The following is a 137155-nucleotide window of genomic DNA, read 5'->3' on the forward strand; positions in this document are numbered from 1 at the left end:
GATTGGCACCAGAAAAAAGGACATCCATTCCATCACGATTTTCGCCAAAAATCATGATGGTTACATCATCCAATTTGCCAAAAATCGGCCCCATTTTCGTGGTCGAGATTTTGATGCCGTTCGACAGGCTGGATCCCCACGGTCCTGGGAAGGTAGGTCCTTCGCCGATCTGGCCCTATTTCCCTGAGATATAGCCTGCCGAAGATTTGGATTTGCACATCAAGCAAATACTGGTTTTTTCTGCAAGCTATATCTCTGCCATACGGCAGCCGATCGGGGCGTAGCATGTCATTTCGTGACCGGAAGAGTCCTGCCAACAGATTGGCACCAGAAAAAAGGACATCCATTCCATCACGATTTTCGCCAAAAATCATGATGGTTACATCATCCAATTTGCCAAAAATCGGCCTCATTTTCGTGGTCGAGATTTTGGTGCCAATCGACAGGCTGGATCCCCACGATCCTGGGAGACAAGGTCCTTCGCCGATCTGTCCCCGCTTAGCTAAGATATAGCCTTCCGAAGGTTTGGATTTGCACATCAATGCAAATACTGGTTTTCTTCTGTAAGCTATATCTCTGTTAAGCGGCAGCCGATCGAGGCGTGGCATGTCATTTCGTGACGGGGAGAGTCCTGCCAACCGATTGGCACCAGAAAAAAGGACATCCATTCCATCACGATTTTCGCCAAAAATCATGATGGTTAGTTACATCATCCAATTTGCCAAAAATCGGCCTCATTTTCGTGGTCGAGATTTTGGTGCCAATCGACAGGCTGGATCCCCACGATCCTGGGAGACAAGGTCCTTCGCCGATCTGGCCCCGCTTAGCTAAGATATAGCCTTCCGAAGGTTTGGATTTGCACATCAATGCAAATACTGGTTTTCTTCTGTAAGCTATATCTCTGTTAAGCGGCAGCCGATCGAGGCGTGGCATGTCATTTCGTGACGGGGAGAGTCCTGCCGACCGATTGGCACCAGAAAAAAGGACATCCATTCCATCACGATTTTCGCCAAAAATCATGATGGTTACATCATCCAATTTGCCAAAAATCGGCCCCATTTTCGTGGTCGAGATTTTGATGCCGTTCGACAGGCTGGATCCCCACGGTCCTGGGAAGGTAGGTCCTTCGCCGATCTGGCCCTATTTCCCTGAGATATAGCCTGCCGAAGATTTGGATTTGCACATCATGCAAATACTGGTTTTTTCTGCAAGCTATATCTCTGCCATACGGCAGCCGATCGGGGCGTAGCATGTCATTTCGTGACCGGAAGAGTCCTGCCAACAGATTGGCACCAGAAAAAAGGACATCCATTCCATCACGATTTTCGCCAAAAATCATGATGGTTACATCATCCAATTTGCCAAAAATCGGCCTCATTTTCGTGGTCGAGATTTTGGTGCCAATCGACAGGCTGGATCCCCACGATCCTGGGAGACTAGGTCCTTCGCCGATCAGGCCCCGTTTAGCTGAGATATAGCCTTCCGAAGATTTGGATTTGCACACCATGAAAATACTGGTTTTCTTCTGTAAGCTATATCTCTGTTAAGCGGCAGCCGATCGAGGCGTGGCATGTCATTTCGTGACGGGGAGAGTCCTGCCAACCGATTGGCACCAGAAAAAAGGACATCCATTCCATCACGATTTTCGCCAAAAATCATGATGGTTACATCATCCAATTTGCCAAAAATCGGCCTCATTTTCGTGGTCGAGATTTTGGTGCCAATCGACAGGCTGGATCCCCACGATCCTGGGAGACAAGGTCCTTCGCCGATCTGGCCCCGCTTAGCTAAGATATAGCCTTCCGAAGGTTTGGATTTGCACATCAATGCAAATACTGGTTTTCTTCTGTAAGCTATATCTCTGCCATACGGCAGCCGATCGGGGCGTAGCATGTCATTTCGTGACCGGAAGAGTCCTGCCAACAGATTGGCACCAGAAAAAAGGACATCCATTCCTTCACGATTTTCGGCAAAAATCATGATGGTTACATCATCCAATTTGCCAAAAATCGGCCTCATTTTCGTGGTCGAGATTTTGGTGCCAATCGACAGGCTGGATCCCCACGATCCTGGGAGACAAGGTCCTTCGCCGATCTGGCCCCGCTTAGCTAAGATATAGCCTTCCGAAGGTTTGGATTTGCACATCAATGCAAATACTGGTTTTCTTCTGTAAGCTATATCTCTGTTAAGCGGCAGCCGATCGAGGCGTGGCATGTCATTTCGTGACGGGGAGAGTCCTGCCAACCGATTGGCACCAGAAAAAAGGACATCCATTCCTTCACGATTTTCGGCAAAAATCATGATGGTTACATCATCCAATTTGCCAAAAATCGGCCTCATTTTCGTGGTCGAGATTTTGGTGCCAATCGACAGGCTGGATCCCCACGATCCTGGGAGACAAGGTCCTTCGCCGATCTGGCCCCGCTTAGCTAAGATATAGCCTTCCGAAGGTTTGGATTTGCACATCAATGCAAATACTGGTTTTCTTCTGTAAGCTATATCTCTGTTAAGCGGCAGCCGATCGAGGCGTGGCATGTCATTTCGTGACGGGGAGAGTCCTGCCAACCGATTGGCACCAGATAAAAGGACATCCATTCCTTCACGATTTTCGGCAAAAATCATGATGGTTACATCATCCAATTTGCCAAAAATCGGCCTCATTTTCGTGGTCGAGATTTTGGTGCCAATCGACAGGCTGGGTCCCCACGATCCTGGGAGAGTTGGTCCTTCGCCGATCTGGCCCCGTTTAGCTGAGATATAGCCTTCCGAAGATTTGGATTTGCACACTATGAAAATACTGCTTTTCTTCTGTAAGCTGTATCTCTGCCATACGGCAGCCGATCGGGGCGTAGCATGTCATTTCGTGACCGGAAGAGTCCTGCCAACAGATTGGCACCAGAAAAAAGGACATCCATTCCTTCACGATTTTCGGCAAAAATCATGATGGTTACATCATCCAATTTGCCAAAAATCGGCCTCATTTTCGTGGTCGAGATTTTGGTGCCAATCGACAGGCTGGATCCCCACGATCCTGGGAGACAAGGTCCTTCGCCGATCTGGCCCCGCTTAGCTAAGATATAGCCTTCCGAAGGTTTGGATTTGCACATCAATGCAAATACTGGTTTTCTTCTGTAAGCTATATCTCTGTTAAGCGGCAGCCGATCGAGGCGTGGCATGTCATTTCGTGACCGGGAGAGTCCTGCCAACAGATTGGCACCAGAAAAAAGGACATCCATTCCTTCACGATTTTCGGCAAAAATCATGATGTTACATCATCCAATTTGCCAAAAATCGGCCCCATTTTCGTGGTCGAGATTTTGATGCCGTTCGACAGGCTGGATCCCCACGGTCCTGGGAAGGTAGGTCCTTCGCCGATCTGGCCCTATTTCCCTGAGATATAGCCTGCCGAAGATTTGGATTTGCACATCATGCAAATACTGGTTTTTTCTGCAAGCTATATCTCTGCCATACGGCAGCCGATCGGGGCGTGGCATTTCATTTCGTGACGGGGAGAGTCCTGCCAACCGAGTAGTCGAGATTTTGATGCCGTGGGACAGGCTGGATCATCGCATCAAGGACAATGAAGATATTGCCCTTTTAAAGTTTAGTCGTTATACATCCGCTCTTTCTCGATCGGCATCGAAAAAGATCCCTTTTGAGTGTCGGAAAAATCTATTAAAGCTCTGTTGGTTGTTTTAATTAAGGCACATAACATACGAGTATATAACATACATAAAACTTAGGTACATTTTATAAAATTCATAAAAATGTGTGATAAATGCAAGTATTAGTCTTTTCTGGTCGTACTTTAGTTCAAATTGCACCGCTTCCATAATCGTAAATGCGTTTCTGGTTCCATATAAAAGTGTATAATGCATGATTACTTGTATTCCTGATTTAACTGGCGTCCAATTAGCCAGCGTCTGATCTCAGAGGTGCCTGCTCCAATCTCGTAGAGCTTGGCATCGCGCAAAATGCGCCCCGTTGGATTATCGTTGATGTAGCCATTGCCGCCGAGGATCTGAATGGCATCGAGTGCTACTTGGGTGGCTTTCTCGGCGCAGTATAAGATGACGCCAGCGCAGTCCTTTGGGCTGCGGTGTCCGGCATCGCTAGATCTGGCCACAGTATAGAGATAGCTGCGACAGGCGCTTAGAGTGGAGTACATGTCCGCCATCTTGCCCTGAACAAGCTGAAACTCTCCGATTAACTTGCTCATTTGCTTGCGCTGATGAGCGTAGTCGAAGGCCACGTCGCAGGCGGCCTGCATGAGGCCCACTGGTCCGGCGGCCAGCACGAGGCGCTCAAAGTCCAGTCCAGACATCAGCACATAGACACCCTTGTTCTCCTTGCCCAGAATATTCTTGGCGGGCACTTTTAGATCCTGAAAGACCAGCTCACAGGTGCTGCTGCCACGCATGCCTAGCTTGTCCAGTTTTTGGGCCACACTGAAGCCCTCCCAGCCGGTCTCCACAATGAAGGCGGTAATGCCATGCTTGTCTGCGACACCGCTGCCTCCTGTCTTGGCGTACACAATCAGGGTATCCGCATCAGATCCGTTTGTAATCCAGAATTTACTTCCGTTCAGCACGTAATAGTCCCCCTTGCGTTCGGCGCGCAACTTCATGGACACCACATCGGAACCGGCCCCGGGTTCGGACATGGCCAAGCCTCCAATGTGCTCACCATTGCAAAGTTTCGGTAGATACTGCTCCTTCTGTTCGGGTGTGCCATTTTTGGTCAGCTGATTGATGCAAAGATTTGAATGCGCTCCATAGGACAGAGCCACGCCACCAGCAGCACTGTGAATGAAGTCTTAAAGATTATTTATAAAGACTCTGACCTATTTAGCTCACCGCGAAAACTCCTCCATGATGATGCAGTGGTCCAGATAGCTTCCACCAGTGCCGCCATAGTCCGGTTCCGCTGTGATCCCCAGGAATCCAAGATCGCCAAGTTTCCTCCAGAATGGACGCATCTCCCTACGGATGCAAGTAAATGTTATTTTGCTTCTCTTTCATATCGTCATCGCCTACTTGAAGTTGTCCAGTTTGTCGATCTCCTTGGCGTAGGGCGCAAGTTCCTTCTGGAAGAAATTGAACGCTACCTCGCGCAACTTCTGCCGATCCTCGTCCAGCCCGAACATGGCATCGTTGACGGGATAATGGGCCAGAGTTCGGGTGCAGGACAACTGGCGATCGCTGTGCTGCAGCAAAGATCTGCAGGATTTCGCCACAAATCTCAGAGCCATGTTCGTGTTGTTTTTTGCAGTCAATATGGAACCACAAACCTATTATCTAACCTCCTCTGATCAGCTGTGCACACTCGTCACTCGAAACCAACGAGTGGGAATCAGACAGGTGGTACGATTAAGATGAGAGTCGAATCCAATCATTAAACACTCTGCAAGTAAAAGCATTGAATTTAGGTAAATATATTTGCTTTTCTCCAATATAAATATTATAAAATGCACTATGTTTACACGATGGCAGCGCCTGAGCGATCAGAGTGTCAAAGCAGCGAGCCTTTGTCAGCTGCTCACAAGTGCTGCCAGTAAGTTCGATTTAGTATGATTTTTTTCAAGCAGTGTGGCAGCGCCCAAGGAAACGATAATATTTCAAATCTGAATTCGAAAAGTTTAGCGGGAAGCCAAGTTATAGATCTGCGCATGACTCTCCATTGCACTCAAACAGTGATTACCATTAGTTGGTGTCTCTTTCACAAGCAGGACCTTTAGAGAGATGGTGTTCCGGCCAATAAGTAAAGTAAATTCGTAATTATTGCGTTTTGGTTGGCTCTGCGCAGGACTCTACAAAGGCATGGACTGAATGGCTGAATGCATGGACTGGTTACTGGTTACCCGTTACCCGCTGACGCCGCCGAATGCCGGGCAACGCAGCGGCAACGAAATATGCCGACATCAACAATAACAACAACCACAACTATGGCAGAGAACAAGCAGAGCGAGCACGGTGCAGGCGCAAGGATAAACATAAACAGGAGCCGCAGTCAGTAGGGCTAGAGCCTTGGTCTAAATGGAATTAAAAACGCCGAGACCCATCCAATCAGTCCCACAGTCGGTTCCCATCGCTGTGCGTTGCCCGCGGAGCGTCTCCTTATCCGAGCCGCGTGTTCCCTTGGACTCCAATCCCTTTAGCCCCGTGGTCGTGGACTTTTGTGTCTTGTGCTGTGTCCGTCGAGCATAATGTTATACTTGTAATGATAATTAATTAACTGGACGTGCGGGTCAGAAGGGAGAGCAAAGCAGAGGAGAGCCGAGCAGCGAGAGCAGAGCAGAGCAGAGGAGAGGAGAGGCCGATGTGCAGCAGCCACTCGAATTACAAATTAATGGAAATAGAAAAAGTGAGAGAAGAAGGGCAAATGTAAGCCAAATAATTGAACAATTCGGCTAAGGCAAATCGATAAATATCCTAGCCATAGGGCATAAATAAGTTGCCGCTGTCGCTCCTACTATACCCACCCATTGGCAGGCGGTGGAGCTCGCTAACGTGTGTGCGTTTGATTAATGGTGCTACCCCGAAACTCGACTCCGTCTCCGCCTCCACCTCCACAATAGGCGTAACCTATTGTCGTTTTCGTTGTCGTTGTCGTCGTCGTCGTCGCTTTCGTCGTCTATATCCTGTCAATCAACTCTAGCAGCGCGACTCAATAAGGACGCGCTTTGTATTGTAGGTAACAATGCCACGTTCCTTTGGAGCCATCCATTGCTGTTGTACCATGCACGCTTTCATGTGTAGTCCCCCATTACGGGCCCAAAGTCATGTCATCCCACGCATTGCACCTGCACACCCCGTCAAAGGTCAAAGATCAAGGCGTTTCGGTCTACTTTGACTGATTAATCACACATATTGTGTAGGCCTGGAATATTAGGGGGAAATCGGCACTTTTTATGTAATCATCACCCAGTCCCAGTGCTGGGACCGCCAACACCCCACCACCCCACCACCCGTCCACCCCATTTTCACAGTAATTAAATGCCGCCTAGGTCTATAAACAGATCTCACTGTCAGTGTCTGCTGCAGCATTCTTGGGATATTTGTTTGGGTTTTGTTTGCCGCCCTGCTCCGCCATGCTCTTAATGCCAAGTGGAATGAACTTGATGAGGCAGCAGTTGCCACTTTTGCGTACGAGTGGGGCGGCACAAAGGCAGCTCTGATGAGAAGGCACAGCGACAGTGGCAGCAGCTCGAGCCCCATCCGACATCCGCGCTGGATGTAGTGCGGCAATTGAACTCTGCTTCTGTTTCTGCTGCTGTTTCTGCCACTGCCTCCGTTCCCCCATAAACATGTCTGAAACACAAAACATGCAATCTGGGGGCTCAACAACTTGAACTTGTTGTGTCTGTCCATTGTAAAATACTTTTGAAACCCTCTGTTTTTGTTTTTTATTTCTAACGACCATTTAATGGGCGCCCCTTCTAGAGGCCATTAAATCTTTCGCTTTACTTTCATTTGTTTTTATGATGCGTTCCCATTGGGCGCCTATACCTATACTTATTGATCGGAGTAGATTCGTTCAAATAGAATGTTAATTGGGAAATTGTCTTTGGAACTTTCATCTCCAAAGACATCTCCCCGCATTGGTTAGCGAACGCCTCTTTTTAAGGCTTCTCCCCACAAAAAACTCCTCAGAAAAGCAATGGGTTTAGGGGTAGAGACCTTCAAGGGTAATAGATAGATAGATAGATAGTTGGGATGATGAAATCTATAATCTTTTTCCTATTGCTCCCCACCCTAAACTCCTCGTAATTAATGGGTATTTTGCCAGACGAAATCTCTTCCAATTGATTTGCATGGCGATTCAAAGGTTGGCATGCAACCAACTCTCTATCGATGAAGCTGTATCTCTATAAATACACTTGAAATGCGAAATAATGTGTGATAAGCAAATGCATTTGCCCCGTGCTCCACCAGCCGCCGGACGACTCACTGAATGAAAGCCAATTACACGGCGGCGGAGGCACCGAAAATATATTTCCAACAGAGAAAACGGAACGGAACGGCACGGCACGGACCGACCGGAGCGGTCGCGAGCAGCGTGTGACCAGTGACAAAAAACACACAGAGTCCAAAAGTAAAACCAACTAAAAAAAAAAAAGCTCTCCGAGATCGCGCTGTCAGCGGTGCTTGGCATTAGTCGCGCTCGGGACGGCACGGCAAACGATCGACGACATCGACAGCGACAACGACGTCGCATGGACTCCGTGCGCGATTTTCATTCACATTTCACACAACTTCTCGCTCAGTTCTTCAAGTGCACGAACACCTCTACAGCTACCGATACCGCTACTGAGACCGACACCGAGACCGAGACGATTACGGATACGGATACGGATACGGGTACGAGACCCAGCCAATAACAACGACCCAATCGAGCACCGGGCCCGGCAGTTTCCCTGCTTAACTGTTGGGCAGTTCGACAGGCCAGTCCAGCGGACGGACGGACGGACGGCAGTTAGTCGAAAAGAAAAGAAAAAAAAAACAAATAATTAATAATCGTAAAAGTTTGCTATTGGCTGGAAAATTCAGAAACGTCGCGTTGTCACGTAATGTCCATTAAATCGAATTTCATAATTAAATCTTTGGAATATCGGTGAGCGAAAAGTTGTCGCAGTTTTCCACAGCTTTTCCTCAACATTTTGGCAAGTAAGGAATATGAAAAGTGCCAGAGTGTCTTTTTTTTGTCTGTGTGTGTGCGTTAAATTAAATCACCGCATTAAAAATAACTTAGAGATCTTTAAATTTTAAATATATTTGTACCGGACCGTACCGTATGGTACAGATAGATAGATAGATAGATAGATATACGGCGACTATACGTATGTATCTAAACTTTTCCCCCCAACGCGCCAAAGTAATCAAAGATACAAAAAAAGTTCGTAAAAAAGAAACCCGCGAGAGTGTGTGTCCAAAGTGCGATTGTGTGAGTGTTTGGCAAATGTCACTTGTGGCCGCAATGTGTGTGCGTCACTGAAGATAAAGCACACGCACACACACACATACAAACACACACACACACACAGTCGTACGCGATACGAGTATATGTACATGTAGTATCTGCATAAAAATATATAAGTATTATCTATTTACGCGCGTGTCTTGTAGCCAAAAAGTAAATCTCAGCAGCCGCAAAAAATGGAGCCCACCGACAGTAAACGCTCCAAAAAAGGACGCAAATCGCGACCTGTACAGGCCCCAATCGAACAGGAACTGCCACAGGAACAGGCACAGGAACAACAGCAGCATCATCATCCCTGGGATGAAGGTAGGCCCCAGATCCCATCTGATCCCCATCTCATCTTTGGCCCGAACAAGAGCTGCATTTGCCCCATAAATTAGTCGAGCATTACGCATACGCCGCGTGGGCGTTGTAATGACAATTTTTGACGAATATAGACCACGCTGAGTGTGCAAGTGTGTGAGTGCGAGAGTGTGTCTATATTTATATATATATATCCAAGTGTACTGTACTGTACTATACTGTATGGAACATTACTTATGATTGTCTGCCAAGTTGAACACCAGCCAAAAGCTATGACAAGTCGTGCTCGGTTTTGGCGCCGCAGCGGAAAAGCGTTTTCCCAATTATACACATGTGCTAGTACATGTACATACGAGTACATGTATTTCGCAGCGGAATTCAGAGTTCACAGACAAAAACCCAACGGAAATCGGTAATCAAATGCAATGGCCTGGCCCCCTAATATCATACAATTGTCTGGCCTTTTGGGTGGAGAATGGTAGAGAAACTTTGTTGTGAAGGTTGTCTTGCAGCAGAGGGAAATATTTATGGGAAATATTGATGAGAATATCTTACATATTCTCATTTGTATTAACGCTTCAGATAGACCCAGTTGAAAGACTCTTAGATATTTTATTTTGTGGAATCGCTGGGCATAATTGGCCATACATCCTAAAGAGCATATACGCTTGGCTATTAGCAAAAGAGAATTTTCTTTAAACTTTAGTTTTCCGTTTCGAAATCTATTGGGTTGTTTGGAATTTAGGTAAACAGCCCGAACGAACTCAGACCGAGGCGAGGGCTCCATGTGAGCGGCATCTTCTACTAAATATTTCCCAAGCACAATGACGCCCATGGTATCTCCACCTGGCGCTGTGTGAACTGCCAAACCGGTTGTGCCCTCTCCCACCCCACAGTGGGGTACCGTTGCAGTTGCATAGATCAAGATTTCAAATTGGTCACAGAATCAACGTGATCTATGTGATCAGAGTTTTCCCGTTACCAGACAACGAAAGTGAAAACAGTCCACAGTCCCGACCTGTTTCCATTCCCATTTGCAGCTGGGCTGTGGACTTCTTAGGAGAGCTTATCGCGGAGCCACTTGTGCAGAAACATTTGCACACAAGCGCGATTAAAACAGCTGTCTATAAATCTGACTAAGGCCAGGTCCATGTCCCCCTGCCTTACTGGTATCGGCCAGTGCAGAAGCGGGACGCTGCACACTGAACAGCAGCACGTAGTCCGGCCTCGAGCGTCATATGATGGGGGCCCTAAACATATGGTTTCGCTATCTTATCGAAGCAATTGGGGGACAGACTTATCTAGCTATTCCACTGACTGGCAGCGCCGCCGATAAATGGGAGACTTGTTGCATAAACACTGAGGCTACGAGTACTTATGGAAAAGACTATAACTATTTAGTGGGTGGGGAAAGCCTCTAAGTGGCTAGACACATAATAAGGGGTTTGCGAAAATACACTTGGCCTAGAGCAAAGTACAAAATGATCTCCAATAGGACTTCAAAAGATATCGAAGGTTATCTTTTTCATTCTTGATTGCATTCCAATTTAATTATGACTCCATCATTGGGTGGTGAAGTCATTTGCTGTTCCCAGCAGTCACATTTCTGATTACAATATTACAATCATAAATCTATAAGCTGTTGAGACTTCAATTTCATACTGCAGCTAATCAAAGTCTCAAAAGCTTCTGAATCATTTATTCATAAATCATCTTATCGGAGACGCTAAAACTCCCAGTAGAACTTCCTGTTCTAAGCTCTTCCAAATGTGCTAAAAGATTCGACCCAAAATGCCACTAAATAGCATCCAGAGATCTCTTGAACGAAACATTTCACCGATTGATTAGCATGGCCAAGAAAACTGATGATTCAGAGTGGGTGAAAATTGGCTGGTAATTGGCAGAGAGACAGCCACAAAAAGCTGGTCGGTCTGGCCGGGTAGGGTATAAGGAAGCCAGGCTAATGGAAGTATGATTGATTTCCAATTAGCATCCCACATCGTAGCACATCCCGTACATCACATGAGCAGCCGTCACCGTCACCGTCACCCACTCGTACATTCGATGGGGAATTCTAAAACAAACTTTGACCTAATTGCAGGACGAGCAGCACGGACAACACCCAGTCCGAATAGGGCCATTGCCAGCACGAGCACAACACTGACCCGATTCCTGACCTGTATGGCACCAGTGATTGGTAAAATGCCTCCACACACTCCACTAACCTCTCCGCTCCTCCCACCCCCTCCCACTGTTCTTGTGCCTCGTCTGTGGTGTGCTTCATTCATAAAGAACAGCAGATCTGCTGTGGCAACACAACATGTTGCCGTTGCCGTTGCCGTTGATGTTGCCGCTGCCGCTGCCCGGGTGCATCGTCGATTGTTTAGCATCCCATTCTAAACAGTTCCATGTGGACCAGGAACACAAACTCATTTCGCCTCTGGTTCATTTGTACTCGTGTACTTTCATTATTTATGAGTTCTGAGTGGGCCACTGAGTGCCTTAACTTTTGTTTTACTTTCGCTGTGATTGTGTCCAATCCATCCGTCCGTCAGTCCATTTATATCTACATCTGTATCTCCCTTACGTATACCTATATGTTATACTAGATACTAGGTACATATATACTCGTATTGTGCTTGTTTGATTTTAATTCGGTTCTGCTTTGTCCTATGCCTACTCTATTCGTTTTGTTTCGTCTTCGTTCCTGTTCTCGTTCTCGTTTTCGTTTTCTCATATTCTGTCGCGTGTTGTCGCCGTGGCTGTGGGTTGATTTTCTTTTCAGTTTTCAGTTTTGGAACTACGACTAATCGTCAATATGAAGAAAGGCCAGCTGCTCTGCCCGAGTGTGTATGTCGTATGTATATGTATATATGCGCTATCCCTGAACTATATTTATAGGTTTGTACATAAATAATTCAATATCTGGCCAGTCAAGGTCATCGACGAAAAGTCTCCGTGTGTGTGTGGGCTCTCCGAAGAAAACTCAGCATTAAAATGCGCTGAAAATATGGAAATGGCCCCAAGGAAATCAATTACGATCTGAAATTTCCGTTCCTGCAATTCAATTCCACCTGATTCGCATAATTAAACCGTACAATGAACTCGCTGCGGCTCGGTTCGGTTCGGACACAACGTTTCTGCAATTGTGTCATGAGAATTTATTTTCAAAACAAGCAAAAATTATCAACGAGCACACCAGAGCACAGAAAAAGTTTAGCCGGGACATAACGAATACGCAATGTGTGCCAGTTTCTGAAGCGGTTTGGCTCATTCATTAGAATAGAGGTGCCAAAGATCAGGAGAGAGCAGGGAGCCAGTCCTCTAGATGATAGATTATGGAGAGAATGGGTGGACAAAAATCACACATTTCTCTAGCCAATTCCGAACAAGAGAGGGAGAGAGAGAGCGTAGCTTGTTAACAAGAAAGAAGGGCTACCTATCGAGGTCGAAGATGCAAATACTCTAGTAAATGATATCTCTATACGCTTTAATGACATCTGCATATTTACCAATCGTTCTACCAATGAAGCTCGCATTTAGATATACTTTGGATGTCTTTAAATAGACATTTCTTAAAGTCTGCTGTAGTTAAGAGAATAGGGAAAGGCAGATATGTTGAAGATCTACTTATATGTATAGTGATCCGACTGGACCGGCTGGCTCCGACCTATAATTGGGCATTGCCTTCAGCTAAAAGGGAATACTCTGCCCAGTTTAGGCCAGATACTTATCTCCACAACTAGAACTGAGCCAGTTTAATTCATTTTTTTTTAAGGGCTGCCTCTTGTAAGATTTATGTCAAATACTGAGTTTTGGTTTCGGAGAATAGGTTTTCGAGTTACTCAAAACAGTCTTCATAGCAGCAGATACACACAAACAGTTAGCCCAACTCAATAGCTGCTGCTGCTGCTGATACCCCCCTTTTGAAGGGCATAATAACCTGGCATGTCTTGGCGATAGAGTAGCGCCCTCAAGTGCGTTAGCGTTACGCTTAAATGATTCTAAATTTAGAGGAGAGCCGCCTGCCTGGTGGCGGCATAGGCGACCTTGGACGGCACCGCTTACGTCGGCGGTGCTGTTTGGCGACATCATCGCATGCAACCAGTGGACGAGCTGGGGAGGAAAGTGCAACACGTTGCCCAGCCAGCCAGCCAGCCAGCCAGCCAACCAGCCCCATGGAGGAGGAAGAGGAGACGCTGTCACTGTCACTGTCTCTGCCCCCGCCTCTGGCTCTGGCTCTCTCCCGTTTCTCTCGCCTTTCAATCAGCATTTGGCATTTCGAGAGCAACGTCAAACGTAGTCAGCGACGTCTCCGTCTCCGTCCACGTAATGTCTCTGTCTCTGTCTCTGCCCGCAGCCGCAGTTGGCATCGCAGCTAGTTTTTGTTTTCAGCGCAGATAGTTTTTTTGTATTTTTGCTAGTATTCAAAACGCGATTAGACGTCGAACATGTGAAGCTCAAGAGACGCCCGGCCGTAGTTTTACTCTTTTTTTTCGGTTTATTTTTCCAAATTATTATTTTTTTTGTTATTTTTTGTATTTAATCTATATCTAACCAAACTCCCAAAGTTCCTTCGAGTATGGTTTATGTTTTCCTCAGTGTGGCCGGCAATTACGGTGAGTGATTGGAGTCGCGGGCCCCACGTTTAATTGATTTGCATGTTACGCAATGCGGTGGCAGGGTCGGGGTCGGTGTCGAGCTCCCAGTGCCAGCCCATCAATTGACAAATGTGTAATGACCAGCATGGTAATGGTTTGTTCCTAGGCCGATTACATGGAGTACGACTATTTATAGAGCGTTACGTGTGCCCCGCAGAGTGCTGCTATCGCTCTCCCTCCCCTCGCCATCTGCGGACACATTCTGTTGCAAAGTTCAACTGCCACAATGGTCATGAACTTGTCCATGATTCGGAATTGATTTCCATTTTCCGGGTGAATGGAAGGAGGAATGGCAGCCAGTTGTCAATTTTGCATATATGAAAAGTTACTTTTGAGGAAAAGTGCCAGGCAAATCCACTCAACTGCAAACGAGTGGCAGGCAGGCAGCCCACCATGTAAGGCAAGTCGCAGCACAGCAGTTACGCTCGAATTGTGATGGTAAATTTATCCTCATATGTACTTCATACATGGCCAAATCTGCTGCTACAGTGAAGACTTGATAAGGTGAATGGAAAAAGAACGGAATAGCAACAATTTGAAGGAATCTATATCGTTCCATTAGTCGCAAAATAACCAATAAATTATCAATAGCTATGACCGCAGAAGGCGCTTTGTTCATTAATAAGATATTCAGCTATTCAAAAATGATGACTTTATGGTACAGTATATTCGTACTTGCAGATTTATGTTCTTTATTTGGTCATAGGTTATGGATTTGAAGGAAGATGAATCCAACAAGATATAGATATAGTAGGAAAAATGTTGCTAGTGGCACAAGGTTTTTTCTGTAACTTTTTGACACTCCTAAACACTTGCAGGTGAAAAGCATGTGATGGGTTTAGGCACATCTTTTAAAGTCTTTTTCGACTGACGATCATTGAAAATTCATTAATTTCTTTATGTATATATTATCTGCAGAACTTATTTAGAAATAAACACTCAAGTTTTCGCTATGAGGTCACAGTCTAAAGGCATATTAATGATCCAACTTTCTTACCTCAATCCATTGCGAGGAATGATCAATCAGGGGCATGATCAAATCAAATTATAGACTCTCTGAATAAATATGCATAATTTGAGGGTGTGTACATATGTATGTATGGGGTATCGTGAGCATAAGATACAAATCATGAATATGTAGTGTGTGTTGTCTAGGGCTGTTTATCTAGTAGTTACCGTAAAGCTCTTTCATTCACCCCCAGACAGATCCAGATCCAAAGGCGTAACGGAAAACAAATTTCTGCTTTGTACAAACAATTTGGTTTCGTGAGCTTGTAATTGTTCATGTGATTACGTTAGTTCCAGTACAGACAAACATGTGTGCATACATAAGCAGGTCTGTGTGTACATACATACATGAATGTATGAATACCATCTATAAGCAAACAATAATTTGTTGAATGTAATACAGAAATCTCTGGGAAATCGGGCACACATGAAAATGAAATCAGATTTTTCAGTTGTTTTTTGGCGGACTGCTTGGGCGCAGTGCGCTCTTGTTTATCAACGGTGTTCTAGAATCTAGATTAAAGGTAATGGCAATATTACGAGCATGTGTGTGTAAAAACTAAACTGCAAATTGTTTACGACAAAACAAAAGGCGGAGAACGACCGGGAAAGGCGAGAGGGAGAGCAGCAGAGTAGAGTAGAGTAGAGTAAAGAGCAACGAATTTCAATGGTGAAAATTGTTAAGCATAAGTATTTTAAAACCCAAACACAAGGCAAGAAAATTAGTCTCTCGACCGTCGGGTTTTTTCTATGCGGGGCCTCTGCCTGGCGAAAAGCGAATCGGACGGGCCAGTCGGCCCCGGACAATTTCAATGCACGGCTCGTGTACCGTACTGTTCCCGCGAATTGCGCTGCGCTGAAGATATTTATTTGTGAGGAAAGCATCGCAAAGAGCACTAAAGCACTGCTATATAAACGAGTCTTCGATTGATTTTATTTCAATATAAAAGAAACACGAAGCAACGAAACACTTAACGAAAACTAACGAGCCGCAGGGATCGCAGGAGTATTCGCATCCGCGTCCGTGTATCCCCCCTGCAAAGAACACTTTTTTTTTGGTGGGGGAAATATGTAAGTAATTCCCGGATTACGGATTTCGGATTTCGTAATTGCAGTCGAGTGCTGTGCTGGTCGAAAATTGATTTCGATATCGAAATAGTACTGCGAAAATTTATTGTTGTTGTTTTTGTTGTCTCTCTCCATCTCTTGTCCATTCCATTACTCGCCCCCACTCTCTCTTATTTTGTTCTCTGGGAGAGCATCATATCATCTTATGTAATCCGAATGTGGTGGCAGTGGTTTATTGTCTTCTTGTCTAGAGTCTCGTCTCGTTTGCTTTTGCTGATATTTTTAGCACCTGTTGCACTGTGAAAACACCTGAGTATTGAACCGATCTCATGATCTCTCTCTCCTTGCCACCCGCAGTGTCGCTACCCGGCTCCGCACCTGGATCTGGAGCTGAGCAGCCGACCATTCTGCTGATCAACGGCGTCGCCAACGACTCCCAACTGCAGGACAGGCAGAGCAAGGCCGCCGCCCTGAGGTTGGCCCTCGAGAGCAACAACCACCACAGTGAAGCCAACTCCTCGCTGGGCAGCCATCCCGTGCTGTCAGTGCCCACCACTCCGGGAGGGTCGCATCTGCTGGACTTTGAGTCCCACCTCATCGAGAACGTTGTGGGCCAGGGCAGCGGAGTGGGCATCAGGGAGCTGACGCCCTTCGAGCAGGAGCTGCAGCAGGGCACATCCAAGGTCGGGACAGACGATGCCGCGTCTGTGATCGAGGTGGAACCAGCCGGGGCCAAGACCAAGCAGGCCATTCAGACTCTAGCGCCGCCGCATCAAATCGCCGAGGTAGACGAGACGGCCACCCCGTCGGAGGCAGTGCGTCGGACCGCCGAGCAGCTGGTCGATGAGATCGAGCAGGCCCTGCAACAAATACCCAAGGTAGAAGAGACGGCTCCCCATTCGGAGCTAGTGCGTCGCACCGCCGAGCAGCTGGTGGATGAGATCGAGCGCGAGCTTATTGAAACCCTGAGCAAAGATGTAGACGAGGCTAAGACTGAGCACGACAATCAGGTGAAGCGCGATCGCGACGAGCTCAGCTCGCTATCCCAGCAAGTGGAGGTGCAGCTGAACGAGCTGACCAGCATCCTCAAGAACAAGCCGCAGGCGGAGATTGTGTTGGAGCTGCCGGAGGCAGAGGAGGAGCCCAGGCCACTGAGACACGCAGCCAACGAGCTAAAGCTCGTGGAGGTGCCCACGCCCAAGACCGAGGCCGAGGAACAGCAGCGGAAGGAGTTCATCGACTCGCTGCCACAAATCGAACAGAACGCGGCAGGGGAGACCGAGACGGATGCCCAACGACTCTCAGCGGACTGCAAAAGGGAGTATTATCAGTCGCTGAAGAAGTATCTGCTGCACAGCAGCCAGGACAAGCCGCCAATTCCGCTCCAGACCTATCGCTGGGAGGATCTTCGACGAGCCAGAGAGCGGGTAAGTCGCCTAACCACCCAGTCCTCCTTCTTTTGTCTGATCCGTGTTCCTCCCGCAGGGCGGCTATCCGTGGACGCATCTGTACAAGCGTCCCCTGGGACCCGACGAGCAGCCCGAAATTGTGCTGCTCCTGCGCAAGTCCCAGGAGCTGCGATTCAAGTCCGAATCGCCCAAGTCCCTGAAGAAGGTGCGCTACGACGAGCAGGTGCTGGTCAAGGAGACCGAGCGCTACATACAGGACCTCTCCGAGGACGAGGCGCTAGCCCACACCTCCGAGGACAGCAGCGAGGAGTCCGACTCGGAGGCCGATTCCGAGTCAGAGCGCGAGACCCACAACGAAGACGCCCTAAGCGAGTGCATCTCCTGTGTTTCCGACTCTGTGCTCGCCGTCGGCGGCCACAACAAGCCGCGCAAGACCAGTCGCCTGGCCCACATCCGCGATATCATCCGGCGCAGGCGCAGCGGACGCACCCACGAGGACGCCCAGTCGCTGCCAGGCACCTCTGCCAATCCCAGCCGGCAGAACAGCCTCCACGAACTAGCCCCGCCGCCGGGATCTCTTATCCCGAATACAGAGAAGCCCCCGAAGAGCTCCAAGCCGAAGGCCAAGCAGAGCTTCGACATCATGAAGAAGCTGAAGAGTCTGGCCGAAAGGCAGAAGAAGCGCCTGAACATCAAGCGCATCACCCTGAAGAAGGACGAGAAGATCGTCTTGGGCGAGCAGCAGAAGATCATGAAGCTGAAGGCCTCGCCCAAGTCGGACCGCGGCGAGATTCCGCACTTTATCGAAAAGCAGGACTCGGACGACATCCTCGAGCTGGTCGAGTACGATGAGTCACCCTGTCGCAAGCGCAACAAGGAGGAGCTCGAGCAGGAGCAGCGCGAGGATATGCCCAGCACCAGTGCGGCAGCAGGGAGTGTCCCCCAGCCGGATGAGATCATTGAGCTGCCCGTGGCAAAGACTGAGACCGATGCACCCGCTCTGGAGGTCACAGAGCCGCAGGAGGAGAAAATTGAAGATGGGACAACTGCGGATGGCGATGGCACAGAGTCTCCTCCCAAGAAGACTCCACGACTCCGTCGCGAGCATGTCTATGAGGAGATTGGCCACCAAACACCCGAACTGGTGGATCAGCAGTCCATCATTGAGCTGGACGCCCTCAAAAAGTCGCTGACGCGTCAGGACCATCTGGCCATCGATGACATTGAGGCCGCCAAGGCAGTACCCCTGGATCGCATGGGCAGCAGTGAGGAGGAGCAGGTGGCCTCGGCGGTTGCCGGTTCCGGCAAGTCTGGTGCCCTCCTGGCCCCGCTCTCCTCCATAGACTCCACCTCGTCGGACGAGGAGCGAGCCCGCCTGGCACAGCTGTCGCCCGTGGCCGAGGAGAGCGACATCGAGTCGATGGAGGTCGCCGACCTGCGTCCCGCGCTCAAGAAGGAAGCCTCGCCAGCGCCTTCGGACAAGAAGGTGACATTCTCGCATGTGGAAGACGAGGCCGAGCCCCATCGCGAGGACATCGAGCTGCCCGAAGACGTGCTAGAGGCAGCCGCCAATGCGGCCAAATGGAAGAGCGAGAGGTAAGTGATGGACCAATCCCCAGAGGCATCCCCAAAAGCCTGACACTAACACTCGGCACCAACCTTCCAACCAATCCACACGGTGCTGCTGTTGCTCTAACCCAATCTTGCAGAGAGTCTAACCTGTTTGCCCTGCTCATGAAACTGTTACTAACCCTCTTGCCGGGAGGTGGCCAGCGCAGACGCTATCGAAATCGAAATCGAGATCGAGGCACCACCAAACACACGAATGCACCAGCACCACAGTACTACCAAGACTACCACTACCACTACACAGACCACACCACAACAAACCCAATACCAGTAGCAGTACCAATCCGCAAACACAGATCCTCTTGGTGGAGAGGTCCTTCCCGCTGGACACTCTGCTGCTGCTGCAGCGGCGGTGATACTAACAAGTTTTGGTAGAGGGCTCCCAATGAAGGTGGCTTTTATGATATAGACCTAAGGTAAGGCCTCCATGTACTGTGTGCCGTCCGTCTCCCCCCCCCCCATTTGTTGTTGTTGTCCCGCAAATGTTGGTGTTGGTTCCAATAAATGAATGAATTTCCTGAGGTGAAGGGGGGGGTTGGGTTGCATAACTGGGATAAGCCATACACACACACATATATAAACCATAAATCATATAAAAACTACGTACTTTTAAAGCTGGAGACCACGCCTCTAAATGAAACATACATATGTATGTACATATGTAGCTCCGTATCTGGATAAGTCCGACATCTAAACATCGAATGGTGATCGATTGGGATTATGTGTACGTACAGTGTGTACAGTATATTTAGAGATCTAAAGGTCAACGAATGACAAGAAGATTTCCGGCAGGCAGAGCAGAGGCAGCCTCTAAAATAGAACATGAAAGTGCAGAACAGAACTACAAAACTAATTGCTGCGGCTATGTACTCCTCCTGCTGTCTGTCTGCATGTCTGATCAGGCCACAGTATGACAGAACACGAGTATAACAGTATAACAGTACAACAGTATGGCAAACACACAAATGCAATTGCCTAATCCGTCATCGCGTAGTCGTGTCTGTGCGTGCGTGTCTGTTCATGTCTCGATTCGTGTTTGTGTCTGTGTTTTTGCTAATTTTAAAAGAAGAAAAAAACATTTTCATCTTTCGAACAAGAATTTTCGCTGAGGAAAATCTGTGTCGCGCAAAAACCAAAAAGCTCTCAGTCCTGGCCGAAAATCGCAACGATGTAGACACGGTCGCGTCGCGTCGCACAAACCACACACCGCACCACACCGCACCAGAGAACGGGACCCACCGCAAAACAGCATAAAAATCGAGAGAATCTCTCAATAACAGTACCCCCAAAACGTGAATTCCATTCAGAAAGGTCACCCGCCCCAAAGGGTGGATGGTTCTTAGCCCTGAAGTAAACTTCGGAGCTCTGGTTGCAAGTGCCACAAAATTCCTCAGAGGCTGGGCAAAGAATTTTTGAGCTGATTCGGGCAGAAAATAAATTCAATGTCCAACGGCGGCGCTGGCTCATGCTCTGGTGGTGCTTAAAAATAGCCACCGACCACCACGAACGACGACAAGACGACAAAAGCGAACAAAAAATAAACGAATAAAAGACACAAAAAGTACGAGAGGAGGAGGAGCAGCGGACAGAGGGACACATACGGATTCCGACCGGGGGCCAAGTGAATAAGTAACCAGCAACAGCTGTCATTTCTCTCTCTCTCTCTCGCTCGGAGATCATGCTAAATTCCCGCCGCTCCGCCTCGGTAGGCGCTCTGCCCGCCGAGAAGAAGCACTTTGTGTCGCGGGTGGAGAGTGCCAGCGGCGCCTCCCTGGACGTACGCTGTGCCTGCCAGTACTTTCAGTCCGAATCCCTGCTGCCGGAGCGCATAAATCCCGTGGATTCGCGGCCAGGCTCACGGCAGGGCCACCACAGCGACCAGGACCAGTTCCTGCACCTGAATCAGAATGTAAATCTGAACACCAGTTTCCCCCGCGACGATCTGTCCACGCACAGTTTTGAGGTCGTGAGTCATGCGGATGTGGCTGCCCCATCGGTGGATCTGAGCTTCATGGAACGTTATCCGGAGCTGGAGCAGACGGCCCGTTCCCGGGGACTGGTGGTGCGCAGCATTTCGGATGCCACCGAACCGGATCCGGGTGGATCATCCTTCATGGCCGCAGGTCGCCGACAGCTGTCGATGGGCGGCCTGTCGTCGGGCAGCGTTGGACGCTTCCCCGACACCGTGTCCATGCGCAGTGGCACCTCGCTGCGTCGCATATCGGCGGGCAACTCCAAGATGGATCTCTACTGTGCGGACATTAATATACCGAACGCTCCTGGAACCGGACGTCAGGGTGGCCAGCGCTCGGCCAGCGCCAGTCGACGAGCTTCCAATGCGGATCTCTTCCAGGCCACCATTCTGCCGGGATCGCTGCAGCCGCCCCAACTGAATCTGATTGCGGCCACACCCAGTCCCGGGCTGGCCGATCAGCAGCCACTGTTTCCCTCGCACCAGGCGTCTCCAGCTCCCTCGCAGCAGGACTTCCGCAATGCCAGGCCTCCATTGTCACCGGATTATATGCGTCCAAGCGATGCCAACAAGGAGAACCAGCTGCCCGGCGACGTGCTGCCCCAGAATCGACCCATCGACGTGTCCCGCTTTGGCGGCGATGCAGTGCGTCCCTCGTTCCTCCTGGAATCGGATTTCCAGCAGATAAAGAGTCCCTATCAGAACACCACGGTCACCACGCCCATGGATCCCCTGGCCGAGGCTGTGGCTGAGCTAGAGCAGATTGCGCAGGAGCACAACATCGTGAACATCCGGGACAACATCCAGACGGAGACGCGGCGACCGCCCTCCATTGGGGGAGACCTTAGTGCAGCACCCCTGAAGCTGGACGAGCTGACGAAGATCGAGATCATCAGCGACATGCCAGTGGTGGATATCGATGCGCTGGTGCGCCATGAGGAACAGAAGGCGGCGGAGCATCGTAGCCGCAGTCCAAGACCCTCGCCCAGGCAGCCCAAGGCGCCGCCAGTGATGGCCACCCTCAAGCTGCCTTCGAGCCGGCCATCGAGTCCGTCTCCAGCGGAGCCATCCCTTCCTTTGCAACCCCTCAAGCGGCAGCACACGCCAGAGAGGCAGCTTTCCCCGGAACGTCCCTCCAAGTGGGCACCCGCTTCTCCCACGCCACAGCAGCAGACGATCCAGGCAACCACGGCAGCCATCAACCTGCAGGATGCCTCTCCCGAGGTCAAGAGCTCCTACACCTCCCGCTTCAAGGCGATGTTCGCTGCCAAGGAGCCACGCCAGAAGTCCCCGACGCCCCAGCGCTCTCGCACTCCCAGTCCCAAACGGGAGAGGACGCCCTCTCTCTCTCTCTTCTCCCGCGAGAAGTCGCCATCACCCGTAAAGATGCTCTCGGTGTTCTCCAAGGGCAAGCCGCAGGCCATGTCCATTGTAACCACCTCGGGTGCCGCGATGAAGGGCAAAGAGGCGGAGCCGCTGGCTGTGCGTGTCACGGAGACCTTCTCCCTGAAGGTGGACGAAATGGACCAGTACGGCTCGCGGCCAGCAAAGCCACCGGCTCCTCCGACGCACGCCCAGACCATGTACAGCAGTCGCGAGGACTTTGGGGCGGCATCCTCGGAGCGGGCTTCGGTGGACATCAGCGAGGCCTTTGCTCCGGTGGTGGTGTCTGCCCTGCCACGCGGCGGCAGTGGGAGCGTGAGCATGAGCGGCGGCAGCTTCATGGCTGGCAATAGGAATCTCTACTCCAGCGAGATCGAGATGCCGGACACGGCCTCCTGGGGAGCCAGCAGGGAACCCTCGCAGACCGGCGGCAGTCGTCCGCTCATCTCGGTGCCCATACAGATATCCGACAGCCACGTTTATCGACCCCTGCGGTCGCCCTCAGAGCAACGGTTTGGGGTGCAGCGCAAGTCCTCGTTCCGGGAGCCTCGCACCCAGTCGCACGACCGCGCCCCCCGCCTTAGCAGCGGCTCCCAGGAGCAGCTGTACGGGGCGGGGCGGGGCATGACAAAGACGGTTAGTTTCCATTTTGACGAACGCAAGTCGCGCCTTGCGGATTTCGCCTCCGCAAGCGAATCGCCCCTGACCCAAAACCAAATCGAACACAGAGAGTTCCTCGAACGGACCTACTTCTCTCGGTAAGCCATCTATGCCACCCTATGTGCGGCCTAGAACCCCGACCTCTCGGCACCACCGCCACAACCACCTCACCACCACACACCTTCCACACCGGGTGACGGCCTCCTGCTAACCTTCGCTTGTCACTACTACACACAGATCTCCTTCCTTCGTTCCAGTCTACTAATCCATGTGCTCTCTTTCTCCCTTTCTCTTCTTGCAGTGATCATGAATACGAGCCCGTGGGCGTGTCGCCGGCACACGAATCCTCGCCAGCGCCAGCGCTAGTGCCAGCGCACGCCCTCTCTGAGCTGCAGGTGCCGATGGACATCGACAGCTCGGCAGGAACAACGCCCCGAACCGAATCTCGCACCGACTACGAAATACACACCAGCCAGGTGGACTCGAGCGCCCTCGAGGAGCTGCCGCTGCAGCCGGAGAACCGCAAGAAGAGCTTCATGGCCAGCGCCCAGGACCGCACCAAGAAGATGCAGGACGGTCTGCGACAGCAAGCGGGAAAGCTGCGCACCAAGCTCCGCAGCAGCCAGCAGGCCAAACCCAAGCCGATCTCGGGCAGTCCCAAGGCCAAGGCCAAGGAACGCAGGCGCTTCAAGGCGCCCGAATTCTCCAAGATGAAGATGCCCGAGATCAAGCGACCCGACATGTCCAAGTTCAGGGACCTCAAGCGACCGGAATTCACAAAATTCAACAAACCGGACATGTCCAAGTTCAAACTGCCGGAGAAGTTCTCCACGCTGAAGCTGCGACGCAGCAAGAGCTTCAAGGAGAACGAGAGCGAGCTTACGTCCGAGGAGCCACAGGCCACCAGTGCAGAGGCAGGAGGAGGGGTCGACGCCCCTGCTCAGCCTGCGCCCAAGAAGAAATTCGAGTTCAACTTTGGCACCTATCCGCGCGCCTTCCGCAAAAAGAAGCCCACAGAGGAGCCACCACCACCGCCCGCTCTGGAGTCGTCGCTGGGCACAGAGGGTCTGAGCGTGATCCCCAGCACCGAGACGCAGCCGTCGCAGACCTCCACAAGCTCCCCGCAAGGAGATCGTGGACCTGGTCCGGTGCGATCCCGCTGGGCGGACAAGTTCTCGGATGTGAGCTACAACGACAGCGAGGGATCGCGGTACAGGCGCTACGGCAGCGAGCTAGAGAGCTTCGACCGCGAGTCCTCACTGGAGCGACGCATGAAGGAGGACCTGGAGGGGGCCGAGGACACGGCCAGCGAGGCCCAGCAGCCCCAGACGATGGGAATTCTGGGCGTGGTGGCCGACAGCAAACAGTTTGCGGAGTTCGATGAGGAGAACCGGGCCATCCACGAGATCTCCAGCAAGCGGTCGCGCGAGTTCAAGCGACGCCCGATGGTGCATCAGGACTCCGATTTGCGCTCGGAGGACAGTCGGGATGCCGAGGGCTGGACCGAGAAGGACATACAGAAGAACAAGCTGCTGCGCAAGGCGGAGCTAGAGGCGGAGGCTGGCTACCACAAGTACTACGACAGCCACTCCACGGCCAGTTCAGGCAAGAAGGTGGTAATGGAGCCCATCGACGACGACGAGTTCTTCCTGCGCAAGCGCGGCATCTCCGAGGATAACATCCAGCTGCGGCAGTACATAAGCGCCGCCATTCGCGAGGGTTACGACACGCCCAATGCCCTCCAGCATGTAGGCTACTCCGCAGATCCTGTCCCCGGCGAGTACGGAGACTTCGAGGCACCGCCGGCAAAGCCCCGGCGCCTGCATCGCAACTATCGGCCGGACATTGACGACTCGCAGGAGTTCCAGCGCAGCGACTACGGCGACGATCTGTCCATGTCCCAGAATGGCAGTGACTTCACCCCTAAGAGACCTCTGCGCAAGGCTCGCAGCCGCAGCCGCAGCAAGCTATCCGTGGACGGCAGCCAGGACATACACATGGCCGATGGGGGCAGCAGCATACAGTACTTTGACGACGATGAGGAGTACCTCAGGCCACCGATGCGGGATCAACAGATCACCGAATTGGAGAAGGAAGCAGCGGCGATGGAGAAGGCAGGACCACAGGCCCTACCGCTGGCCCCGAGGCGCCACAAGAAACGCACACGCGATGATGCATCCGTTGAGAAGGATGCGGACTCGTTCTTTAATGGCTTTGGTGGTAGATCAGTATCGAATACCTTTTTGCAGCCACACGAAGATGTGAGTACCAAGCAGAGATCTGGGACTACTTTGAAGGTAGCGGAATCCATCTCTAGTCCATTCTAACCTTTGCCCATTCCCATTCTGATTCCCAGGTAATTGTTTATCGCACTGAGCACGAATATCGTCACATACCGCTAGCCACGCCCGACAACTTCACGGATGGCGCGTCCGTGCGTACACCCCGCTCCGAGGACGACAGGACATCGCGCGGTGCCGACTCCCTGGTCCTGGACATGAAGACAAAGCCCGAAATGGGGGAGGACAACGAAGAAGGAGTATCCAGAACCAAGAGCGACGAGAGGTTCGTCATCGACATGTTGGAGAGCGACGGGTGAGCATTACTAGACCTAGAGATCTGTCACGGATGTTCCGCTAGGTGTGGCTTTCTTGCTCGCTTCCTTCTAGCTATGCGGTGGTGCGCAAGGAGCCCCTACCCAAGCCCACGCCCCCGGCGCGCAGGAAGAAGTTCACCCGATCGCCCGGCGAGCGATTCGCGACGCTACCCAGCATCCGCGGCTCACGCGGATCCCCACCACCGGCCCGGCCACCGCCGCCACAGCAGTATATACCCATGGAGGACTCGCCGCTGGTGCCACGCCGCAGATCGGCGGCCAGTCTGGACGAGATCCCCCAGATGATGATCAAGTCGAAGTAAGAGAAGCAGCCCGTCGGCCGAGTCGCCTTTTGTTGCCTTTTGAGTTGCGATGGCCGACCTTTCGATTGATTTTTACTTTGACTTTCGTTTCGTTTCGAATGCGTTTTCGTTAAGTTTTTCTGTTAAGTTTTCATTTCTGTTGTTGCCACTAAGTTGTAGGCTAAGCTTAGACTAAGACCAAGGGTTAGACGCACAGCTAATGCTACTCCTGCTGCTTTTGCTACTGCTACTAATCTGATCCGAATCGAATCGAATCGATTGCACTCGGGAATCCACGTACTCGTACACCCAAATAAAACATAAATACACGATACACACGAATCCACTTGCAACACACGAGTTGGCCAGCATCCTGTTGCCTTTTTTGCCTTTTGTCGATTGCACGGAAGCCCAAGCCCAAGCCCCAAGATGTATCTAATGCACCTCCCTCCAACCTTTTCCCCCAGCTACGAGACCCAGCCGCAGAAGCAGCAGCAGCCCGAGAAGCAACAGGCACAGCAGCAGCAGCAGCAGGAGGAGGATGACTACGAGGAGCCTGGGGCCCTAGAGCGTCCCGAATCCCCACGCTCCAATCTCCAGTCTGGCGAGGTCATCAACAAAATGAAGTTCCGACCACTGCCGGCGCCACCGCGTCCACCACGCGAGAAGCGCTCCACGCGTGCTGGCAGCAATGCCCTCGATAGCTACGAGGACAGCGAACAGGTGGCCAGTTCCAGCCAAGCGGACAGCTACGACCAGGGGGAGTTCGAGGTGGAGGTGTCCACACAGACGGACCCGCTGCCCGACGACTTTGTGTGCGAGGAGTTCGAGATCACCGAGGACATGAAGATCATTGAGCCTCGACGAGCCAACGCCAAGGGATCCGACGGATCGGCCAGCAAGACCCTCGAGGATCTGCTGCGTAGCGTCGAGACGCAGGAGCCCCAGGACGAGGTGGACGGCGTGCGTGTGCTAACAGAGGACGAGCAGTTGGCCAAGGGCCTGCAGCGCTTCAGGGATGCCAATCAACGGAGCATGTCGGAGCGCTCTCGGGCCTCCTCTCAGGCGGACCGTTCGAAGTCTCTGAGTCGTCCCCAGACGCCGTCCTCGGCGGTGGTTATCGAGCGACGCGTCCCCACGCCCAGTCTGGTGGCTGGCGAGGAGCAGGATGCCACTGTCCAAGCCTCGCTGATAGTGCGACCCATCAGTGCCGCCGATCTGGCGGATGATGAGCTTCGGCGCGAGGAGGAGGAGCTGCGACGGGAGGGTCTGCTCTCGGACAGCTCGGTACAGAGCAAATCCGATGTGGAGGAAGAGGAGCACGGAGAGGTGGCCTTGAGCGACTATGCGGCCAGTTCAGCGGATCTGGATGCGGCGGTGGAGCAGCTGCAGCAGGCCCAGCTGGAAAGCGACTACGAGAGCCGACTGGAGGACGACGAGGTAGAGCGTACCCTCAGGGACAGCGAGTACGAGGAGGAAGAGGATGCCGGAGAGAAGTACTCGGATCAGTATGACGAGGAGGAAGAGGAAGATGAAGAAGCACGGCTGGCGAGGGAGCTCAGGGAGCAGGAACTGGACGAGGCCCTCGAAAAGGAGCTGCAGGAGGCCATGGAAAAGGAGCTGTCCGACTACAGGCAAAAGGAAAAGGGCACGCTGTCGGAGGAAGAGGAACACGCTGCCTCCGAGATCGAGTACCGACACTCTGAAGATGAGGATAAACCACAATCTGAGACAGAAACCATTGCCGTGGAGATACCCATCCGGAAGACCACCGCCAGCGAACCCACCGAGGCCGAAGTTACGCCCAAATTTGTGGCCACTCTGCCCACCGAACCCGCCTACGGTCACGACGAACTGGATGTCGAGGAGCCGGAAGATATGCCCCTGCCACCGCCACGTCGCAAGTCAACCACAGCCCTCGAGCCCCCCACCGTAGCAGCAGCAGCCACCACTCTGACGATTGCCGAGCAATCAGCCCGCGAGCTCACGCCAATCCAGTCCCTGCAATCCCCGCCAGAGCCGCAGCTTCCCACTCGCCTGGCCGAGCTGGAGGTGGAGCGACTTCGTGTCCATGCCCTGCAAGCGGGGCAGATCCAAGTCTCGCAGCTGCACGGCAGCCACATCAAAGCAGACGATCTGGAGTGCAAGTCCGGGCAACTGGTGGTCCAAAACATTGAACTACCGCCGGGCTTCATCGACGACATAGTGGAGCGCGTGCGAGAGCAGCGTCCCTCGCTACTTACCACCGAGACGCAGACTAGCCGCCAGGCCAGCAGCGAGCCGGCCACCTCGGATGTGGAGCAGCCCGTGAAGCCGCCGCGCCAGAGCAAGACCACCGAGCAGTCGCCTCCGAACTTAGACGAACAGACCCAGACAGAAGCCGGGTTGATGCCACTGCCACCGCCACCAGCGGCATATCCCAGTGTGGAGTACTTGCAGTCCCTGGCACCGTTGGCCTTCTATAATCTCCAGCGCAGCGCTGAGGCCGAGCAGGCCGAGGCTGCAGCGCCAGAGCGCAAGGCGCCGCACAAGTGCCGACGTCGCCATGTCCAAGAGCAGGCCGATGCCGAGTCGGGCTCTGAGCTGGAAGATCAGCTGGTGGAAAGACCACGCTCACGCTCCTCGCGCCGCTCGCGCACCAGAAGCGCCACTCAGCCAGTAGAGGAGTACGACGAGGATCAGCCCCGGACAGTGGTGCAGGCCGGAAGGCAGTTCCTATCCGCCTGCAGCCTGGAGCTGGTGAACATCATCAACCAGCTGACCCACTACGTGCGCGGAGAGGCCATGGAGCCGCAGCAGCAGCAACAGTCGAGGAACATATCCGCCCTCATGGTGCTCTTCATTCTGATCACGTTCGGAGTGCTCGTCTTTCTGCTGACCGGTCGACAGGTGCACACACATCACTGGGACTACTTCAATCCACCCGGGAACGAGGGCAGGCAGACGTGAGAGCAGTGGAGATCGATATCCCATTAACCGTGGGCTTGTCACGAACACTATCCTTGGGGGGAGTGGGGCGGGTTTGCATTTTGCATTTTGGAGCAGAGAATTTTTGCTAAATGGGTGAAAACAAACGAATTTAAACGCGGCCAAGAGCCCGCTCGAAACTAGAAGGCCTTAATGATATACATACTAACAAAAAGAGAACTAGCAACTACTTTAGGAGAGGTGCGATGATGGCGAGGGGCGTTGCCCCCGTGCTACTACTAGTCACAGAACAATCGAAACCCGGAATCCCAGTTCAACAGACACTGACGGCACATGCCCGTGCTACACCGTAAACCATGAATCTTGTACTAACTATAAAGAGAACTACTATCTATAAAGGGAATAATTTTTCATCATTGTCTACCAGTGCAGCAGAACAGAACAACAGAACAACAAGAACCAGAACCAGAACCAGCAGAAGCAACGATTATGTATTAATTATGTACTTAACACACATGCTATGTATGTACATAGACTATTTTTTTTGGTGGCTGCCTTATGATATGGTGGGGCGGCGGCAGCAGCCCTAAACGCAAGGAAATAATTGGAAGAGAACTAATCTAATAACAATGTTTTTTTTTCTACCAGCGGCAGGGCGATGGAGCGAAAGAGATTCAATTGTTGGATTCAAATTGTTGTTTAATCTAGACCAAAGTGTAGGAATTAATATATATAAAACAAAAAAAATTATTTTTTTCATTGAATATCACTTAAAAGTTATAATTTGAAATGCGAATACTTTGCCGAGGAGGAGAGCAGAGAAGAGGAGAGAACGTATATACTTAAATATATAGAAGCGTATTTTCAATAAAGCAAAATGATATACACATAAGTGGTGGTGCTTTTGGTTTGTTATTCGATAAAGATATATTCCGACTTAGAGCAAGAAATCATCATTGTATTTAACCATTTCACGATGATCTTTGTGGCTTCCTTTTTGCGATTTGCTGGCGGCTGAACGAACGGGCACAAGTATATTAGGAGATTTAAAATGCAACATAGAATAGACTTACCAATGGACGACCAGACTGCGGATGAGGAGGCATCGTTGATGGGTTCGATTTGCGGCTGGCGTCGAGCCAGTTGCACCTGCAGCACAATGCCAGTGACGTTCTTGCCATGCATCTCGGCTATGGCGCGATCTGCCGACTCTGGTTTGGCAAAGGAGACAAAGCCGCGGCTGCAAAGAGATTTCAAAATGATCAATTTATCCAAATCCAAAAGAAATGATCTAATTTGTACCTTTTTTCAATCTCCATTGACACATTCACAATTGTGCCATAATCGTTGAAGGTTTTCTTCAGGAAATCTTCGGTTACCTTGTTGCCCGACACAAATATGGTATTGCCAGCGCGTGGCTTCTCCGGTGGCGGCGTATCAATAGCAGCTGCCTTCTCAGCCATGACGCGTTCTTCACGGTCACGCTCAGTGGCAAAATGCTGATACAAGTTCTGGCGCCGTGGCTCCTCCTTTATAATCTCGCTGATAATGGTCTCCTGGGCCACATCGTTTTGAGTTGAGGAGAATGGCTGGTAGGACGCCACAGTGGTCTCCGATGTGGAGCGTTTCGCACGCTCCTGACCTTTTGGACGCTTGAACGACGTTTGATCCTGCTTTGTTTGCTGTTTCTGGATCGCTGGAATGGCGCCGCTCTTGATCAGCTTGCGGGCCACCTCGCGTGCATCGCGCGCATCCGTGGGTCGTTTTAGCGTCAACGAACTCTCCGGCTCCGGCTTGGGTGCTTTATGAGCCTGGAGTGCCTTTTTCTGCAAACGAAAAATATTACATTAGACAAAAATCAGGCGGGAAATCATTTTATTTGGGACTGCTGCGGCGTCCCACCTTCTTCTTGAGCTTCTGATATTTTGCCTGAAGCATCTGCTCCTCCTCAGTTAGATTGTTAGGAAAGTGAATGTAAACCATTTTAGCGTCGTCTGCTTCTGTTTACTGCACTATTTTTGTTGTTTTCTATTCACTTTTCAATCTAATTATTCCGAAATTTGTTATTTTGTTGTCCACCAGTGTGACCATCAAAAAAATACCGAAATACTGTCCCATTTTCAAAATATAAGCCCAGTGCTAAGAAATGCATAATTTTTTATTGACCGAATCAGGGATGAAATTCGTATGGAAACGATAAAAATCCATGCTTGTGTTACGTTTGATAAAAACAATTTCAGTAGACTTTTTGCAGACTTTCCTGCTTACTTTTACACGAAATTGGAATTTTTAACTGATTTTATTTGTTGGCTAACACGAAACAGTGTAACCGTATAGCATGTGCACCTGGTCACACTCTGCCGCGCGCAAAATACATGACCAAATTTTTTGACATAATATTTTGTCGATCTGAAAACCAGACGAAACAGTAAATATACCGACGGAAAACCATTTCATAAAATCATAATAATATTCTTAATTAACGTAACAAGACAAAAGTCAACTAAATCGTTATTTTAGTTGGTTCGATTTTGTTTCCTCTCTAGGTTACACACCTTGCAAGTAATATCGGATACGCGATATTTGTATTGGTTTTAGTATATTTCAAGACGAGGGGACGATATTTTTATGTTTTCTAGCATATTTTAGTATTTTCCAATATTTTTTAAGACGCGTTATGGACTTACCTCGCTGTGCTAATACACCGATGTATAAATGATGTATAACTGATGTAAATTTTTTTGTTTTAAACCTACTTTATAAGCAATTCAATAAAAAGAAACTGCCTTAAATTAAACAGTCCCTAGAAAATTTATTGATTTCTCGTATAAAAATATTTGGAAAGTACTGAGTGTCTTAGCTAGCTAGTAATATGAAATGGAATTTTAAAATCGTGGAATGTAATTTCCGTTCGCTGCAGTCAACAGTTCTTCTTGGCGGGCTCCTTCATGCAGCATGCCGCGTTTCCTTAGCGTGACCATATTGAGCAAGGCTAATAATACGGCGATAACTTTGTAGAAGGCAACTAGTGTTGCAAATTGTTGGCAGAAATAATGCAACTCTGTGTGGTTTTCAGCCCTCACGCCATGTTGTCGTCGAGCTGTCAAAAATGTTCTTTCCTTCTCTTTCTTTCCGGTTAGCGTCATGGTAAGATTTAACAAAGTTTTTTCCGAGTCGGTTGAAAAATGTAAAATTTATAAAGTGCAAAACTCGCGCGACTAATAAAACATTGCACAAAAGTGAAGTGGCCAGTACGTTGATTTAATTCACGTAAAAACAACCTTCAACGCTGAAATATGGTGCGAAATAAATGCGTTTTACCATTTTCACGTGGTGGCGCACACCAACACAAGCAACGCGCTGGCCAGCATACACTTGCTCGCATATCTCTGCGTACACTTAGAAAATGAATACATTTTCATGTTTAGTTGCGGATAACTTCTAACATAAGGCACTTTGGGCAACGATTTTTTTTTATAATATTCTTTGCTTATTTCTAAACCTATCTACATTTGTTTTTTATTCAATAAAACTAACTTAATAGGAAAAAAAAATCATTAAAAAAAACATAAGACAAATTTGACACCTCAAAAGTCTGCGTACACTCCAACAATTCTGCGTACACGACTAAAATTCTAAGTTGTTAATATTTTGTGGGATCTTCCTATCGTTTTAAAACATCTGCCAGACGTCTAGGCATTGAGTCAACCAAATTCCTGGTGTCCTCGGCAGCTATTTTGCCCCATTCCTCCAGGATAACTTCCTTCAACATGTTTTTAGAGCTTATGGTGTTCTTACGAATCCTGCGATCGAGTAAATCCCATAGATGTTCTATGGGATACAGGTCTGGGGACTAAGGAGGCGATCGAAGCTCATTTTGTACATTGTAAAGCAAACAGAGCTTAACATTGTGGGCAGTATGCGTCGGATCATTGTCCTGTTGGCAGCAAAAGTCGTCTTCAAGCTGTAATTTTTGGACACTCTGCTGAAGGATTTCTTTCAGAATTTGAATATAGGCTTCTCCAAAGTTATATCTGATGAAACTGTCCGACGCACTTGGAAAAAGGTGGGGTATCATGGCCGAGATGCTCGTAGGAAGCCTTATGTATTTGGGGTCAATAGGAAAAAGCGTATGGATTTCGCCAATGAGCACATTTCAAGGTTCCCAGCTTCTGGAAAAGGGTTTTTTTTTTCAGATGAGAGCAAGGGCATAAAAGACAAGAAAATTTTTTGAAGGAAAATCGGGACAGCCATGGACAAAGAACATTTACTACCGACTGTAAAACATGGAAGTGGTGGTGTAGTGGTGTGGGGTTGTATGGAGGCCAATGGTGTTGGAAATCTCATTTTTATAGAATCCACTATGGACCACAAAGCCTATATTCAAATTCTGAAAGAAATCCTTCAGCAGAGTGTCCAAAAATTACAGCTTGAAGACGACTTTTGCTGCCAACAGGACAATGATCCGACGCATACTGCCCACAATGTTAAGCTCTGTTTGCTTTACAATGTACAAAATGAGCTTCGATCGCCTCCTTAGTCCCCAGACCTGTATCCCATAGAACATCTATGGGATTTACTCGATCGCAGGATTCGTAAGAACACCATAAGCTCTAAAAACATGTTGAAGGAAGTTATCCTGGAGGAATGGGGCAAAATAGCTGCCGAGGACACCAGGAATTTGGTTGACTCAATGCCTAGACGTCTGGCAGATGTTTTAAAACGATAGGAAGATCCCACAAAATATTAACAACTTAGAATTTTAGTCGTGTACGCAGAATTGTTGGAGTGTACGCAGACTTTTGAGGTGTCAAATTTGTCTTATGTTTTTTTTAATGATTTTTTTTTCCTATTAAGTTAGTTTTATTGAATAAAAAACAAATGTAGATAGGTTTAGAAATAAGCAAAGAATATTATAAAAAAAAATCGTTGCCCAAAGTGCCTTATGTTAGAAGTTATCCGCAACTAAACATGAAAATGTATTCATTTTCTAAGTGTACGCAGAGATATGCGAGCAAGTGTATACAGAAATAATTTTTTTTTTTTTTTCGAGTGTTTCATATATTTCTCTGATTGCAGCCTTTCGAGAGATTCGTACAAACTGGTCGCATTGCCAAGGCCTCGGCCGGCCCCTTGAAGGGTCGCCTGGTGGCCATTGTCGACGTCATTGACCAAAACAGAGTAAGTGGCGACAGCCCGTGGTGGCAGAAGTCGAGCAGAAGCAGCAACAACAACAACAGGCGCGGCGCCCTTGCCTCTTGCACATGATGATAATTTGTCTTCTTGATAGGAAGTGCCAACTGACACATAAATGAAGCTAGTTTAACCCACTGAAAGCAAGCATGCAAGCGCCGCGACGCGACGCCGATTTTGTTGCTGCCGATGCGTCAACTCCAACCTAAAAACAACACAACTAAGCATGTTCTTCTCTTTTAGGTTTTGGTTGATGGTCCTTTGACCGGTGTTCCACGTCAGGAATACAGATTGAACAATCTGCATCTGACCAAATACCGCATTAAGTTCCCATTCACCGCGCCCACGCGCATTGTGCGCAAGGCCTGGACTGAGAGCGACCTGAAGGCCCAGTGGAAGGTCAGCCCCTGGTCCGTCAAGGCACAAAACATTTGCAAGGTGTGTATATGTAAATGGTTATGGTGGATATTAATTGTATTATCGATTTCTGCACATGATGATAATTGAAAGTTCTTGATAGGAATTGCCGGCTGATACATACATGAAGCTAGCTCTGTTTCTAACTGATCGCAGTCTAAGATAATCAATTCCCCACTCTTGTATCTCTGTGTTGTACTGGTACTAATCTTGTCCATTTTAATCTCTTGCAGCGCTCGCAATTGAACGATTTTGACCGCTTCAAGCTGCGTTATGCCAAGCGCCAGCGCAACAAGCTGCTGACCATTGCCTTCAACACACTGAAGAAGCGCACCAAGTCCGACGGTACTCCACGCATCCTGAAGAAGGATCGCCGTGAGCGTCTGCGTGCCGAGAAGGCCAAGGGTGGCAAGAAGGCAGCGGCCAAGAAGTAAACAATAAATTAACGAAAGTAACTGCTTGATGAACATCCACCACAATGGAGAAAATAAAAGAAAGTGTTATTTTTAGGAAAAACACGCATGTGGCCGAGTTTTCTTTTGCGTTGTTTTGGGGAAGCGGAAGACGCCCGTTCAGTTTGATTTTCAACAATTTTATTTGCTCTCAAGAAACAAAAAGGTCTTAACAGTCCACAGTCCAATTCTTAAAGCCACAGTCTACCAATTAAATTAGCACCGAATGAATGCCTAGGCATTGCCCTTGCAGTAGATCGTCTTCCAGTTGCTGGGATGGTTGTAGCCAAGGAGGATGGGCAGATGTAGGAACAGTGTGATATGCTCGCCTTGTATCGACGTCGAGACCTTGACCCAGTTGCGCAGCCATTCGATCATCTCCTCGTCGCTGAGATTAACTGGATTGAGGCCACGCAAGTAGCAGGAGTACCGCAGCGCATGCATACTTAAATTGTGCACTCCGCCTTCGCGGGTTATGGCCTGGTCCATGTAGTGCACAAGGAAAGCGTGCTCGTGCAGGCGGTGACGCTTAAAGATGCTATTTTGCAGTCCGTGCATATTGACTAGGCTTTTCTAAAACAATACAACAGTGTTTGAATGGTGGATTCTAATGGGTTCATCATCACGGTCTTACAACATGCTTCCGCGACATTCCCAGCAGCGAGTAGGGTCCCTCGACAAAAATATCCTTGACGTCCAGAAGCATCTCCGGCGTTGGATGAGTACCACTTCCCAGCAGGCCCAATATGTTCCTGAACTCTGCGTGTTTGGGGTGTCCAGACAGCGATTTGAGCTTGGCCTGCAGGCAGCGGAAGACAGCTTTGTTGTACTGTAGTCTTTGTTTCATATAGTAATTTTGAAAGTCGGTGCGCTGCTCTGTAGTCCAGAAGTGCGAAGTAAGAAAAACGCGGGGATACCAAAAGCTGTAAAGTAAACCACCTGGCATTATAATCATGTAGCACCCACGCTAATTGGCGAGATCTTACACAAGGGGAAAGAATGCATAGCCAACCATCGGCAGTGAGCAGCCAATTAGGGCCGGTGCAACCTTCATCATGTCCCTCGGCATCATCATGTACAGCTCTAGTTCCTGGCGATTCAGTGCCCTGATCCCTTGCGGCGAGTCATTGGCAATGCGAGATATTTTTAAGAAGCGCTTCATGTCGCTGAAAAAGTCCTTTACGCCATCAAAGAAGACGTGATAGAGCTGCATGGCCTTGGGGAAGTTCTTTTCGAGAACCTTGTCATAGTTCTTCACATAGTTGAAGTAGCGTGTGAATATGTAGTCCTGCATATTATCTCGCATCTGCTCCCGCTTTGACCTGGGCACGTCCTGCTCCTTGGGCTTCTCATGATCAGGCATGTCGCTGGGTGGTAGGGTAGATGCTGTCTTAACCAACTGCTGGCCTTTTGGCGGATCCTTTGGCTTGTTTGCATCCCAGCCCGTCTCGTAGATGACCTTACCAACGCTGGTTATTTCGGCGGCTACATTTCGCTTAATCGTCGGCGGTGGTGCTTCTCCCCCAGTCGATTTTCCAGAATATTTCCGTTCTGGTGGCAGTGTGCAATATGACTTTGGTTTGTTATCGCTGCCGGTAAATGGGATTTTAATGCTGATTGATAATTGGGGTCAGGAGATTGTTCTAACCTGGAATTGGTGCTGGTAATGTATAGCTGTAATAGTCTCTGCCGATCTTGGGGCCAACTCCCAGCCGAAACTTGGGCAAATCGCGCCGCCACACGCAGTGCCAACGCCATTCTGCAAGCACTACCACTACAAACCGCACACACAAGTGCGTCCAATTACGCAACCGGCAACTCCAATGCAGGAGCTCTCCCCCAACAACGTTATTTTGAAGTATATGCAATATAAATTTCACACGAACATAAGGATTAGAGCTACCAAACCATCGATAAGACTACCGATATACTGCACTTCAGCAATCATTTAAAGACCGTCGATAGTTTTGTTATCATTAGCCTATCTGTTTGAAAAGTTGGATGGTAGGATTCTTGAGTTTTTCCATTTAAACCGGATTTAATTCAGTTTGAAGTTGGAAACTGACGGTGAGGGGCATATGATTTCTGTTTATAGCTGTATGACATTAGACTTTGGAAAATGGTCTGCAAGGAGAGAGATGGCACAATAGACATTACATTTTTACATTTGTAGCTATCACTCCAACAACTGAGGCACTATTTGTGAAAAAATATTGTTTTCGAGCCCACCCACCCATCTAGCTAAATGGATTCTGAAAACAGCAACAATGGATAGTCTCAGCCACAGCGCTGTTCCCAGCTCAACTGGCAAGCCTGGACTGGACGCATATATATTTCTCGCTCTCACTGCAAGCTTTTTGTATAAAGCTGTCTCTGTTTTAGCAGATTGCAGTTAGCAAAGTCTAGTGTCATACAGCTATTACCATTTTTGCGCGGACTGATTTACACATATCGATATTACATTTTTAGCCCATTAAGGGCCAACGAATAAATACTCATGAAAATTATGAAACTTGAGGACCTTGAACGCCAAACAGGTGAAAGATATCGGAATAATTATTTTGTTAGGTAGAGAGGAAAGATGGATCTATGATTATCATTGTAGAACGGCATTATTTTTCGGGGTTTAGTTGTCCTAAAAAGAAAATTGTATCAAAATGGTACGAGCCGTTTAGGAAAGGCCCATAGTGGGTTAAGACCGGCAGATGTCGCTGCATCAAATAATACTCGTATGTAGATAGTAGATGTAGTTGCCATGTAGCAAAATGAATTCATTTTTCGAATTTTTGAATTTTCTCGTTAAATATTTTTTTTTGCATATAATAATATATTTATTTATACTTCTTCAACTATAAAAAATAGATAAATATTGTTCGAAAGAAGGATCCAATGAGAATCCAACATACGCGATGATATCAATTGTGTCCCGCTAAAAGGGGTGCCCACCTTTAATGTTCTACCATTCGGCCCCACAGAGCGGGATTTTCTCGCACGGAAAATGGCTCGGAAAATTTTGGTTCGTTTGTTTTCGCTCGTCTGTTGCGTCGGTTGTGGGCTTGTGTCGCACGGAAAACTGCGCGGAAATTTGAGCGCTTGCTTTCGCCTCGTACTAGATGCTGGCTGCAGCAGCAACAACAGCAGCAAGCAGCAGCGTCAGGACAAATTAAGCAAACTGAGGCCCACGCGCCACGGCCACGGCCAAAACCGTAACTAATCAGCCCCAGACGCTCATTTGAGCCATCAATGGCAGCCAATTTTTGGCCATTTTGCGGCATAAACGGAAACGGAAATGTGCGTTGCTTGTTTAGAAGCGTTACAGGAATGCTATGTTGCCTTAAGGGTGCTTGAGCCTTCGGTGAGTGGGGTGCTTGGAAAGAAGAGAAGACCTTCTGTGGGAAATTATAAAACTTAACGCAGCGCGTGTCCAACTTACTTGACTTTCCACTTCTGTGTGGCAGCCAAGCAGCCAAGGGGAATGGCACGTCAGGCAGAAAGAAGACAAGTCTCTAATGCCATCTGTGGGTACATAAGTACATAAGTATATACTCGCTTTCTTTTTATTTATTTTTTGTGTGTGTGTGTGTGTGCGTATGAGTGCTGTTGTATACGCGTGTTTTTTCCGCTTAGCCTTCTGTGGCTCCTTCGGCCGATTTATTTATCTGGGTGCCCCTCACAGGGTATGGGCACGTATAGAGCGATATGTACATATAGCCTGCCAGCCAGCTCGAAAAGCGAGGAGCAGAAGCTTCAGTTACACTATTGACACATGCACAAACACATAACATAGTTAGTTATGTACGAGAGTGTGGCATGGTGCTATGGCTGCCCTGCCACATGTCGCACAACTTTGGGCGTTTGTTTGCTTCCGCTACCGCTGCCCCCCAGGAGCCAAACTCCCACTGCCATAAAAATAGAAATATCCGTAGCTGGAAGCCATAAATACTCCACAGCACTAGCGAGTAAATTTAATTGAAAATACATACGTCAATACCTCTCTCCACTTCTCGACCAGCAGCCAAACTTCTGGCATGAATAAATGACCAAACCCACTTGGGCCCCCGACAACAAGTTCAAGGTGGTGCCGAACTATGCTCCGCATTAAGCCAGCCGGACTGGCTCTCACGCCCCATTCACAGGGGGATTACATACAGCACCGCCGCATCACAATGGCCAATTTATGGAACTTTCTCTGTCAGTGGTAGTCAATTTAAAATAGATTCCGCTTTATTGAATTGCCCGGCAATGGCAATCCGGATAAGACTGGACTTTATGCATAATTCTGTTTAATGCCTTTCCGTGTTGCTGGGTCATGAAAAAACAATTTGTTCGGATTACACTTCACAGTGCAGAATCTTTGCCATCACTTGGGTCACGAATGGAAGAAACTGTTGGAGATTAAGGGCTGGCACAAGCTATAAAATTCGATTTAATGGTTGAGAAATTCTCCTGGGAGCAGGCCATAGATGGGTCTGGTCTACAATAAACTGTCGGATGGCTATAATTCAATTAGTTTCTGTCGGCACCAGTAATTGCGTGGCCCGTTTAACGAACAGCACAAGCCACAGCAATCAATAAGGCCAACACAAATCGACAAATGCCAGGGAGATGGCTAATTGGTCAGTGTCCCGTCAATGTCCCCAGCTTATAAATACCATAAACTAGATCAACGAAAACGATGTCATCAATTAGCATACGTCCTCGGCAGACGTCGAAGCGAGCCCGGGCAGAGGATTCTCTGCGAAGTGAGGAAAAGGAGTGCCTTGCCTTCGGTGTTGTGGCAGCTTCAAAGTTAATCATACGCACCGTTGAACCGGAGCAAATTGTGCTGCATGCTGTAAATGCAGTGCCAGCAGCAGGCTCACACAAACAGAAACACAGAGAAAAGCGATTGCTAAAGGGAAAGGGAAATCCAATACGAGGAAAGCACCCCCCCCTGCCCTCACCGTAAAGCTACAATTTGTTGTCGTCGTCGCGCTTGTTCTCGCAAAGTCGAGAATTGTCTTGGCTCGACCGTGAAATGTGTTGTAACAGGCTTAGGATTATATTCAATTTGTGCCCCAAAAGTGGAACACATGTAAACACAGAAGGCCTGCTGTGATGAAAGGTGTCGGACTTGAGGGGATTTCGTGATGCGGCCTTGGAAGAGGCCAAAAACACACATATGATTCTTAAAGGAGGAAATGGAAATGGAAATGGGGACTGGGGTAGACATCATTTGGGAACTGACAGCTAGAATCATCAATCAGTTGCGTTCAAACGGGAAAACATGCCTCATCAAAAGCCAGGAAGCAACGCATAGGTTGGGCGAAGATCCGACTAAGAGCCAGATTAAAATATTAGCTATTATTTTTGACTTTGTACTGCACATAGTATGGTGGAAAATGGTGGTGGAACCAGAGCCTAAGGTAGGTGTGCACGTCTAGCGCGTCACGGCTTCGACCCATCAAAGAAGTCTCATTCTCCGCCCGAATTCCTTAATGGCAGAACCGAATGCTCACCTCTCGGTGGCGACACGTGGGCGGAAAATGCAAAGCACGCGAAAATGCGTTTAAAAGTGTGCAAAACTTGGGGCGCAACTATTCGAGCCGGTTGCAGAGTGAATGATGAGAGAACTTTGTATGCAAATTCTTGGCGTAGCTTCGTCTCCACCGTGCCACCCAACCACCCGACCGGGTGGACGACCCACTCGGCCGTCCTGCCCCGAGTTGCGGTAAGTGTGAGTGACAGCCTGGCAGACACCTTGTCAATGGCTTGCGGCTACAAATAGCCCCAGCCTCAACCCCGAGTCGGGGCAGGGCAGGACCTCATACCGGAGACGCCACACAGCGCCAGGGTATGCAAAGTAGCAAACAACAGCCGTAGAACAGTGACGACAACAAGCAAGAACAGTGGCAACAGCCAAGCCAAGTGGCAGCAGCGGCAGAGTCTGCTCTTCTGCATACAGCTGACTGACTACACATCTATATTAACGGGTCTCTCTGTGTTTGTGTTTGTGTTTGTGTGTGTGTTGTTGTTAGTGTGGCATGGGGCATGGGCCATGGGGCATGGGGCATGATGGCACAACTTTCACACGATTCCAGCCTTTTGTTTTTTGGGCCTTGACTTCGCCGCGGGCGTTGCTTTAATGAATGTGCAACACTGATGCATTTCTTTGGCGAACTACGGGGCAGAACAAAAACGTGCGGCATACCTTTCGGGGCGACACACAGAACTGTGGAGGCCAGAAGTGGTGGAATTTCCTAGCAAATAGGAAGTGGGAAATGGGAAATGCCATCCAGTCAGGTACAAGTACATGTTTCATTATTTTGGTATTGAAATTCCTTTGAAATTCCAGCGAAAAGACATGCCACTGATCAAAAACAGGCTACCAAAGTGTAAGGGTAATACCCTGCGGCTCTAGCTTCTATGGTAGCTTGGGGAGAGCTATTACAATACAAAATCGATCAGATACCAGATACCAGATACTCTATATACATTTACAGACTATATACACATGCATGTATAATAATATCCGTCATTAGTGCAAACAAAAGATGTCTGCCAAGGCCAAGATGTCACCTGGCGGCTATTGCCAAAAAGAAAGAGCAGAGAAAGCGAAATTGCATTGCATTTACTAGCATCGATGAATACTCCTTGGCTTGTCTTGGACCTACTTACAGGTCTGTGTGTCCGACTTCCTGCTTCGATTGTTGAGGTATTCTCCAAGTAGAATCCAAAGTTGCACAAACTTCTGTGCCATTGCAGGAGTAGTTATGAATTGAGTTATTTATATAAATTTGTTGGCATTAGCTGGAAATAGCTTACCAAGACGAATACATATATGCAAATAGCAAGATAAATTATTCAAAATGCCAATAAAATTGTTACCGGAATTTGGGCCGCAAAATAATGGAATATATATGGACAGCAATTTCCATAGAAACTTTGTGCAATCTGAAATAGTGGCTAATGGAGGGGAAGAAAATTTTTGAAAGCTGCTTGCATAGAGTCAATTAAATCACTTGAAAATCGATTGCAAGCCACACCTGCAGTGGCACTATCCGTGCAATCTGTGGCACACTTTTGTGCGCCAGATATGAAGAGGAGAGCAGACACAGACGGAGACTGCATTGTGGTCTACCCCAGGGATTTAGTTAGTTAATTATGTATGCAGGCTGAAAATGTTGCACAAACAATGAGTGAAAGAGCGAAAGGGGGAAAGGGGTAAAGGAGATTGTGCCGCTGGAAGAGGGTGCACAAATAAAGGCTTAAGAAGTTAAGCCAAACAGCTCAAGTATGTGCCACATAAACCATTGAAGCACCCACTCGCACACAAACACACACACACACACACAGCCCCCGGGCAGGCACCATTCGCTTGGTGCCAAGACAGGGGCAGGAGCATGATGCCAACGATTTGCCGGCTCAATGCACACAAATACAGACACCGCTTAGGGTGTGGCAGGGCCAGGAGATTGCCACCACGCTTAGATGCTTAGGTGCTTAGGTGCTTGGGGTAGTGGTAGTTGAAGTTTACTCAAATGAAGGATTCTTCAGGGTAGCGGAAAATTGAATTAAGTTTTCATTACGCAAATAACCAGCAGAGCACTTGCCATAACCCGTACGCTTCTGCATTATTTATTGCACTTTGCAGAGACGACCCCAAATTAACAATCATCACATAAATATATAATCAACAAGCGTCCACGTTCACGACCAAGGGAAGCAGAGCCGCCGCAGAGGGGGTAGGAGCAGGAGCAGACACAGACTCGGGAGAGGCAGAGGCAGACGCACCAGCTGGCGGAACAGCAGACACAGCCAGGAGGAGCAACAGCAGAAGGAGGCCAGTGCCAGCAGGACACAGAAAAGACTCCTTGGCTGGCAGCCAAGAGCAGCTGGCAGCTGGCAGCAGGCAGCAGGCAGCACACCATGTAAACCTCTCTGGGGCCAGAGGGAGAGACAGTCCATGGTGAAGCGATGTGAAAGCTAAACACTTTGCAATATTAAAGAACAGCCAGCGTCGAACAGACCTGTTGCTCATCTCGAACATCCAGTCCGGGGTCCAACACCGACACCAGGCTCACCATCACAGACACCCAACACCAACCCCAACACCAACAGGCCGAACCCGACCCAGACCCAGACCCGACTACCAGAGGACCAGAACCCGCACAGGTGTCGAGATGGCCGTCCACGTGCTGGACTATGATCACTTTGCCATCAGCGCCATTGTTGTGGGCAGCCTGCAGCTGTTCTTCTTCCTCATCAACTCCATACTGCACATGGACAAGCTGACGGACTTTGCGGGCGGCGTCAACTTCATTATCATCTCGCTGTTGACCTTCTTTCTGGGCCAAATTGATCGGCCTTCAAAGGTAAGTGCGAAAGTGTACTCTTTTCTGTTCTGTTCTGTTATGCTCTGTTCCGTATAAAATTTACGCGCTGCATTTTAAACGTGACCATAAACATGTCACCTCCAGATCTCACTCGCTGGAGGGGTGTGCCGCCCAGAGTGGTTTGGCTTTGGCTTTGGTGGCTCTTGCCGGTCGTTTCAGTTGCTGTTGGCTGACATTGAAAACTGAATTTCGCATACGCACGCAGACACCAGAACATGCAGGAGCACACACACACACACACACACACACACATACAGACACACACAGATACTAGCATCCCCACATACACATCTATTGCCTCAGAAACAAAAGGTTACGCCCAGCAAGGCCCACGCTTCTGCTGTTGTTTCTTTGCTGTTGCTGTTGCTGTCGTTGTTGCAGCTGTGGCATGACCTTGGCATCGTGAGGGTCCTCCATCTGTCTGTCTGTTCGTCTGTCTGTCTGTGGGCCTAAGCGTCTAACTACCTACAGCTTTGTTTTTGGGAGGGAAGATGGGAGTGATGAGACGTGATGGGCGACAGCTTGAACAGCTATTGCTGTATATTGCACAAATTTCATTAAATCACAAGCACCACATAAACAAAGGAAAAATGTAATACAAATTCCAAAGAATGTACCATAAAATGCTTATGGACGTAACTCTTGAGCCAAAGCATTCAGTAGTTCTTGAATTCATTTATACCAAGCCAGGCCAAGCATAACAAGAGATTGAGTGGTTGCATTGAGATATTTCCTTTGAAGGCTGAAAACCACATACCCAAACCACAGGCCAGGCTTATTTGGGAGCGAACTCCTAAGCTAATTGGTTCGGATTGGTGTAGATGTTCGAGATAGTGCCACGCAGCTTTTCGAGCCCCCACTTGAGAGGCACAACGTCCGTCCACTTGGAGCAGGCACCCACGTACAGCTGCATGGCCTTCTGCCTCAACTGTTCCTCTTTAGCGCGCTGGAGGCAAAGGAGATTGCGCTCTCCGTGGGGGCTCACGTTCTGCACGCACTCGGACCAAGGCTTGAGTACATCACGAAAGCGAAGTCTAAAAGCCACTATATCACTACTATCGAGATACATTAAGTAAAAGCAGAGCTGGATAGGTTGGTTCTGGCCCTCCCTTTGACTGCCGCCTGAACGGGCAATTGGTCAGTCAAGCGGATAAGGAGATAAGTATTCCGATATACATACATACGTATGAATAATCATATATTTTTTAAATTACCTTAAAAGCAGAACCAATATGCTTTGCTCGTTGTCGTGGTACACTACTCAGGCACACCCTTTTTAAGGAAAACTTTCCCAGTTAACTACGCAATTTGGTTAAATTCCAATTAAAACTTTAACAATAGCATCAGGTATCGGTTCCCACTTTTGGTCACCCACAAAAGTATCGTTTTACCGAATAAACTTGAGAGTCCCGTCAATTTCAATTTGCTACGTAACCACAACCGCAGTGTAAAGCTTTCGGCCAGCAAAGGGAACACAATACGGCATTGAAACATGAGTCCAGCTACAACCCCATCCCGCAGACTTTCTGCATCCCGTTTCAGGCGCCGTAATGGATTCGACCACGGTCAAACAGAAATGTTCCTTTCCGGACATGAATTATACATTTGTTTGAAATTAATTTTGGTGTTCTCTGTTTCGAATATTGATCGAAAATTAATCATGGCTCTGTCCTGGCTCCATCCAACCGTGTAGACAGAGCTGCCTGGCTGCCTTGCTGCCTTGCTGCCTGAGCGCTCTCTTGTCGCCAGGCGGAAGCGGAAGTGGATGTGCTGCCATTGCTGGTGGCTGTTGTTGCTTGTTTTGTCGCTGTTCCTCAAGCAACAGCCGTTATCTGTGCACCCGTGTGTGTGAGGGCCATCAAAATGTTTTATTGCAGTTGTATGCAGCCTAGAGCGCTGCCACTGCCACACTGCCACTGCCACTGCCACTGCCTTTGCCTCTGGCCCTGGCCCTGCCCCGGCCTGCCTGTCGATGGTTTATCGCTGGGGGGGGGTCGTTTAATAAATCGAGCGATAAAATGACTGAAAGCCTTGGCTGAAAGGCAGCTCAATCAAACTGAAAATAGACAATCGAGTGAGCGAACTGTCTTCGCAAATGACAAACCCATTAAACTATCAACTTGTGGCAGCCACAATAAACTGCACTGAACGAGAGAGAACGAGGGAGAAAGAGATAGATATCCTTGCCCCTGGCCATGGCTATCCCAACGTATACGTGACCTCAGTGAGGGTGGAAGGCGCGTGTGTGTGTCTGTGTGTGTGTGTGCCTTGGCGGCGGTTATGGCCAAGTGGGCGGGGCTGCCGGCTGCACTTTCACTGTCATTGGCAAAGCAATTTAACAATTTTTTTTCCTTGTATGCATTTTTCATGAGCCGTTTGACGGCCCTAACCGTCCCGTGCGAGTGTACATTCCTCCTGCTACCGTATTTCTCTGCTCTGCTTTGCTCATTCCCACTGTATGTGTGTGTGTGTGGCTGTTGCCATCAATGCCGTTTATAAATATGCAAAGTGCTGCTCGCTGGCAAGCTCAACTCGACTCGACTCATTCATTATTGAACCACACACCATAGCCATAGCCATAGCCATAGCCATAGCCATAGCCTTGCCCGAAACCCAGCTCCAATCCATCCTAGAGAGCACTTTTGGCCGCCTCCACTGGCGCGTGCTTTTCTCTCTCCCTCTTTATTTATGCAAAATTCGCATGTGGTGTTTTTTTTAAAATAACACATCCGCCCATCCGCCGAACAACTCCTGCAAACAACACTCGTCTCACACACGAAAAAACCAAATAAAATTCGTGCAAATTACTCGTTGGGCAATGAATACCGCATGAGCAGAGGGTATGGATTGCTTGATACCCTGTAGATGGACGTAGAAATAGAGAATAGAATTCAAGACTAGAGACTGCCATCAGCTACATGCCTAACCACAGAAATCTTTACAATATCGGATGGGGGTTCACTTTTGAAAGACATTAAATATATTATATTAAAGGTAAAGGAAATTCGTATATCCCATTTTTATAAGAGTGCTGAAAATAGTTACGAGAGTGCCCAAACTAGCCTTGAACTCGACTTTTTGCCAGGCTATGCCAGGGGATATGTCTTGATTCCAGCCCAGATATATCTCAATTCTGTTGCTGGATTACCTTTACCATTTAGCCTTGAACTCTAAATTTACCTAGGCTCCATCATCATCATCAGCTCGCAAGCCCCCGGCCAGCCGCTCTGATTCTCACACAGATATACAGCCACAAATTTACGGCATTGCGGGTCTGCCCCAATCTGCCTGCCCATCGATTCACACGCAGGGGTTTAATTTTAAGTGCCTCCCCCTGGGTAGCCAGCCGCTCTGATCCACCATGCCCCTACACATTTCCCTTTCCGCAGGCCTACGACAGCCGCCAGCTGATGGTCACGCTCTTTGTGTGCCTGTGGGGCGCCCGGCTATCCGGATATTTGCTGTATCGCATCATCAAGTTGGGCCGCGACAAGCAGTTCGAGGATACCCGACGCAACGTCATACGCTATGCGGTCTTCTGGACCTTTCAGGTGAGTCTGAGTCCCAATGCACCATCTCCAAGGTAAGGCTGTTCTTGCGGGTGCCATGTGGCGGGCAGGGTTTCGGGGCCGAAGCGGGGCTAGTTGCGTCAGCCACTTTTCAATTTTGCTTTCAATGACAGAACCTTCAACTTGGAATCCCCCGTCCATTCGCTGCCCCCCGAAAATCAATCAAACTGTCACTAATTGACGTGTGCGCAGAGGTTTTTGAATATTTCATATTTCAGCAGTTGTCGACGGGCCTGTGCCAGTGCCTGCGCCAGTGCCAGTCCCCGTCCCCTTCCCCGCCATTCCAGTTGCGTGAAGGAGGATGGAGTGGAGAATGACCTGACTGCAATGGCAAACCCCGCACCACACGCCACCCCACCCAGTTCTAGTCCCAGTTCCAGCAACAATTAAAACAGTTTGTAGCATGGGGCATGGAAAATGACATGACACATGTGGGCGATGCCTGTTAAACGTTGAGGGTGTCGGGGAGCGGGTCGAAGGATCTCAGTGCCTGTGTGCGGGTGACGACTGTCGACTGTCCTTCATTGTGTCTGTCTGTCTGCCTGTCTGAATGTCTGCCTGTCCGTCTGTCCTGTGGCGCTGGCGGTGGCGTGCTGCATGTGGCATGTCCCGCAATCGTTTTGTCTGAATTTATTTTCCATTCCAGCAGAAATCACTTGTTGATGAAAAGTCACTTAGGAGTAGAGCAAGCGCCTACGAGTATATGGGATGTTGTGTAGCGAGAAAAGTGTTTCTTGATTGACAGATAATCGAATGATATATATATACAAGATTGAGGGATCATAGAGTGATCATTATTGCCAATTGAATATTCTATATTCTATCTATTGTTCCCTAGGCCGTTTGGGTGTACATCGTTTCACTGCCAGTGATCATCATCAATTCGCCGCGCCATTCGCAGCCGCATGCACCCAAGACGATGACCACCCTGGACTCCACCGGCACGGGCATGTTCATTGTGGGGCTGCTGGCCGAGACCTATGCGGATCTGCAAAAGTTCTCGTTCCGCCAGGACCCGGCCAATCAGGGAAAATTCTGCAACGATGGTAAGTGGCCAGAAATCCATCCCATGGCTATTCGAATATTCATTTATTATTAATTCAGGGTTGTGGAGTGTTTCTCGTCATCCGAATTATTTTGGGGAGGTCATCATTTGGTGGGGCATCTTTGCCATCTCCCTGAACGTGATCAGCGGCCATGAGTGGGTGGCCATTGCCTCGCCCATCTTTACCACGCTGATCATACTCTTCCTGTCCGGCATTCCGCTGCGCGAACGTAGCGCCGACGAGAAGTACAAAGAGTGAGTAGAGAGGGGGTTGGGAAATTAATTAATCCTCTAATGGGTCCACCCGACTGCTTGCCCTGCCCTGCAGCCAGCTGGAGTACCGCAAGTACAAGGCCTCCACCTCGCCACTGATCCCCGTGCCACCGGCTGTGTACGTGGAGGTGCCCAGTGCCCTGAAGTTCATCCTCTGCTGCGAGTTCCCCATCTACGACTCGATGAGCATCCAGAAGGACCTCAGCCCCTACTCGCTGTCCATCGCCCGCTCCCACTCGCACATTTAGCAGTCAGTGGCCCACTCCAGCAGCACGCAGGCTGGGGTGGGCCAGGTGCACACCCACTCGGTGGCCCACTCGCTCCACAGGGGCCACTGCTACGGCGCCAATGGGGGGGACGCCGAGAGCCACCACAACTGCGGTGGCAGCTGCCGCAATGTGCACGTCAAGTCCAATCCGTACCAGTGCGAGGCGGGCTACGGCCACTATCCGGTGAAGCACACCGACGACGAGGACACGGACGATGGCATTATCTATATGGCCGGGCCCGGATCGGCACCGGGCTGCTCCAAGGCCAAGACGCACTGCATCCACGCGCAGGAGCATCAAAGCCAGAACCAGCACCAGAACCAGAACCAGAACCACACGAAGGCAACGAAATGCAGCTATCTGGCAGAGGAGGAGCTGGCCTCCGACTACGATGAGGATGTGCCGGCGATCGACCTGAGCAAGGCCACAAGCGTGGAGAGCTTCAGCACCCGGGTGCAAACAGAACGCTCTGTGAATGCCGATGGCCAGCCCGTGACCGTGACCACGATTTTGTGATTGCAACTATAGGATTATCATTTGCCCAAGAGATATCCCATTTTTATTACGAGAATATATTGTAAATAGACGGAGCTTTGCATTGTGACGATTGTAGACTCCGTGAAAGTGATTTTGAAAAAAGCATTGCGCCACGAAACGGGTGCCAAAGTACCGGTAAAGGAACAAGGATACCTTCAACCACGCAGCTGTCTAGCACTCTCTAGTCTCTATGCGCTGTAGTTGCTCAAATAACTAATGTGCCTCTTATTATACGAGTATATGCTCTCCGCGTACCCCTAGAATGTTGCACTCTTTCAAAGTTTATGCTACTACTACTACTACTACTACTACTACTACTAGTCTTTGTTGAACTCTTGATAGTCAGGGCCCTGCGGCCCATAGATGATCTCCTGATGGTCTGCTCAAGAGTATACATACATACATATATCTTAGCTGCATATTTTCTTATCGAACCGCAACTCTCGCCCCACCAAAATAAACGAAACTCGAAACCAACCAAAACCAAACTGAAACATATCCCAAGTATATGGCAAAGATGTGAGGCAGAAACAACACGCTAGAATGGGTTCTAAAGCCATTGTTATTTTATATACGAGAATACGAGTATCTACTAGCTAAAGATGTATAAGATAAAGATTTAAAGATATATATATTGTATATTGTATATTGTATGTGGATGTTATCACTATGTGTCTGTGTCTCGCCGGTGTCTCAAATTTCAAGCAGTATTACAAAACAAAACGAAAGAAATTGTACCTAATCGATTATGCTGAGTATGGTTAAAAAATAAACAAAATGCAAGGAACAATGCACACACCTGCGGATTGGATGGTTTTGATGGGTGTACAATCTGTACAGTCTGCAACGGTGCGATCTCATCTGCTCTTTCTGAGACCACTTTCTTTTGTAAAAACACTACACAGATGGTGATTTTTTCGATGATTCAACGCAGGATAGCTGTAGTTCTTAAACATTTCCAACATACATATGTATACAAATTGGGATCTAGTCTCCTTTTTAATGGCGTCATCAGAAAAGGCTTTGGAAAACCCCTCTTCCCTTTGTGTCATGAACTATTCGTTGCTCTAAAAAAAAATTATTCAGTTCCTGTTAACAAATAGTCGAGTCAACAGCTAAAATCGAAATCAAAATTTTTTGTTAAGCAAATTTTCAGTTTTAGTAATCTATCATTTGTTTTTTTTCAAAAAATTGTTGTGTGTTTGATGATTGGTATGTGTGCTCGCAGGCTCGGTGCAATATTCGGAGTGTCGCGGAGTCTGCTTGTCAGGATCGTCAGACAGCCAGTTGTCCGCTGGCAGTATGCCGACACCGTGCTGAGGCGTTCGTACGCCTCGCAGGCCATCAACCAGATGCTGCAGCTGCAACAGATGGACATCTGTGCGGATCAGCCCTCACGCGGCTTGGTGATCGGTGTCTTCGCGGATGAGGAGGACAAGAACGATGCCGGCATCCTGACACCGGCCGGTTGGCGGTACAACGTGACCAAGACCAACGGCCGCCTCATCCAGGTCCTGCGTATGTCCGGACCCATGCCCAAGCGGGGCGAGGCCCGTCTGCTCTTCGCGATCGAGCCAGAGCGCATCCCCTATTACTCTGTGGTGGCTGTGGTCGGCCTCGGCAAGGAGTGCCTCGGCTACAATCCCTACGAAGTGCTCGACGAACAGAAGGAGGCGATCCGTCGCTCCGTGGCTGCCGCCTGCCGCATCCTGGCCGAGCTGGACACCGACAGAATCGAAGTTGAAAACTGCGGCCACGCCGAGTCCGCCGCCGAGGGGGCCGCGTTGGGCATCTGGGCCTATCAAGAGCTGCGAGACCCCAAGCAACGCGTCTCCGTACCGTCCATTGATTTGTTTGCCACCCCAGATGATATTTGCGACATCGAAGGATGGCGCATTGGTCTGCAGAAGGCAGCCGCCCAGAACCTGACGCGGCAGCTGCAGGAGATGCCCTCCAACCTCCTCACACCCACAGCCTTTGCGCAGAATGTCGTCGAGGTGCTGTGCAAGTCCGGTGTCAATGTGGAGGTCAAGGTCGAGGGCTGGGCCGAGAGCCAGTCGATGCACGCCTTCCTGGCTGTGGGCAAGGCCTCGTGCGAGCCGCCCATCTTCTTGGAGCTGAGTTACTACGGCACCTGTGCCGAGGAGCGTCCCATTGTACTGGTGGGCCAAGGCGTGACTTACGATGCCGGTGGCTTATGCCTGAAGAGACGGAAAGAACTGTACAACATGCGTGGCGACATGACCGGAGCAGCAGTCGTCGTAGCCACCTGTCGAGCCGTGGCCAGTCTCCGTTTACCCGTAAGTGGAAAGATTTTTGTCTCCCGATTGATCGTTATTTTTGATTGTCCTTGTTTAGGTCAACATCCGTGGTCTGATACCTTTGTGTGAAAACGTTGTTGGCTGCAATTCGTTTCGTCCCGGGGACATGGTCAAGTCCATGAACGGCAAGACCATCGAGATCCAATGCACCGATCACGAGGATGTACTGGTCCTGGCAGACGCCCTGCTTTATGCGCAAAACTTCTGTCCCAAGTGCATCATTGACGTCGGCACCTGCTCGGGCTACATGCGTCAGTCCCTGGACGAGGCAGCCGCCGGAGTGTTCACAAACTCGGAGATCCTGTGGCAGCAGATCAAGCACGCCAGCATGCACACCGGAGACCGCGTGTGGCGCTTTCCGTTGTGGAACTACTACAGCAAGGCAGTGCGTGCCGGATCCCGCAGCGATGTCCAAAACTACGGCATTGGCCGAGGTGGACGTCCCTGCAAGGCCGCTGCCTTCCTGCGTGAGTTCGTGCCCTGCGGCCAGTGGATGCACATTGTGAGTATGGGAGTATCTCCCACTCGGTGGTGGATTGCCTAATGGCGTTTCTCGTTTCAGGATGCCACGAACGTGATGGTCACCAACGGCATCGACTTTGAGTACCTTCGCCGTGGCATGGCTGGCCGTCCGACCCGCACCCTGGTCGAGTTTATTGCCCAGACCATCTGCAAGGACACCGCCCCGAAGTTGGGCAAGTAGTAAACTCTTCCAGACGTAATGAAGATATGCCAGTCCCAATTGTCAGTCCCACAAAGCACTCCGCATGCCGTCATCATAAATATTTCGGCGACATTGTTAATGAACATGTTTTCAAATTGTTGGTATTTTCAAGGAATTGGTTTTTGGAATTAATGATACAGTATCGAAACTTTTAAGTAATTATTTAGTCACGGCACTTTGTAACGGCAATGCCTTATTGTAAAATTCAAGTTTATTTTTTTCTGAAATATTTTTTTTTAAGTTAGGCGTATGCCAAATAAATTGTATTCTCTAATGTTTTGATTTTAAAAACCTTTCTTTTTTATCACCCACTTATACAAAAAAGATCCTTTAACGAGCGGGAACGAAGTTAACTCTGAATTATGCTCGCACTTGTTGCTCATGTTGCACATGAGATAGGAGAGTGGAGTGTTTCTCCCTCTCTCTCTCTATCTTACACACAAGCCCGCCGTTCTATCTCGCTTCCCTCCGCCAGAGCGAACACACTGCACGAGAAAGAGTGTGTGAGATGGATAGAGAGATCGAGAGAGAATGAGTAAGCGCGTGGAAGGCTAACATTTGGTCATTATGGCTAAAATAACGATCCGATCTCATCCACATTTGACAGTCTAGTAAATATGGCGTTATCTACGATTCTGCGTTAATTTTTGGTCGTTGTGGGGGCGGACGGGTCCAGGTGTCTGGATATACAATTTGGTTGCTCTAGCTTTCATGGTCTCTGATATCTAGGTGCTCATCAAGGACGCTCATAGATCCAAAGCCACATCTATTCGAGTACCATGGCCCTTCAAGAGTTCATGATTTGTTAGCCCCATTTGTCAAAGATATACATGCATAGATATGTTTACTCCTCCGAGGACAGCCAAACCAAAACAGTAGAGAGTGAAGGGCCGATGTCCACTCGTTTTTAGATACTGATCCTTTCGAATTTCCTGAATGTACCGACCAAAAACCCCCTAAAGTGAGTGCAACTTTCTCATGGAGTACATTCATCGCATCAATTTGGCATTCTCTATTGCAAGAAATTGAACACGAAATACGTATCCAGAATATCCGATATTTGGTACTTTGTATAGGGCCTAACGAAAAATGATGCTTGGCGTTGTACGTCGGCTGGTCTCCCAGGCCTTCCGGCAGTGCCTGCGACCACGTCCCCAGGCTATCCAGCGCCGCTCCGTCTCGCAGGCGGTAAACCAGATGTTGCAGCTCCAGCAGATGGATATGTGTGCGGATCCTCCATCGCGCGGGCTTGTGGTCAGCGTGTTCGCCGACGAAACGGACCGCAATGATGCTGGCGTCCTCACCGCGACCGGTTGGCGGTACAATGTCCAGAAGACTGCAGGCCGATTGTTAGAGGTCCTCCGCATGTCCGGACCCATGCCCAAGCGGGGAGAGGCTCGCCTTTTCTTTGCGATCGAACCAGAGCGCATCCCCTATTACTCTGTGGTGGCTGTGGTCGGCCTCGGCAAGGAGTGCCTCGGCTACAATCCCTACGAAGTGCTCGACGAACAGAAGGAGGCGATCCGTCGCTCCGTGGCCGCCGCCTGCCGCATCCTGGCCGAGCTGGACACCGACAGAATCGAAGTTGAAAACTGCGGCCACGCCGAGTCCACCGCCGAGGGGGCCGCATTGGGGATCTGGCTCTACCAGGAGCTGCGCAACCCAAAGAACAGGATTCCAGTGCCGTCGCTGGACTTATACGCAAGAAAAGACGAGGTCTGCGGTCTCGAAGGATGGCGCATTGGTCTGCAGATGGCAGCCACCTAGAACCTGACGAGACAGCTGCAGGAGATGCCCTCCAACCTCCTCCAACCTTTATGTCAATAGGTGGATAGTTTTGCAGCAGCTTCACATTCGAGGCAAAGTCGTTCTCCAAAATTTCTTCCCTTTGGATTTTATAAATCAGTAAATACATCAGTAAATGTAAATGAATCAGTTGAAAGTCAGCGCATGCTTAAAATATCATGGAACAGCAGATTTTGATGAGAAAATTAAAGCGCTGCTCGTCCGAGAATACCGAATCGCAAATTCGCAGCACATCGGACAGTGGAAACTCCTGCGAGAGCAGGAGGGTGAGCCACCTGAAGCTGTAGTACTGTGTAATAATGTTTTCCAGGCGCTTTCTGGCCCCTCGCTAAGCGGGCCAACGCCCCTTGAATCAACAGCGCCGTACCCGTCCCCGTCGCCTTCTCCACCTCCATTGCAGCTGTGTCCCGGGGGGAGTACCAATTCCTCAATGAACTGCTTGTACAGGGCTCGCTTTTGGGCCAGCGTGGTCGTCCAACTGCTGCGCCTTGGTCCCAAGTAGCCCAACAGCAGTTTCCAGCTGAGTGCACGGAAGCTTTGTACATCGGGCACACCTGTGGATTGGATTGGATTCATGTCCATGAACTGCTACGCCTATCAGAAGTGTGATATCCCACCATTAAACGTCAGTCTGCGCAGCTCTTTTAGGTCAACCACATCCTGGGACAGCGCATCATCGAACTCTTTTACACTGAAAGATACAGCGCCCGACCCGAACACTGGTTGAGTTTATTGCTCAGACGATTCTAATCAATCTCTAACGGGAATCCAATGTTATATATATTTTTACTGTGTTTTTTGACGATGCCACACACGAACACAAAATTACACTTGAGCTATGATCACTCTATGTTAAATATGTTTTTGCATTTTTAATCTCCACACAAACACATGCGGCACATTCGTTTATTATGAAATTTTAACGTATAAAACAGAGAAACAGCGCTAGTGTTCGATCTTTTGTTGGGTCCTGGGCTTCGAACTATTGAAAATGATAACCAGACACTGTGGATTATTGCTTTGTCAGACTCTACCCGGAATCGGGTATTATATGTGTGTAATATCTGTGGTATCACTAAAAGTGAGTGCTACGCCAGGGAGACTGCATGAGTAATCACAACGTTTATGTCAATGGGTGGATAGTTTTGCAGCAGCTTCACATTCGAGGCAAAGTCGTTCTCCAAAATTGCTTCCCTTTGGATTCTATAAATCAGTAAATACATCAGTAAATGTAAATGAATCAGTTGAAAGTCAGCGCATGCTTACAATATCATGGAACAGCAGATTTTGATGAGAAAATTAAAGCGCTGCTCGTCCGAGAATACCGAATCCCAAATTCGCAGCACATCGGGCAGTGGAAACTCCTGCGAGAGCAGGAGGGTGAGCCACCTGAAGCTGTAGTACTGCGGATGCAGCTCTTGGCTCTTCAGATGCTCGTAGATGTCTATATCTTTAGTCTTCAGCATGTTAGATAGCAGGCCCATCATGAACTTTATGCCACCCTCCGCATCGTCCAGAGTCTTGATGAAGAAGTCGCGTATCTCGCTCATTAGAGCCGTGAAGCAGAAGAAACAGTCTGCCTCCGCGTGGGCGCGGTACGAGAGATCCGGATCCGAGGCCATCACATAGTAGATGGGTCCGACAATCTCATTCATGCCCTGTACGTAACCCTGGCCAGGATTCAGCTTGGCGTAGATGAATAGGATGCGCTGCACAACCTCCCAGTGGGCCTCCTGGCCGTCCTCCATGGCGGCATAGGTCTCCACCGAACGCTTTGTGATTAAATTGATCTGATTGGGAGCAAAGAGGCTCATTAAATCGAGTGTCGCTTGAGTGGGGGTCACTTACTTGCTGCTAAACGTCCACAATGGTAGGCATAATGGAACAAACTTTGAGCTTATTTTCTAGCACAATTTCCGACCGAAACTCACCTTGGTCATGCCCAAGCCCTTGCGCTCGACGTTCGCCGAGCTAAGCACCGTGGGCACTACCCGTTCGTGAAGCCGCCGCCCGTGCTCGCCTTTACTGTGCACCACAATGTCACAGGGATACTCTGTGGGCTGTTGAAAGAACGAGATGTCGGGACACAGGCGCCTCACATCTTTGTCGATCTGCAGCAGAAATTCGTTGTCATTGAAGAATGTGTTCCAGGCGCTTTCTGGCCCCTCGCTAAGCGGATGATCTTGTAGGCCAACGCCCCTCGAATCAACAGCGACGTCCCCGTCCCCGTCGCCTTCTCCAGCTCCATTGCAGCTGTGTCCCGGGGGGAGTACCAATTCCTCAATGAACTGCTTGTACAGGGCTCGCTTCTGGGCCAGCGTGGTCGTCCAACTGCTGCGCCTTGGTCCCAAGTAGCCCAACAGCAGTTTCCAGCTGAGTGCACGGAAGCTTTGTACGTCGGGCACACCTGTGGATTGGATTGGATTCATGTCCATGAATTGCTACGCCTATCAGAAGTGTGATATCCCACCATTAAACGTCAGTCTGCGCAGCTCCTTTAGGTCAACCACATCCTGGGCCAGCGCATCATCAAACTCTTTTACACTGAAAGATACAGGGGGGATAACAATCTTTTGTTCTTAATTCCCGAAAACACATCATATTTTTGTGTCGTCCATACCGCGCCTTGAAAATAGACATGCTTTGGCTGTATGCGGGCGTGGATCTCGGTCTGCTCCATGCAGGGACAGTCGCGTTGCAATGATGTGGACTGGACTTCTATTATTGCTTTGTTGTCATCCAGCCAGCTGCATTATTGCTTTTTCCTATACAGTTCGGAGCAGAAACAATTTTGATATTCCGTCGAATATTTTTAGATATCTAGATCTCTCAGTCCTGCCCACATAGTTTTATCCGATTAATGAATCAATTTTCTACTGAACTGTCTTGTTTTAAATACTTGACTTTGATTGTTTTTGCCTCAATTTTGGTTCCTCAACAACAATATATGTAGCTGAAAACCCGACCTTAGCCCTCTTAAGCCCCCTCTATTTAAATAGTTCAAATACTGGAGGTAAATGACGGAAAATATTAACGATTGTAAATTCTTCTTGTAGACTCATGCCATCTTTCCCCTGAACTTAAAAAAAAACCACTATATCTTTCACCTGAACTGCGCTAACATTAATAAATTTTCATTATTTTCGGGGGAAAATTGAAATGTTCCCTTGGCTTATAATAGGTTAATCGGAGGATCCAAGGATTGGAAACTATATTGCTATATTTTGATATTCCGTCGAATATTATTAGCTATATAGAACATTTAGCCATGCGCACATAATTTTATCCGATTAATGAATCTATTTTCCACTTGACTTGTTAATTTTCAGATCTTGATTTTGTTGGATTTAGTCTAAAAAAAAGGTTTTAGCTTAAAACTTAATAAGACGTAAGAGAAAAATCGTTCCTATTGCTCAATTTTGATATTCCGTTGAATAATGTTGAGTAACTAAGACTTATAGCTCTGCCCATATAATTTTAGACCATTGATGAATAAATTTTCTACAAGATTGGCTATTTTTAAGTACTCCCATGTATCGTATTTTGACTGCAGCAAGGTTTAAACAAAAAAGGTAAACAAAAAAACAGTGGCAACGTAAGTGATTATAGAATGCGCCGTAAGTGTTGCTGTACAGGTATATCCTATTTCGTTAATATAATATGAAGAAACTGTTTCAAACTGTTTTGAAACGTAATTAACAATGAAATTATCTTAAATTGTTATGTTTTAGACATTTGGTTAGGGTCTTGTAAATATATCTCGATCCCGATACCCATTCTTGGTTTCTGTAAATAGATCACTACCTTCAAAATATCGTTGTGATAGCTTTAAAACAAAGAGTGACAAGTTTCTGCATTAATTAGTGCATTAGATGACAAACATTTTCTCAATTCTATAATATCATTTTCTAGGGTATGCAATGTTGCCGCAACATGGAACGTGATTTTTGCTCTCGGCCAATCAGCCAAAATCGTCAAGAAAGCATTGCAAAACATGTTGCTGCAGCATTATGTTGTTTGGGAGGAAATCCCAAAAAAGTCCAACCAAACTTAAGCGCCAAATAGAAATTGTTTGAAAGTGAATGAGCGAAAAGCAATCTATTGGAATAAATGACACACGAAGTACGATTACTGAGCGAAAATTCAAAAACCCTGCGTATGGAAGTTTCTATACGGTTTGTACCAGGGGTGGGTTTTTTGGGAGCATTTAACGTTGCCAGATAGAGAGAAATTGCACATATTTTCTTCGTCCGATAGTTCCGGCAGTGCTGCCACATCGCTCGCAGCTCCAATGGCGGTGGCATTTGAAATATATTTTTGAATATTAAATGGCTATACTCCTCACACTCACGTCACAGGGTGTCTGGATAATTGCTTTGTGCAGTTTTTAAGCACTGCATTTGAGGGCAGTGGCATTGAGCACAGTTGTTAGTTCTCGTTCATTCATAATTCCATTGCATTTATTCTTTTCACATGCCTTTCGCATGATGAACACTTGGTTTGCGCTCATTTGTTCGTCTATTTCGTGCTTTTTTGTTTGTTTTAGATTTTTGCCTTTTGCTTGGCGCACCGCACATAGTACACACATATACGGAGCCGCGAGCAGACGCATTGACGACTGGCAGGCAGTATTCTAGAATTGAGAACATTTTTGAATGTGTTTGCATGATTTTTGCTCAGCGTTTCTTTTGTTTACGCTAGTCGCTGGCCAGCAATGACGCCCAGCAGATCATCAGCAGGTTTCGCGTCATACAGGCGACCGGCTTTCTGGAAGGTGCCCAGTTACGTCCATGAGATCTATACCCAATCCACGCCCACTCTAGCTGTACAGCAGCCAGCTGTGGTACTGCCGCCCCCATGTCGCCTGACGCCGCAGCGTCGCCGCAGCAGCACCAGCGGCCTCAAGAAGCGGGTTCACTTCGCCGATGAGCCAAACATTGGGGTAAGTCCTCGTCATCCCCCAACCACCCTAAATACCACAATGAACTCGTATATGGCTTGTCAATCATCAGTGGGGTAGGGGTGTGTGTGTCTGTGTCTGTGTCTCTGTCTCTGTCTGTGCCTCTGTCTGTGGGTGGCCCCAATTCTTATTCCCACCAGCTCGTGTCACAAATCAGTTCAATAACATTTTGCCCCTGGCGGCTCGTAAATTTGTCACGCAAAATTTAATTAATTGGCCACTGCTGCAGTTTTTGACCAAGTAAAAAAAAGGGGGCCAAGCAGAACCCACAGAAAAGCAGACCCAGATCGAGAGATGGATGGATGGAATTTATGTATGTCCATTAGCATTAAATTGATGAAATATTTGCTGCACCAACAGAACCAATATTTTCGGAGGGAATATGTACATAATCGTATCCGTGAAGCGACCTCAAAGTCTTACAAAATCATCGCCGAAATTCCAATCGAAAACAATTCAAACCGCAAATAGTAAAAACATTTCAAAACCTCAGGCCAAAAAAGCGCCGAAAACAGAATAAATAAAGTGCAAAAATAAAATGCCGAACCATATATTGTGTATATCCGCAGCCAGGGCACTGGGAAAACGGAAAACGACGGGCAGGAAAATGATTTTTCCGTTGTAAGAAGTAAAATACTTGCCAAAAATGAGCAAACGGAATGTTTCTAGGTCCCCCAAAGAACACAGCTGTCGAGAAACATACGGGACGGCCTTCAATCCAGGGACCATAGACCCTTGCACATTGCGCATACGTCACGTGGTGCGTTTACTTTTTATCCACTGCAATCATTTGATCTTATCCGATTTTTGAGGAAAAATCCGGAATCAGTCACCGTATTGCTGCTGATGATGATCCCTCCGTATTTAGATCAGCTTTTCATCATCGAGGCAGTAAATAAATTTAATTACACTCTCTCCTCACTCAGTTGCCTCATCCGCCGCACAGAAAAAGATACAGATACAATAATAAAAGTGCTGAAAACCAGATGCCCAGACATTTGATTTTTTTTCGTGGCAACATCAGCGGCAGCGGCAGCAAGATCATCAAAATGTGCGCTCCGAATGATGACATGTGGCATTCATTTCATTCAGGGTCGGCTTGCAACTGGATCAAGTGCTGGCTGCTGCCCCTGCCCCTGCCCCTGCCCCGCCCTAAAATGTGGCACGGCACAAGAAATGTCGAGAGCCCAAAAAAGTTTAAACAATGAGAACAATAAGGAAAATAAATGTGCTCCGTTGGCTGAATTTTGGATACTCTTTACAGGCAGGCATCTGAGGATCATGGCAGAAGATCAGGTTCAATCTCCTCCCTGCTCTGCCTCAATTTTCTGTACTGTACTGGTTTTTGTTTTTGGATTTTTAGGACCGAAAAGTAAGTCTTTTGTGCGCCTTGCCAATGAATAGGCAGCCGAGGCACCGGGGCTCTGTCATAGAACAGGACCCCGTTCGGGGATCATTTCCCTATCTCCTGAATCGCCAGCCATCTTCTCCTTTAGAATGGATTCTATGAAATTCGATTCCCTATGGAGCATAGTCTACTTTCTAGAGTACACAAAAATACACCTGGGTATCGTTGAACAGAAAGAGAACGAAGAACCCAAAGAAAGGTAAATAAAGTGCTTTCTCAAGTGCGTCACAATCGGATCAACAAAAGTTCAGCACTCTCCGCGCGAAAAACCCCCTCGTTTAATGATTAAGAATAAGGAGGAATCGCCAATTGAATTCATGTTTCTCGGGATGTAGTCGTCGTCGTGGTTGCCGGCGACGACGAGTGTTGGTTCTACGATGCTACGATTCTACGATTTTACGAGTACATTTGTTCAATATACTCGCACATACATTACACTCGTACATTTGTGGCGCACTGTATTCGTGGTATACCACGATCTGCTGCTTCTGGTTCTGTGTCTGCTGCTACTGCTGCTGCTGCTGCTGCTGCTGCTGCAAAAAGGAATACGAATTGTATTTTAAAATTAGTACTTGAGCAGCATTGCGATCGAACAAAACGCTTAACGGACTGCAATATCGCGCCGCAAGCGCCTCGGGCCGACACACAATTGGCCAAGAAAAATAAACAGTTTGCAAGAAACAGAAAAATAGCCAAACTCGAGAGTGGAATCGGTCGCATGAACCACCATTGATCCAGCTCCACGGCGAGAGACAACACCTACAACAGGATGAGCCCGAAGCTGCACGAGTTCGCGGTGCTGCTGTTCCGCGACGGCCAGGGCACGCCCTGGGGCATCCGTCTGGTTGGTGGCAATGATCTGGACACGCCGTTGATCATCACCAGGGTAATGCTTATGTAACCAGAGAAGGTTCTGCTGTTCGTCTTCTGCCTGTTCGTCCGTCTGTCGTCCGTCTGTGGCCCGCTCTCATTCATCAAAGTGATGCAGAGCAGAAGCCGCTTGCCAAACCGATTTGGCCTTTGTGCTCCTCCGCCGTATGCTCTACGCCGTACTACGGCGTTCTACGGCGTACTCTATGCTGTGCCGTGCAGCGCCCGAGCAAACCACAACAAATCAAAATAGCGAAATGGCGAAACTGGCACAGCGAGAGCCATCCGCCATCCGCCATTCGACGTTGCAACGTTGCAACGTTTGCCAAAACGCGACGCCAGTAAAACTAATTGAGGCGCATCCAAATAGACCAAACCAAATATTCCTCCCCCTGGCCCCTGAGTCTCAGTCGCGGTCGCAGTCGCAAACCCATCTAAAAACAATGTATACACAATCATAATCTGCTCAGATACAGACGTATATATACGTACATAAGTGCCATATCTATGTCAAGGCTTCTGTAGATCAGGAATGACCTTCCTCCTTGGTTGCAGGTGCAAGTTGGCAGCCCCTCGCATGGGGAACTGCTGCGTGGCGACATCATCGCCAAGATCGGCGAGTACGATGCACGCGACCTGAGTCACGCGGACGCCCAACAGCTGTTCCGCGGTGCTGGCAATGAGATCCGACTGGTCGTGCACAGGTGAGAGGAGCATTCATCCATCCATCCACCTCGTCCTTATATAACTCTTCTCGTGTCTCTTCTCAGGGACAACAAAATCGCGTACACGCAGGGCGTCAGTCAGGAGGCAGCTGGCCCTGGTTCGCGCAGCAACTCCACTTTGCCCCCGGCCAGCCCCGAGCTGCTGCCCCATCGCGGTCCGTCGCCGTTTCTGCCCGGCCCCAGCCATCTGGAACGTGCCCTGCAGCTGCCGGTGGACTCCTTGCCACACACCGTGTTTCCCCAGCTAAACGCATCCGGTGGCTATGTGACTCCGTCGGAGGTCTTTTCGCCCAAGCCAACGCGCGACCATCAGCAGGATGTGGAGGAGGAGCAGGCCGCCATCGTTAATCAGGTGAGTGGAATTCCCCCTCCAGTCGGGTGATACATCAAAAACGTATGCTTAACCTTAACCAATCATTATAATTAATCATATTGATCTACATTTTAGACACATAGCCCCACGATTTATATACAAAATATCTGGGGTATTATTTATAAGAAATTCTGTACTTAAGATTGAAAATTATAGCTTTAGATCCCTCGAAGCACTCTTATAGGTTGTCACATAGGGATAGACTCTTATGTGTCCCGAGTTATATTTATATTAATTAAATAACATAAGGTTTACGGTTCCGAGAGTAGGATAAAATCGGATCAAGGGCTCTGGCGTCCTCGATCATCTCGGTAGCGTTTCTTGCTGGCTATCCTGTGTCGTGTCGTGGAATAGCATTTCTTTCCAAGCCGCGGCAAGGGCCGCAGCTCTACGGTAATATCCGGTACTCAGTCAGTATATATGTATGTAAGCTGATGATTTATGTATGCAGCTGGTACAATATATTTTATACGTAATTATACGTAGGAGCCGGAATTTGTAACGAAGCCGATGACTACCGCATTCTATCTCTCTTTTACCAAAGGGATCCCCCTACTCTTCGCGATCTTTGACCACTTTTCTCACAATTGTCATGATAGATGGAACAAAAATTAAGATAACAAGAGAATCGCGACCGCTAGCTAATGTTAATTCTTGTATGTCGTTTATCGCCTTTCCATTTGAAGACCTGTTCCTGTCCGCTATATCTGTCATCTCTCACTTCTCACAGCAGCACCAACCGCAGGCTGCACCATTAAGAGAGAGACAGAATGAGAGATATCGATAGAGAGAGAATGATTAAGCGAGTGGAAGGGGTAGTGTAGCCTCTGCAAATGGATTTCTTCATTCGGACTATAATAATGATCCAATCTCATCCAGATTCGACAGTCTACTATATAAGGTCGAGATTCGTTCTCTACGATTCTGTGTCTTCGGTTTCTTGTTTTCTCGTATAATCAAAAGGGCGGGTTCGAAATTTTGAAAAGCACTTGAACAGTGTGGAGTCTGGAGCCATAAATTTGGTTGATATAGCTCTTAAAGCTTTTAGATCTGAGATCTGGGCGCTCAGGGCGCTCGGGACAAACAGACAGTCAGAACTATATCGACTTGGCAATTGATGCTGATCAAGAATTGATATACTTTACGCGATCGGAAAAGCTTCCGCCTCGGTGTTACACACATCTACTTCCACCTCAATTCGAATATAGAATAAACCATATTTATGTATGGATTTGGTTCTGACACACTTTTCTACATGACATCTACCTTAAAATGTAGTACACAGAGACACCTGGAAACAGGGTTTAAACACGTATAAATCATTTGTTAGAGGTTCCTTTAATTGATTCCGTTATTAAATCGTTTTTCACTTGGTTTTATTTTTTAAAATTGATTTTTGATTGACCATAAGAAAGGATCTCCTGGTCATAAATGAATCGACATTTACATGCTTTCTACGCGAGGTAAGCAAATGCATACAGTAAAAAGCTCAAAGCTGTGGAATTTCTAGTAGAATACATGTAAAATAGATGTAGAATTGAGACTCTAAAGGCATAACGTTTTTTGTTTTCAAAAAATTGTCCGATTGGAATAGATTTAAAACGCCCACCTTACTCGAGGAAGGGAGTAGCAAATTTTCCATCTGCAGTACATCGAAAAAACTCGAATAGAGAAAAAATTACAATGAAATGTTTGTGAAAATTCTTAAACAATTCCACAGCAAGCCTCATCCTTACGAGTATCTTCGTGATTGAATCACTTTTGTTGTTTGTAAATAATTTCATTTGGCGTTTAGTGGTTCGTGGCTGGCGCTAACAGGGATCTATCTCTATCTCTCTGCGTGTAACGCTGACATCAGAGGATAGAAATGTTGTGTGGTCAAGGTTAGACTGATTTTACATCCGCCAGAAATAGCCCCAGAGAGAGGGGTGGGGTCGGAATCGGAATCGGTTTGCCGAAAAAGAGAGAGCGAGGAGGCGTTAAACAGGAAGAGTAAGACGCCCAGTGACGCAGTACACAGGTGGAAATTGGCGAGAAATCAAATCAGATGAAAACAGAAACGAAAACACATTCGAATACAGATACAGATACAGATACAAGTACAGCAAGATAGAAGAGGTGCTCTCTCGCCCCCAATCCACTAATCGGATAATGCCAAAAGCCAAAGACGCAAATAAACAAGAAAATATATTTTTTGAGCTATTTTCGGGCACCTTGCAGTCGGCCCACAGCTCCCACAGCAGCCACACAGGTGAGAGGGTGGGGTTTTTGGGCCTGCTCTTGATCCATGCCTGTCCACGAGTGGGGGCCAGCCCACCTTGTGATGTGCTCTGACAATGCCAATGAAAGAAAGTGCCTGCCCAACCACCCACACGAACACCTTCCCCAGGTTCCCCCAGTGGTGGGCGATGACGCGGCAAATGAATCAAGACACCACCCAAGGTCGCCGGATTTCTTGGCCAATGCAGCACCAAAAATAATAGCCAAGGTGCTTTCATAGGCACATCATACATACTCGTACACATACAGCATGTTTTTGACGATCTGCGATTTGATTTGTCATCAGTTTTTAGGACTCCAGAGCATTTGACCTCAAAGGTGGATCGTTTTTCTGACCGTACCATTTATTTATAGAGCTTTTTATCCATGAACAGGTTATTGTACCTTTGTTTGAATTAATTTATGGGAAATCAAGGCATGTCTCTTATTTGTTTTCTGCTTTTTCGCTTTGGTATAGCCATAAAACGACTTAAGAACTCATTAAGAACGATATTTATTGTAGCATTTTCTTTTCAAATAAAAAAAGAGCTGCAACCTTCACAGCGCGTTGGAAAAATACAAAACGTAAACATATTTCCATGTAAAGTTACGAGTTCCTTGGATATTCCAACGAACTTGAAAACTTAAGGTGTGTGTCTGCCTTTGAAGGCTAATTAGACCTGTTTGGGGCTGGCTGGCCGTGTGATTGGGATCTGTCGAAGACATCAATGCCCAGTGCCAACGCCAATTGGTACTGACAGCCATGGGACTTGGGATAGGCAGAGAATGCCAATGGCAATAGCCATCCCCATCCTCATCCTCATCCCCATACCCTGAAAAGTGTGTGTCTTTGGAACTGTCACAAATCGTTGACTAATTTGCGGGCAGGGGCTTCAGTGTCACTGAGAATCAGCTAAAACAAAACTGAACACATCAATAATGTTATTCTGGCTGTGAAAATTTGCGAAATACATTTCTCATCTAATTTTGAGCGATTCTGCCTGCATTCGGGCGAAACAATAACCTCGGTCTCGATACGAAATTGTGAAAGAATTGTATCTCAGAATTTGTGCTCCACAAAATAGCGGCAATTAAATGATATATACGAGATGGTTATAACCGAATAATATTCATCGGACCAGGCCAGGCCAGGCAGGACAAACAATCAGGTCGACATATATTTGGGGGAGCTTTATATGAATGTCGCGTGGGCGGTGGAACGCCTCTCGATCCAAGTCCAAGTTTATACGTGTACTATGTGTGGTTGTTACTCTGTTCTGCTCTGCTCTGCTCTGGGGAAACACATCTATTTGTACAAGAAAACATACAATATTTTGTATATTCCTCTCTCACACTCGAAACACTCTCACACACCGACGGAAACCTGTGGCCTGTGGGCGGGCGGCCTCTGACCATCGGCTCTACAATATATGGATGGATGTATGGGCCATAGCCCGTACGGATAGGCAGACACATGGACACACTCTCCAACAACCAATACGATTATACATACATAAGACCGTCGCTGCTCTGAGCATCCACATATATCTATAGATCTATATAGATATAGATATATACGTATATACGAAAATTGGAATTCCGCGCAGTCGGTATAGCAATAATTCGCCAGCATTTGAAAATCTTCAAATCAGTTGCGTTCGGAATATTGAAAAATAAACAACAATAAGACTCGAGCGAATAATCCACTGAGATCCTTTGTAGTCCTCCGTAAAGAACCACCAGCTGCAGCGTTTTGATTTAAACGTGACGAAAAAGCAAGTTACAAATAAAACAAAAACCCATCAGATTGTGGACACAGAAAGAACTCAATTCTGACGTGATCGAACCACCATTACGTAATTTTTTTTCTTTTTTTCTGGCTATAATATTTCTCGTTCTCGTTTCTATTTTTTTTGTTTTTAATTTTGACCAAAATAAAGGAGTTTAAATTGAAAAAAAACCCCACACACACACACAACAAAAACATAAACATGGAGTACGTTCAGTTCAAAAACGGATCCCCAGTCTACTACAAGGAGCAGCCAGACCTCAATGAGTGCATTCAATATCAAGTAAGCGAAATCGACAGTGAACTATACTACAAATTACGTGAGAATATACAAACATCGACCAAAATACATTATAGAAACGTCATATTTTATTCGTATATTTCAAAACATTCTTAAGTGAATTTTTCTTTTTTTTTTTGAGTTTCATCCTTTTTTTGAGAGGTGTTATACCAAAACAATAAGATTCGAAAGGCTTTATTTAAGACTTTAAATCTAGGAAAAACAATTTTCAAGCTTCGAAGGCTAGTAGTTTTAAATTTTCAATTTATTATTTGACTGTGGCAATGCCTTCCAATATTTGTTAACTTTGGAATCCATGGAATCCACCAGTTTGCTACAAATTGTCTTTCGGGTTTAATTTTCGTTCCTTTTTTGGGACCTATAGAAACCACTTAAAAACGGTGGGTGTGGCGACTGTGAAGGCCATTCGATCAGGGGAACTTTGTTGTCCAGGAACCAGCATTCAGGAGGGCTTCGGTTCATTATCCTGCTGGCATTTCCTATTCCAATGCTGAATCGCTAAAGGAAGGCACACATTTTTCTTCTTTATTGAATGTATTGGACCAATAACCGAATAGGGAAAGGTGCCTAACTTGTGGATACCCATCACATCTGAACACTTTGGAAGCTCAACTATATGTACCTTTAAAGATGTGAAAGAATACCTACGAAATAGGACTTCACTTCACAAAACACTTCATGAGTATTCCAAATGCCATCAAGGCAAAGAAATCTTGTTAAATCTGGATAGTATCTAATCTATCCCTACCTTAGTATAGGTAGTATTCCCTCCAACAATCAACCACAAATACTTGTTCATATTCGGAACATATAAACAAAGTCTTCTAGACATGTTCCAACTGCCTAGAAGAGGTCTATGTATAGGATCCTATCCATCCAGCTGAAACATTTCTCTCATTTCACCTTTACCGTCAAACATTTTTGTGCTTGGAATTCAAGTTCAAATACAAATGCCAAGCCATCCATCCGCCGACTGTGTGGCAATACATAGCATACATATATGTATTCTTGTGGTCTTCATTTTACTTTTTCCCCCCACAAAATATACATATAATTATAAGCAAGAAGAAGCAGTCACCCCACATATAGAGAGCTATATGCAAAGAGCTATGGGGGCTATATACATACATCTAGTACATATGTAGTGCCTCTCTCTCTCTCGATCGGGTACTCGTGTATATAGTGGCTTATTATTCAAACATTTGTTCGCCTTTCGTCAATATGCGCTGAAAGGCAACAACAAGACAGACAGACAGACAGATTCCGAATACTCGAACATTTTGCTAAGCATATTTTTCATTGCGCTCTTTCCGTTCTCCGTTCCGTTTCGTTCCGTTCTGTTCTCAATGTAATTCATACCACACCAGAAAAAAAAAATAAAAATAAAAAACTGGGATATTTTTAGAGCGTATAGAGAACGGAGCACACAGCCAGGCAGGCAGGCAAAAATAATAAACAAAATGATTATAAATTAATTTCATTTCGGAATGGCCGAAAACATTAGCGCTAACGATAGGAAAGGGTACCTCCATTCGGGTACAAATTTTTTTTGGCACGATCACAGCAGCGAAAGTGAGGAATTGTTTTCACTTTTGTGGATGGGATGGATTGTCGCCGTCTATTGCAGAACTTATTTATTTCTTATACGCTTAGGATCTAACAGGAAATGAAATACAAAATAAACGTAGAGACGGAAGATTATGGGGGGGGGGCAAGATTTACTTAGATTTACGACACAAAAACATAAAGATTCGATTCGATTCAATTAAAAGCCAAAGTCGCGAGGAGTGACCCTCAAATGATATTTCAAAATATTTTCTGTGCTTGCGCCACACAGCCACGAATTTTAAATTTAGCGTCAAAAGTGTACATTTTTGTGTGTTGTTTTTGTGAGTTTTATATGTATTCTCAATGCTCAAAATTCGACGTCGTCGCAGTCGCGTCCCCAAGGTGAAATGAGAATGTGAGAAATGCGCAATTAACTCGAGAAATTGTTTAGCAAACTAATTTTCTGTTTTGTTCATCCGAAGGGCGGAGGTGGGTGAAGGGTGGGTAATCATCCTCATCGTCACCTGCTCAGGCAGGCGGTGTCGTTCAAGATCGAAGCGATCAGCTGCTTGTCGCTTAGGGCCGCATGCACTTCCTCCTCGTCCCACTGCAGCAGGACCTTGCTCAGGCGCGGCTCCTTTTTGCGCATGATGCGTAGGATGCCCCTGGTCTCCACCAGATCCACGGTGCCCGTGAACTCGGCCTGGTCCAGGGCCAGTATGTTCCGCTTGGCGCACACCCTGCGATAGACCTCGTGCAGGCGACCCATGCTAATGTCCTTGTTGCGCTCGTTGCGCAGCATGAGCACCAGGCTGCACAGCATCAGCTTCTGCTGCAGCGGAAAGGCAGCCTCAATGTCCTCCTCGAGATTTTGCGAGGCCCCATACACCTTGTTCAGAACGGCAGCCACTTGGGTGACCTGAACAGGCTTCATGATGTCTGTAATTGGCAGCCAAAGAGTTAGTTATCGTGAAAAGTAGATCTCCATTGATTTTCAATCTTACCCGGCCTCGGCTCTGCCTTCTCCTGGCCATCTGGCAATTCCAAGGCCTTCAGGTTGAACTCCTTTTCGCCGTCGCGCTTCTGCTGCTCGGCTATCTCCACCACTCGCCGCCCAATGTCTAGGGCGCGCCGCACATCCCCACTGACCGCACTCACCTTGGCCGCCAGCAACTGCAGCGTGACCGGTGGAAAGACATCCAGCACGTCCGCCTCGGCCAGCCGCGACTTGAATATCTCCACGATCTGCTGCTTGGTGTAGGAGGGGAAGTGCATCAGGCGGGGCTTCAGCTCGCAGCGGGCATTCAGACGCGTCAGCGTCCGATCTGTGAGATCCAAGCTGTTGGCAATGCCCACGAGGAGAATCCTGGAGCCCGGCAGGGCGGGCCACTCGAAGATCGTGTACAGCACGGCCTGCCTGGTCGTGCACAGCTGATCGATCTCATCGAGCACCAGCAGCAGCATGCGCTTGGCGGTGCGCAGATGCCGCTGTATGGCCTCCAGGTGGTCACGTTCGGTCCGACCCGCTGGCTTCAGCTGCAGCTCGGCGCAGAGCTTCTTGTAGACCGCGCCCACGCTGGCAATGCTGGTGCAGTTGATATAGACACGTTGCAGTCGCTTCGAGAACTCCGGATCACGCAGCAGTAGCGAGAGGCAGGCCGTCTTGCCTGTGCCCGGCTGGCCCGAGACGTACAGGCTGCCCGACGACTGGCTCTCCAGGTGGCTGGTGAAGTATTCGCGCAGTTCTTGGAGCTGGGCCTCGCGCCCTGGCAGATTCTGGGTCTCTGCGCTGTTCAGAACGCGTCTGGCATTTTGGTATTTGTTGCGCGGTGGCGAGGGTGCAGCTGCAGGCGCAGGTTCAGGTGCAGCTTCTGGCTCCTCCTCCTCCTGTGGCTTCTTCTCAGTCTTGTGCTCTGGCTCTTGGCGTTCGTCGATGCTTAGTCTGTCCAGCAGTCGCGAGGGACTTATCAAATGCTGCGGCAGCGGCTTCAGCTTCCGCTGCTTTGGTGGCGAGACATGGGAATGGGTATCCTGCTCCTCCTCGTCGTTGCTGGTTACGTTAAAGCTTAATACTGCCTCTTTGCTGGCCTGCACGCGCCTGGCCAGACTGGCCGCCTTGGCCATCGACTTCTTGCTGCTGCTGCGTGGCGTCTTTGGCTCTTCTTGGATCACATTTGCGGGGGCCGTCCTGCGACGCGCCGTCCGTTCCATTTTATTCAACAGGTTGCTGTTTTCGTTATTCTCTGAAATTACACTAATGATATCATATCGCTCCTCCTCGTCGCTGCTGTCTTCTGAGGCTTTGGTCTGTCGCCTTCGCCAAATCTCAGAGCGTCGTGACGTCGTCGTTGTCCGCGGCGACTGCGGCAACGGCGACGCAGCCGTCGATTTGCTGATGCTGCTTAAACGCGTAGAGCGGCGTACGGCGGCCATGCTTAGGCGCGGTTTTGGCGTGTTAGTGGCTCTGATTAATTGGCGAGAAGCACTACTTATTTTCTAGTTGTTTGGTTTAGTGCCACGGGGTAAAAAAAAAAATCAACTGCGTTAGAAAAAGAGCGCGCAAAATGTTTTACCATTCACAGGAAAATAAAGGTCAGAGAACAGCTGTTCAAGCTAGACTTGACTGTCTGGCAACGTCGGCGCAGGGCTGCACTTGGACTAATCGATTGGGCGCGCTTTGCTGCAGCTTTTGAACTGCTTTACGCGTGCGATTGAATTACTTACGTGGTAAAAATAAAACGTTCAGCCAGCAGAAGAACGACCGACACACAAAATACAAACTGCTGGACGCTGCCTGCCTGCCTGCCGTTGGCCGCTGGCAAAGAACACGCTTACGTAAGCGCCTAAAAATATTCGCCTTGGCGGCTGGGATATTTTTAAAGTATATAAACGGGCGCTCAAAATCGTACATAAAATGGAATATTTTGGTAAATAAAGTTTATACAACACGCACACATCTCTCGATCTATCTATCCAACACACTGAGAGAAGATCCGATGGGAAAAATACAGCAAGAAATTGTTTCGATTTCGAGTCCGATTCCGATTCCTATTCTGTATCCCATAATCGTTCTGTGATTCATTTATTATTATTATTATTATTTGTTAGAACTGCTGCCAAATGGTGTTTTTCTGAATGGCATAAACAAAACCATTAATCTGGTGTTCTTTTGTTTTGTTTTTGTTTGCGATTTGCAGCCCTACCGTACAACTCCACTGGTCCTGCCCGGTGCCAAGGTGAAAAAGGATGCCCCATCGACAGACTCCTACTTGAGGCACTATCCCAATCCGGCTGTGCGCGCCCATCCAGGACACGACTACCATGACAGTATCATGAAGCAACGCGTTGCCGATACCATGTTGCACAAGGTTGTTGGTTCGGAAGCCGACACTGGCCGTGTAAGCAAATGGGCACACATGCCCCCTAGCCCCCTAGCCCCCTAGCCCCTGCCCCCTTGCCCCCTGTTAATCAATCGATTGATTGACTGATTGTAATCCCCTTTTCCGTTGCAGGTCTTCCACAAGCAATTCAATTCGCCCATCGGCCTCTACTCAAACAGCAACATTGAGGACACCATCAGAACCACAGTTCCGTAAGTTCCGCCCCACCCACAAGAAAATTTACCAAATTGGAAACCACTTTTATGCTTAGAGTTTCGATACCAGAAAAAGCACTAATATCTGATCTGAATTCTTGGATAACGCTTTGTCAAATCGAACGTACATACATATATATTTTCTATGATTTTTCTATAATTTTTCTTTTTGAAAGTTTCTTGAATAAATTTTGCGTAGAACGTTTTTTTTCGAAATTTCGATGCAGCTTTTAATTTTTTGCGAGAGAGAGAACCAGAACCGCCACTCGAATAGCGCTTGAATCGACTAATAAAAGCGAGCCACGACTAGTCGAACGACTATATTGATTCTTAGTTAAGTTGCAGCCATAAAATCACTAACCAATAAGCTTCCGAAAAAAATCAAAGACCAAATTTACTAAAAACAAAAAAAACTCAAAGAAAAACCACACACAAACGAGAAACACACACACCACACACACACACACCAGTCCATAGATGTTGTATGTACTAGCCTCTATCTATAACTATCGTATATATCTATCGTATACATCTATCGTATATATATATTCTGTGTATATTGTTTGTAGCTTCGCCACAAGCGATAGCTATCGCTTGAAGGACAGTCCTTTGCATCGTCCTTTGCCAACAAAACTGAACGGGTAAAAGTAAATTCGATTTCTTGAGCACCACAGCCTGATTTCCTGATTTCCTGATTTCTTTGAAGAACTTGAATCTTGACTTTTGCGATATTTATACTGTATAATGAATATTGAAGAATGTTTATGCCCCGTGTTTTATCCGTTGTGCTCCCCCCCCCCCGCCTGTCTGTACAGAAAATACCATATATAACCCTCAGATATGATTGATTGTTGTCTCCCGCAACCCGAAAACAAACTGCAACTGCAACTGCAACCTCCAACAATACATACTTATGTACAGATACCAGATACAATATCTACATCTATATCCCAGTAGAACAGAACAACAGAAACAACAACAAGTCCAAAAACAATATACATGTCCAAACACGAATTGCATGTGCTCTGCTGTCTATATCTGCCCGTACATATATCTCTGTATCTCCGTATCTGTAGCTCCTAAATGTTTGACTATTATATCGTACTGGCACAGCCAAAAACTCGGGATGATCTGAGTCTGTGTTTGTTGTTGGAGAACTTACTTTGTACATACTTATACCCTCTAGGAATCTAGGACCTCATATTCCCCCTGCTGTTCGTTCGTTTCAAGACAAAAAGGTGGCGTGGCAAGTGTTTCTTTTGGTAGGAGAGGTGCCTGTGTACCCATAATAAAAACTAGAACAATTGATCTGAAACCACAACTGCCTAACAGAACCCTACCCCTACCCCTAACAGTACAGAAACAGTACATATACAAAAAAAAAGAAGAAAAAAAGAAAAAAAAACACCAATCTAAAGACATAGTATCCCATCCTAGGCTTAATAGAAATTAGATCCTGTACTATTTAGAACTTAGCTGCACGATTAATGTTAGAATTTTCATCGATCTATCTTTCCTGGAACAAAAACGTGTTATACTGGAGCAACAAAAGCAAAAAGAACAACTCGCAGAGCAACAACGACAACAGCGACAGCACCAACTGCAGATACTCTATCAACAAAATAAATGATCAAAGAAATATATAGTAGCCAAAAATAAACCCCTGCTCCTGCTCCCCCTTTCCATACCCCCCACCCCCCACCCACAAGACTAATCCGAAAGTTAAAAGACGTTTGCTGAATTTATTCTTATTCTTACTTCTTTTTTCGAAAAATTAACTTTAATGGAAAATGTTTCACAGAAGACAGTACTAGCACTGAAAGTTCCTATGGCATAATCATCCACCAAATGCAAGCCCCAGACCCCAGTCCCCCACCCATTCCCAGTATTAATCGTGATGATGCTAATGCTAATCCAAAGACTAATCCCCCAAGGCCCAGTTTAAGGCTTCGACTCATCCGAAACGATAACTGAATATGATTTGAATAGTTTATACGATTATTTTGTTATGCAGTTCTGTTCGATTACTTTTTAAACACTAGCTCGTAAGGAATTTGTTAATGAGTTTTGCTATTAATTCAAATGATGTTTGAGACAACGCACAGATGTGTCCTGCCGCATCCTCGAACAACAACAACAACTACAATTACAACAACAACAAAAAACAAAATAATTCTAACGTATTTTGTGCACATCCTGTTTTCTCTTTCTATTCTCTCTCTCACTACTCTCTCTCTCTCTCACGCTACTCAACCGATGTAAAAATACAAAAAAAAAACCAAAAACAAAAAACCAAACCAAAAACAAAAAACCAAAACCAAAAACCAAAATAAAATATTCTGTTTTCGATTAACCAAACAAATAAACAAAATAACTTGAAATAACGTAATGGCGCTTTCAACGATCTCAAAAATCAATCAAATGCAAAATGCAAAATGCAAAATCCACAAATGCACAATCCCCGATATCCCCGATCCAGTTATAAGAAAACTGTCCAATACGATCCAAGGAACAGCGAGACCTACAGAGCCATCCAAGAAGACGGCGGCTACAGCGGCAACTATGGCAATGCCTCGCCTCAGGAGGTGACCATACCTGTGCAGACTAGGGTCTATCAGCCGAATAGATTGGTTCCAGGAAAGGTAAGATCCGTGCGCAAACCGAATCTTTTCGAAACAAAATCTACTACAAAATCAATCGACACACAATCTCATGTGGAAGATACTCTAGTACTTATCAGACAAAGATCGCTCTCGATACACTCGATTCTCCAGCTCTCTCTCATCTGTACAAAGAGTCTCTCTCTCTCTCTCACTCTCTCTCTCTGTATCCTCCTATCTCGCCCTCGCTCTCGCGCTGTCTCTCTATTGCTCTGTAAATGTAAATGTTAATGTCTGTAAGCCACGGCGCGCCGTCTCTCTCTCTTTCATGTACAGTTGAACCACAACGAATGTTAGTCAACAGTGTCCATGTCCATGTCTTAGCAGAATGTTAAGCGCTCTGTACTGTAATGACCACTAACTAATGGCCGAAAGTAGCTACTAACTTGGTTTTTGATCGACCGCCATCCATTAACCCCATCTCTGTGTATATTTTCCAAATCATTCCGCCAACTATTTGCATTCCTTTGTGCATTCTAACATCCGATTAACACCTAACAGACGCTCATAACAGTTCGAGAATTGCATTTACAAATACTTTTTGCACTGAAAACTAGTGGAATCTGTATGATACACATAAGTATTTCCTATCTCAATAATATATCTTGTATTTCCCAAATGCATTTACAGAAACCGGTATCAGCCCCAGTATCCCGTCCGCCGTACAATGTGAGTGGTTTATAATGATTCTTTTTGTATATCTGTGACCATATCTCTAATCTGTGGATCCCCTTTGGCAGGTGGTAAACACTCACGATGAGAACATACGCCAGAGCGGCTCCTTCAATCGTCTCATGTACAGCGTTATTGGTGCCACCGAATATTAAAAGCTGCAGCAGCGACAACATCAGCCAGCCAGCCAGCATCTCCAGATAAAAGATCATCCAACGCGTTGGGGTATCTCCTGTTAATCTCCTAACATATTTAGCGGATTTTTAATGAAATTCTGTTGAACTTATTCAGTAAATTATATAAAGAACGACGACGAAATTGTGAGAGCAAAACTAACAAGTTTAATGATAAATTGGTGAATTGTTTTGAAATCGAAATAAATCTATGATATGTCTACAATTTAAATATCGATTAACTCCGCCTCAAGCCCCCATGTACTGTCCTCCCCCCAAACGCAATAGCAAAAAACACACACACTCAAATTAATTAATAAAAAGAAACAAAAACAACAAAAACAACAAAAATCAAAACTAATGAAAGGCAATTTTGTTTTTTTTTTTTTTTAAATATATATTTAGATTATTTTTTTTTTTTTTGATTCTTTGTCAACAGAAATGTGTTCCATTCTGTTCGACGCTGAGTGGTTTTCTAGTCATGGATTTGTAATAAGAATAGAAATGTTTGAATTAAATAAATGTAACTAACGATTGGGTAAAGAGAAGATGATCGATCGGTTGTTGGTGTTTATCGGGAAGAGTATAGTAGGAGTCCTGCAGAACCCCGGGAAGGCCGATCAATACTCTCAGTATAAAACAGTTAGGGACTCACCTGGCTAAAGCCATTTCAATCGGTTGTGGTGTGTTTTCTTCTGAAAAAAAATAAAATAAAATTGTATTAAGCTCGGAAGTGTTGGAAAATTATCCGCAAACTCTTTGAGTACCGGTTATGCGGCAGTGCTTGACGATTTTTTTCTGGTTTGCGAGCTCCTCATGCACCTGATGATATACTCTCTGCTCTTTTTCCACATCTTTCCACAAACATAATTGAATTGATCATCATTTGAATACGAGTACAGCCCTCCCCAGGCCCAGCCCAGTGGCAGGCCCAACCCCTAAAAAAAGAGTAGCCGAAAGATCTTTGCATAACATGACGCTGTGGAACGTGGACGGGACAATCGTTCATCAATCACTTCACAAATTAAACGTATTTATATTGAAATTATACGCAAACATGAGCTGAAAAATGAACATAAATTTGACTTTAATTTGGAATGGAAATAAGTCACTTAAGAGTGGCGAAGAGAGGAGAGCCGAGGAGAGGAGAGGAGAGTGTGTGGTGAGTGATATTGTACGTGCATGTGTAATGTGCATAACAATTGTGTGAAACGAAACACAACACAAAACAACACATAATGTACTTTCACTTTACGGGTAAGTAAGCCACAAAATCAGTTTTCTTTGATTGCTGCCTCCGTGGGTATCGGGGCAATGCGATTGTTTGGGGCCACACCACAAATGGGATCAAAGCGAGCCAAAGACCTCGATTGCAGCTCCTCCCCAACCCCCACCCACTGAATGACCTTGCCGATGAACAGATATCCATGCAAATTCAGGGCGTAACTGTTACAGTAATACGAGTCCCAGACAGACTCTGAGGCAATTGTAATCCCATCAAATATCAAATTTTTGCCAAAGAGACGGAGGAGGTCTTTAGATATATCGAGGTTTAATGACTCTTGGCTGGGTCTGGGACTGGGGCGGGGCTGGGGCTGGGGCTAGGGCTGGGGCTGGGACTGGGGCTGGGTCTGTCCTACGTGCGATCACATGACACATGGCTTGGGCTGCGGGGCGAATGCAAAAGATTTGGCAACATCAAAAGCGACATCAAAGATCGCTCGGAACCTATTCAACCGCAACGCAAACGCAATGCAAACGCAACACAACACAAGATACAAGATGGATAGATACATAGATGCAGATAGATGGCTCGTTCGTTGGTTGGTGGGCGGATACAAGTCCAAAAGCGACACTGAAAAACGTTTTGCAGCAATTTGGGTCAAACCCCCAATGGAAACAATAGACAAGAAGACGAGACGATATTGCACTTGTTGCCGGCTGGGTCTTCGATCTGTTGACCTCAAGAATGTGAACCCCATCAAGAGGAGGATTATCTAATGGCTAGGAAGAAGCCGCAAGGCTTACGGCATGCATTTGTTGCATGGGGTCTATGGGGTCTTTGGGGAGGCAACCGCAATTTAATTTACATTTTATTTATTGGGGGGGGGGATTGCATGATCTCCAGCAAGGTGCAGATCTGTCCATCAGCTGTCTATGTAAACTAACAGACCGGGCATGGCTGTACACTCTCTGCTGCACTGGGCCTAGTCCGGGCCTAAGATCACGTAATTGTTGTTTTCTATTCGCAAGTGGAGCACCAAAAACAGTAGTTTCGGTCGAAACAATGCCACAGGTCGAGGGTAGAGGCAGACAATGCTCCACCATCCATGATAGCCGTCGAATGGGAGCCAACGGAAATGGCCCCCGCCAGCAAACAGCTGTTGTAAATCAGTAAAGAGCCATCGAGTGGCCCGAGAGAGCGGCAGAGACAGAGAGAGAGAGAGAGAGAGAGAGAGAGAGAGAGAGAGAGAGAGAGAGAGAACTAGTTGCTAGGCGTCCGCTCCGGCGTTTGTCGATATAAAAGTGCAATTGGGGCCCGCAGACAGCGCAGATACAAACGTATCTCCAAAGTGGGTTGAGTGCGCGATAGAAAAAGTTTGTTCAAGTGTCCAAAAAAAAAAAAAAAAATGAAAATGCAAAGGCAGCTTTTCCTTGTGGTGGCCACGGTCGCATTTTGCGGCGGCATTGCGCAGGCGCAGCAGCAGCAGGGGGGCGTGGACCCCGCCTACTTGCGGCAGTACTACCAGCAGCTGCAGCAGCAGCAGCAGCAGTCGTCGCAGGGCGCCGAGACGCCCATCTACGAGCAGAACTCCGAGCAGACGCAGCAGTACGTGAACGCGGGACAGCAGATCCGCCTCAAGGACACGGTGGCCGAGCAGATACGCGCCCAGCAGCAGCAGGGCTATGTGGCCCCGGCCGTCAGGGACTATCTGCAGCAGCCGCAGGTGAGTACCCCCCCCACCCCCGCAGCCCTCCTTGGAGCACGCCCTATGGTTCTGTTCCCCCTTGCAGTACCAGTCGCAGCAGCAGCCACAGTCCGTGTACCGCCAGTCGGTCCAGGCGGCTCCGGCACCGCCGCCACGCCGTGTCCAGCAGCAGCAGCCCGCCTACCAGGCTCCCTCGCTCCTGGGCAAAGGACAGCAAAAGCTCTCGCTCCAGCAGCAGCAGCAGCAGCGGCAGCAGCAGCAGCAGGAGGAGGAGGAGTACGATGACGTAAGTTTGGGGTCCAACAAATCCCATAACGAGTTCGAATCCGAATTCGAGTTCGAGTTCGATGTTCGCGCACTTTCCTTTTCGCTTCAGTGCCGCAACATAATTACAATTGAGGCATGCAACAAACAGAGCGGGGCAGGGGCTGGGGCAGGGGCAGGGGGGGGCCAGTAGGAGGCGGTGTTAGTCGTTGACTTGGGGTTCATTAACCACACAGCTTCCAGTGGCCGCAGCATCAGCAGCAGCTGTGGTTTTTGGCCACGGCCACATGTCTGTGCCTCGTGGATGCTGCATGTTCGTTGGCCTGGCCGTTAACCGTTAACCGTTTACTCTCTTGGCCAGCAGCAGCAGCAGCAGCAGCAGTTTGCTTATGGCCTGCTCATGCGGAAGCTGCTGCATATCCGTTACCACATTAGCCATAATCCATCAGAGTTTGGCTTTAACTGGGGTCAAAGTGCTCTGTCTGGAAAGGAGACGGGGATCAAAGTGCTCTCTCTGGAAGGGAGTCTTATTGAACTGTGGTGTTAGCCCAACGATGATGATGGCTTTTTGGCACAGAAGGGAAAGCACTTGAGTAGATCGCTTGAGAGAGCGAGTAACAGGATCTCGAAGTTTGGAAGCCTTTGCGGAACTCAAACGAATCTGTAGTGTATTTCTCAGTTCCATCGATTGGTAATCAAAGAACTACCTAGTTTCCAGTTATGATAAGTATGGCATTATTCTTTTTTATAGCCCCCACTTTGAGAGCTGAATTCTTTCTAGATCTCACCATTTTGATGGCAGTCTTATTGGCCCATAAAAAGTGCTGCATTCTCCGCCATACAATCACTTTCAAACGGCGACCCATATACGCCCAACAATCCACTTCCACAGCCACTTCCACAGCCACATGCACTTCCAGTTGCAGTTGCAGTTGCAGTTGCAGTACCAGTCGCTGTCAAAGACCCAATTCCCATAGCAAATGCCTTGCAAACGGACAGTGCACGCATTAGAACCGGCTTTTGCTGGCTTTTGCCTTTCCAATTTGCAGAGTTTTTTGCTTTCAGCTCTTTTTTGTTTGGAACCAAAGATTGCAGATTTGCCGAACTGCAGGCCACGCCTTAGAGTCATGCTTCTGGCGGTTACCTTAACCCAGTCTTCCGATTGTCTTTGCGCCGCCTGAAGGTCTCCCATCCTCTCAGAGTGCAAGAGAGACTCCAACCTTGTGAGTGGTTTGGCCAAAGCCTGAATAGAGTCTAAGGCTGGCCTGACTATCGCCTATCGCCTGCCGCCTGGCGGTTGCATAACCACACGATCAATCCGATCCGATCCGATATCGTGCGCCTTGTGGGCCATTAAAATATGCAAGCGGCTCTACAGAAAATACTTTCACTTGTGCGTGATCCGGGGAGTCGGTGACTCGGACTCGGTCTTGGGTTGGGGGGCCTGCAGCTGGAGTTGGGGAAGTGGGACTTGGCACTTGGGACTTGGAGGTGCGCCTACACGCATGCGCCTGTTCGCGTGTGTTCGATGACGCAATCGCCTCCGGGCCAGACACGAAACTGGGTCGTACACGCATTTGAAATCCCAAATGAAATTGCAATGCCCATTCCCATTGGCTCTTTGCAGCAGAACTCCTCGTACCAGTTCGGATTCGATGTGAAAGACGACGAATTCACCAACTACCAGAACCGCAAGGAGGTGCGCGACGGATCCGTGATCAAGGGCAGCTATTCGGTGGTCGACAGCGATGGCTTCATTCGCACCGTCAAGTACACGGCCGATCCCAAGGAGGGCTTCAAGGCCGAGGTGATACGCGAGCCCACCGACATTGTGGTGAAGATCCCCACACCGCCGCCTGCCACACAGCTGCTCCGTGCCGGCGGCCACAAGGGCCAGCAGGAGTACAGCCCCAGCCACAGCCACAGCCCCGGCAAGCAGCAGTACCAGCACCAGCAGCAGCAGCAGCCGCAGTATCATCAGTACCAGTAACAGGAGATGGGAGTCCCGTCCGAGGTCTGCCAGGTCTCTCGCTCTCTTCGTCTGAAAGTTGTCTTGAAAGTTCCGCAAGTCCATGTAGTTTGTAATTGTGTCGATATCGGCAGAGATCATAACATTATTTTTGTATCTATATCATACGACTTTTTTTTTTAGGTTCCACTTTCATGCTTAGAATATTAAATTAAACAAAAATTTCAAATAATTCGGAGGAGGTGGTGTTTTTTGAGGGGAAAGTGGGCTCTGTTTCGAGGGAATCTGCTGGCATTTCTGGATATTCTTTTGTACTTTTGGTATCTGAGATCCATCGTTTCTTCCAGCTATTCCCAGCTTTTCATTGGGTCTAGCCATCGAATCTCCAAGTACAGATTCCACATTGATCTAAATCCCTCATGCATCTATCTATAGCAAACTGGATCTCCCCATCATCTCTTATGCTTCCTACGCCCTGCTCTATATCTGACCTACTCTCAATCAAAACCCCCACTCCGCTGTGATTCCTCTGATTGAGGTCACACCGAAGAGATCTCCCAGCCTTCACAGAGGTAAACAAATTTATTTGCGCATAAATCAATGGTCGTAACCCCTTCAGCAATTGGCAAGGACCAAGCGAGATCCCAGCTTCCCAATGACACTCAGCCGCAGTGCAGGGCAAGGACAGCGGCCAAGGAGGACAGGGACAACCCGTTTGGACAGTCGTAGTGGCAGTCGCAGTCGCTGACAAAGGCCATCCATGGCCATCTAATGTGGAAGTTCTCACAAGCAGAGGCCGCCGGATGGATCGTGGTCACCCGAAGACACGGCTCGCCTCGGACCGGACCGGTCAGACCGGTTGCCACTTGGGAACCCATCCACAGAGAGCAATCGCAATCGCCTCAGACAGTGTCCTTTTGCAATGTCCTTGCATAAATTAAGGAAAAGCGTGTGAGAACCCACAGAGACAGAGACGGAGAGAGAAAGAAGGGGTAAAGGATGACCTTATCGCCCAAGAAGACGATTACGAACCGGTTCTGGACAGTCGCGGGTCTGACGATCGCTTCTCTAATGACCCGCATAGAGGCCCATAGAGGCCGGCCCAAAGGCGCTTGCCACCAATTTACATATGCAACGCGAAGCAGTATTGATCTTGACAGGATCTAGGAGCGACCTTACATTCCCTCAGACTTGATGTTCTCTGGTCATCAACACACTGGACACTAGTCGCGCCGTTCGGCCTCGGGGCAGGGGCTGGGGCAGGGGCAGGGGCAGGGCCATTTCTGTGTGTCATTCGAAGATACATATGCAAATGAGTGGCACAGTGGCACAGTGCAACCCCTCTTTAAGGTCACCGACTTACAAGACCCGCTACTCCTGCTGCTGCTGCTGCTGCGGCGTCTGCATCTTGCAACCCCTTCTGCGATCCTTTGCATTTACATATCCGTCGACCCGCATCGCGATGGACTGACTGACTGTCTTGTCCTGTAACTATTTGCCAAGTGACTGCAGGACATTCCAGAGAGGGTCACTGTCTAGAACCAGTTTACGACTAGCCGAACGGATAGCCTAGCCGTTCTGCCCCGTTCCCGGACATGATTGACCTTTTCCCTCGTAAGCTGTGTAACCGGTTCGGACAATCAGTCGTCCACTTTTCGGCGTGAGAAAATCTTCCAAGAAGATCCCCGGACACTGACCTCAGACAATGCGATCGAGACCGAGAACGAGAGGCATGCCCCTTGCACTTTCTTATGCAAATCTCCCTAGAAATTTCACGCCAAATCATTGCCTTTAAATAAATAATACACGAGAATTATGAAAAGTCACGATCTTTATATATGATTATGGATATATACAGTGAGAGAGCAGGGGGAGAGAAGCGTAGCGGGCCAGAGAGGGTGGTATGGAAATCGGCAAAAAAAAAAAAAAAAATTCCATCAGAGATCGTTTTCGCTTAGAGTTTTCCCTGGGCCATGTCCCAGCGATGCTCGCCATGACTGCCCTGACGATCTGTCCAAATCACCTACAGGATAAGAGAGAAAGTCCTTGCGAATTAGCGTGGAAATTCATGGAAATGCTGTGTGTTTCCCTCTCCGTACCTCCCCCTTGTAGCGATTGGTGCCACGCTGCATCTCAAAGCGTCGCTCCTCGGCCTTGGGCTGCTTCAGGACATGTCCGTGGGAGCGCGAATGGGGTCCATCGAAACGCATGAAAATATCGCTAAAGGAAGAGGAGGATGGCGCGGGGATAAGTTTCTGAGTGTTTCAGGGTTTCACGATCCATAGAATGGATCTTTAGTAGTGCTTTCTGTGCTTCTTACTGAAAATACTTGGTTTCCTTCATGGGTGGTGCCTCCTTTTGCTGGGTTCTGGTCTCTGCCGCCTCTGCATCCACCGGAGCATTGCGTCTAGGACGTTCCGTCTGGGGCTGCTGCTGCTGCTGCTCCTGCAGCCTGGCTAGCCTTGGCGGAATCACATGCAACACATCGCTGGTGAACAGAGCCGGTGGCACGTTGTACAGTTGCTGCAGAGGCTCCTCCACGCGACGCAGTTGCTGCTGTTGCTGCTGCTGTTGCTGGAACTGTGGAGGTGGAGGTGGAGCTGCCACTCGCTGGACGGGCAGGTAGTTCCCCTCGTAGCGGTACTTGGACAGCTCCGAGTGCGGCGCAATGGATCGCTGCTGGTACTGGACGCTCGGCTGCGGGTAGATCGAGGGCAGGACCGGGGCAGGCACTGGCAGGGCGGGCGGCTGCTGCTGCTGGTACTCCAGGGCCATGGGCTGGTAGCTGGGACGATAGTTGATCAGCTGGAAGTTCGGCGTCTGCTGCTGCTGATAGTGTCCTGCCAGAGCGGGCGCCACCGGATAGCCAGAGATATAGCTGGCGCTCGGGGCATACTCGTAGCGCCTCAGACGTGGCGCCTCGTAGTACAGCTGGGCTCGGGGATGATGGGTATGATAGTACGGTGGCTGATGCTGCAGTTGGGCGGAGCTGAAGCCGGGCAGGAGCAGCAGGCACAGGATTAGCTGCAGCAGGGCAAAGGCATTCAAAGTTTTTCTGGACAGCTCCATCGCGTTGCACTCTCGTCAAATTTGTGGCAGCATTTCTGACAACAGCATTGGCATTTATACATAGCTGGCCCGCTTTTGGCCCCGCTTTTGGCCCTCTTTTGGGGCTTGGCTCTTGGCCACACCACACTCTTCCAGGCCGGAAGTCGGGCGGCCAGGAGTTCAGCGGTGTGTGAAATCGATCGATGCTGCCCCCAGTCCCTGCCCCTCCTCCGGTTGTGCAATGCTCGAGTGGAGCGTGCACGGGTGGCAGGGGGCAGGGGGCAGCTGTGTTATGGCTGCGGCTTATACAACTCTCAGGCCCGGGCCAAACTGTCGGCAGCTGCTGACGGCTCGGCGCCAAGGTCAGGGCAAGTTCAGAACTAGAATTATTTAGCATACAACAAGAGTTTTCGCCGCCTCCCATTGTTCGAAGGGAACTTCCTGGAGGATCTGCCCGACCGTTAGCAGCCATGGCCATGGTCTTCCTTCATTCCGATTGGCTGTTCCGCGAAGGAAAAGCCTGTTGCTTGCGCCCGTCGACAGGGGTTGAAAGGTGGACCTATGCGAGCCTTTCTTTTGCCACCCTATTAGAGCCACCCCAAGGGCAGGCACAAGGGCCTTCCACAGAGAGAGCCTTCCTGGTTCTGCCGCGCAGCTCTGTCCATCATTCGACTTCTGAAGTTGAAAGCCTAAGCATCTGCCGAAGCACCCAAACCAAAACCAACACCAAAACCATAACCCACTGAGGATTACCGCACAGTTTGGATACAAAGATACACAGATACAACAAGGTGAGTCCTCTAGATAGCCATAACACACATTTATAATATAGTGGGGACTCGGGGTCCCACCGGATAGGATATAAACTCTAGATCCACCAAAGTTTTTCTATATAGAGAGTATACGAGATTATAATACAAAGAGATTCTGTGGCCCTTAGAGAGAGACCCTCCTCTGCTGCTGCAACAAGTTTTCAGTGCTTTCGAGACGCAGTTTTTACAACAAAAACGTGGACAAACGTAGATATATATCAGAAGAGGTTCCTCTAATCGGCCATATTCACATTGTTCATTCGCATCTTGGCAAAGTCCTCAAAGACAATATTATCGTCATCGTCCTGGTAGTAGCCCTTGACATTGCGATGCTGCTCAATCGATTTCATCTTCTTCATGGCATTCGAGCGTTTCTTTTCAATAGTACCTATAGACAGAGAACCAATTAGAGCGGGTGTACTCTCTGGGGGTGTCCTGGAGACCTACCGGGAGCTGGCTGCAGCAGCTTGAAGGGCACATCCGTTTGCATCTCGCCCCCGAGGGTGCCGCAGTTCAACTTGATCCGAACCGAATAGGAGATGACAATACCGCAGGCATCGCCAGTGTTCTTGCCCTCTTGGACCATGGTGGAGGAGGCCAGATTGACATCCTCGTCCTTGAGATGACCATCCAGGGCAATGCCTTAAAGAAAACCCACACAGAAATTAGAGACTCGCACTGCCACGAAAGCTATATGCTCTTTCGTTACCATGACGATCCTTGTTGTTGGCTGCCAGGGGAATAAGGTAGAAGGTCTTGGTCAGATTGGCGCCCGGGGTGATGGGGCAGCCCTCTTTGGTCTCCAGCTGGGCCACATGCTTGCTGAACTGCGCATTCACCATCGTGATCTCCGTGTGCTGCACAATGAAGCACTTGATGCTCTTCACCGACTTCTTCGAGTTGTTGGACACCTGCACCGTGGCGGCCGTCTTCTCGCCGTGATAGTAGATCTCCCTGTCGAGCGTCACCTCCAGACTGATCTTGCCGTTCGAGAAGGTGAATCCCTTGCTCACCAGCGAGCTGGGCAGCCGCTGGCCCCGGTTCAGCGGTGCATACTGCAGCTTCTTGATCACCAGGCTGACCATGCTCCGCTTGTGCTGGCGATCGTCCTCGGAGTCGCCGACAAACGCCCGAATGGTGTACTCCACGCCCAGGGGCTTGCCGTTGTCGTCCCCCTCCTGCTGCAGCGTCACGGAGCTGGGCGAATTGGGTGGGAAGTGGAAGGTGAACGGATGGGCGTTGCTGCCCAGCTTTCGCACCAGCTTCTCCTGCATCGGGGTCATCTCCATGTTCGGGTTGGTCATGGGCACGATTTGCTCCCGGGACAGGATCAGCTCCTTCGAGAACTTGACGCCCATGACCTCGTCCTCCTCGCGGCCATAGCGATAGGTCGTGGCCAGCTGGCCAAACACTTTGCGGTTCTTCAGGTACTCCGGCTCGACGACAATCACGCCATCGACGGGATCGCAGTAGTCCAAGTGATCGATGAAGTCGCGACGGCCCAAATAGAATGTGACCTTGCCGTTGGGTGTGGCCTTCTTGAAGACCTTCACGGAGACAACCATAACTGGCGGTTTTTCTTTTCTTTGTTTCCTTTGCCTGAGACCACGACTGGGAGCTCCTGAGTTTTCCGTTTGCCGGAGGAAAATGCGAAACCCCAGTGCCGTACGACCTGCTTATATACCTTTGCCCTGTCCGTACGGTTCGTTCTGGCCACTAACTGGATTTGGGCGTTATGCAGAAAAGAAAAAATGCAAACATGTCAGTTCTCGCGTTTTCTTTTGGGGGCTTGGTGGTTGCTTTTCTGCTTTTCTTGCATCCTCTTTTCTGCTGTTTTTCAATACGTTTGACCAAATTGGCTAATGTCAACTAGTGTTCCGACCTCATGCGAGGTCATGCGTAGCCCATTGCCCACTGCCCAACTGTTGCATAATTCCCTTCGTGTTTCTACAAAGGATTAGGCAGGCTACCGTTCTACCCAAAAAAAAGAACTCTCCACCTCCCCCGCACAAAACTTATCCGAGGCCGTCACGCGCTGAAGCCCTAAAAGTGGCAGCAGCTTTCCAATCGGATCAAACAAAACATCGATATATCGATTGGCCATTGCGCCGCCCGACCGATTTTTCCAATTTTCCGACCAACAAGCACAGCCCACAGATCACAGGGTTCTACCTTCCTCCCTGGGAAAGACAGAGCGAGAGATACGTATCAATTTTGTTGTAAACCGTAAGGTCACTGAGTGCACAAGTAGAGCCGCGGTCCTTGCCGAGCTTTGGTAGGAGCCCGTTGGAAACTGTTGTTATATCCAGTACTCGAGGAGTTTGGGGATATATTTAATCATTTTCAGACTTGTGTAAATAGCTTTCAACATTTTCTTTTGGTTTTCTTTTTTTCAGCTGAAAATGCAATCCAAAACACACACCACAACCGATCGACATGGCTATAGCCTGCGCTTCTCGCCTTTCGAGGCCAACTACTTGCTGCTAGCTACAAGGTGAGTCCTTCCCACGTCCACACCCAAAATCCAGCCCACCATTAACCATTAACCCTGTTCCTGCCTGCAGCCAATTGTACGGTCTGGCCGGTGGTGGTTCTCTCTTTCTTCTCAGCCAAAACTCGACTTCAGACGGACAGAGCCCCAATCTGAGTGAACTGTGCCGTCTGGAGTGGTCGGATGGTCTGTTCGACGTCGCCTGGTGCCCGTATGCCGCCGATGTGGCAGCCACAGCCTCCGGCGATGGCTCGCTTCAGATCTGGTCCGGTTTGGATGCCGAGGCGGCCGAGGGCCAGGAGACGCCCAAACAGCCGCTGATCTGCCTGCAGGAGCACAAGAACGAGATCTACAGCCTGGACTGGGGCGAGCAGTGGAACTACCATACGCTCCTATCCGCCAGCTGGGACCGCACTCTGAAGCTGTGGGACTGCAACAGACAGCACTCCATCACGACCTTTGTGGGGCACAGTGATTTGATCTATTGCGCAAAGTTTTCCCCGCTGATCGCGAATCTCTTTGCAAGCGTGAGTACCGACGGGCAGTTGAACTTATGGAATTCTCTTGATTTTGCAGGTAAACCCCTGATGAGCATCGAGGCGCACGCCAGCGAGGTGCTCGCCTGCGACTGGAGCCACTTTGACCGGAACATCCTGGTGACTGGGGGATCGGATGGCCTCATCCGAGGCTGGGATCTGCGCAAGATGCGGACGCACGTCTTTGAGCTGTACTCGGGAGAGTTTGCCGTCCGACGTTTGGCCTGTTCCCCGCACTCGTCGACGGTTTTGGCATCGGCCAACTATGATTTTACCACGAGGTAAGTCCGGGGGTCAATGCGGTCAAAGGGCATCCAACTAAAGGTTAAGGTTTATCCTTCACAGAATCTGGAATCTGGAACGGGGCGAATCCCCACAGGAGATCAACGAACAGCACACGGAATTCGTTTGTGGCTTGGATTGGAATCCCCATCGTGCCCATCAATTGGCAGACTGTGGCTGGGATTCTCTGGCCAATGTTTATACCCCCAAGTGCCTCATCCAGGACGGGGCTGCCTAAGGGATCCTCTAGAGAGGAACTGGAAGTATACTCGATACGATATGTGATAATAGCCAGGCCTACAGACCGCAAGACGATAGATAGCCCAGCTATAAACAGCCTCTAAGGAACCAAAGACGATAGAAGACAGACAGAAGATCGATCCACGAGGAAACGAAGAAACGAGGATCAAAAAGGATCAAAATGATGTGTAAATAGTTGTGTGATAAAAACCGCATGCAGGTGCTGCTGCTGCTTCAATGTCAATAAAAGCTTACCCTATATTATATGGATTTTGTGGATTATATGAATTATGGCCCAGCCGCTGCTGTTGTTCCAGTAAATTTCATGCCCCGTCGGCTATAATCGTCTTAACAAGAACTTAACGGCACTGGCACTGGCACTGGCTTTGGGGCTTGGGAGGTGCCAAACAATCAGCAGACGCTGACGAGGATTGGCAGCCTTTCCGGTTGGGCTTTCTGACCAAACAAACACGCAATAAAGCGCTAATTTGGTGCAACGTTTTATTGCCTGGAACCTTCTGGACGGCACATTCCCAGAATTGACACAGTCAACAAGCTGTGGCTGTGGCTGTGGCCGAAGCTGTTGCCTGTGGCACCATAAAGGTGTGCCAGCTCTCGCACCTTTTTGGCTCCCATCAGAGAGTGTGAAGAGGCAGCAGCCGTTGCCCCAGCCCGATCTGGATCCTGTCATTAGGCCCCAGACCTGAGGCTGGGAGACCGAGCTTTAACTGCCACTTGGGGCCAAATATTTGTTTTGATGCCAATTGGCGTTGATTTCTTTGGACAGGCAGCACCACCAACACCACCAGCAGCAGCAGCCAAACGGTTGGGTCTTAAGAAGTGCCAGCAGCAGCAGCAGCTGCTGTTGATCTGCAATTATCTTAGCCTTATCCCCAAAATTGATATTAATGCCTTGTTTGTGTTGATAAAAATCCAGATTTGGTACAAAAGTAGAGCTGATCCTGTACCCTGCAAAGGGCGCAGTACTAGGGTTCAATTCGACGGCAGTGGAGCTGCAGATGGCCACCACCTTACTGGGTTTGCTCCAGGTGTTGCAGGAGCCCACGAGATCTGCCAGAACCAGGTGACGGACGAGCATCGGTTCGGGGGCAGCAAGACGGTGCACTGGTGCACTGGCTCGAATGCTGGCCTCTTCGGACAGCATCTATGGCCCCATCTTCACAAACAGTAATCTCAAGGAGCGCCAGAGGTTACTGCATACCAAAAATGCAAAGGCAGACCAGACCATAGCCATTCCCTGCCACCCACTACCCTTCAAGACAGTCAACACCCCTCTCAAGATGGGTTCGGAACTCCTTTCGCGATTTTCGTAGATTGCTCAACAGCTGCAGACGGCTGCGGATCAGCTTCTAGAGTAGCCGTACTTGGGGCTAGGATTCTTTGGCTGTGGTTTGTCCCTCCGTTAGCTGCAGGAAGCCCAAAGGACGTCAGGACCACGCTGATCAGGATTTTCCCTTTGTCCGCCAAACTACAAAATAGTAAATATAGCGCCGAACAGCTGGAGTCCCAAGCTTCCCTTCAAAGTCGCTAGATGTCGCGACAATTTGAGTGGCGCTCTCTATCTCAATTGGTTGGTACTAGCAACCAAAGACACTGCTTGCACGTCTTGCTGTTAGCTGAAAGAAACTGCTTGTAACACTCTCTGTTAAGCAGTGCACCAAGCGCGCGCTATTCAAATTATGATTTCTCGTTCAAAAAGTATGGAGTATTAAGGATATTTATATAACCTTTAATTATTTTCAACTTTAAATTGTTTAATAATCGGTTTGGGCATTTATTTTTAATGAGTTCCTCTAGGACGCACCTTTTGGTAGGTTACATTGTGGTGCTGATGCCCTATTAACTGCTTTAGATCCTGCTGAAAATTGCCCGCAGCAAATTTAGTGAAAAGAAGTCAAAGAGTTCAGGCATAAATTAACACCAAACAAAGTTGCGCTGGCTGCTGGAGCACTGCCTAGACCTTAACCTTGACTGGCGACTGGCCCCAAGACGGATCTCGTCAGTGTCAAGGCTGCCAGCAGCAGCAGAAGCAGCAGCAGCAGCACCAGCAGCAGCGTGGTATAAATAAACAGACGGACAGCCAGACGGACGGAGAGTCCAAAAGAAAAGATGTTTCAACACCCGAGCACGCGAGGAGGCCATCTCTCTCTCTTGGTCTGTACCTCTTGAGGTTGGGGATGGATCGGATCTTATCGTTAGCAGCAGCAGCAGGTTCTGGATCGTGTCTCTACCTGGGACCCCGACTCGACTCTCAACTCTCGACTCTTGGATTGCTGGAACTGCACGCGCCGCCACCGCCGCCGTTCGGGGCTCAGCAATTTAAATTGCCTCCACGAGCATTTTGATGGTGATCACGCGCTCGCCTTTGAAATCTGGGCTGCTCAATCTGCGGAGTGCAGTGCCAGGCCATAAAGGATCCCATGGACGGGTTCTGTTTCTGTTTCTGTTCTGTTTCGTACTGCTCGTTTTTTTTACGACTCGACTGCCTTTGGTATTAATTTTGCTTTAACGTTTTGTTCTGGGGTCTCTCTGGCAGCCGCAGCAGCAGCAGCAGCAGTACAGAGCTGGCTTTTGGCTTTAATCGTCACCGTTTGTGCCGACAAGTTTCTGGAGGAGGAGGAGTAGCAGTAGGAGTAGGAGGTATGGACGCCGCGGCGTCCAGTGCGGGTTTCTTGTAACACGTGTAGGATCGATCCTCTTGCGGCAGGCCCCCTTGCTGGTTTTGCCTCACAGTTGGTGCATCATCAGAGAACATACCGCAAAACTAGATGCTAACAAAATGATTTTCTCTCCTGGGTTTCGGGGTTTCGGGGTCTCGGCAGTATCCGAGTGCCGTGTGGGCGTACACCGAAGGCGATCTTGATAAGAAGGGATTTTTCGAGGGAACAAAAAGAGTGCCGGAAATAATTGTCAGGGGACGATGATGGCTGTGTCTAGGGGCTACCTGTCTTGACGTTAGACGGATGCTAATGAATCGCAGGGCAATTAAAAATCCCTCTCTTTGTTTCCGCAGCGGATGTCTGATCTACCGTTAGATGCTCGAGTGTGAATTTATTCACCTACGAATTTTCGAATTTATTCATGAGAGATCCCGATCCCGATCCCGATCCTGCGAACAGGAAGCCAGCACTCTGGCGGAGTGCGAGGTGTTGAATGCGTTAGCAGAGCGTTTACCTAAACTGCCGCACGCCGTCTCGCAGACGTTTTTACGATCCCCGAACCTCTCTGATGCTCGATCCTTCGATCGAGGCTGCCCTCATCTTCCGCCCGAGCCTCGGGCCCATTGTTCTAGCTCGCTTATGACATAATGAGAGCATCGTTTCGTTGCCCCGTAGCTTTGCGTAAGGACTCATGACCTCATCCGCAGTCGAACGCAATGTTATGCAATAGTTTCGAGCCGCCGGCCAACAACCAGCAACAGCAGCAGCAGCAGCAGGAGGAGGGCCATAAAACCCAGGATCAGGCAGATCAGACGGACCTGAAGACCTAGATCTAGTTTGCCCATAAAAACGGCCACTGAACTACATTCCCCGTGCATGCCTCGAGGGTCCTGCGAGTCCTGAAAAAATCTGCGCACATTTGTTTATGGCATGTTGTTAAAAAATTCAGGACATTGAGAGCGAGTCCTGAGACCTGCAAATGCAGGCCCATTTACGCAAATTCCGGGCAAAAAACAAGGCCAAGTGACCCGCTGGCTGTTTGGCTCTCGATTCCGCGAATGATTTTTCATCTCTGGCTGGGAATTTTTTTCCAGAATTTCTAGATCCTGGAACGGGCCAACACAACACAACACAACGCACATCTAATTTTTGGTCTGCTCTAATTTTTTGTTACAATTGTTTTTTGTGTCTCTGGCCAGAAAGATTTGCATCTTTCTTTGGCGGTTCGCGTGGCAGTCATTTTCCATTTTCCATTCTCTGGTCGCATCTTTTTTGTGTGAGGTCCTTTGAGGTTGACCAGGAGACAAACAAAAAGTCGTCCTAGATTAGCAAAAAATTGGCTCAAATGGCGGTGGGCGACCCACTGTGAAGGCGCGTGGCGGCAGAAAGCGGACCTTAAGATCTATATTTAAGAATGAACGATCGCCACTGGAATCTAAAGGATTATTTCATCTGCTGAAAGTAGTCTTTGTGCTCCCCCACGTTTTTGCGCAGATCTTCAAAATATTTACAAAAAATTCAATCAAAAATGTATATTTACAAGCGATGATGCATCCGATATATCCGAAATGATATTCTAAAAATATCATCGAGTAGGTAGATCTAGAATTGAATGATTTTCAATATTTTCAATTACAATTTCCATAAGTTTTGTGTAACCTTCAGAGTATTTACAATTTTTATAGTTTATATACTTGATTTTGTTTGACAGGAGATTGATTTATTTGCTGCGATATGGTTTGGGAATTTTCTGGCATTTAATTGGATTGAGGGTGAAGGACGCTTTCACGGCGTGCTCCAAAGAAAGATCTTGGCCAACAAGGTCGTCTCTCGCCGTCCAGCCTATAAATAACAATTTTCATTCCGTGCAAAATATATTTTTTGCGTATAAATAATTTGTTGGAAAAATAAAACTGTCCGTCCGTCCATCGGTCCGTCCGTCCGTTGGTCTGTCTTTCTGCTTGTTTTTGAACTCATGACCAAAATACTTTAGCGGCCCGTCTCATGCCTAAAAATAGTACCTGCCATCTCCCACACACACCCCAATACCAGGCCCCAATCCGTTCGACTGACGTGCGCCAATGACGCGCATTTCTGCCTGATGGACTGATTCTAAACAGAGGGCGGTTTTTCGGCTTTTTTTTTTTCGTTTTTTCGGTTTTTTGGTTCTCCTCTGGGGCTGCTCTGTGGGCTCCACATCCAGGTGATGACGATCGCCGAGCAGCAGGCACCAGGGCGTGCTAAAATTGGCCAAAAAACAGTTTCGATTCGATATGAATCGCCCCAGAGATGAGGAACAATTGCCGGGGGCCGATGATGATGGTGGCCCAAAGGCGTCAGCAGCAATCGGCCTGAAAATTTGTTTCTCAGAACGATAACAACTATGAAAATTAAGGGAAAAGTGCAATTAGAGACTAGGGAATGCTCTAAAGGAGGATAGTAGCCTGAAGAAAAGGAATGGGGAATGGGAAATTTCACCACTTAAGGCGTTTAAATTCAATCTTTAAAGAGGATTTAAGTTAATTAATAATTTCACTCACAAATCTGCCGCAGATGCCACAGAAATGTGGGCCCTAAAAACCAAGTAGGTTTCTGGCAGGGCTGGTGGACTTTGCTGTGGGTTCAAGCCCACCTCTTGATGGGTTTTGATCGATTTTAAAAGTCCTTTTGAATCCTATTAATTGCCAGCTAGGTTTTCCCCCACAGTACGCGTACTTTTCCGAACACCCTAACGACCGAGACGAGTAAAACATTTATAACAAAACAACAAAAAAAGAAAAAGAAAAAAAAACGCGTGCAAAACCCAAAAAATATTTTTCACGAAAAACAAATTCCTTAGCCAGCACGTCAATGACGTCAATGGTCGTGGACAGAGGGACAGAGCCGTATAGCGGGATTGCGGGAGGACGGAACAGTGGGATTGTGGGACGGGGCTGTCAAAATTAAAGCGATCGCCGAAACGAACGGGGAGGAGGAGGAGCAGAAGCCGAGGCACTGAGGCAGAGGAGAAGCAGAAGCCGAGGCACTGAGGCAGAGGAGAAGCAGAAGCCGAGGCACTGAGGCAGAGGAGAAGCAGAAGCCGAGGCACTGAGGCAGAGGAGAAGCAGAAGCCGAGGCACTGAGGCAGAGGAGAAGCAGAAGCCGAGGCACTGAGGCAGAGGAGAAGCAGAAGCCGAGGCAGAGGAGAAGCAGAAGCCGAAAGCAGAGCAGAAGCCAGAAACAGTGCCAGTGAAAAGTTTTCCCTAGCATCGCGCGGGGGTGGGGGTGGGGGTGTTACGGCGCGTCTGTTGTGTCCAGACGTGGGCGTGTGGTGGGGAGAGGTCTATAGGTGTGTGTGACGTGCGTGTGTGCGTGTGTCTGTCTGCGTGCCTGGCGATGACGCGTGAACTTGCCTTTGATTCGTATTCGTTTTTTTGTTGTTTTGGCGATCGGTCCGTCTCCCTCGCTCTCACGCGATTTGGCCAAAAATAACAGTAAGCAGAGGCGTCAGCAGAGGCGGCGACAGCGCGGCATTTGCATTTTGTTATTGCCAGTGTGGCAGCCAGCGCGCACACCACACGCGCCCCAGTGGGTGGTGGTGGTGTTGGTGGGGCAGCCTCTCCCACTCCCCGCTCCCCGCCGATCAGATCTCTCTCTGCGGGGGAGAGAAATCTTTATAATCTCAGCATTTGATGGAATGGCAAATAAACTTGATTTATGGATTTCGGTAGTGCTCGAGCAGAGATCTCTCATGGCCACTGGATCTGCTCTCCTTCCCGGCAGAGGAGCCCGAAAAGGTGTGCAATTACCCATTAAGCACAGTCCATGCATGGCCGCACGTGTCCTTCCTGCCGGACGGCAGTCTCCCTTCGGCTCTGGCCAACAAGCTGCCAGAAACCTGAACATCCTTAGCGAGAGATCCTTAACCTAATCCCCTGGCGGGCACTTTAGTGTCATTTCCGCTTGTTGTTTGTGCCATTAAATTAGCCATCATTAGGGCCCCAAAAGATCTCGAAGATGCTCGCACAAATCCAAATCCAAATCGCCGGCAATCAGCATCCAATTTGGATCCAAATGCCGCCACAAGATGAGGAGGAAAGGACAGACCCAGGGTCTTTTATCTCTTGCCGGGATTTAGTAATAAAAGATTTGCCTCCTTTCCCCCAGCCACCCCTCCCTCTCCCTATCCAGAGCTAAGTGAGCGTTGATTTCGGTTTTGGGGGCCACCACCTGTTGCCCCCATTGTCCTCCAAGGCAGAGCCAGAGCCAGAGCCAGTCGCCGCACCATATAAGTCCCTATATACATATATGAGTATATTTTATACAACTTTTTGTTTCGCTGGCTGTTTCGAGAGCCGCTTGCGAAATCGCATAAACATAAAGGTAATTGCACAGACATGGCAAAAAAAATTATCCGATATTCCCCCGTCTCGCTGTAAGGCAGGGAGGTGGAACCCATCGATGCCCTGGCATTTATTGTGATCGCCGCTTATTGCACTGCTGCACTGCGGCACGGCGGCACTGAGGCAGATATCCGAGAAGTGCCAAGGTTCCTCATTTAGCGGCTCAGCCGCTCAGAGCCCCCAGGAGTTGGAGTTCCGGCTTTACGGCTAGTGGGAATGAGCTGTAATCCCAAGGAAGGGTATTAAATGTCCTCTCTGTCCCACACGACGGACGCTCGATCTGTTAGCTGTTTTTCTATCCATGAGTCCGTACACTCCGCAAACCCACATGCCCCATGGACCCCGCTGTAGGGTGACAATCCCCCAAATAAAAGTGATTGTTTCCTTTAACCAAAAATCGGCACAAAAAAGAGGCAACAAAGATTCGCATTGCTTTTCAGCAGCTGCGGCTGCTCCTCCTCTGGCCACTCCGTTTACATGGGATGCTGTCGCTCCACGAGACAGAGAGAGGAGAGGGGGGGAGTGGACACAAAGCGGGGGACCTTGTGACATATGCGATATTCATTGTCGCGTGTTGCGTTGTCCGTTGTTGGGATGCCAACGACTTGGCGAACCCAACCTTGGATGATGATGATGAGCAGCAGCTCTACCTCCCCCCCCCCCTCTCTCCCGCTGGGGCCAGCCATCACAGGTGCCGGCAGAGACCCAAAACCCAGACGCAGTCCCAGTCCCAGTCCCAGACCCAGAGAGTGCCAGAGACATTATCGCGCTCTCGAGCTCGTGCTCGTGCTCGTTTCGCGGGCTCCACAGGGCATTGAAAAATTGCCAATTGTTGTGGATGGATATGCCCAATGGATGAACAGAAACAGAGAAACAGAAACAACTTTAACTCGCCGCTTAAACGATCGCTTAACTACTGTTAATCTGCGGATTGGGCTTTTAAACCGGACCTGCGATAATCCTGCCCCAAGGTTGATCTGCCCATACCATACCATCCCCATCCTATCCCCATCCACGTCCAAGTCCACGTCCATTCCGTGCGTGCGTGCGTATGCGCAATTAGTGTAATGTAATAATGAACGATGCCTCAGCAATTTGCGCATAAACATTTTTATGGGATGCGATCTTGAATGTCAACATCCGTGCGCGCGGACCCCAGCCCCAGCGAGAACTCTGGCGGGGCCGTTGCTGGGGCCGCCACGCGTCTCTCCCGACGCCTTGACGCACGTTCCACATTCACGCCGCCTCATCGCTGTCTCATGTGACTACCGCTGCTGCGACTGAGGTTTTTCCCATTTTCCCCATTCATTCACCAGAACTTTTCCCCCCCATTTTACCTCATTTTCCACACACGTCTCTTACGCTCTGGCTCTGTGCAATGGTACTGTTCCTCAATGAAGAAAATTAGCTAAATCTTTGACGTCAGCATCCCAGCATCCCGGCATCCCAGCATCCCAGCATCCCAGCGGTGGGCGCGCGTATTTTTGTTAGCCGAGTGGCGGTGGCGGTGGTGGGGGGGAAGGCTATGTTTTTGGCCAGGGAAACGTGACCAAATATGGGGAACTAGAGTGGGTTACGGAAGATTTATGTGTTGTTTGCACAGATATTCCAAGGGGAAAAGATCTGACGACTTGACAAGATCAAGGTCTACCAGATAATATTTTGAATGATTGATGGCCCTGAAAAATGTACAAAAATGTACATATATATTCTCGTGATTTGTTGATTTGTTGGGCCCCATTCCACTTTCTATGGTACTGCCATTACCATTTCCTAAACCAACAGGATGCAAAGCAGTTCCAGGCTCCAGGTTCCAGGGTCCAGCAGGTGCCAGATTTCGACCAAGCCAATTCGAATTTGCTCCTCTTGCGATTGAGTTCCTCTCAAGGTTCCAGTGTTTGCACAACGCCGTAGTGGGACCCTCCACTTGAGACTCCCAATGATTTATGCACGAAATGCAAATGGGGGGAATGCAACTTCAAATGCTAATTGCGGCGACGGTCAAAGACACGGTCGCGTCTCCGAGAGAGCCACTGGGATACGACGACAGTTCATCACAATTGCGTTTGCAAATCAGCGAGGCGACAAGACAAGGCGCGCATGCGCACTCCTCCCCGAAGACAGGGCCATCGGAGGCTCCGACTCTGGGTTCTGGCGGTGGCGGTGGCGGTGGCTCCGACTCTGGGCTCTGCCTGTGGCTCTGGCTCATTCATATGTAAATCTGTCCCAAGCTCTGGTGACCACAAATGAAATGCCAACACGCAGAAATGCAAAGAGAGCATCGAATTGCAAATTATGGGGATACAGCCAGCTCCTCTCCGTGCGTTGACAAAGTTGCGCCTGAATAATTCCATCGCTGTTAGATACACTGTATATGTACGAGTGCGAGTGCGAGTGCGAGTGCGAGTACGACCCAGACCCAGGTCCGAGCAACGAGCAACGAGCCCCAAGGTAACAGAAAAAAAGCAAAAGCAAAAGCGCGTGCCCGCGGTCTCACTTCCGCTGCCAAGTGCCTGCTGCCTCCCATGCGTGACTCCATCTACAAAGCGTAGGCCATGGGTGGGGGCCAGGAGCGGAGCAAGGCCGAAGTCGTGCAAGAAATAACTGAACTGTGAAATGTGCACACGTTATGCGAGCAGGAAAAACAGTCAGAAATTCAAACAAATCTGGCAAATTAAATTTTACTTTAAAAGTAATTAAGAACAAGTTCCAATGCAAGGCACTAAGAAAAGAAATTCAAAATAAACTTGAAAGCCAAGCAGCAAAGTAGAGTCCCGTTTGTTATTCCCGAGGGTCAAAGCGAGAGCGGGAGAGAGTCATGCCATCCGAATTCCATCGCCTGTGGTTGCTTTTGGAGAGCGCAATAGAAGGAAGGCATTGCCAAAGAGAGAGAGAGAGACAGCGATTGCAGGAGACGAGCAATGCTCTCGCAGATGAAATGCAGATCAAGCGATAAGACAATTGCCAGTGCATTCAAAGCTCAAAGACGCACGACGATAATACTCCCACGACGAGGGTCTGTATTTGCCGAAAGCTAGAGTGAGAGAGAGTCATTCCATCCGAATGCGTCGCCTAAATGTTCTTGCTGTTGGAGAGCGCAATAGAAGGAAGGAAGGAAGGAATTGCCGAGAGCGAGAGAGCGATTGCAGGAGTGGAGCAATGCTCTTGCAGATGAAATGAAGATCAAGAGATTAGCCACTGCACTCGAAGCTCGGGGGCGCAGCAGCCCAGCCCAGAATTCATCCTCCTATTGGCATAGGCCCGCCCCCTCGTTGGTCAAAGTCCGCTCCTGCATCGATGGTCAGAGTGCTCGTACTGGTACCGACTCCCGCTAGAAGCTTCTCTCCGGAGACTAATGCCGAATGCAGGTCTGTCTGTGGGTCTCTGGTTTCTCGAATGGGTATGGAATGGGTTCCCAGCAGTCGCGCCTGCTTTGTCGTTGTTTTCTGCTATTTGGTTTCCAGGAATCTGTGTTTACTTGGTGACGAACTCCGTCGCTCCATTAGCATAACACATACCGAATGGAATGGAACTTGAATTGGAATTGGAATGGCAATGGCAACGGCCACGTAAAGGGCGGGATGACGGCACGGAGGCGGAGGCGAAGGCGGAGGAGGAGGCCCTCAGCAAAGACAAACCTCGAGGTGGAACGGATGTGCGCTTGATTATGTTGTTTGCCAAAGATGCTGCTGCTTCTGCTGCTGCTTGAGAGTCGGGTCTCCGTCTCCGTCTCCTCCTCTGACTGGTGCTGCCTTCTGTGCATGACATTAATCACTTTGCTGTTTAAATTTTTCGAGCAAACAGCGCGCGACTGACGCCAGACCGATGCCGGACCCACGTCTGGCCGGCCCGTTCGGAAAGAAAAACACTCTCAGAAAATACGGTGGCTATCAAAATAGTTTTGTACACGTTTCAGCCCACCCAAATGGTCAGCCCGGGTCTCAGTCCGGAGTCCAGCAGCAGATCTCGATCTCGATCTCCCTGACTGTCTCCCATTCTGTCGTCCCCGATCTCTCTCTCTCGCTCTCTCTCTCTGTGTCGCTGTCCCTCGGGTGTTTTGTGCGATGATCACGAGCACGATCACGCGCTTGGCTGCCGCTTTGTCCTAATGCCGTGCCTTGTGCAAATGTTTATACAACACACAATCCGAAGCCGAAGAACTTCAATCCCACTTCCTAAGCAGCCAAAAAGGATTTGTCTTTGCGCGTCTCGTCATCATCATCATCATCCTCAATCCACAATCCTCATCGTCGTCGTAGTCGTCGTCGTCGTCGGCGTTAATGTGCGGGCAAACAAGCGTGATGTGGCAATTGTCTGGGGAGCGATTCCAGGGTCTTAGGCTACTTGCCACAAGATGAGGCTCGTACTGCTGCTGATGCTGCTGCTGTATTTGTTAAGTAGCCTCTGGACAGCCCCTGGCTGTGGCAGAGACACATAGATTTTGATGCCGAGGTGTAGATCCATTAGCTACCAGTCCGGGGGCAACAAGCAACAAGCAACAAGTGTTCCCTCGCTCTGTGTGTGATGTGTGTGGGCTCTACAGGAGTCTGTGTACAAATTGTGGGTGTGGCACGACTTTGACGGTTCCTGAATTTCAGTCGCCGGTAAATCGTGAAAGTAGTTTTTTGTGTGGTTTTGTAAATAGAAATAGCCTCAAGAAGGGACTCATTCACAGGGAAAAAGTGTCTAATGAAAAAAGGAATTCAGTTCCTTTTTGATTTGAGACTGAAACGAAGGGAGTAGCGGCACACGTGGTGCGATACTGCTAAGACACTCTGCGAGAGAGAGAGAGAGAGGACGGAGACGGAGAACGCAGGCACATAGGATCTGGCATCGAAATTCTTCTAGTTCCACATCTTGCCACAAAATATTGATGGAAGGACTTCACAGAAGAACCTGATTGATTGATCAATGATTGATTGAACTCGTTTACGGGTTCCCAAGACTCTCTGGCCTGATCTGGAATGCCACAAAACTGCTTTTGATTGCTGCCTGTTATTTAATTTTCCCTTTGAATCCCAGGCAAATGAGTCTCATTAGCAATGCCCAATGGCTCCTTGTTGTTCGCTTTGTTCGCATTGGCTTAATTATCACAGTTTTTTGTACGATTTGAGCTGTTTTTCTTGGCCTTAAAGTGGAACAGGAGTGGAGTGGCGTGGCGTGGCAACACCTGCCATTGCCACTGCCACTGGGACTGGGACTGGCACTGGCACTGGGAACTTTCCTCTCTCTCGCGAAGCAGCAAACCAACAATTGTCGCCAATTAAACCATCAGAAATGTAAGAAGAAAAAAACTAAAGGGGGAGAAGGCCCTTCCGTGTGTCCGTTGAATGGGGCACATTAATCAGTGGCAGGTTTCAACTGGTTGCAAGTTTGCGTGAAACGAGTAGCCTCTCATTGATTACGACGCTTCTCGTATACCTCCTCGTATGTAAATTATTTCTGATTCTTCTTTTGTTGTTGTTGTTGTTGTTGTTATTTTGTTTTGTTTGTGTCAATTTAGGCAGCGATAACGATATAACGATATGTCTCATCTTCTGCCTCCAAGGTTTCCAATGAAAGTGCCACAACAGTCGGCGCTGTATCTGAATCATTTATTGTGCACACAGGGAGCTAATGACAAGCGACAACTCAGCGGGTCCCCCACCAGTCCACACAGTCCACACAGTTCAACTGCCACTGCAACTGAAAGTGGAAGTAGAAGTGCCAGTGTCAGTGCCAGTGGGGGAAACTGGTCATCGATTTGCCGTGCTGTGCTGTGCTGTGACACGCTTACGGTCAATGTCAGCAGCTCTCCAAGTGAAACCCGAGACCCCTGTCGATGAGTCTCAGTCCCGTCCCCCATGAGTGGCATTTATTCATTCGATGGACATTTGTGTGTGCACTTTGATGCTCCACATTCGACTTGGACTTGGACTTGGATTCTTATCGGAAGGTGGGAACCACTATATCTGGGAATGGCATACGAAACGTAGAGACTCCTCACTCCCAGCACGTACACCAGAGAGAGCCCTTATTCGGAAGAGTTTGCCAATTCTTATCATTATCTATAGGTTTTCGATTGAAGAGAGATTCTTTGAACTTTCAATATAAAGGTTTTCTTTTGATTGAAATCCATTGGAACCGCTTTGATTGCCTCAAGAAAGATATATATGAGAAAAGAGAAGGTTATTTGGATATCACAGGGTCCCAATACGTGTGCCTCGATACCCAAGCTTTAGAGTGCTTTAATATTAAGAGGAAACCTGGAAATATTTCCTTTGAAAGGCTATCTATCATGAGGGCTGTCTACAGAGATATTTGGGTATCATAGTGTTGCGCCACGTGTGCCTCGAATCTTAAAGTTTCGCATCAAAGGAAGAAATTAGGCGTGTGTTCCTCGACGCTTTCAATATTAAGAGGATTTTTTTCTAATGTTTAATATAATATTTGAAACAGACAGAAATGGCAATCACTTTTAATAGAGATCCCGGAATCTTGCGGCCTTGTTGGCCTTGAAAAAATTAGTGATTTGCAAACCCTGATCTTCCGCCGAAGTTCAAAGAGTAGGGCCAGAGATTGCTAAAAAGGGTTTCACCGCCACGAACCAACACCACAACGGCAGCTGTTTGTCTGTTTGTCGGGGCTATAATTGAAGCATTTCGTAGGTAATTGGCAGCGATTTTTGTATGCCCCAAACGCATAAATTAACACCAGTCTGGTATCTGGTATCTGGTGTCTGGTATATGGAAAGTCCTCGCGAATCCTCTGAAGATTTGTGTAATTGCGCACACGGGGCTGGGGCTGGGGCTGGGGCTGGTCTGTAGTTGTTTCTGGGTTGAATTTAATGGAGTGTCCTAAGCCGCCAGACCCTGCCTGATTATAAGGCCTCAATCCCCGAGGATCTCTTGGGGGTAGGCAACATGCAATTTGGGTCAAAAGAGAGGTGTCTCCCCGTACAACGTTTTTATATGTTAATTCTCCTTTTGGGTTTTGGCTTTTGGGGTTTTTTTTTTTTGTTTTTCTTGCGGCTGGCAAACGTTTTGTACCTCATTAGAGCGGCGAAAGCGCGTTTACAAGTGTTAAATTGGCCAAATTATGGGTTGTTAACAGGATATAAAAGTAAAAGTGTCTGTGGCAGCAACACAGGCAGGTGCCATCCCATCCCAAGGGAAAAGGGAAAAGCAAACCGGAGCACAAGTCAATTCAATTTTTGGGTACGAAAGCAGATGTTTAAGGCCCTCCGATTTATAGAGTGATGATTGAGAAATATTCCCCATAAGCATTTGGGGTGTGTACATGCATAATATAAGTATGTATTGGAGGGGAGCGGAGGGGGTTTTGAGTATATATTTGAGACCTGAAGATTCATTTTGGGATGCTGTTATCGCTGTGTAAGCATTATTATAGATTATTTATAGACTGAATGCAGCTTTAAATAGAGTATATTGATACGAGTAATCGGTAAACGGGAAAATATGTTTGTCTTTTATTATTATTAATTTTTCTAAAATTAAAATCCCACTTTAAGTAGAAATATCTATAGTTTCACTTGTCTGTATCTTTATCTGTGTATCTGAACAAGTTTTCCATTATATTTGCCCTGATATCCCTTTCAGCATTCCCTTGTAATGTCTTCTCTTGGGAGTTCCTTTCGTTACAGTCCTTTCGCTTCACATTAGGCCGGACTTCTGTCAATGATCATTCCGCTATACATATGCTTAGTATCGTTCCGCATTATCGTCTCCAGAGCCCTATCTTTAGCCCCATCAACAGCTCCTGGCTCTGGCTTGGATCCACAGGCCCTCCGTTGCACAGATCTGCTGTCTGTTGCTGTCCCTGCGGTCAGATGCAAGAGATTTGATTAATTATCGCGCCAGAGAATGTCCCAGGGAATGGGCTGCAACTCCTTTTCCAGCTACAGCTCCATCTTGGGCTCCTCCTGCTGCTGCTGGGATCGTATGTTGCCGACTTAATCGCCTTTCAGCCCCCGAGACTCCTTCTTGATAATGTTGTTTATGATATTTCAAGTGCAAAACGATTTAGTTGCCCGGAAAAAAAGGGCCACGACACACGGCTGACAAAGAGCTTGATGCAGCAGATCCTCCGATAATTAATGAGAATGAAAAAAACTTTTAATTACTTCAGGCAGGAGGCAGGAGGCAGCAGGCAGCAGTGTCCTTGAGAGCCTGCTCTGCTGATCCTAATGATCCGCTCAAACCAAAAAAAAAAAGAAAGAAAGAAAGACCTAGATACGAAAATCGGGAAAAAAGATCGCCCGTAAATCTATAGATTTTTGCGTAAATTCTCAAGGATAAGCGACGCTGAGGCGAGACATAAAAAGGAACAAGGATATTTCTTACGTAAGTGCCTGGCAGCAAAAATATATTTTTATGAGAGGATCATAAACATATTTTTTCCCCCGTCAAGAATGGGAACGCGCTCTCAATGTTCTGATCTCGTTCCATTTTTAGCGGAACGGAACGGAACCGCCTGTCCGTCCGTCCGTCTGTCCGTCCGTCCGTCTGTCCGCCTCACGGCATGACATAATTTCGCATAATTTGCACACAGGATTCAGCACCCTCGAAGGACTCTCAGCACGTGACAAAAAAGGAGCAAAACAAAAAGAGAACGACCTGCCGTTGCAGATTTTTAGTGCGAATTTCGCAGGTCATGAGCCCAGATATTTCGGCCAAAAGCGAATTGAATTTTTCGTCTCAATCTGGCCATATCCCGCCCCGCTCCCGTCCTGCGAGTGTTACCATTTTTTGTTCTAATTATTTTTTATGGTGCCAAAAATTGTCGCACTTCTTTGCGGCTGGCCGCAGTCGCTCTCCGCTCGGAGGCACGCTGCTGCTCGACATCTTTTTGTTTATTTTCTATTCTATAATTTTTAGCTAGCTGTTCCGTTCGGGCCGTTTCTTTCTTTTTTTGTTTGTGGTTTTACACTGTGTTTTTGGCCTAATTTTTAGCTGATAATTTTCGCAATTTTTGTGGGTTTTGCGGTTTTGAGACTTCGAGGCTTCGAGGCTTTACGTCTTTAGGTAGAACTACGGCTGCCATGGCAGTCATAAATTTTTGCATTGACGCATGTAATCCCCTACTTCGTTCCTTTGGAGCTGCTTAGACGTGTGGAAAGGTGTATTTGGGGCCTTAAAAGCCGTAAGCCAGGTGTTCAAAGAGCCCAACGACTTGTTTTCGACCAAATCGCCAGGAGTTAGGGCTACCTATGGGGGGTATGATCGTTATATATGATACTCCAATTGCAGAATGTCACGAATCGAGGGGCAGCATATCACAGGATATCACAGGAGTCTAGATTTGTGCTACTTGAGTACTGGGTATAAGCAAACCCGTTTTTACAATGCAGTTTCTGCCAATTATTGATATATTCCTGGGGAAATATTACCCAGTTTGTTTTCTAATATTTTATAGAACTCCTGAGAAGAAAGAACCTAAGATTGAGATGAGTATTCACTGAATCCAGGAACAGTCAAAAGGCATCAATTTCTTAGTTAGATTTTCGCGTGTGTTTTTCTTATATTTCATTTAAAAGAACCTTCAAGGAACGAAACAAATTTGTGGGCCTTTGTGGATCCTGTGTAACATGTGGCCTCTCTTGCAGTCCCTTCTGTGGACCCTATTGGGGCTTTGGATCATCTTAATGGAGGGACCAACCCAAAAAACTCGAGTGGCATCAGCATCCCTTTCGTTTTTCCCCTGCTTTCCCTGGCTTCACTCTCACCGGCTTGCCTTTTACCTTTTCGCCCCTTAATGAGCAACTTTAACCTTTGCTAATGACAACTGGCCAGAGAACCAACCGATCGAACCCCTTGACGATTGACCTTGACAAATGCCCAACCGAAAAACCGAAACGTAACCCGAGCGACCAGCCATGTCAACACTTTCGCTGAAACCCCTTTTGCCTAGCCCTTTTGCCACAATTAAAATGTTAAACTGGAGTAAAAATGTCGTAAAATATCGTCGAATCCCAAGAAAAACGCGTTCGAATATTTTCCAAAAAGAAATGCAGAGCAAAACGAATTTTTAACAAAACAAAAAAAAAAAACACAAAAACTCTGAGAGGGCTTCCGAGAAGTGATCGTGCAGGGGTTAAGGGTTAAGGGACACCCGAACTAGGTCACTGGATTGCCGCCAACAAAAAAGGACCATAAAAAAGTAGAGCGCATCCCACAGCGAGGAGGGAACCCTTTCTGGAAGCCCTCTGCTCTTTACGATCTAGAGCATGACGGATCTTCTTTAGGTTTATTTTTGTTTTTCTTTCTTTTTTTTTCGTTGGGCATAGTATTCCCGATAATTGTGGCAAAAAATTAGTGCACGACGATTTACATAGAACTCGACAACTGACGAGCTACGCGACCTACGACCTACGACCTTCGATCCACGGGTTGACATTGCATTTAACTTTTGATTTGACAGCATCTTGACTGAGAGGGAAAACTGATGAGGGGAAGGATGCAGGGAAAGGATGTTGCCTGGTTAATGGCTTTACAACTTGTTGTCTCTAATTATGGTTAAAATGGGCCGTAATCCTTTGCTAAATGCAGCAACACAGCAACGCCCCAGCCGAGCATCCCACGAAAGAGCCCGGAGAGATCCGAGAGATGGAAATTTCACGCGAATTCCGCGTCATGGTTAAACGCGACTAATCCTTCCGCAGTAAGCCCTTTCGGACTCGGGCCAGGACTCGGTGGTGGGCGTATTGTTTTGTTTCGAAATCAAAATATTAGCAAATGTCGGCCTGAAAGGGCAAGGATGTGCCGGGCTGTGCAAGGATTAAGCCGCGAACGAGAACACGGCACATCCTTTCGCAACCTTGGCAGCCTTGGGACACACGCTCGCAATTTTACGATCCCTGAATGCTTGCCTCCTTGCCTCTGCCACTCTGCCACTCTGCCACACTGCCACATGCGCGCGTCTCTCATTTGTTTGACTTTCGTTTTTTAAGCGTAGCCCTTCGATGGCATATCCTTTGTTGCGGTTCTTTCTACTCTTTTTTTTTTCTTTTTAGAGAGGGTTGCAATCCTTTTGTGGTGACAATTGTGTCCCTGTGTGTCGTGCTCCTCGGGGTTCCCTCATCGTTTTTTTACGAACCTCAAAGGATGCGTTTTATGGCCGTCCGCCGCCCGCTCGTTTTTTAAGCCTTTCTGCTCTGCTCTGCTCTCTCCTCAGATCAGAGCTCTCTGAAGATCAGTTTTTTTTTGGGCTGCTGGGTTGTAAAATCTCTCGCGCTGGAATAATAAAACTTTTTACCAAATTCCTGGAAATTTTCGTGCGATTTTTAGTTTGTTTTTAAACCAATTTTTGGGCCTGTGATTTTTTTTTTGGACAGCTATTTTTTAGAAGAGCAGTTTTTTTTTGGCAAAGGGTTTTTAGTGGAATTTTTCTGTGATTCGCAGAATTTTCCCCTTTTCTTGATTAAAAAACAGGACCTCAGCCTTGGAAAAGTAATTTTCTCATTTGTAAATTGTTTATTTTTGTATTTTTAAGTCGAAAAGCCAAAAAGTCACTTTTTTGTGCGTGTGTGTGGGTGTTTTTTTTTTATCGAAATGGAAACAAAAAAGGGTTTTTGTGGAAACACTTCATGGGGTGTGTGGTATGACTTTTCCCCTTTTTTTAAGGTTTTTTTCTTTAAAGGGAATATAATAAAGCAGATAGAAACCGAAAGTTAATCTGGTTTCGAGGGAAAGTCATCAGGGGAGGTCGCTAAACGAGGAGGTGGCTGCCACAAAGGAGAGGAATTGCCACCGAGAGTGGAAAAGTCACAGAAGAAGGCTAGTCTGATGATCTGATGATGGAAAGATGGAAGAAAACATCTTCTAGTCCACTCCTTTCTGGGTTGAACCACTCCTGGCATGCCCTCTCCAGCTCAATCGCCTTCAGAGCCCTGATGGAGACCTCGTGGTGCTTCGAAATGGATCGAGAAACATCGTGACATATCCTCTACACTATACTGAAGGATCTACTGCACTAATCCTACTACTGGCTACCGGTAAAAATATCAATATAACGCCTGGAAATTATACAAAGATCTTCCGATCTTCCGATCATTTACGGCATCATCCAAGCATCTCATCTGCGCCCAAAGACCACAAATTTCGCCAACTCATTGACAGATACAGATACAAAACAGCCACAGAGATACAGATACATTCCATGGCAGATACAACCACAGTTTTTGATGATTGCCTTCATAAATTGAATGTTTTGGGTTTTTTTTTTGAGGAATTTTCATTTTGAGATTTCGGCATTTTCCCATTCATCCATCGTAACGGGGTTAATTATCGTTAGCCGATGTTGGGCAATGGGAAAAATTAACATTTGCCCCTTCCCCTCACCCCCTCAGCCCCGCACCCACCCTTCCACTCCTTTTCATTCCTCTGCGATCTTTCCTGCTCTTCGGGTGTCTGCCACTTCCTTTGGGGAGACAAAGAGAATATCAGACCCTGCCCCCTCAACCCTCCCCCTCTCCCCCTTGCAGCCACTCCACCCCTCACCGTCCTGTGGCTCATTACGCGGGTCGTGACTTGCCGAAATGAAAAACAAGTAAAAATCTGGCAACACACAACAGAAAGAAACAGAAAGAAACAAAAACTTTATTGCAACGGATGCTTGTCAGAAGAAGATGCTGCAGCAGATCTGCCACCAGCAGGCGCGGCAGGGGCGGCAGGGGCGGCAGGGAGGGGGGGGCGGCACCACAAGGGGTACAAAGAGAAGTTGGAGAGGGGGCAAGGGGGGACTGCCACTGACAGGGCGGCAGCGGGTGGCAGATGCAGACGCAGACGCAGCAAAAAATGTTAATCTCCATAAAATGGAAACAATGCGCCGGCGCAAAGACGACGCAACCGATCGGTGGGGGCCCCCTCCTCCCTCAGCCCTCACTCGCCTCCAGCTTCCAACGATCCCCTCCCCCCCTCGCCCCCCTCGCCCTCTTTGTACATGGGCCATGCTTCGTGGAGCGCGCATTTTGCGCAATAAGTGTGCCAGACGCTGCAGAGGCCAGACGCTGGACAGACCGACCGGTTGTTGGTCAGCATTCGCGAGATGCGAGATGCCCCACGTCCATTCCATCCACAATATAATTTATGCAGCAGCAACGGCAGCGGCAGCAGCAGCTCAAGGATCTGGGTCTCCGTCTCTGGGGCTCTGTCTGTGCGTTTAGGTAATCGCTGGGCATGATCTCTGGGGCGAACTCCAACGCCAGCGCCGTGACAAGGCAGCAGCCCGCTGTGCTCCGACCCCTCCTTGCCCCCCTTCCCTTCCTCTCTCTCTCTGCTTGAGGCAACGCCACCCCAGTGTAAATTACAACTTGCCTCTTGGCTCTCCAACGCCCCACCACTCGGATTCCACTCCAGTCCACTCCACTCCATCCCGTGGCGGCTTCTGCTGCCTGTCGGTTTCATTCACCAAGTTCAATAGTGCATGCAACGCCTGCCACAACCCCCTTTTCCGCGCATTTATGATCGATGCCAGAGAGTCGATTTCTTTGGACGAGGCTGCTGCCTCTTGCGATTGTCGTTGTCGGCTGCGGGTTCGATTCCCTTCGATTCTTTGAGGTGCCTTTGCACGCGATTGCCTCTACTCTTCTGCTCGTTCTTATAATTGGGGTATATTTGAAGATGTTGGTGAGTTTGGTGATAATATATAAGAGAGAAAAGCGTGGAGAGGCCCAAGCGAAGGCTGAAAAAGATAACAGACACGAATTGCCAGCGCAGCATACATGTCCTGTGCATGACTCGACTCTATTTTCGCTGATTTAAGCAGATTTAAATATATAACAATATAATATATTTATTTTTAAGTTTATTATTCTTAAAATACTTTTAAATTTGCATCAAAGTGTATTTTCTCTGGAAATACGAGTACTCTTCAGCCCAGAGTATCTCCCATTCGTGTTTCGTTTGTGCCTTGACTGTTTTCAGTGTTTCTTCTAGACCTTCGACACCTTCCTTTTCGATGGTTTTTGTCAGGAGCAGAGCTGTCTTTGGGGCCTCTGTCTGGGTGCTCTGTGGATGGGGCTCTGGTCACGATTTGTTGAGACTCGTAAAACATTTTTAGCACCTCAACGACCAGGCAGACGTTTGCCCGAAACGGCGACGATCTATATACAATACATCGATGCATTCAGTATTCCCTCTATATGTATCTCTCCTTATTTTTTGTTGTTGCTGTTGGTTTTAATGGCATTTTTGCATTTTGTGTTCCAGCTACCAAGGAGAACGCCCACTCGCAGGCGGCTGCAGTTTGCTGTGGGAACTGTTTTTTTTTTCTGTTTTTTTTCTGTTGGTTGGAATGCATGGAAGCTCTTCTCGATCGATCAGCAGATCAGCAAACACATCCTGTCATTAGGGAAATATTTATGTAGATCTCAAGGGTAGCCGCAGCTGCTGCTGTCAGCCGCATCTAACGGTGCTCCACGAAATGAGGCAAGTCCTCGCTGCGGCAGAAATTAGCTCCGAAATTAGGCGGCTGCTTTGAGGCTCTCCACCGATTAGTGAAATTTATGCAGAGACCAGAGAGCGAAGAGCGAAGAGCGCCCTCTGTGGCTGGCCGGCGGCATATTTTGGCCAAATGTGATTCCCGGAAATTGGCAAGGATTCGTTAATCAGCGACGAGGCGAAAGGGCGACGGAGAGGAAAGCGACGAGGGCAAGAGGTAAGACTGCTGCGTGTCGCATCATAAAAACTCTTTTGCGAATCATCGGACATCAGGCAACAGGCAGCCCATCAAGGACACTCTGGACATTAGTTTTGGGCGATCATAAAACCCGAAAACCAAAAGACAACACCAAAGGACTCGTCTAATCCGTGGAAACTCTATCGAAACAGAAGAAGGATACTCTTTCGGCGCGAGTCGCCTCGTCACTCTTTCCACTCTTTACATGCCCCTGCCCCTGCCACTGCCGCTGCCCCTGCCGCCTCTCACCTCTTACCTGTGGGTCTTGACGAGTTGACGTTTGTCCGCCAATTGATTTGACATTGAAGGGAGACCCCGAGGACCACTCGCTCTCGTCCTACTCGGCTGTAAATAACCCTAAATAAAACCATAAAATCCTTCTGCATGCTGCGCGACACGGACACCCATCCATCCTCTCGCCTCACCTTGAGCCACCAATCGATCTAAGGTTTGCGTTTATTTTTCTTCTTGTTTCTTTTTTTAGCCGAAATCGTAAAGGAGGCAAGGCGTTTTTTATGCAATTTTTTTGTGAGGATTCCACGTTTTTCAAAGGAACTGCGCGTTCGTTTTTTACGCAATGCCATGTAATACTCGTAACATGTTTTTTTCGGCGTTTTTTTTTTTACCCGGTACTCGAAGAATTTAGGGGACATATTAGTTTGTTTTTGTCTGTTTTTTATGATTAGAAGTTGACTTTTTTAGTGAAGAAGTCGCAGGAGTACCAGGAAGTGGCAGGGAAGACAAATCTCTCTCTATCGCTATCTCTCTCTCTGTGAAGGACTCTCCCTCTCGTCTGCTTTGAACGGGTTAACTTTGGCCCAAAGGCATGCACCCACCACGCCCATAATCCTTTTATGGCAAATAAACAAACAACGTCACGGCGCGATCGCCGGATCCGTAGGTAAAAAGAACCGAAATGCGGGCCTCAAAGGGTGCAATAAAGTTGGCAAAGGAAAGGGTATAGGGTATGGGTTATAGGCTATAGGGTAGATGGTATGGGTTATAGGGAAGAGTTGTTGGTTGCAGGTTCATGTTGCACACGCGCTTTGGCTTTTGTTGCACGTTCAGTTTTATGGGTGTGTGGTTTTAGCCCTTTGATGGGCATGATCATCCTGTTAATAGAAACCGTGCAAAGGACCTGTACCTGTATCTCTAATCCTTTCGCTACCAGCACCCTCTCCTCTCCTCTCCCCTGCCCTGCCCTGCTCTGCTCTCCTCTGAACCCTTTTGCTGCTGGCCCATGATTGCACGGCGAGCGTGTCTAAGGCGATTTAATTAACGCGGTTGCAACTAAGCCACCGATACGGGGACCAGCGGCAGATCCTGTATCAGGACACGGCTTAAAACCCTTTCTCGCTAGTCGCGCGGAACGGAAGAAGGGCGGTGTCCCGTGCTAAAAGCCAAGCAGCTACTGTTCCAAGGAGTTACAGTTCCAGTTTTCAGGGAGTTCCAGTAGCAATGCCAAAAAGGAGTCACCAGTAGGGGAGTGGATGGACTTGACTTCCAGCGAAAGGATTGCAAGGACTTAACTTTTGGGAAAATCTCCAATATTTACCAAATACACACAGACACAGAGAGAGAGAGAGAGGGAGAGGGATAGGGAGAGGACCTGCAGCAGAGTCGAAAAGTCAAGTCTCGGTTTTGGCCAAATTGAAGCGGCTGAGCCGGCCAAACGAGTGAGGATCCCAACAAACAGGGCTCAAAGGGAATCACGAGGATTAGCATCCCCCCCCCCCCCCACCACCCGACCTTTGCAGAAGATTATCCAGCCACTGGATGAGAGTTCTTCCTGCCACATTTAACAATCCAGGAATGGGGATACAAGAGCCCTACAATATCCCCCATTTCTCTGCTTTTACTGTTAGCTTGGGTTCTCTTTTTTTGGGAATATATACACCGTTAGATCTCTCTCTCTGTTGGCCGATTTCCGCATCACGCGATCTCCTCTCCGTCTCTTTGCCCTTACAAAAAACCCAAAAAAAAAAATCGAACCACGCAAAAAAAAAATAACAAAAGACGAAAAAAAGACAAAAACAAATTCGAGTCGAATTGCCCCAAAATAAAAAGAAATAAAAGCAGTGGCAGGGGGAGGGGGAGGAGGAGAAGGAGGTGGAGGAGGAGGAGGAGGTGGAGGTGGAGGAGGTGGAGGAGGAGGTGGAGTGTATTTTTGCACTTTCTGTGAGTTTTTGTTGTTGTTGTTGTTGTTTTTTTGTACCTGTTGCTAAATTTAGAATTGTCTGTCGTCGGGTATTTGCTGACGTTTGTGTCGAAAAATTGGACCTCCTGCCTGCCCACCCACACCCAAAACCGCGCCCGCGCCCCCGAATTCTCAGGCAAAATGCGTCGTTACGGTAAATGAGTAATAAAATACTTTGCACAACAGCAGCCGCAGAAATGGCAGGCAGGCAGGCAGGGGGGGGGGGACTGGTGGGGTGCCGCTCTCTCCCTCGAGCGCCATTAAGTGCAACAACAGCGGCAAAAACAGCCAGCAAATCCGATGATCGCCAGCAAGTGCGTTTGCAGTCGCTGCGCGCGTTTAAAACAGCGTTGGCGATTTTAATGGCGTTTTAAACGCGCGCGAGAGAGAGTGTGCGGCGTGCGCGCGAGTCTAGGGTGTGCGCGTGTGTGTGTGGCCATGGAGCGAGGGCGAAAAACTGCTCCACTCTCCCACTCTCTGTTGCTCTGTCTCTCCCGCCGCCTCTACTGTTATTTTTAGTTCCATTAACAGCGAAGCGACTGCGGTAGTACCCTGTAATGCCGCCGCAGCAATGTGGCGCGTGGGCGTTCGCTGCCGCTGCCGCTGCCGCTGCCGCAGCTCCCGTTAACAGCTGACGTCGCTGTTAGGCCAACATTTGCCCAATGCTTTTAGAGGGCTCTGCTCTGCTCTGCTCTGCTCTAGCGCTGTTCTAAATTTAGACGCAATTAGCAATGCGCACATTTGATGTTGTTTTTGCCGTCGGCTACGGCTACGGCTACGGCTACCATCACGAGTACCTTTTCGACTATACATTTTTGCCACAGTTTATTTTAGACGCTGCATGTGATCTCTCGGAGCGGCCACAGCAACAATGGGGCAGCATCAAATTGGGCGTTGAGGCGCACAAAAACAACTTGTATCTGCGGCTGCGGCTGCGGCTGTATCCGTGAGATACATCCACACCTTTGGCTGTTTTTGGCCAGCCCGAGAGTGATGCAAAACGCCGCCAACGTTTTCCGATCTTTCTGTGCAATTAAATTGGCATGCACAAGTGCCGACGCCGACGTCGACGCCGACGCTGACGACGACGTTGCTGACCGCGGGCGGTACGCGCCACCGCCACTGCCACCAAACCGTACCGCACCGCCCCGCACCGCACCGCCTTTTGATCGGCTGCCAAATTGTAATTGGAACGCGAAGGTGTTGTAGACGTCCGCGACTGCCACTTGGGGGCCAGCGGGGGCATGCGTTCTCGCCGTGGCAACCTTCTAAACAAACCATAAAACGCATAACTCGTGGCTACACTAGACAACCGCACAGGAATGTTGGACATTTTTGTGAGAGGTTTTATTATCTTCAAATTGGTTTATTTTCGGATATGGCCCAAGTCCCAAACGTTAGATAATAGCCATAGCCCCAAGATGATACAGTTCGAGTATATTTCCAGGGCCCAAATGGGGGTTATGGGGGGCTCTCTCTAGATCTGCTGGGTTGGACAGTGTAATTACAGCCCAACCTTCGACACATCATTAGTCAAAAAAAAACGAAACGAAAACGAAACGAAAACGAAAAACCAGAAACGTGTAAGTCCAACAATGCACGTAGACGCCATCAAAGTGAATCTAAGCGTCGATCGACGCACGTGTAGATCGGGCGGCGGCAGCCTTGTGGAGACCCCCGGACCCCCAGATCCACCATAATCATAGCCATTTCCATTTTCCATTTAATTTTCGTTCCGTTTCGATCGATCAAAATATATTTATAAAGGGCGAAGCGCCGACCTTCACTTAATTGCGGGTGCACGCGGCATGAACGCGAGTGCTGGCTCTGGGTCTCGGTCTGGGCTTCCCTCCTCTGGGAGGAGGGGGAGTGGCAGGGGTGGGGGGATGGACTGCGTCATCGTCACCCCACCTCATCACACCCCACCCACTTCCGCCTGGCGTGCGCACAGCCCCAAAGGTAACCTTGTGATCTTGTTTACTGTTTAGCGACCCCACCACCACCGCAGATAAAACCGAAACACTACGGGACGGACGGAACCGAACCTGTCGTGTCGCACTGGGTGGCGTCATATCGTGTCGGAGGCAGAGAGACAGCTTCTGCTGCTGCTGCTGCTGCTATTTTCACCTTCTATGGGACCGACGTCGTTGTTGCTGCTGCTGCTGTCGTCGCGTTGGCCGCCGCCGCATGAATCAGCAGCTAGAACAGAGTCACGCTCCCGGGCCCAGGCCAGGGACCAGTCTGTGGCTCTCGTGAATCCCGCCAACGGTCGAAGATCGCTCTCTCTCTCTCTCTCTGGAGGGGGGGTTTTGCGTGTGTGATTTCCAAAAAGGAAGAAATGCCCATAAAGCGGTTAGACTTTGCCATTCATTCCCCCGCCAGAGAGAGAAAGAGAGAGAGAGAGAGAGCGAGAGCAGTGCTGCCAGTAGGCAGGGGGGCGTATGAGTAACTCGTATCGAAGCGACGACGACGACGACGACGTAGGAACACACACACACACACACAGGTAGGCGACGGCAGCCGACGGTTGCTACCTAACCGACCGACGCAGGCGCAGGTGAGAGTGTGTGTGTGCGCTGGTCGTGTGGCTTTTGCGCTCGCGTCTCGTCGCGGCGATTTAGCCAACGAACCTGTCGATCAATCGTCATTCGTCTGCCATAAGCCAAACCGAGCGATAAGGTAGTCAGTCCAGGTAGTGGTCCCGTCCCAGACACGAACACACGCGCGCATCTCGTTCACTCTCTCTCTCTGTCTGTCGCCCTCTCTGTCTGGCACGAACACAGACGCGCGCGCACTCTCTCGCACGAAACCCGAACGATCCGAAGCGAGCGTCTGGTGTTGGTCTTTTAATCGGCCTGCACTCAGAACCTGGAACTCATTCGCCAACCGTCACTCGTACCGCGCGGAACACACGGTCGCAGTAGAACACGGACAAACAACAGCACTACACAAAACCGTAGAGTAGCCGAGAGTAGAGAGTCCGAGAGCCAAAGCGTTTTTACGTGAAAAAGTGAGACATTTTTTTCTCTTTGTGAAATTTGAAAACTGCTAAAAACCAAAAAAGCAACCAAAAATCAGAGCAGATTTGATTTCTGCCAAAAGTGAAACAAGCACAAAACAAATAAACAGAACCAAACTGTGCCTCAAACTCAATAAAAAGTATCTAACCGAAATGGTTACCGGCGTAACTGCAGCCAACATGACAGCCAATGTAATGGGCACCGCTGTGGTGCCAGCACAGACCCAGCAGCAGCAGCAGCAGCAGCACAAGGAGACGCCACTCAAAAGTGATCGTCGGGTAAGTGTCTACCACCCCCCCTTTGCCCCAACCAAAAAAAAGAGAGAAACGTTCTTTGGCGTGGATTACATTTCGAGAGATTCTGTTAATTGGGAGACGACACCGACACAGACACCGACACCCACCAGAGCCGCTCGCTTAGCATCGCCCACTATGCCCTGGCGGCTGCCCAAATGCATTTCCTTTTTGGCCGCGTCTCCCACATGGCCAGAAACCGAAACAGAAACAGCCATAACCAGCAGCAGCCAACACACAAAACGCGTATCGAATCTGTCTCTCGGGGGGCACACGCGCGTTGGTGGCATTTACGTTTAGAGCAGCAGCTCCATTCCCATTCCCATGCCCATGCCCATGCCCGTTCCCCATTCATGCCGGAGCCAGCCGCACACTCATTCATGAGTGCCACCCAAAATTGGCTGCTGCCGCTGCCCACTCGCCCCCAAAAAAAGAGCGCGTGCGTCGCGTGGTTGCTGGTTGCTGCAATTGTCGGTCATCAGCCGCCAGTCGCCCCGTGTGTGTGTGTGGGGGGGCAGAGCCTCCGTTTTTGGCTGCTGACTTCATCCGTAGTCGACTGGGAACGCGGGCGTCCCCAGTCTTGGCCAAATTTGGCCACACCGAAAACAGCTTTTGTTTTGTTACCTTTTGCCTCTTCGAATTTCCCGCAATGACCTTGTTGTTGCCTGCCTGCCTGCCACTGCCACTACTTTGTACCTGTACGGGCGGCGTGGAATGGCGGAATGCTGGCGGTGGGGGGTGGGGCGATGGGGCTCTCTATAAATAGTATTGGCCGGCTCGTTGCGGCTGTAATTTATAACCGCCAAACACTATTTTTATCAATGCCGCCGCCGTGCATGAGCGCCACTATAAATAGAGCACGCGCCGTGCGACTCGATTTGGCCGTCAGCCAGTCAACCCCATCAGCCAGCGTCTCCGTCTCCGTCTCCCTCTTTGTCTCCACTCTCCCCGAACCGAAGGAGACCCATGCAGCTTCTCGCTTCCTCCTATTTTTGGGGCGCACTAGGCGCTGCATGAGGTCAAACGAGATGCTCTTCTTTTGGCTAGAACCGTGACTAATCTTGGCCCTTTATTTCCCTTCATCTTTGCAGTCGAACAAGCCCATTATGGAGAAACGACGACGGGCACGCATCAACAACTGCCTCAACGAGCTGAAGACCCTCATTCTGGATGCCACCAAAAAAGATGTAAGTATCCGCCAAAAGCAGCAAAAATATAAAAAAAAAAACAAATAAAAAACAAAGAACAAACAAAAAAATAAATTTCTATTATGGCAAAAACATTTATTAATTTATCGATCCGTTCTTCTCTCTACTTTTAGCCTGCCCGTCATTCCAAATTGGAAAAGGCCGATATCCTGGAGAAGACAGTGAAGCATCTGCAGGAGCTGCAGCGGCAGCAGGCAGCCATGCAGCAGGCCGCCGATCCCAAGATAATCAACAAATTCAAGGCCGGCTTCGCCGACTGCGTGAACGAGGTGAGCCGCTTCCCCGGCATCGAGCCCGCCCAGCGGCGCCGCCTGCTGCAGCACCTGAGCAACTGCATCAACGGCGTCAAGACGGAGCTGCACCAGCAGCAGCGCCAGCAGCAGCAGCAACAGCAGCAGTCGGTGCACGCCCAGATGCTGCCCTCGCCGCCCAGCTCCCCCGAACAGGATCCCCAGCAGCATCTGTTCGGACAGATCCAGCAGACGGCCAACGGATATTTTCTGCCCAATGGCATGCAGGTGATCCCCACCAAGCTGCCCAACGGCAGCATTGCCCTCGTCCTGCCCCAGAGCCTGTCCCAGCAGCAGCAGCAGCAGCACCAACAACAGCAACTGGCAGCAGCCGCCGCAGCGGCAGCAGCAGCAGCAGCCGTCGTCCAGCAACAGCAGCAGCAGCAGCAACAGCAGCAACAGCCGATGCTCGTATCGATTCCCCAGCGAACGGCCAGCACGGGATCCGCCAGCTCGCACTCCTCCGCCGGATACGAGTCGGCGCCCGGCAGCAGCAGCAGCTGCAGCAGCAACAGCGGCCACCACCTGCTGCACCACACGCACCACTATGCACCGCCCAGTCCGGCCAACTCGGTGTACGAGGCCATGGACATGAAGCCATCGGTGATCCGTTGCGCCTCAGAGCCGCAGCCGTTGTCGCTGGTCATCAAGAAGCAGCAGCAGATCAAGGAGGAGGAGCAGCCCTGGAGGCCATGGTAGAGCAGCCCTTACACCCCCCTGAATCTCCACTACGCTTAAAGACTGATGGGCGTTGCACAAACACACACCCTCACATACACACACACACACACACACACACACACATGCGCAGGCGTTGTGGCATGCGCAAAAAGGACATTTCACATCATTCGCCAGGATAACGCCAATGTTGCCCAAGAAGTGCCACCGAGAACATGCAGGATCCATCATCAAAACAGGGGGGTCCCCCCCTACCACTCGCTGGAAAAAGCGAGAGACTGGGGGATCCCCCCCCACGCCCCATTGCACCGCCCATTGTTATAAATTATTTATTATTATTACGCGGTATTCTATAGGTCGCCAGACACTACCTCACTCTGGGTGTTGACATTGCCTCATATCATATCAGATCATATATCATATATCATATATGGGATCCATCCATCCATGTATTACGATGGTTTCTCTTTTTTTTAAAACAGCAAAACAGAAAAAGTCTTCCACGAAAACACACACATAAAAACATATAAAATATATCTATATATAAATACATATATACATATATATATATATAGTTATACATATATATCTCATATATCCCATTTAGTTATAGTTTTTTTTTTACAATTTTTTTTTTACCCCTCTTGAAAAAAAGTATACTATTTGTAAGGCCACGTGATATAGAGAACATAATGAACACAGATTCTAAGAAAATGAAAAACAAAACACACAAGAATTTTTTTGATCTAAAAGAAAAACCACAGAAAAGATCATTCGAAAGAGAGAAGAAAAAAAGTATCAGAAAAATACTAAAAAAAAAACTAAAAAGAAATAAAATAATGAAAATTTTACTAAAAAAAAAAAACATTAAGCAAAAAGAGTTTATTATTTTGGGGCAAAGGGAAAGGAAGGTATTCCCTTTTTGGGACTCGTCTCGGACTGGCTTTTTGCCGTATCCCGAAACGGATGATGAAATTCTTGAAATAAAACTCTGGCTGCCGTCACTCCTACCCGGCACATGTTTCTATTGCAATCAACAACAGCAACAGCATTAGAGTTGAAGGGCAGACCGACGCCAAAGCGGAACGGAATGAAACGGATGTAAGCATTCCGCATCCGGAATGGAATGCTCCGTCAGGCCCAACCGATAAGCGGCTCTTTTCTGGAACAACAACAACGTTCCAAGTGGTTCGCTCATTCTCTTTGTTTTTTTTCTACGATTTCAAAATATTTTGCAATATGATCAAAGATATTTTCGTTGCAAAATAAACCAAAAACAAAAAAAAAGACAAAGAGAAATATGTACTTTCGTAATGCAGGGAAAATATTTTGAAATTGGAGACTGAATATCCTCCTACATTGGCAAAAATGGACAAAAATTCCGCAGATAGTCAGCATAAATATCCCCCCTCCCCCTTTTGCGGTTTCTATAATTTCAATGTGCAAAAAAAAGAAACCTTAAAATTCCAGAGTTTTCTGGGCAAAAGATACAACCCGTACTCCACTGCCTTCTCACGTGATGGTTAATCTGTTATCAATGGGGGAGTGTCTCGTATCTGTATCCCAGACAATTTAGTCGTCATTCCTCGTGACAAAAGTTTCCGACAAGTCTGCGAAAAAAATACCGCACCAAGCTGATAATATCAGAGTGAGAAAGAGAGGGAGAGAGAGGGAGAGAGGGAGCCCTGAAACGATAAAGAGTCCCCCAATGTTTTTTTTTTTTTTGTGGAAAAACAAATAAAAATCTGTTATTCATTTCGGGTGAATCAAGTGCACAGAAAAAACAGCATTCAAAACGCATGTGGGGGGGGGGGGGGATCTCGCCAGATCTAGAACTTTATACCTTCCGTATAAGTATAAGAAGTGTATGGGAGATATCTCCTTTTGTCAGCTGTTGTTGGCTGTGATTAAGCCAAGAAAATGCATTTCGTTACTCACTCAAGAGTGTCGTTTCCAGTCCACAGTTTTGGCTCTTCAATGATTCATTCGCACCACTTATCCAACCATTTGTTCAGCATAGTCGTCGGTGGGTAGTCGGGAACTTTTGTCTTAGCATATCTGCTAAAATGCTGATAAAAAAAATCCCCTTAAAACCAACCACCGCCGCCCTCGCCCCACAAAAGACACAAGCCACTTCCACTTGAGTCATTCAGTGGGATCTGGTATTTTTTTTTTTCATACGAAATTCAACAGAAGTCTAAGGGATAGCAAAATGCTAAAAAAAAACCAGCCACCGGATTGTGCTCGTAACGGGCCCCTGCTCTTGGAGACAAACCCGTTTCCATGACTAAGCAAGGGATTAAATACTTTCAAAACTTTATCAAAATCCGCTTGATTCAGAGACGTACAAATAGTTTTCACTCATCAAATGTATGCCAGAAACAATGGACGTTATTCACCTTCATTCGACCGAAGTGGAGTGGAAGGTGGCGAATGGAGGGGCTATCATTCGAGAGTACCTTTCGATAGAAGCTTTTAGCTATGGAATACTGGGAATAGATGAAGAAGAAGGAGTATTCCTACTGGAATCATTGTAAAACTGGCGGGTTACTAGTAGAATGCAGTCGAAGTGGTGTTCCAACGTTGGCATCTCTCTTCCATGAGCTAATGGGCAGCACTCTTCGCAGTATTCCTTGGCAGCACACTTGCTAGCATTGCTGGGCTGCACTCTTCGCAGTATCCTTGGCAGCACTCTTCGCAGTATTCCTTGGCAGCACTCTTCCTAGCGTTTCTGGGCAGCACTCTTCCTAGCATTGCTGGGCTGCACTCCTTCGAATTTTGATGGGCAGCACTCTTCCGAAATACTGTTTCTGCTCTTATTAAGCATATTTCCATTGCATATCCCTTGTCCCAGTTCCGATATTAAGGCATTCCATTCTTGATTTCGAAACCGCCGCACTCCTACGCCAGCTCCTGTGCAAATTGCGATTTGCATGTCACGCATACCTCGTCGATTGGGCCGCCAGCTAGCCAGCCAGCCAGCCAGCCAGCATGTCGTCTGGTTCTGGTTCTGGTTTCTGGCCTTTGGTTCCGCTTTGGCGATCCTTCGATTAGCGTGCCACCGAAATGAATTCGTTACAGTTACAGTCTGCACAAAATGAAATTGAAATTGAAATTAAAGAAAATCAGGGCTGTGCTCGGGTGTCACACCAGAGACCCGGCCTCAGGGTCCCCCCTTGGGAGGCGACGCGTCGGTTCCTGGTTCGTGGCCAGTGGTTCGTGGCTCGTGGTTCTGGTACGTGGTCAAGTCGTTTGAGGCTACAGACTGCCAGTGCGACTGCGTGGCAGCAGCCAATGGCAATTGGAATGTCACTGCTGCCACTGCCGCCGTTGTCACGTTTCGCTCTCCCGCAAAAAGAACTTTTGTTTTTGTTTGCGCATTTGGACTGGGTTTATGTGGCGACTCGTGTGGCATTCCATGGAATTGTTTGCGGCATGCACCAGCACTTCATTCATGGTAATTGTAGACCCCAATCGCCCCATAGCCGCACCAATTTCAACGAACTGCTGCCCCCCGCACCCGCCAGATAAGACAGAGAGACCCCGCAGCTGGATATTTTCGGGGTGCTGGCAATAATCGTACGCACAAACAAGTTGAACGAACTGCAGACAGGCCTGGGCCAAGAAACAAATGCGAATCTCAAGTCGAGTCTCTAGTGCTGATCAAAATATACATATGCATGGAACACAGATCGAACACGGAGCGTTAGCGCGGCTCGACTTGTGGCTGTCTCTATTCACTTCCACTTCCACTTCGACGTCCACTTCCCCTGCCAATTGGCAATGTCAAATGCGAGCCAAGTTTAATGACTCTATAACGCGAAAGGAGAAACTTTGGCCCCAAGAGAGTCGAGGCTGTAAATACTCTAGGGAGAAAAGGGCTGAATGGTAGACTTTTTTTTTAAATATTTAATCAAATAAATCAAATAAGGAAACACGGAAAACATTTGTTAATTACTATATAAATTTTTAAAAATATACCAATGAATTAATATTTATATTAAAAAATTATATTTAAATAATTAAGTAATTAAGACATTAATAAATCAAATAAGTGGAAAGAATGGAAAATATTTTTTAAATACTATATAAATTTTTAAAAATATACAAATTAATTAAAATTAATATGAAAATATTATATTTAAATAATTAAGTAATAAAAAAATTAATTATTAAAACTATTAATGTAAAACACTTCAAAACAAATTAAATCTATTAAATAAAAAGGAAATATATTTTATCTATTTTTTTTTCAAATAAATTAACGAATTAAAAAAATAATATCCTATTGAATTGAAAAAATAAAAAAAAAACTTAAAAATCAAATTTTACTATTTTAATATTTAAAAACCGAATATTTAATTTAAATATTCCTGCTTTCTGGTAAATATTTAATATTTAAAGAGTTGGAATTTGTTTTTCAAGGTGAAACTTTGGTAGAGTAAGGTGTTTGGTGGTTTTTGGTTCAGAAATGCCTTTCTTTGGGGTTCCAAAAATCCCTTTGAGCTTGAAATACCCTTTTGTCGTGTGTTAGGGTATGCAGAAAAGGCAAAACGGTTTGTGTTGACTGCTCTTGACACCCCCATCTCGTGCGAGTAGTGGTATGGGGAGTGATATTTGTAGCTGCGCTTTGTTGGGGCTTTGTATTATTTTTTGTATTTTTGGAAGCCATTGAACTTGTTTTGCGACTTTTGATTAGAGGCAGCGCCGTATTTCGCATATGAAATGAGTGCGACGCGACAGAGAGATCTCTCGGAAATGTTAGGTGCCAGTGAACTATTTGTTGGCGGGTTCAAGGACGAACAGACAGACCCCAGGCACCAGACACCAGCCACCAGCCACCAGACACCAGCCACCAGTTGATTCTAGTTCCGAATTGGGGCCCAAACGCAGTTACAAAAAAAACAGGCAAGGTCGTTTGTTTTCCGTTTGTTTTCTGTTTTTGCAGTTCTCGTCTCGCTTTTCGGCTTAGAGACGTGCCGCGAATAGACAACAGAACGAACGAACGAACGAACCAGTTGCTGGCTTTGACATTCAACTTTCTGGCGGTAGTTCAAGTGGCCCTCCAGCTGCGGCTCCCCCGTTCCCCCTCCTCCCCCCCACTGACCAAGGTCAGTTTTCCAACGATTGGTGGGGGGGCGGCGAGGGGGTGGGCTAACTAACCTAAGCCATTTTATTCACCACTCAGTTTACAGTTTACAAGGAATGGCACGGCACGGCACGGCACGGCACGGCACGGCACTCGCTGCGGACGGCGAAATTAGCGGTACTCAAAAGACAAGAAAAAACAACACTCCACCAGTCCAGATATTTACACAGTACGAGTGGGGCTGTGTATATGCCGCCTGATAGGGGAACGGAATCGAACGGAATCGAAGGGAGCGGGTGGGTGGCGGGGGGGTTTGGGGCTCTTGTTTACTTGAAACTTACGCCACACGGCCGGACTGCCTGCCGGACTGCCTGGCTGCCTGCCTGCCCGGCACCACCTTATCACCTTGAGCGGCACGTGACCGACGGCAACGGGGAGCAGGCCGCCGGCTGCAAAAAGAATTTCCATCGAGCAACCTGATCGTACGACGCTATTCGAATCCACTCGATCCACTCGCTGCAACTGTGGCCTGCCCACCAATGGAATCTCTTTGGGACCCCCGTGCCCCATCAAAATGCCCAACGGTATTCCGCTATATATGTATCCACATTCATTTGCAATTTGATTTCTGTGTTCTGTTCTGTTCTGTTTCCCTTCCCCACCCCCCCCCCCCCCCCCCCCCCTTTTCTTGAATTTCTGTTCTGTTTCCACTTACAGGCAGGCAGCCGCCCCACCCCCCCTCCCCCTGCATCCCCACCGTTTGGTTGGGAAACTGCAGAGGCAGGCAAAATATTTCTCCTCAAATAAATATAGCTGTTTATTTTGGGCAACCGAGAACCCGCACAAAATCCAGTAAAAATAAAACAAAATTTTGTAACAACAAAAAAAGAATTAAATAAATGCAAAACAGAATGCTGCCAATACTGCAACAGCAACAACAACAACAACAACAACAGCAACAAAATAGAATGAAATACAAGAAAAAACAACAACAAAAACTCGTAAATAAAACTCGGAAAAAAAGGAATACGGAAAACAAAAAATACCGCAAATGGGAACCCACTCGAATCACGTTTTCTGTCACGCAATTTCGTTTCATTTCTTTCTTTCAATGAAATGTGAAATGGATTTGGAAATGGCGCAGTTATTGGTCATGTGGTTGGTTCCATTACCATCGTCATCACCAATACCATTCCGATGCGATCCCATTAGGATCCAAAAGGGGGGGTTTATTCTACAGGTGTGCTCGTCAGAAGGGTATTGGAGGTGTCCAAGGATTGTCGAAGGAGTAGACGGAGTATCAGTACACCCCCATGCTAAAAATAATTAAATAATTATTCCGTTTTTATAGACTAACATATTGAACATATAACAAAGAATTACCTTTGATTTAAATATAAATTAATTATAAAATTCTTTGAACACTGTCCATAACTTAATTTAATGCAAAAGACTTAAATTTTCGAACAAGAATTTATGGGAAATATTTTTAAAAAATATTAAAAAGAAATTATATTTTTAAACAAATTTTTTTAAATAATTATGATTGTATTTTTGATTATAAAATAATGGTACACTGGTACAAATTATGTTGTATGAATTTACTGTTAGAGCAACTTATACAACAGTCACAAGACATATTAAAAATTAAAAATCTAAAAAAATTTAGGAATATGTATATGTGTAACCTAAATATGAAAAAAAAATTTTTAAATAAATTGTTTTAATTATTTTATATATTTAAATCAGAATACACCCAGTCCAGAACAGACCTGTCCAACAGGATGATCTAAGATGACCCCTACCCTAGAAACCTGTACGGATAATATCCCCCTCAAAATTCTACGACCTTGACACGCTTCTTTATTTGTTGTTTGTTTTAAATAATGGTAATTTTCCCTGTGATTGTTGTTTGTTCCTGTGATAATATTTTATAGTCAAATACAAATTACACAAAAAAAAAATGTAAATCAAATATTGTTAAAATTATAACAAAATTTACGTTAAAAAATTTCCTTTTTACAATTTCCACTCCCAAAGAAAATCTATTGGCATAATTTTTGAGATCTAAGAGTCAATATTCTAATGGGTTATTCTTCTAGAAATATAAGAAGTAGACGAGTAGGAGTATATAACAGATTCGGAAACGTCTTCCCTTCTGCTTGATAGTAGTTTAAGTTTTCCTGATCATATAAGGATGGCTCTCGTCCAAAAACACTGCCCTTAAAGGTGCTCCAAAGAAGTGTGTCAAGTTCTTGCCATGCGACCGACTCCACTTCTAAATAAATGGGCTCCATTTATGTCCAACTCTGGTGAATCGCTCTACTTATGAGCTTCAAACAGGTGTCTAAGCCCTATCCCCAGAAGGGATTACCTGGAGCGGCGCAGCCTTTCAATACGCGGACAACCAGAAGCCCCATCAAAAACTTATCGCCCGTCCGGCTCCCCACTGATAGACGCGCCACAAAAGCGCGTGCCAAATGGAAATGCCATTGGGGGTACCGAAGAAACAGAAGCTGTGGGAGGGATGGGAGGAGGGGGGGAGGTTGGGTGCGTGTCTGGATCTGGGCGTCTGACCTGGCATTTGGAAGTGGAAAATTTTCATGGTTTACATGAACGATTTGAGCCATGTCAATGAGATGTGTCAACATGTGCGGTGCTGTTGGTACAGCCGATTAGCACCAGGGTAAAGTCATCGCATCGCGGTTTTTTGGGGACGTCAGCACAGAGACCCGGTGGCAGTTCCAGCCACTCCAGCCACTCCAACCACTCACGCCCACTCCCAATTCCTACACCGCTCTGGAAATTAACACTCATCATCAGGGTTTCGGTTTCGATTTGGGTTGGGGTTTGCTCGGGCACTAGGAGTGGGGTTTTGGCTGTGGCACCGGCACCGGCAGCGACAGTCGTTTAACATTTGCCATGGCTGTTACCAGGTTTGCTTTATTGACTTGGCACATTTCGATACCCTCAAAGAAGGGGGTTCTACGCTTTTGATCAGAGATTTGCCCCGCACAAAGGCTAGATGGGAGGATCTTTAAAGGTGTGTCTCTCGCCCTTTTTCAAGGGGCATAATTGGTCGGAATGGTTCGTGCCTCGATGGGTCTCGTTGCAGGGTATCAATCGACTCGTTTCTATCCTTGATTTTGTTACTTTTCTGTTATTATTGGCTTTTGTGATTTATTTGCGCGGCGTTTTTTGTGATGTTTTTTTGATCTCCTGGCATTGACGCAACTGTGGGAATATTCCACTGCAGCGTGCGCGCTGTGGCGGCTGTGTTTGCCCAACAGGCCACCCCCCACCCCCCTTGCACTTGCCTCCCCCAACCCGTGGGGAGTGTGCGCGCACGCCTCCTTCGGATCACAGCAAAACGTGTTAATGGATCAACAGTTTTGTGTTAGTTTTTTAGGGGCGAGGCAGTCAGTCATGGAAGTTGTTTTGGCACCACCCCCGTCACCCCCTTTCAGTAGGGGGATCAATCGATTGCCCTGCTAATCAGGCGGGCTAAGTGGAGGGCTGGCTCTCAGTCCGGTGCCGGGCCGTGTGCGGCGCCAACATTTCAATGGGTTTCGCATCGCTTTCGTCATTTTTCCGTGGAACTGTGGCGTCGCTGCTGTTGCCATTTCTAGAGCGTGCGAAAGTTTTGAGACCTGCACCGAAACCGAACCCTACAAATCTTTCATTCTCAGAGCATCATCATCTTTTCGGGGGGTTTCGGCGAATGGCGCCATGTGCAGCATTCCTTCAAACATCAGATTACTCTTACATTGTAGTTTCCATCACACCTATGTGCTGGCAGGGTACTTCTGCTATTAGGGGTTCTTTTTGGGGAACTTCTTGGACATTGGGCTCTACTGAAGGTCTGTGTAGACTTTCCTCTATTATTCTCAGTATTTTCTGGTATTTTTAGTAAGAGCTCTCATTTTGGGCTGTTTTTTTTTCTATATTTCAATATAAGAACATATTATTCGGCCAGGTTTCGTTTTTCACTTTCACAAAAGTTTTCCGATTTACTTTTAAAATCACATAAATTAGGGCTTTTCATATTCCGCAAGATTTGTTCGTTTTCAAAACGTTTTCTCCTTTTGGCAACATTTAATCCCACATTTTCCATTTCCCAATAGATCTTCATCGCTTGGCAGAGTACAAAAATATTCTCTCTACCTTCAAGTCATCTAAAAACCTCTACTTTTTCTGCCTTTTCATAGAAATTCTTGGGCTCTAGGGTTTCTGGCGCCAGTCTCCCTGGGGTATCAACTTCGTTGCCTCGTGCCCCACAAAAAACCATACATTGTATAACAGCACAGCACGTGGCATACAGGGCTGCAGTCGATAAGCATTTCGGGGCGAGGGTTTAGGCCACCTTTAAAATCCACTAAGTTAGAGCTATCAAAGCCTTATGGTTGAGGGCTTATTATTTTATTTATTCAGGGGTAAATGGGACTCAAAAGTTCAGGTATTTCCCAGCTTTAAGAGGCCTTTAAGATGGTTATGGGGTCAACACAGGTCTGTGATAATTTGAGGGCACGTGCACTCACTCGCAATCGTTGGATGGATGGATGGATGGATGGATGGATGAGTAATGTATGGAATTCCCAGTGCGAAAGTGCCAAGTGTCTAGTCTTTTGATATCTGTATCTGTGACACATGAAATCAAATAAAAATAAATCAATCTAGTCATGTTTTTTGAACACACTTGAGATACAGATACATATGTATATTTCTGGGGATGTACACAAAGATAGATGCATAGATAGAGGATCTTATAGTTACATAAATCTGCCTTCGATAAGCAGCTGATAAGAGACTTAGATCTGGAACGAGTGACTCACGAAATGATGAAATTCGTCTGTCTCCCAAATAGGGGTTATATTTGCCCCCATTCTTGGACTTACCCATGAAATGGAATTGGAACCGCTGCTCTATTACATTATATTGAACCCCATGACATTGCCCTAGCCGTCGTCTGAGTGCTGGCGCTATTTTCGTAGCCAAAGATTAATTGGCGAACAGACGGCAACTGCGACTGTGGAATAATTGGGGAAATACCCGATATTAACCTTCTGTGGCCCGACTGGCGGTAATGTGCATATCAAATGCGAATAACTTGAACCCCAAATGTGACTGGAGGGACAGAGAGAGAGAGAGGGATAGAGAGAGGGCTCTCTGTCGCTGTCTGTCTGGGTGGAGCTGTGGAGACTTTGGTGTTATTTATTTTGGGGGGAATAGACAGGTGTGAGGGGGGGGGGGGGGGGGGGGGACTAGCAATCAATCAAAAATCAATGCCTGCGCCGGAAATGACCCACTCGCCGACTGGTGCCACGTACTAACTAACGATGTCTCTAAATGCTTATTAGCACTAGAAATTAGCAACTAACAAATAATGAAAAAAATACAAAAAAAAAACACACACACACACACAAAAAACGAGTATCTCTATATGGCTATGACGCTGCTTGTTTCGCTTCGGGATGGAGGCATACAATACATAAATCTTGTTCCATGCAATCTCCGCCGATCATCAGCCAACTGACGGGAGCACGCGCCGCCCCATCCAGCAGATAAAGAATAAAGGAGGGATGAGTGCGGTGGGGTGGGGGGGCATGGGGCTGTGGAGAAGGTGGAAAGTTTCTGAGTGGAGTAAGCCACGATAATGAATGCCATATAAATCGATTAACACTTTTAAACGACGACGCGTCGCATCGCCTAACACAATCATCTGTCTCTCCATCTCTCTCGACTGATGCTATTAACAGATCCCTAATGATTCGCGCACGGTGTGAAGGATTTTCGGATATTTCACTGGAATCCACTGGAATCCAGCTTTGGCCTGGCCTGGCCTGTGGCCTGACAACCGCAGATTTATTCGCTGATCACGCGACAACACGCTCTTTGGGATGATGACGGTGACGGTGATGACGATGATGATGAAGATGAAGATGATTATGCAAGTGCGGGTCTACGCAAAAGAAGATGCGTCAGTCGTCTGCTGCCAATCCCCCTTCTGGCTTTTGCGGCTTAAGAGTAATTAGCACTGCGGATCACCCTGAATGATCAGTGGATCACCTTCGGTGGGTCTATGGCTTCCAGTCTAGACCTATGTAGGTGCTAAGCGAGACACCGTAAAGCCGTCAAAGGCGTCGGGGATCGCCACGGGATTACTGCATGGATTCTGTCTGGCTCTGTCTTGGGCGCCTGTTTGAGTCAGGATTAGGTCGGAGGTGACATGGCAGGCAGTAGAAATTGCATAAGGTTGCTCAACGGGGATTGAAGCCTCTCTCTCTCCCTCGCACCCCCTCGGCTTTCGGGGGGTGGCGCGGCTATACACTAATTTCGACATCGCTTGGCCTTGGAATGATTCAAGTTCGCCGAAAATAAAATAATAAAATTAAATAAAGCTGTTGTCAGTATCGGTCACCCCTCGCCCACACACGCTCCACGCTCCACCCTCCACATCAGCCATCCATCCGCTTTCGAGCGATCGCAGGCACAGTCACTGTTTCGGTTTCGGTTCCAGTCCCATTCACAGTCCCGTCCCCCAAGCCCAGTTCCATTCCGTTCCCAGATAAAGCGACGCGTCGCGCCGCGCCGCGCAGTCGAATCCCAAAAACTTTTGTTATTGCATTTTTGTTGTCGAAAGTTCCGGCTGAGTGCGGCGGTACCTACCCCGCAAAAACACACACATATGGCCATACCCTGCTGCAGGCAGTGGGTTTGGCGACATTCTAATGAGGTTTGCCATTAAAGCTGCTAAAATAAACACAAATTCGAATAGTTCTTAAGATAGAATACTCTTAGTTCACGGCCATAGCCTATAAAACCGAGAAATCCAGCCGCCGGCAGCTTCCCACAAATGAAATGCAAGAAGATCAAAATAAAGACAGAAAAAAGTCCGCTATTCCTAGGGTCAGTATTTGCTGAGAACGCATTAATCTTGTTGTTGCTGGGAAGAACGAAATGAGAGCGCGAGAGAGCAAGGAAACGAATTGCGTGAGAGGAACACTGCGCTGGCAGCAATATCAAGAGATAAGAGAATGGGCACTGCACTGCAAGAACAGACATGTCCCCAGCTGTGACACAAATGCATAGACATTGCACACGCATGCACGGCTCTGTGTGTGTTTGTGTGTAGCCAGAATAAGGGTATCTAATGTGCACCGGCCCCCCTCTAAGCACGACTTGGTTTGCTTTCTGGTTTTTTTGGCTTGTTTATTTTTACTGTTTGTTATATTTATTTTTGCGCGCCTGCATCTGCTTATGTGTACAATGAACGCACCTTGTGGGTTGGTCACATTTTGTGGCTGCCTGACTTTATGGCGCATACGCCTCGTGGGACATTGAAATTACTTTGCTGTTTGTGGCTTTTGATTTTTCCTTCCTTTTTTTTGGTGGGGGGGGGGGGGGGGGGGTACACACACACGCCCCAAAAAACCAGACGCACCACCTCCCTCCAAAAGCGTTGTGATGGGAATCAAATGGGTCATTGGACGCGACCAAATATTGAATTTGCACGATTATAACGACCTTGCACGACCTTGAATTGTACGTTCGTACGGCTGGTGTTGATGAAAACATTGTTAGCTGGTTAAATTGTCAATAACGAAAACGTAAACCGAAAACAACACCAATTATTAACAATTGTTTGTGCTGCTGTGTTTTGGTTTACATTTCGGGAGGTTCGGCAGGGGGTCTCCACAGATATCGAAGGGATCTAAAACAGATTTGCCAAATGATTTCCAGAGAGCAAGGGAGAGGGTTTCAAGGGAAATCTCAAGTGTTTAGATGTGAAAAATTCGGAATTCTTACACGGATGGTATGATTTCTGAGAAGCTTAAGCTCTTGAGAAAATTCCGTTTTGGATGTAAGTATTCCCAGGTAATTTTGTAAGGGTGATTTCTGGCAAGGGTCTTTCCAGAAACAATAAATGATTAAAGATGGAAATTCATTTATAGATTTCTGTAAAACTATGGATCGGTGTGGGAAATTCGGAGGAGGTTCTTAGACCTTGAAGCCCTATTATAGATCACACTTGGTGAATCTTAACCAGAATTCTTTAAATATAATTTTAATAACTATCGAATCGAATAAGTATTAACTGCCAAAAGCTCTATAGTAATTTCATTTGGATATTTCAAAGCATAATAACAGTAATTAATACGATGCCATGCCATTCGGATGGTCCCCCTCATCAATTATAAATCTACAAACAACTAATACCCCTCTACACCTCTTCATCGGTCTTTTTCTGGCTGTCACTCCGCCTCCTAGCGATATTGTCGCCGTTGTTTTGCTTTATGATTCGGCCTTACGGATGGAATGATGGTAGGGCTACTGTTTAATTCTCGGTTAACCAAAAATAAACACAGAATACAAACAAACGAGCTGCTTCTAGTAAATTGCGACTGATTTATGGGGAATTCCAGGTGCGTCAGCTCTACTACTGTGGGGCTCTGTGGCACCTGAATTGGTTGTCCAATTGTCGAATTCGGATGATAAATAAATTCCCGACAAGTTAACAAATAAAGCGAATACACAAACACCAGTGGAGGAAAGAGAATCAAGCCTCGAGTGGCACGGTTCTGTGTGGGAAGATCATCAGGTGGATCAAATATATCGTACTAGGGCACAGCATTACTCATGCCTGTTGCGGCTCAGTCACACAGGGAGCGCCCTTGGAAATCAGCAAATTTCATACGAAAGTCTCAGGAATACTACGCTGGAAAAGTCTTTGAGACATTGTAACGAGACGCCATCTCGTTTTGTGTCGTTTTTGAGCGTTTCGAAGAACTGAGACATTTGATTCGAAGTGCCAACGGAGTAGATTCGTTAGCCTGGTCATTGAGGGGCTCTAAATCAGGGGTCGATTGAGGATCAAAGCATCTTAGAACCTGCAATTCCTTTAGTTTGAGTTTTGTGTTTCAGTTTTGGGTTTTTTTTTAATAACTCTAGAATTTGCAGTTTTTAGGAACCCCCTAGAGGATATCTTTAAGCCCAAACTGCTTATTCATAGACTTATCTTCGAGACATAGTAACGAGACGCCATCTCGTTGAATACGGTACTCGTTATCGTTACGATAGTGAGCGTTTCGAAGAACTGAGACAACTGATTCGAAGTGCCCGAAGGAAGGCCGAGTGCTAGCCAAGTAGATTCGAAAGCCCTTAGAGCCCCTCAATAGAGGATCAAAGAAAGTTTTCGAGTTTCAGTTTTGGGTGTGTTTTTTTTAATAACCCTTAGAACTTGCAGTTTTTCGGAACCCCCTAGAGGATATCTTTAAGCCCAAACTGCTTATGCATAGACTTATCTTAGTCTTTCAACCTTTTTGTTCTCATCTGTTCTTTGAATTCCAGTTTTATTTATTTTGTGAGTTATGGTGCCAAGCGTTTTTTTTTCTCGATTTCTTGGTGTTTTGTTTTTTTTTTTCTTTTTTTTTTTTGTTATGCGAAATTCCAAGCAAGGTGACTTTTTTCCTCGTTTGTCTGCGTTTGCGGTGCCGTCGTCTTTCTGGGTGCAAATTTGTAATGCAAATTTTCGTTTGCCATCAAAGTCGTCTGTTGGCCTGATCATAATCCCCGCATATCTTCGACTCTATGTATTTACTCTATAGAGAGGTAGAGGTTTTTTTTTAGCCTTTTCTGTGCATATAATGGATAAAAATAAAAGGTATTAATTAACAATAAAAATAACTTGACTGGAGGCACGCTTTGGCGTTATTTCATCGCGACTTTCAGGAACAACAATGCCATCAATCTTGAGAGCTGAAACCTCTTTTGTTATTTTGTTATTTGTTATATTTTTGGCACTCTTTATTTATTTATAAAGCAGACGGAGTTTCCAGTCGTCGCCGTTGCCGTCGCACACAATCGATCTATGGCGCGAAAGCCAAAAATAAACGTTAAGCCGCAAACCGCAGACTTTGACGCCTCAGGGGCCCCCTACCCCTGTCCAGCAGAGTCGCAGATATCGTGGTATGCCCCCCCCCACCCCCTCTGTGGTACCCCCCTGACAGTAGCCGTTAAAGCGGGTTAATCCGTCTGATCCGCAAACGGAATCGTGAGAAGGGCCCCAGACACAAAGATATTTCACACCCTTGATGGCCTCCGAGTGGAAGTTTTTCTTTTTTTCTTTTTTTCTATTTTTGTTGTGGAAAACTACAGAGATCTTCTTGGACCCAGACCCCAATTTGCTATCGTTAGATGGCACTCCTCTCCGTCTGTCGCTGCTCTGCACTACCCCCCAGCCCCCCTCCCCCCCTGTTCCACACCACTTCACGCACCTCACAGAAAGCTTATTTACAGGCTTTATGAGTGTTAACACCTGATAACATTTGATTTAGATATCAACAGAGTAATTAGTGGATGACATTTCTGTAAAATTTCCATATCTCTGCGGTGGTATTTTTGGTTCATTCGGTTGCGACTTTTCCATCGGCTTTTTGGCCTATTTTTAGATGTGGGCCGTGCCTCGTTCGTGCTTGTAGTTGATCATGGGTCATGATCGTGTGGCCCATTTTGAGGTTGGGAAAAATATACAACATTTAAACGGTGTACGTCTCGTGGAGTTGTGGAATAAACGGTATCTGCTGTGCCAGAATCGTGGAAGATAAATGTATAAGAATTGTACTCACGTGATGGCAGACTGAAAATAGAAAAATATATTCAACATTAAATGAGTTTTCAAGTAAATTTAACAATCAGGAAACATCTGAGGGAGATTTGTACAAAAAGGGTATTTGTATGTCGAGATTTGAAGCAACAGGAAAAGAAAATTCAAATAAATTCTATTTGATTCTCCCACGACGAGGGTCAGTATTTGCTGAGAGCTAGAGCGAGAGCGAGAGAGAGTCAATGCAAACGAATGTGTTGCTGTTGGAGACAGACATATGTAGAAGGAAGGATGGAAGGCATTGCCGAGAGAGCGAGAGAGAGGGACTGCAGGAGAGGAGCTGCACTGCACTCAAAGCTCGACGGCGCACAACGATACGACGAAAGCTAGAGCGAGAGAGAGTCATTCCATCCGAATGCGTCGCCTAAATGTTCTTGCTGTTTGAGAGCGCAATAGAAGGATGGAAGGAAGGAATTAACGAGAGCAAGAGAGGGATTGCAGGAGACAAGCAATGCTCTCGCAGATGAAATGTAGATCAAGCGATAAGACAATTGCCAGTGCATTCAAAGCTCAAAGACGCACGACGATAATACTCCCACGACGAGGGTCTGTATTTGCCGAAAGCGAGCCCGAATGCGTCGCCTTAATGTTGTTGCTGCTGGAGAGAGCAATAGAAGGAAGGAATTGCCAAAGACAGAGAGAGGGATTGCAGGAGAGGAGCAATGCTCTCGCAGCTGAAATGAAGATCAAGAGATTAGCCACTGCACTCGAAGCCCTCGAATTGGTCCTCCTATTGGCTTAGGCCCGCTCCCCCCCGCTGGTCAAAGTCCGCTCCTGCGTCGATGGTCACAGTACTCGTACTGGTACCGACTCCCCCTAGAACCCTCTCTCCGGAGACTCATACCGATTGCAGGTCTGTCTCTGTCTCGTCAAGGGTGTCTCTTTTTCTCCAAGGGCGGATTCTCTTCAAAGTGATTTTCACAACAAGTGTTCGTTTTTCAAAGCATTTCTTTTGATTGTTGGAAATTCCCAGAGCAACTCCAGTAATTTCTCAGTGTACAAGACCTTTGATAAGCCCTCTCTATGCCATATATCAAAGGTAAATCATGTTTAGGTGAGGGGGGACACATATCATCTTTTATTGAACAGGCCATGGGTAGGCGCACGCACGTATGCCCCATCCGGAAATGTGACGGGCCCCGAAAAAAAAGGGAATTACTTTATTGTATTCGCACGATTAGATCTTCGATTAGGTGTTGTCTTGTTAGATCGATATATGGCTGTTTCTGTTTCGGTTTCGGTTTTCTGTTTGCTGTTTTCTGCGCTGATTGCGTGACATTTGCTTGGAGAATCGTTCTACCAAAGTCGAAGTCGAAGTCGTAGACTCAGTCACGAGCTGTTTGCTGATTCCATGCATCGTACGATCGCTCTGTAAGCAGCCGGCGATCTTCTACCTCCGGCAGTTCCGGCACACAGCCACCAGGCAGCCAGCCAGCAGCCAGCAGTCGGCAGGCACCAACCGCCAACCGCCAACCGCCAGTTGCTGACGTCAAGGATTTTAATCGAAAGTTGCTCTGACCCACATATAGACATTGAAAGCACAAGTGTTGGCCCCAGACCCCAGACCACAGACCCCAGGCCCTTCCCAGCAGTAGTCGCGTATGTCTGTTGCTGACTAAAAATCGTAACCGATAAGGCCACCCCGAGTCGAGTCCCATGCACCGCAACACGTACTCCTCCTCGGTCGTCTTTCAGGGCGTACTCGGGTACTATTTCACCATATGCCTTCCAGCAACGATAAGGCGGGCTGGCACCCGCATGCTATGACTGATTGTCTGCTGCGGCAGCTTATCAGCTGACGTCGTCAGTTGTTAACCGCTGGAAAGCACTGGAAAGCGTACAGCAAGCAGTGCTACAAGCAGGGAGCGAGGCAGAGACAGAGACAGGGACAGAGACATTACCTAAGGCACTGGCATTAGACACCGGCCCATGCCGTTCACTTGTGAGGCGGGGTGCAAAGTCTATGGGCAACGTCGTCATCCATAAAACAAGTCGGGCAGGGAGGCAAACGACCTTGCAAAATGTTTTCCAACCCACCCCCCAGACGCCCATAAACACGACACCTGCCCAATGTCCAAGCGGTCTGATCGTCACGAATGAGTCACCAGTGACGTCCGTCCCCGTTCGATGATTTGATGGATCTCCCGGCTAGTGACGCGTGTGCTCCAGGATGTAGCCCAAGTTTTCCGTTCTGGGAAGATCTCAATGAGCAATGCCGTGATTTGGCATGGGAATAAATTGCATTAGAGGAACATGATATCACTTAACTGGAATAAATATCGTTGAACATCCGCTTGGCATACCACCCTTTTACTCTCTAAAGATCTTCGAATAGAAACATCATCTCTCAGATAAATCGTTAGGTTTTAATACCGCTTTAGGCACCCACAATATTTAAAAGATAACAGTCTAAATTCCTCAATAATTTGCATTACTTTTAAGCAAAAAACATACATATTTTTCAGACCTACAAAATCCAACCAATGGCCATCCTATAAAGACTTTTCAGACTTTCAAAATCCAACTACTGGCCATCGATTATTTTTTCTGTCTAGAAGAACCCAAACCCTTATTTATATAACGCAAATCATCATCCGATCTGTTGCTGCTTTCAACAGACTCTGCAGTGCCGTCCCAGACATGCCCCAGGGGCCCCAATCTATGGCCAAAACACAGACAGACAGACACACACACACACACACAACCAAAGAGAAGAAGTTCAAGATTTTCAAGTTGTTTTTGTTTTTTGGTTTTTTGGTTTTTGTTTTTGGCGCCGTCTAGCTCAAAAACTGTCTAAAACTGTCATTAATTAGAATTTGCAGCGTGTCGTCGCCTGTCTGGCCGATTTGGCCCCCAAAAAATAAAAGCTGGAAGACCGCATTCAAAGATAGATTTTTGTCGAACGATGTCTGGAATTCCCCCCCATCACCTTATGAAAAAATAAATAAAGAAAAATTAGCCAACAAACGCGTGCGTGTTTGCCAAAGCCAAAGCCAAAAAATAAAAAATAAATAATAATCATAAATAAAGGTAAAGGAAAATAAAGCAAATAATGAACCGAAAAACCAGTCGCTAGAGACCCCCCCCCTCGAGAGAGAGAGAGAGATCTTTGGGAGCCACCAGCACACGCGCCGCCGCAGAGCAATTTCCAGCGCGTGAGGCAGGGTCCACGCGACTGCAGCGGCGGCGGCAGCGGCGGTGGCGGCGTCGGAGGCAGCAACAGTTGAGTTCACACGCTCTCCGGCTGCTCCATTGTGTGGCGTTTATTCCATTTGATTGTTCGCGGAATTTGTGGCGACATTCCCAGCACACTCCGTGCATAGTATATCCCCCCATGTGTGGGGGCCGCCACGGCTACAGTGGGGCTTTTCAATACACAACTGGTTATGGGCCAGACTCCGATCTGAATGGCAAATGACAACAATTCTGCTCAGCTCTTTCTGGTCTAATTTAAGCAGTTTATTCTTTATGGACTCTTTTATTGCTGGGAAGTGAGAAAACCCAGCGCTTGTCCTTTCTCTTTTATGTAATACCCACTGTAAATGCCACGTTTTTTTTTGCTTTTAATTTGCCGCTGACGTTCTGTCAATTAGCTTCAGTGGTGGCACGGCAGGGCAGGGCAGGGCGGGGCGGGGCGTGTGTGGGCGTTTGATTGATGTTAGAAACAAAAGCCGCCGCCACCGCCACCGCCACCACAGTCAAACGAGAATGTTACTAAACCACCAACTGAATGACTAACCGACAGACTGTTCGACTGACTGACTGACTGACTGACGGACTGCCAACAGGTGTCCGTGGCAGGGCAAGGCAGATTGGCTGGATTTCCCCCATTGACAGGGGGACGCGACTGATAGATAAATGCCTCATAAATCAAGAGTATGTAAATAGCTTACGCGCGTGTGTGTTCTACTTCTATTTGCTTAGTGGAGCCCATTGAAACCTACGGCTTAGACACAGACCGATAAACGCCGATGGCCGATGGCTGATGGCTCGGAATTCCGGGAACAAGAGAACGGAGCACAACGGGGCAGAACAGAGCGGTTGAAGCTGCGATTCGTGGCACGTTTTGCTCATTATGCCGCCCCAATGCGCCGATTGTTATTTATATCTTAATTTTCTGTTTCTTTTGGGAAACTTTGAGACACTTTGCGCCCCTCTGGAGCGCTCTCCCAAAACACTCCCGATTGCAGATCA

The 137155-nt window shown here is 47.9% G+C and overlaps 16 protein-coding genes across 46 annotated transcripts; 9 read left to right on the plus strand and 7 right to left on the minus strand.

Annotated features, from left to right (window-relative positions):
- Window positions 1-3675: 3675 nt before the first annotated feature.
- Window positions 3676-5281, minus strand: LOC4812738 (isovaleryl-CoA dehydrogenase, mitochondrial). Its single transcript, XM_001353080.4, has 3 exons — window positions 5037-5281; window positions 4857-4982; window positions 3676-4802 (listed from the first exon to the last, which is right to left on the minus strand). The coding sequence occupies exons 1-3, from the start codon at window positions 5249-5251 to the stop codon at window positions 3881-3883; spliced, it is 1263 nt and encodes a 420-aa protein (XP_001353116.2). The 5' UTR covers window positions 5252-5281; the 3' UTR covers window positions 3676-3880.
- An 8-nt stretch (window positions 5282-5289) lies between these two features.
- On the minus strand, window positions 5290-31024 carry Nelf-E (negative elongation factor E). 2 transcript variants are annotated; one of them, XM_015188676.2, is made up of 4 exons: window positions 30801-31024; window positions 30201-30724; window positions 29972-30138; window positions 5290-5403 (listed from the first exon to the last, which is right to left on the minus strand). In XM_015188676.2, exons 1-4 carry the CDS (start codon window positions 30879-30881, stop codon window positions 5312-5314), a joined length of 864 nt encoding a protein of 287 aa, XP_015044162.1. In that variant the 5' UTR covers window positions 30882-31024; the 3' UTR covers window positions 5290-5311. The 2 variants fall into 2 exon arrangements, with proteins under 2 accessions (XP_015044162.1, XP_001353113.1); XM_001353077.4 differs by lacking the exon at window positions 5290-5403 and adding an exon at window positions 29788-29912 and having other exon boundaries at window positions 30801-31020.
- On the plus strand, window positions 6334-29790 carry LOC4812736 (uncharacterized protein DDB_G0284459). Of its 11 annotated transcripts, none has more exons than XM_033385359.1 (9): window positions 6334-6363; window positions 9126-9285; window positions 11384-11479; window positions 16377-17446; window positions 17505-19024; window positions 23374-25333; window positions 25429-25667; window positions 25742-25987; window positions 26438-29790. In XM_033385359.1, exons 1-9 carry the CDS (start codon window positions 6349-6351, stop codon window positions 28917-28919), a joined length of 7788 nt encoding a protein of 2595 aa, XP_033241250.1. In that variant the 5' UTR covers window positions 6334-6348; the 3' UTR covers window positions 28920-29790. The 11 variants fall into 11 exon arrangements, with proteins under 11 accessions (XP_033241250.1, XP_001353114.4, XP_033241251.1 ...); XM_001353078.4 differs by lacking the exon at window positions 6334-6363 and adding an exon at window positions 8145-8666; XM_033385360.1 differs by lacking the exon at window positions 6334-6363 and adding an exon at window positions 8145-8360.
- Window positions 31025-31911: 887 nt separating the features above from the next.
- RpL14 (ribosomal protein L14) lies at window positions 31912-35030 on the plus strand. Of its 2 annotated transcripts, none has more exons than XM_033382782.1 (4): window positions 31912-32045; window positions 33978-34079; window positions 34335-34529; window positions 34742-35030. In XM_033382782.1, the coding sequence occupies exons 1-4, from the start codon at window positions 32043-32045 to the stop codon at window positions 34940-34942; spliced, it is 501 nt and encodes a 166-aa protein (XP_033238673.1). In that variant the 5' UTR covers window positions 31912-32042; the 3' UTR covers window positions 34943-35030. The 2 variants fall into 2 exon arrangements, with proteins under 2 accessions (XP_033238673.1, XP_001353112.1); XM_001353076.3 differs by lacking the exon at window positions 31912-32045 and adding an exon at window positions 32125-32197.
- Window positions 35031-35084: 54 nt separating this feature from the next.
- On the minus strand, window positions 35085-36910 carry LOC4812732 (LETM1 domain-containing protein 1). Its single transcript, XM_001353075.4, has 4 exons — window positions 36609-36910; window positions 35947-36549; window positions 35595-35883; window positions 35085-35533 (listed from the first exon to the last, which is right to left on the minus strand). Exons 1-4 carry the CDS (start codon window positions 36716-36718, stop codon window positions 35195-35197), a joined length of 1341 nt encoding a protein of 446 aa, XP_001353111.3. The 5' UTR covers window positions 36719-36910; the 3' UTR covers window positions 35085-35194.
- Window positions 36911-37961: 1051 nt separating this feature from the next.
- LOC4812731 (uncharacterized) lies at window positions 37962-49834 on the plus strand. Its single transcript, XM_033382447.1, is given in 6 exon segments — window positions 37962-38315; window positions 42641-43314; window positions 46725-46886; window positions 47743-47950; window positions 48009-48204; window positions 48278-49834. Coding segments are annotated over 5 exon segments (1488 nt in total). The 5' UTR covers window positions 37962-38315; window positions 42641-43122; the 3' UTR covers window positions 49008-49834.
- A 280-nt stretch (window positions 49835-50114) lies between these two features.
- On the plus strand, window positions 50115-52232 carry LOC4812730 (cytosol aminopeptidase-like). Its single transcript, XM_001353073.4, has 3 exons — window positions 50115-51328; window positions 51387-51851; window positions 51912-52232. The coding sequence occupies exons 1-3, from the start codon at window positions 50234-50236 to the stop codon at window positions 52050-52052; spliced, it is 1701 nt and encodes a 566-aa protein (XP_001353109.3). The 5' UTR covers window positions 50115-50233; the 3' UTR covers window positions 52053-52232.
- A 930-nt stretch (window positions 52233-53162) lies between these two features.
- LOC6900325 (cytosol aminopeptidase-like) lies at window positions 53163-53840 on the plus strand. Its single transcript, XM_002135610.2, has one exon. It carries the CDS (start codon window positions 53163-53165, stop codon window positions 53838-53840), a length of 678 nt encoding a protein of 225 aa, XP_002135646.2.
- An 876-nt stretch (window positions 53841-54716) lies between these two features.
- LOC6900324 (TBC1 domain family member 13) lies at window positions 54717-56807 on the minus strand. 3 transcript variants are annotated; one of them, XM_033382449.1, is made up of 6 exons: window positions 56500-56807; window positions 56350-56423; window positions 55811-56286; window positions 55728-55730; window positions 55146-55669; window positions 54717-55082 (listed from the first exon to the last, which is right to left on the minus strand). In XM_033382449.1, the coding sequence occupies exons 1-6, from the start codon at window positions 56517-56519 to the stop codon at window positions 54968-54970; spliced, it is 1212 nt and encodes a 403-aa protein (XP_033238340.1). In that variant the 5' UTR covers window positions 56520-56807; the 3' UTR covers window positions 54717-54967. The 3 variants fall into 3 exon arrangements, with proteins under 3 accessions (XP_033238340.1, XP_033238339.1, XP_002135645.3); XM_033382448.1 differs by having other exon boundaries at window positions 55728-55733; XM_002135609.4 differs by lacking the exon at window positions 55728-55730 and having other exon boundaries at window positions 56500-56806.
- Window positions 56808-58578: 1771 nt separating this feature from the next.
- Zasp66 (PDZ_signaling and DUF4749 domain-containing protein Zasp66) lies at window positions 58579-75444 on the plus strand. 14 transcript variants are annotated; one of them, XM_033382508.1, is made up of 9 exons: window positions 58579-58821; window positions 61673-61821; window positions 61888-62194; window positions 71310-71510; window positions 71625-71704; window positions 72277-72348; window positions 74187-74349; window positions 74998-75036; window positions 75108-75444. In XM_033382508.1, exons 1-9 carry the CDS (start codon window positions 58594-58596, stop codon window positions 75192-75194), a joined length of 1326 nt encoding a protein of 441 aa, XP_033238399.1. In that variant the 5' UTR covers window positions 58579-58593; the 3' UTR covers window positions 75195-75444. The 14 variants fall into 14 exon arrangements, with proteins under 14 accessions (XP_033238399.1, XP_033238403.1, XP_033238400.1 ...); XM_001353071.4 differs by lacking the exon at window positions 58579-58821 and adding an exon at window positions 60817-61133; XM_033382512.1 differs by lacking the exon at window positions 74187-74349.
- Window positions 68164-70702, minus strand: Cdc6 (Cell division cycle 6). The gene is made up of 2 exons (XM_001353072.4): window positions 69117-70702; window positions 68164-69051 (listed from the first exon to the last, which is right to left on the minus strand). The coding sequence occupies exons 1-2, from the start codon at window positions 70543-70545 to the stop codon at window positions 68633-68635; spliced, it is 1848 nt and encodes a 615-aa protein (XP_001353108.2). The 5' UTR covers window positions 70546-70702; the 3' UTR covers window positions 68164-68632.
- Window positions 75445-77756: 2312 nt separating the features above from the next.
- On the plus strand, window positions 77757-80590 carry Cpr66D (Cuticular protein 66D). The gene is made up of 3 exons (XM_001353070.4): window positions 77757-78160; window positions 78228-78428; window positions 80034-80590. The coding sequence occupies exons 1-3, from the start codon at window positions 77843-77845 to the stop codon at window positions 80394-80396; spliced, it is 882 nt and encodes a 293-aa protein (XP_001353106.3). The 5' UTR covers window positions 77757-77842; the 3' UTR covers window positions 80397-80590.
- A 1710-nt stretch (window positions 80591-82300) lies between these two features.
- Window positions 82301-83771, minus strand: LOC4812726 (transcriptional regulator DEF1). The gene is made up of 3 exons (XM_001353069.4): window positions 82696-83771; window positions 82475-82595; window positions 82301-82398 (listed from the first exon to the last, which is right to left on the minus strand). The coding sequence occupies exons 1-3, from the start codon at window positions 83442-83444 to the stop codon at window positions 82330-82332; spliced, it is 939 nt and encodes a 312-aa protein (XP_001353105.3). The 5' UTR covers window positions 83445-83771; the 3' UTR covers window positions 82301-82329.
- A 307-nt stretch (window positions 83772-84078) lies between these two features.
- On the plus strand, window positions 84079-88048 carry Pex7 (Peroxin 7). Of its 4 annotated transcripts, none has more exons than XM_033383243.1 (4): window positions 84079-84214; window positions 86632-86729; window positions 86800-87187; window positions 87303-87414. In XM_033383243.1, exons 2-4 carry the CDS (start codon window positions 86638-86640, stop codon window positions 87312-87314), a joined length of 492 nt encoding a protein of 163 aa, XP_033239134.1. In that variant the 5' UTR covers window positions 84079-84214; window positions 86632-86637; the 3' UTR covers window positions 87315-87414. The 4 variants fall into 4 exon arrangements, with proteins under 4 accessions (XP_033239134.1, XP_015044149.1, XP_001353103.2 ...); XM_015188663.2 differs by adding an exon at window positions 87608-88048 and having other exon boundaries at window positions 84082-84214; window positions 86800-87543; XM_001353067.4 differs by lacking the exon at window positions 84079-84214 and adding exons at window positions 86352-86510; window positions 87608-88048 and having other exon boundaries at window positions 86800-87543.
- Arr2 (arrestin 2) lies at window positions 84220-85873 on the minus strand. The gene is made up of 3 exons (XM_001353068.4): window positions 84945-85873; window positions 84683-84877; window positions 84220-84623 (listed from the first exon to the last, which is right to left on the minus strand). Exons 1-3 carry the CDS (start codon window positions 85798-85800, stop codon window positions 84469-84471), a joined length of 1206 nt encoding a protein of 401 aa, XP_001353104.1. The 5' UTR covers window positions 85801-85873; the 3' UTR covers window positions 84220-84468.
- A 26329-nt stretch (window positions 88049-114377) lies between the features above and the next one.
- On the plus strand, window positions 114378-117615 carry hry (bHLH transcriptional repressor hairy). Its single transcript, XM_001353066.4, has 3 exons — window positions 114378-115018; window positions 116125-116220; window positions 116355-117615. The coding sequence occupies exons 1-3, from the start codon at window positions 114893-114895 to the stop codon at window positions 117228-117230; spliced, it is 1098 nt and encodes a 365-aa protein (XP_001353102.3). The 5' UTR covers window positions 114378-114892; the 3' UTR covers window positions 117231-117615.
- The last annotated feature ends 19540 nt before the right edge of the window (window positions 117616-137155 follow it).

This window comes from Drosophila pseudoobscura, chromosome X (assembly GCF_009870125.1).
Source record: "Drosophila pseudoobscura strain MV-25-SWS-2005 chromosome X, UCI_Dpse_MV25, whole genome shotgun sequence".
Classification (NCBI taxonomy): Eukaryota; Metazoa; Arthropoda; class Insecta; order Diptera; family Drosophilidae; genus Drosophila; species Drosophila pseudoobscura.

Coding starts and splice junctions, on each gene's coding strand:
- Arr2 (XM_001353068.4), bottom strand. CDS start 85,800: ATGGTTGTCTCCGTGAAGGTCTTCAAGAAGGCCACACCCAACGGCAAG. Junction 84,878..84,944: donor CAACAACAAGGATCGTCATG/GTAACGAAAGAG, acceptor GTTTTCTTTAAG/GCATTGCCCTGGATGGTCAT. Junction 84,624..84,682: donor GCTGCTGCAGCCAGCTCCCG/GTAGGTCTCCAG, acceptor CTCTGTCTATAG/GTACTATTGAAAAGAAACGC.
- LOC4812732 (XM_001353075.4), bottom strand. CDS start 36,718: ATGGCGTTGGCACTGCGTGTGGCGGCGCGATTTGCCCAAGTTTCGGCT. Junction 36,550..36,608: donor ATTACCAGCACCAATTCCAG/GTTAGAACAATC, acceptor ATTTACCGGCAG/CGATAACAAACCAAAGTCAT. Junction 35,884..35,946: donor TATGCATTCTTTCCCCTTGT/GTAAGATCTCGC, acceptor TTTACTTTACAG/CTTTTGGTATCCCCGCGTTT.
- LOC4812730 (XM_001353073.4), top strand. CDS start 50,234: ATGATTGGTATGTGTGCTCGCAGGCTCGGTGCAATATTCGGAGTGTCG. Junction 51,329..51,386: donor TGGCCAGTCTCCGTTTACCC/GTAAGTGGAAAG, acceptor GTCCTTGTTTAG/GTCAACATCCGTGGTCTGAT. Junction 51,852..51,911: donor GCGGCCAGTGGATGCACATT/GTGAGTATGGGA, acceptor TTCTCGTTTCAG/GATGCCACGAACGTGATGGT.
- LOC4812738 (XM_001353080.4), bottom strand. CDS start 5,251: ATGGCTCTGAGATTTGTGGCGAAATCCTGCAGATCTTTGCTGCAGCAC. Junction 4,983..5,036: donor GACAAACTGGACAACTTCAA/GTAGGCGATGAC, acceptor TTGCATCCGTAG/GGAGATGCGTCCATTCTGGA. Junction 4,803..4,856: donor ATCATGGAGGAGTTTTCGCG/GTGAGCTAAATA, acceptor CTTCATTCACAG/TGCTGCTGGTGGCGTGGCTC.
- LOC6900324 (XM_033382448.1), bottom strand. CDS start 56,519: ATGTCTATTTTCAAGGCGCG. Junction 56,424..56,499: donor ATGTCTATTTTCAAGGCGCG/GTATGGACGACA, acceptor TGTATCTTTCAG/TGTAAAAGAGTTTGATGATG. Junction 55,083..55,145: donor ATCTGCTGTTCCATGATATT/GTAAGCATGCGC, acceptor ACTGATTTATAG/AATCCAAAGGGAAGCAATTT.
- LOC6900325 (XM_002135610.2), top strand. CDS start 53,163: ATGATGCTTGGCGTTGTACGTCGGCTGGTCTCCCAGGCCTTCCGGCAG.
- Nelf-E (XM_015188676.2), bottom strand. CDS start 30,881: ATGGTTTACATTCACTTTCCTAACAATCTAACTGAGGAGGAGCAGATG. Junction 30,139..30,200: donor TCAATGGAGATTGAAAAAAG/GTACAAATTAGA, acceptor ATCTCTTTGCAG/CCGCGGCTTTGTCTCCTTTG. Junction 5,404..29,971: donor CGCAGTCTGGTCGTCCATTG/GTAAGTCTATTC, acceptor TTTTACTTGCAG/AGTGTTTAATGATTGGATTC.
- hry (XM_001353066.4), top strand. CDS start 114,893: ATGGTTACCGGCGTAACTGCAGCCAACATGACAGCCAATGTAATGGGC. Junction 115,019..116,124: donor CACTCAAAAGTGATCGTCGG/GTAAGTGTCTAC, acceptor TCATCTTTGCAG/TCGAACAAGCCCATTATGGA. Junction 116,221..116,354: donor TGGATGCCACCAAAAAAGAT/GTAAGTATCCGC, acceptor CTCTACTTTTAG/CCTGCCCGTCATTCCAAATT.
- Cpr66D (XM_001353070.4), top strand. CDS start 77,843: ATGAAAATGCAAAGGCAGCTTTTCCTTGTGGTGGCCACGGTCGCATTT. Junction 78,161..78,227: donor ACTATCTGCAGCAGCCGCAG/GTGAGTACCCCC, acceptor TCCCCCTTGCAG/TACCAGTCGCAGCAGCAGCC. Junction 78,429..80,033: donor AGGAGGAGGAGTACGATGAC/GTAAGTTTGGGG, acceptor GGCTCTTTGCAG/CAGAACTCCTCGTACCAGTT.
- Cdc6 (XM_001353072.4), bottom strand. CDS start 70,545: ATGGCCGCCGTACGCCGCTCTACGCGTTTAAGCAGCATCAGCAAATCG. Junction 69,052..69,116: donor GAAGGCAGAGCCGAGGCCGG/GTAAGATTGAAA, acceptor TGCCAATTACAG/ACATCATGAAGCCTGTTCAG.
- Zasp66 (XM_033382508.1), top strand. CDS start 58,594: ATGACGCCCAGCAGATCATCAGCAGGTTTCGCGTCATACAGGCGACCG. Junction 71,705..72,276: donor ACCATCAGAACCACAGTTCC/GTAAGTTCCGCC, acceptor TATTGTTTGTAG/CTTCGCCACAAGCGATAGCT. Junction 75,037..75,107: donor TATCCCGTCCGCCGTACAAT/GTGAGTGGTTTA, acceptor CCCCTTTGGCAG/GTGGTAAACACTCACGATGA.
- LOC4812736 (XM_033385359.1), top strand. Junction 17,447..17,504: donor TTCGACGAGCCAGAGAGCGG/GTAAGTCGCCTA, acceptor TTCCTCCCGCAG/GGCGGCTATCCGTGGACGCA. Junction 25,668..25,741: donor GACATGTTGGAGAGCGACGG/GTGAGCATTACT, acceptor GCTTCCTTCTAG/CTATGCGGTGGTGCGCAAGG.
- LOC4812726 (XM_001353069.4), bottom strand. CDS start 83,444: ATGGAGCTGTCCAGAAAAACTTTGAATGCCTTTGCCCTGCTGCAGCTA. Junction 82,596..82,695: donor AAGGAAACCAAGTATTTTCA/GTAAGAAGCACA, acceptor CTCTTCCTTTAG/CGATATTTTCATGCGTTTCG. Junction 82,399..82,474: donor CCAATCGCTACAAGGGGGAG/GTACGGAGAGGG, acceptor CTTATCCTGTAG/GTGATTTGGACAGATCGTCA.
- RpL14 (XM_033382782.1), top strand. Junction 34,080..34,334: donor ACGTCATTGACCAAAACAGA/GTAAGTGGCGAC, acceptor CTTCTCTTTTAG/GTTTTGGTTGATGGTCCTTT. Junction 34,530..34,741: donor AGGCACAAAACATTTGCAAG/GTGTGTATATGT, acceptor AATCTCTTGCAG/CGCTCGCAATTGAACGATTT.
- Pex7 (XM_015188663.2), top strand. CDS start 86,638: ATGCAATCCAAAACACACACCACAACCGATCGACATGGCTATAGCCTG. Junction 86,730..86,799: donor TACTTGCTGCTAGCTACAAG/GTGAGTCCTTCC, acceptor TCCTGCCTGCAG/CCAATTGTACGGTCTGGCCG. Junction 87,544..87,607: donor AACTATGATTTTACCACGAG/GTAAGTCCGGGG, acceptor TATCCTTCACAG/AATCTGGAATCTGGAACGGG.